Below are 144,179 nucleotides of genomic sequence, written 5' to 3' on the forward strand. Positions count from 1 at the left end.
TCCCCATATTATTGCGTGGTTAGTAATTTAGGGAGTGTAACTTTGAACTGAATTAGAGTCATTTAATTACAAGATAATATAATCGAATCTGATCACGTGTTTGTTGCACCCACGCACCTTTTGTGGTACCCCTCTTGTTGCCTGTTGCCTTGTATTTTTTGCAGAATAGCCTTGTCCCTCGGATACGAGGATACCTCAGCAATGTTGCCCTCAGTTCATTCTCAAGGTCACAAGTCCCTAATGATGCTGCCTTCGATTCGCCAAATATGACCTCGTCCCTCGAAGTTGCCTACGAAGTGCTGAGGTATCCTCTGGTTGCCTAACGAAGATGGTTATTCTGATCCTTCCCTTAGACTACCTGCCCCTCTATGGCATGGGACAGTCTTAAGGCGAACGATAATTCGATGTCCCGTTAACATCCAAACGAAAGACTTCCTGCCCTCTTATGGAATGTGTAATACGGTGAACTGACTTTTATAATCGAAATGTCGCGGTAAGCAAGAGTCGCCACCGACTTTTATTTTATCCAAATTAAATAGAAAGGCTAAAAGAACAGAAAAAAACCTTTTAAATAAAATAGGGTTCGGGGGGTAATTATGCAAAGGGAAGGTGTAAGGCACCCTTTGCATCCATGGTTTTCCATGGGCTCTTAATTGCTTTGCTCGTTTTGAAACCAAAAGTTTAGAAATGTATAGAAGATGAAGAAACAAGGACTTTAGCTCGTAAATGAGCGTAGCCTTGAGAGTGTTTGTTTAAGAAAAAGTTGATAAAAGACATTTTAGCCAGAGCAAGGCAATTAGGGGCAATTACCTTATAATTTGAAAAAAAAGAGTTCTTTTAGCCTTTCAGGGTGACAGGGTCTATCCATGCCATAGAGGGCAGGAAGCCTTTCATTTGGAGGTAAACGGGTCATCGAGTTATCGTTCGCCATAAGACTGACCCATGCCATAGAGAGGCAGGTAGTCTAAGGGAAGGATCAGAATAGCCTTTTTCGTAGGCAACCAGAAGATACCTCAGCCTTTTCGTAGGCAACTTCCGAGGGTCGAGATCATTTTTTAGTGTATCGAAGGCAGCATCATTAGGGACCATGATCTTTAATCGAGGCAACATGGCTGAGGTATCCTCGTATTCGAGGGACATGGCTATTCTGCAAAAACACAAGGCAACAGGCAACAAGGCAACAGGCAGCAGGCAGCAAAGAGGTTACCCCAAAAGTGTGCGTGTGTGCAACAATCATGTGGTTGTATTCAATTACATTATCTTATAATTAAGTCATTCTAATTCAGTTCAAGGCTTGCACTCCCTAGGATTACTAACCACACAATAACATAACGAATACGGGGGAGGGAAATTGTAACCAGCGGAGGAGAGGGGAATTAAAACCAGCGGGATATAATTAAAACAAAAAGGTTTAACACAAGTAATAATTAAGGACAGGGTTTAGGGTTACCGATACGCGTAGCTTTGGCAATTAACAAACCCTGAAAAGGCGGGAAAAATGGCAAACAAAAGATGGGTGAGTGCATTATCGGTTCAGAGGCGAACATTGTTGACCCTAATAAAAAATAAGAGATAACGAAATTGAGAATAAATAAATAAAAAGGTACTTAGCTTTTGTAATTTGAGTTTGATCTGATATGGTCGGCGGATGGAGGAAGCCTTGAGACTAACCCTGAAAAGGCAAAAAGGCAAGGCATAGAAAGGAGTGAGTGTATGCACAGTTCAAAAAATATAAGGGCAACCCCTAAAATCAAAGAAAACAAAAATAGACTTTTAAGATAAATGAATACTTAGCTTCGTGTTTTTGATCAGGCGCGTAGTCGGAAGGCATCTGGAAAGACAATCCTGAAAAGGCACAGAAAAAATAAATATATTCAATGTAGGGCTGATCTTCGTAAACCCGAATTTTAAAACTCAAATTGAATATAATTGTAAATCGATTTAATTATTGGTCTTACGACCTAATTAATTACATCGGGTTAAGAAAATTAATTCGAGTGCAAAAATAATTTTTTAGGAATTTTTGGAATTAAAATAATGCATATATGAATTTTTGAAAGTATTTAAATAAATAAATAATATATACATATATTAAATCAAAAGGAAAAAATTGTAAATATTAAATATTATAAAAAAAAAATTATTTTTGTTATTATAAAGTTTTATGTAAATAAAAGAAAGAAAGAAAAAAAACAAATAAAACAAGTATATATATATATATATATATATATATATATATATATATATTAAAATAAAGTGGTTGTATAATAAAAAATAAAAAAAAATAGAAAATACTTAACTTTCGATCAGATGTGGCTGGCGCGTGAGGTTTATGGTGCGCACTCGCATCTGGAAGTGTTGGATGGGTCTAGAGATTGGATGGACGGCAGAGATGATGAAGGACCATGGTAGTGTGTGCGTCATGATACACGTGATCCCCTCGTTCCCATTCAAAAAACGTGCGCCCAGGACCTCCAACGGGAAGCTGCCACGCAGTCATCCCCTTCCTCTGGCCGTCGTTTTAGACCTGGAGAGACTTTTACCTACGGACAACGTCCGTTGCTACAGCACCTGCATTTACGAATAGGGCAAAAACAAAGCAAAACTTTTTTGCGACCTGATGGACATGATCGTCCTGGCCTCCTGAATCTGATGGTACCTGTAATTATGTATAATTTGGCCTAACAAGAGAAACCCCAATCGGAGCTCTCAAACCCTAACTATGGCGCATCACTCGATTCACCATATAAATGCAATTCAAATACCAGAGTCCATCAAAGCAACATACTAAACACATATATGCAATTAAAAGTTATGAATGATGCATATATTTTTCGAATCAAGTCTAAAGAAAATTGAACAAACCGAAAGCCTTGGGGGTTGATTCTGGAGGTGTTTCTTGCGTGCGCCAATTGGAAAAGCTTCAGGGAGCTTCAAGGAGTGTATTGAGAGCAATGGAAAACCTTGAATCGGCCTGCAACCAAGAATTGGTATTTGAAATTTTCTTGAGTTTTTGTGCTCGGATTTTGTTCTCTTGAGGCTGCAAAAACGTGAACCCTAGTATGTGGATTGGTTCATGTACTTATAGAGATGATTTTAGGGTGAATCTTCAGTCTTGAATCTCAAGAAATCTTTGATTGAAAATATGGGAAATTTGATTTGATACAAGCTTCCAAATTTGGCCTTTGATTGATTTTTACACCTATAATTAGGTGAACGAAATTTTATTGTTTTAATGAGGAAATTTGATTGATATTTGGCTTAAGATTGGAGAAAAAATCATATCTTTTATTTTTATTATTTTACATGATTAAATTATGATTTTTAATAAATAAAAACCATAAAATATCAATAAAAACAATACCAAATGAAAAAATATATTTCTGGGACGTGCATGGGCCTAAGATGAAGTTTGGGTGAAAAAAACATAGGCCCATTTGGAAATGTTTGGAGTTTTGAACCTTTTCTCTTCACACATTTTTTCCAAGATAGTCCAACTTTGACAAAGCGTTTCTCCCTCAATTTTTAGGTTATGGAAGTGTTCTAGGACTTTTTAGAAACCTCGGAGAGTCCTCTAACCAGTGTCTTTGGTCTCATATCAAAATTATTTTCCATGCTCATTTTATGTCCTTTTGAAAAAAGTGTCTTTTTGTTGACTTTTGAAAGGGACCTATAATGTTTTGGTCCATATCTCTTAATTGAAGCATTTCTAGACTTGGCATGTTGTTGCACCCCAAAATTTGCCCTCTTTCTCTGTGCTATAAGTTATCAAGGACGTTTATTTCGTCGCTTAAAAATCAAGAAAAATAATAAAGAGTTTCTTATAAGGTGCTTGCAATTGTTAATTCAACTGAGCTTCATTGGATTTCATGTTGAGGAGTTCTTATGTGCTTCGATTCTTATCTTCCTCAAGAATTTATCAAAGCTTTATTGTTAAGTCGGATTGAAGTGCGGTGCATGTCATGACGTGAGAGTTAGACTTGTGGGTTCATTTAGTTCAAGACGTGCTTACTCTCGCATTTACTTTCGGCTTGTAATATGAGTTCGACTTGGCTTAACGATTGAAGTTAATGTTGCATTCGAAGAATAAGGTGATCGGGGTTTGAAGTTTGATTCCATAAATTCAATTTAAGTTCAACATTATTTGATTGCATTCAAGGTCTTAAGCATTTGATTGGTCAAAGAGTTGATTCAAGTTGAAAGATTCATTCATAAGGACTTTAGCATACAAGTTACAAGATATATTCAAGGCATGGTTTAAGATTCAAGTTAATTCTTCATCCAAAAATTCAAGTTCTCATTCAAAAGCCATTACAAAAAAGCCCATTCATAATCCATATGAAACTTACACAAAAGTTATCCAAATCAATACCAAATACGACCGAGCCACTCTAAGCTTGCAACAACAATTCCCAGCTCTATGCTAACAAAAACAAAACTTGAGAATTGCAAAAAATCCAAAATCGGTTCACAACAATTGCCAGCTTGCATAAGACGGTTCACACAAAAAATGCAGCAAGAATTGAGAGGAAAGAAGAATCAGTGTAACAGAATTCAATCAACAGAAAATATCGATAAGAAAAAGCTGTAACAAACTTCTTCGATTTGAGCTCTCTCTTCAACCAACAGGCCTCTCTCCCTCATTCAACTTTCTCAGCGTCGTCTTCAATCACCTTCACGCTGCAATCCTCTCCATCATCTTGAATACTCAACATCACCATTCACTCACCGATAACAGAACAACAACAAAATCGCATAAGAGAAGAAAAAAGAGCATAACAGCAAAAAAAGAACGTAATAAACCGTAACAAACTTCATGGAGACTCTTCTCTCTCGCGATTGAATCTTCATCACCTTTTGACACTCTTCAAACCTCTCCATACATTCTTCAACAATGATCACCTTCAACACTACGCACCAATCTTGAATCCTCATCTTCTACATCATCACCGTAACTTCAACAATCTCCAACCGGCTGAAGCATCACCTTCAGAATGTTGCAACAACAATAACGCACACCTTCATCAATGAACCTTCAATCCACCTTCAATATCATCATCTCCGATTCATCGACCTTCAACGAGTCATCGACACAATTTTTCTTCACGAAGCCAAATGCGCAACAATTCCAAATCTCTACATTGAATAATCATTACCAAAATTCTGCAACAACAGCCACTGCGATCTCAATCTTCAATCTATAGAAACAAAAACAACACAGAAACAACCGCGACAAAGATTACGCATCCATGAGAAGAAGGAGATGATGAAGTCAGAAAACGAGAAGAAGGAGAGAGATCATAGCTTACCAGGTTCTTGGAGGTTCTCTTGGTTTTCTTAACAACGCCGACGAACTCGAAGATCCGACGGAGCATACTTTCGGCCGACGATAGTTTGAGGATCGGAAATCAAGAGAGACGAGGGAGAATCCGTGAGATAATGGAAGATACCTTGTGGTAGCGTCGTTGAACGGAATAACTCACCGGTGGAGTCCGCCGCCGTCGGTCATGAGAGCAGGAAGAAGGAGAACTTGAGGTGTCACAGGTAATTTGACCTAAATCCTCTTTTGATATTTCTTTTGATTAAGGTTTTGGTTAATATGGTTAATTGACATTAATATGATAAAGTCTGAGCGTTAATTAGGCAAAATATGATTGGAAATTAGTTGAGAAATTGAATTAGGATAAACCTTAGGCCCTTCACCGAACTGCTAGTTCATACCCCCCACTGAGCCCAATCATGTCCTCTTTTGTGTCAAAAAACCGTGACAAAAAACACTCCTTGGGCCTAATCTCTGAGCCCTGCGCCAATTGCTATGACTGCACCTTATTTTCACTCATAAACCCTCCTGAGCCCATAGTATTTCATGTTAAACTAGTGTTCTTTTATTAGTTTGTTTTCCATTTTATTTTTTATTATATTTTGACATGATAAGAGAACATTAAATCAATTGTTTTTGTTATATTTCTTACATGATAAAAATGACATAAAAAACATGTACTATTTCCTTGTTAGAATTTGATATCTTGTACATAGTTTTGTTCTTTTATTCCTTGATAAAATGTCATAAAAAAACAATTTAATCTTGTTAGATTTTTGTTTAGGATTTAATTAGAATTTAATTTCTATTATTTTCTATGGCCGGTGCGCGTTTGTTTTGTTATTACTGATTTGGTTGTTGAGATGTGCGAGGTACTTCGAGAGAGCCTTTGATTGTGATTCGTTTGTTTCGTGTTCCACTTTACTTGTGGGACACGAATTCGCTTTCGGTGCGATTGATTTGCATCGTGTTTCACTTTATTTGTGGGACACGACGCGATTCACCTGATCTCTCATTCATTGAGATGTATATTCCTGTATTATCTGGATTGTATTTCTTGCAGGTTGCTTGTGTGGTTGTGTTTTATACGCACCACATAGCGGTTGTGATTTATTTTCACACCGCATCGCTTTGACGCTTATGTTGGACTCCTGGCTTTGGATGGATGTTAGATTACATGAAGTTTCTTAGTTCTGCTTGCGTGCTAGCTCATTGCGGATTTGCTATCCGTTTGGTATCGCTCCTTATTCCCTTTTACTTCTTTCTGTACTTTATCGCTTTCTCGCATCATCCTTTAACATGAGAAGTAGGACCTAGACATGCATCTGGCCAAGCCCTCGAAAGAGGCTCTGTTTTTGTTGGTGTGTTTATATTTGTGCTTTGCGGCAGGGAGTCACGGTGTAATAAGTCCTATATGGCACTCCGTTAAGTCCTCATGGAAGGCATGCGGTCAAGGGTTCGTAATCAACCCCCGCCTAGTCTCATCGAGTCTGTTTGGTATGCGCACGCCTCGCGTTGTTTGCTTCCGAACGTGCAAAAGATCTTGTTATCGAGTATGTCAGGAAAAGAGTTCATGCAGCCGGACCCCCGCCTTTCTTATAGCTCGCGTCGCTCGACGTTGATGCTCGGTGTACGCACGCACCGTTTTCCTTTACGATCCGTGACGGCTTGGTTGCTGAGAGGGGTCCGCCCTCTTGTCTATGGCCCGATCATTTTCGCGAGGTCTAATGCTTGGTTGACTTGGGTTGAGTTGCTCCCCTTGGCTATGGCGGGACCGCTTTTCTACCATTCGGTCAGTACCGTTGGTTTTGTTTGCTTTACGAGCGGATGCTCGTTTGTGTGATACTTGTTTGCTTCCCCTTTCCCTCGTAGGTTGCTAATTTAGTTTAGACTTGTACCCTTTGTATGATAACATTAGGTAGCAAGCTTTCCCCCTTAGCTTAGGTTTTCCTCATGCATCTTTTAAAACACAAACCACACTCTTTGATTTTCTTTTCTTAAGAGCTTGTTATTTCCGCTCCATTCCCAAGCATAAGTCTCCAAAGGTCGAGCAGCGGAGTGTGAATGTAACTCGTTCACCTAAAAAACACAAAACAAACAGAAACTAGTTAGCCGAGCTACGGTAGCTCTGATTCTGCAAAACAGATACGTAGGCAGCGGGGTAGGGCCCGTGCGAGCACAATCCTTTCTTTTCCCTACATTCTGCATTCATTTTAGTCCAGATTAGCATAGATTGCTTATACACCCATAGTTTTAGACACAGGCGTGGATACCATCGAGTACGATGGGCGCGAGGGGTGCTAGCACCTTCCCCTCGCGTAACCGACTCCCTTACCCTTTTTCTCTGGTCGTGAGACCGTTGTTTTGTTTTGTGGTTTGCTGGCATTCCCTTCCTTTTCAGGATAAATATGTTAGTGGCGACTCTGTTAATTTTCGCGGTAGCGACAGCTGGCGACTCTGCTGGGGACGTCTCGACCTATTGCGGGTCCGGACTTAGCGAGTCGATCCTAGCGCTTGTATGTTTATCTTTGGGTGTTTTATTGCTTTGCATATTTATCTGTTTGCATTGCATTCTATGTGCGCTTTTACTTTTCTGCATCATATTCTGGACTGTCTGGATCTCTGTCTGTTGGGTGGGTGTTACAAGAGGTAAAAGGCCCAATACCCAGGCTATGTATGAACCATAGGAACCCTAGGATAGAGTGGGAGCATGGTTTGTCTCGAGGTGTACGTCTCGGGATGGATTATGTGACTACGAGCAGAGTAGTGGTTTCAAACGGAGGTATTATCGTCACCCGCTTACGCGCTGTGATGATGCTTACCTTCGGGCGGACCGTATACTGCGTTTCATGACCTTACCTTGGCCTAGATTTTACCCGTGAGTGGGGCGGGAATCAATGATTATATAACAGGTACATCGTGGGTTACCGCTATTCTTGTTCGTGGGTTACCGCTGTTCTCGTTCGTGGGTTACCGCTGTTCTTGTTCGTGGGCTACCGCTGTTCTTGTTCGTGGGTTACCGCTGTTCTCGTTCGAGTATACTATTGGTTCTTGTTCGTGGGGTACTATGGTTCTTGTTCGAGTGATAGTCTGTATTCTATTCCAGTGTGTTGGTGACTATATGTTTTGGTTCCGATGGTAAATTGTTCCGTTGGTGACTTGTAGTTTGTGTGGTGGTCCGAAACTATGCCGAACCTTTGATCTTGTGCCGTGTGATCTCTCGGCATCCCAGATATATCCAGTATTGTGGTTCCCACCACCTTGCATCATTGCATGTTTACTTTCCAAAAAAATGATGTACAAAAAAATAACTAGCATACTAGCATGCATGTTCCTTCCATTTTCAAGGAATCATATCTTTAAGCCTCGTGTCAAGCTCTTTCATCTCTTGCTAAAAATCGAAACACGAGGATTCCTTGGAAATTGAATGAACACGGCGTTGCATTCATATCATGCATCTCATACATTCCATGCATAACAGGTATTCAAGCTCGAGGATCTCTTATTCAGACTTGGTACTCTCTTCAGGCTCACACACTTGACTTGTTACGGTTGTGAGCTCAAAGATTGGTCATGGAACAACTTTATGGGGATTTTATCCAAGGTGAAAACTCAATTGGGTTTCTTTTTGAAGACAGGTCTTATGCTCATTTGCTTCCATGGTTGCTTTATTTTCAACTGGTTAAGTTCCGTACTGTATTGATGTTTGCAAGTTCTCTGATTGATGACAATGACACTAGGTGTGAATTCTATTCTGGGGCACCTGGTTATGATGTTAGATCTACAAGTCTTCGAAATTGCTTAGGGCTCCCGACCGAGGGATAAGCAAGACTCCATGTTCTTGAGTTCGCATCATTGGCAGCTCAAATCCCTAAAGCATTCACAAATTCCCGTCGCTATTGCTTGGGGCTCCCGAACGAGGGATAAGCAAGACATTGTCTATCTTGAGCATTGCACCATTTGCATTGTTCGAATCCCTAAAGCACTTACAAATTCCGTGTGACTTCGCCAGAATCTTCCGCCAGACAGTAATCAAGAGTGTTTTACAAAGATGCCTCTCATTCTCAAGGATCTGCTTCACATCCTAAGTCACCTCTTCCTGGAGTTTCCTGTTCAGTAGCTGTCGCTTGTCAACGGAGACGGAAAGAATATGAGAAGCAAGATAATGTAATTCTAATGCCTGGTGTTCAGTTGCTTCACTTGCTTGTTGAAATTTTAGTTGGTTAAGATTCGTGCTTTGGGTGTTTCTCACCACAGATAACTCTCCTGATTTTGATGACAATACTCGGTGTTTTCCATTCTCGGGGCACTGGATCATAATGCCAAGTCTTACAAGGTGTTGAAGTACAAAAAGTCCAGGACTTGCTCGAGGCAGAGATGTTTGAGTTTATTCATAATTGTTTCTACTGGTCAATCCCATTTCATCTGCTGCAAGTAGAATGTTTGTTCTTCCTCAAGGATTAACTCATGAGAATTACTTGTAATTGGTACTACCAGAGGGTTCCTTCCCAACAATTGTTCAGTGTTCTAAGTCGTGACGTTGATGGCCAAGCGACAGAGGTTATTGTTGTGTGCCGATAGTAATACAAGTTTCCTCCATTCATGATGGTGATTTCTGTTTCAGCAGCTATATTTGGGGCTCCCGACCGAGGGATAAGCAAGACTCCGTGTTCTTGAGTTTGCATCGTTGGCAGCTCAAATCCCTAAAGCATTCACAAACTCTGGTAGCTATATTTGGGGCTCCTGACCGAGGGATAAGCAAGACGCCTTGTATCTTGAGTTTGTGTACCACTGGCACATCTCAAATCCCTAAAGCTGAGCACTAACAACTTTCATATGGCCTCGCCAAAATCTTCTTCCAGGAAGTGATCTAAAGTGTTCTGACATAGTGATTGGTGTGCTTTCCGCTATGGGGCACCTGGTTATCTGATTGAAGGCTGTCAGTCATTCAGAGACAAGATTCAAGACCTGATTAACTCAAAAGCTATCACATTCGCACCTGAAGGCTAGAATTGAAGTTCTCCTTTGACTTGGCGGATCTTCTGAAGCAATAAGTCCATACGGAGAGGATCTCCTCAACATTGGCAACTGCTGAATCATCATGCATGTTCATGTTTAAGCTTTCTTGCTTTGTTCAATACTGTTGCATGCAAAACTTGTTTGTTTTTGAACTATAATCATAATGCATTGGATATGTTTGTCTTGAAAAAATCCATTCGCTTTTGCTCTTATATGTTTCTCTATGCTTTTTGTGATACTCAACTCTTGTTAACAAAGCACGATAACTCCGTAGGGAGGATGATGAACATAATACCAAGAACCTCAAATGGTATGCTTTTGAGTAAAACCCTGTTGATGATGTACAGGCATTGTTTCAAATTCCCAAACACTGGAGATATAAGGGAGATAGACCCTTGATAACCCCTCTGAGCCTTCGAAGTAGGAGTTTCTTTTCTATTCATGAAAAACCCTCACATTTAACCCAGGGGAGGGTAGTATTCAGTTAACCTGATCGAGTGTTTGAAATTCATCAGAGGCACACATATAAGGATACAACAATGGCTATCTTTCAACAGGTTGAGGAAAGTCAAATCCACGACGGTTATCCCTCGCCTCAGGAGGTCGAGACATCAAATTTATCCCTCACATCAGGAGGTCGAGACCAACATCGAAACCGCTGTGGTTTATCCCTCACATCAGGAGGTCAAAATATGAAGATACCACAATGGTAATCCTTCATCAATCAAGGACTAAGGCATTCACAATCACTTCCAACAAATCACAGATTCAGGATCACACGACTTGTTAAAAAAAAAGAAAAAAGAAGAAAAAAAAAGAAGAAAAGCCCGCTAAGTCAACAAGTTGAAAGCATGCGACTTAGGCAAAAGTTAGGGCATCCCGCTGGACATCCAAATCAAAATTCAAAAAAATTTGTCCAGGCAAAAATTAGGGAAACAAAAAAAAACAAAGCAAAAGCGAAAAACAAGGATTACAAAATAAAGATCCTCAACAAAGAACAAAGTCGTGTGATCAGGCACCAAAAACGAAAGGTAAAGTGACTGCCATATCCAGAAGACATCATTGAATCCTCAATCATCTCAAACTCCTCTTGAAGGATGAATGCTCGTGTCAAGTTAACTGAACTTAGGACTGGAGAACATCATGAAGGGGGTGGGCACCAAATAATTTTGAGCCTAAAAATCCTTTTTTCTCAAACCGTGAACCTGGCCACGTTACAACCCTCAAAAGTCCTAATTGAAGCAGGGTTAATTCGAAAGCAAACTATACACGAGAATACGGTAAGCTGACTCCTAGGAGATCCGTTAAGCGCTTGAGTTGGTATCACAACATCTTTCTTTCACAAAAAAATCGATGTTACGACATCCTTTAAAAAGTTTCTTTAAACTTCAAGACAAACATGAACTTTGCATTAGAATTATATTTCTCATAATAAACATTCTTTGCATATGAACAAGTGCTTAACATCAAGAAAGTTTCCATCATGAACTTCAGATGAAAAGTTTTATCTTCCCGAAGGACAAGTTGTCTTCCGAACTCCGTTGAGCAGAGGCAACAATATTTCAAAGTCTGACCACCCTCAGGGGCACAAAAGCGTTTGATTACTCTAACAAGCAAGTTTTCAATCAATCTGAGGCAATCAGGTCAAGATTCGAAGAATCTCTCAAAGTGTTGAGTAATCAGGGGCATTAACCCAAGCACAATCGAAACTACTTCCAACACTGATCAATCAGGGGCATGGCTTCAAAGTTCATGATACTGGGGAAAGTTGGTTATGATAGCACATATATCAGAAGGTCCTTACGAGACTAATTTCTTCAAAGTCCTTACAAGCTGGGGCAAGACACTATGCAGTGACATTTTATCCTCATCAGGAGGTGTTCAGTTTAAAGTTCAGGGGTGAGCTAAACAACTTATGAACTTGAGAACCGTCAGGGTCGTCATCCTCAGCAGTCAAAAGTTGAAAGTCCAATGCTTGTTGGTATCCTCGCAATCAAGGCGAATATTCAGAACACTATGAAAGCCAATCCTTGTTTGGTCCCTTTGAAGTCAATACTTGATTGACCCTTTAAGCCCACTTCCTGGTGGCACTCTCTCGGAAAATCAATGCCTGTTTGATACTCTGGCCAATACTTGTTTGGCGTTCTAATCACTGCTCGCTTGTCAACTTCTTGAATCCATTGCTTGTTTGGAAAGTTTCAAAGCCAAGAGGTCGGACAATCTGTTTTCTCTTGCATTTTCCCATTGTGGGTGAGCATCAATGTTCTCTGCCATGTGAGGAAACCCCGTGAAGACGTCATGCTATATCCTGGGGCATTTTCATTTGTTTACCTCGCAGGTACATCCTTTCGAGTATACCATGTCAGCACATTGGCAGATCTAGCCAAGTGAGAGATTCTCATTCCCCAGCTGAGTATATCTGGATGAGACTTTCTTTGTTCCAAGATTCTCATCTCCTCAGCAGAGCACATCTCAATGCAATTTCCGTGCTTCAGAAGTCTTATTCCCCGGTGGAATGTCTTCTCCCCAGTTGAATCATGATTGAACGGTATCTGATTCCCCAGTAAGCTCTTAATGAGGTTCCTTGTCCGAATTCCTCATTTCCCCAGTAGAGTGTTTCTCTCCCCAACAGATTGACCTGTTTTCCCCAGGAGAGTCATCTTATTCCCCAGTGGAGTTAGGTTTAACAAGAGGTTCTTATGCAAAGTTCCTTATCCCCAGCAGAGTTCTTATCTTCTCAGTGGACCATTATGCAGAAGTATTCATCTTCCCCACTGAGTCTTTCCTCAGCAGATATTCACATGCATCCTCAGCAGAACCTGTTTCCGTCAAGGATTTCCCCAGCGGAATGTGTCCTACACAAGCAAGTTGGTCACTTCCCATCAGAGTTATCTCCATGACTTGCCTTTATCTGCACATCCCTAGAGTGTCAAGAATTTGCTTCTCCTATGAAGTTGCAAGGGTATTCCCTAAGCAGTTAATCGGGATGTTCATATCCCCAAGCAGGATTTATTCCCCATCCAGAGCTCGCGTATAGATTTGATCATCTCTAGCAGATTTCTGATCCATCTTTGCCAGCTCGCAATAGTGACTTCAGGTCACTCATCTTGTCCTCCCCACAGAGTTCCGTACTCTCTCCAGGGCTTCTTCAGCAGTTCAGTGCTCATCCGATGTTTCTCCAAGCAGCGTCTGAATCATGCATCATTCGCATTGCATTCTCTAAACGTATAGCGTCTTCCTTCTCGGGAACGTTATTCCATAAACATTCATATATGCATCATGCATAAATCATATCATATATGTTTCTTTCTGCAGGAAAGTTATCAAGATACAAATGCCTCCCAGAGAGCAACTCGCCTAATCATTACAGGCGCTTATCCTGATGTCTAAATCAGAAGAAGTTTGTCTCCCTCTCCCTGACATTGTCAGACCAGATGAAAGCCATGCTTATTCCCGATGTCCCCAGATCGGTTGAAGATATTTGTTCCTATCCTAATGCCCATATTAGTTGAAGGAATCGCCTCCGGATCTCCCAAGATCTTCCGAAGGAGCTAGCCCACTGATGCCTCAGATCAGTCGGAGATATCTCCTGATGATTTAATTCATCAGAAGAGGATTGTCTATTATTCCTGATATCGCCAGGTCAGTTGAAGACACTCCTATTCCCGATGTCCCCAGATCGGTTGAGGATATTTGTTCTTATCCTGAAATTCAGTTCAGTTGAAAGAACCGCCTCCGGATCTCTAAGATCTTCCGAAGGAGCAAGCCCTCTGATGCCTCAGATCAGTCGGAAATATCCATTCCCTGACGATTTAGTTCGTTCAGAAGAAGATATGTCTGCTCAGTCCTGATGTCCACAGATCAGTTGAAGACAATCTTGATTCCCGATGCCCCCAGATCGGTTGAGGAGGTCCATTTACTTCCTGATGCCCCCAGATCAGTAGAAGGCACAATCCTGATGTTTCCGATCAGTTGAGGACTTCCAACCACCTGACGATTTATTTTCGTCGGAAGAAGACTTGCTTGCTCAGTCCTGATGTCCCCAGATCAGTTGAAAGCATTCTTTAAAATTCCCGATGCCCCCAGATCGGTTGAGGATATCCATTTTCTTCCTGATGTCCCCAGATCAGTAGAAGGCACATTCCTGATGTTTCCGATCAGTTGAGGATATCCACCCACCTGACGATTTACTTTCGCCAGAAGAAGACATGTCTGCTCAGTCCTGATGTCCCCAGATCAGTTGAAGACAATCTTGTTTCCGATATTCAGGTCGGCAAAAGACGTCTATTTCGTTTTGATATTCAGATCAACCGAAGATGTCGACCTTCTCTTGGTGCTCAAACCAATTGAAGTTTTTCCCTCAGCAATGAGGTTGCCTGTTCCTTCTTATCCCAAGTTGGAGCTTATTTAATTATCCAGGTCAATTGAAGTTTTTTCTCCCTGCTTGCGGGTTGGTATATTCCTTCTTATTGGAAGATGGAATCTTCTGTTGATTAAAAGCGCAAATTTTCGAGTTCATTCTGGTATTCAATCTCCTTCCACCTCAACGGTTCGAAACTTTCCTTTCTCACTCGTCAGGTTCAAGAAGTTTGAATAGGGGCAGCTGTTGCACCCCAAAATTTGCCCTCTTTCTCTGTGCTATAAGTTATCAAGGACGTTTATTTCGTCGCTTAAAAATCAAGAAAAATAATAAAGAGTTTCTTATAAGGTGCTTGCAATTGTTAATTCAACTGAGCTTCATTGGATTTCATGTTGAGGAGTTCTTATGTGCTTCGATTCTTATCTTCCTCAAGAATTTATCAAAGCTTTATTGTTAAGTCGGATTGAAGTGCGGTGCATGTCATGACGTGAGAATTAGACTTGTGGGTTCATTTAGTTCAAGACGTGCTTACTCTCGCATTTACTTTCGGCTTGTAATATGAGTTCGACTTGGCTTAACGATTGAAGTTAATGTTGCATTCGAAGAATAAGGTGATCGGGGTTTGAAGTTTGATTCCATAAATTCAATTTAAGTTCAACATTATTTGATTGCATTCAAGGTCTTAAGCATTTGATTGGTCAAAGAGTTGATTCAAGTTGAAAGATTCATTCATAAGGACTTTAGCATACAAGTTACAAGATATATTCAAGGCATGGTTTAAGATTCAAGTTAATTCTTCATCCAAAAATTCAAGTTCTCATTCAAAAGCCATTACAAAAAAGCCCATTCATAATCCATATGAAACTTACACAAAAGTTATCCAAATCAATACCAAATACGACCGAGCCACTCTAAGCTTGCAACAACAATTCCCAGCTCTATGCTAACAAAAACAAAACTTGAGAATTGCAAAAAATCCAAAATCGGTTCACAACAATTGCCAGCTTGCATAAGACGGTTCACACAAAAAATGCAGCAAGAATTGAGAGGAAAGAAGAATCAGTGTAACAGAATTCAATCAACAGAAAATATCGATAAGAAAAAGCTGTAACAAACTTCTTCGATTTGAGCTCTCTCTCTTCAACCAACAGGCCTCTCTCCCTCATTCAACTTTCTCAGCGTCGTCTTCAATCACCTTCACGCTGCAATCCTCTCCATCATCTTGAATACTCAACATCACCATTCACTCACCGATAACAGAACAACAACAAAATCGCATAAGAGAAGAAAAAAGAGCATAACAGCAAAAAAAGAACGTAATAAACCGTAACAAACTTCATGGAGACTCTTCTCTCTCGCGATTGAATCTTCATCACCTCTTGACACTCTTCAAACCTCTCCATACATTCTTCAACAATGATCACCTTCAACACTACGCACCAATCTTGAATCCTCATCTTCTACATCATCACCGTAACTTCAACAATCTCCAACCGGCTGAAGCATCACCTTCAGAATGTTGCAACAACAATAACGCACACCTTCATCAATGAACCTTCAATCCACCTTCAATATCATCATCTCCGATTCATCGACCTTCAACGAGTCATCGACACAATTTTTCTTCACGAAGCCAAATGCGCAACAATTCCAAATCTCTACATTGAATAATCATTACCAAAATTCTGCAACAACAGCCACTGCGATCTCAATCTTCAATCTATAGAAACAAAAACAACACAGAAACAACCGCGACAAAGATTACGCATCCATGAGAAGAAGGAGATGATGAAGTCAGAAAACGAGAAGAAGGAGAGAGATCATAGCTTACCAGGTTCTTGGAGGTTCTCTTGGTTTTCTTAACAACGCCGACGAACTCGAAGATCCGACGGAGCATACTTTCGGCCGACGATAGTTTGAGGATCGGAAATCAAGAGAGACGAGGGAGAATCCGTGAGATAATGGAAGATACCTTGTGGTAGCGTCGTTGAACGGAATAACTCACCGGTGGAGTCCGCCGCCGTCGGTCATGAGAGCAGGAAGAAGGAGAACTTGAGGTGTCACAGGTAATTTGACCTAAATCCTCTTTTGATATTTCTTTTGATTAAGGTTTTGGTTAATATGGTTAATTGACATTAATATGATAAAGTCTGAGCGTTAATTAGGCAAAATATGATTGGAAATTAGTTGAGAAATTGAATTAGGATAAACCTTAGGCCCTTCACCGAACTGCTAGTTCATACCCCCCACTGAGCCCAATCATGTCCTCTTTTGTGTCAAAAAACCGTGACAAAAAACACTCCTTGGGCCTAATCTCTGAGCCCTGCGCCAATTGCTATGACTGCACCTTATTTTCACTCATAAACCCTCCTGAGCCCATAGTATTTCATGTTAAACTAGTGTTCTTTTATTAGTTTGTTTTCCATTTTATTTTTGATTATATTTTGACATGATAAGAGAATATTAAATCAATTGTTTTTGTTATATTTCTTACATGATAAAAATGACATAAAAAACATGTACTATTTCCTTGTTAGAATTTGATATCTTGTACATAGTTTTGTTCTTTTATTCCTTGATAAAATGTCATAAAAAAACAATTTAATCTTGTTAGATTTTTGTTTAGGATTTAATTAGAATTTAATTTCTATTATTTTCTATGGCCGGTGCGCGTTTGTTTTGTTATTACTGATTTGGTTGTTGAGATGTGTGAGGTACTTCGAGAGAGCCTTTGATTGTGATTCGTTTGTTTCGTGTTCCACTTTACTTGTGGGACACGAATTCGCTTTCGGTGCGATTGATTTGCATCGTGTTTCACTTTATTTGTGGGACACGACGCGATTCACCTGATCTCTCATTCATTGAGATGTATATTCCTGTATTGTCTGGATTGTATTTCTTGCAGGTTGCTTGTGTGGTTGTGTTTTATACGCACCACATAGCGGTTGTGATTTATTTTCACACCGCATCGCTTTGACGCTTATGTTGGACTCCTGGCTTTGGATGGATGTTAGATTACATGAAGTTTCTTAGTTCTGCTTGCGTGCTAGCTCATTGCGGATTTGCTATCCGTTTGGTATCGCTCCTTATTCCCTTTTACTTCTTTCTGTACTTTATCGCTTTCTCGCATCATCCTTTAACATGAGAAGTAGGACCTAGACATGCATCTGGCCAAGCCCTCGAAAGAGGCTCTGTTTTTGTTGGTGTGTTTATATTTGTGCTTTGCGGCAGGGAGTCACGGTGTAATAAGTCCTATATGGCACTCCGTTAATTCCTCATGGAAGGCATGCGGTCAAGGGTTCGTAATCAACCCCCGCCTAGTCTCATCGAGTCTGTTTGGTATGCGCACGCCTCGCGTTGTTTGCTTCCGAACGTGCAAAAGATCTTGTTATCGAGTATGTCAGGAAAAGAGTTCATGCAGCCGGACCCCCGCCTTTCTTATAGCTCGCGTCGCTCGACGTTGATGCTCGGTGTACGCACGCACCGTTTTCCTTTACGATCCGTGACGGCTTGGTTGCTGAGAGGGGTCCGCCCTCTTGTCTATGGCCCGATCATTTTCGCGAGGTCTAATGCTTGGTTGACTTGGGTTGAGTTGCTCCCCTTGGCTATGGCGGGACCGCTTTTCTACCATTCGGTCAGTACCGTTGGTTTTGTTTGCTTTACGAGCGGATGCTCGTTTGTGTGATACTTGTTTGCTTCCCCTTTCCCTCGTAGGTTGCTAATTTAGTTTAGACTTGTACCCTTTGTATGATAACATTAGGTAGCAAGCTTTCCCCCTTAGCTTAGGTTTTCCTCATGCATCTTTTAAAACACAAACCACACTCTTTGATTTTCTTTTCTTAAGAGCTTGTTATTTCCGCTCCATTCCCAAGCATAAGTCTCCAAAGGTCGAGCAGCGGAGTGTGAATGTAACTCGTTCACCTAAAAAACACAAAACAAACAGAAACTAGTTAGCCGAGCTACGGTAGCTCTGATTCTGCAAAACAGATACGTAGGCAGCGGGGTAGGGCCCGTGCGAGCACAATCCTTTCTTTTCCCTACATTCTGCATTCATTTTAGTCCAGATTAGCATAGATTGCTTATACACCCATAGTTTTAGACACAGGCGTGGATACCATCGAGTACGATGGGCGCGAGGGGTGCTAGCACCTTCCCCTCGCGTAACCGACTCCCTTACCCTTTTTCTCTGGTCGTAAGACCGTTGTTTTGTTTTGTGGTTTGCTGGCATTCCCTTCCTTTTCAGGATAAATATGTTAGTGGCGACTCTGTTAATTTTCGCGGTAGCGACACATGTGAGAGACAAAGTTGTAGAGAATCAAATTTCCTTCAAAATGAGCTTTGGATGGGAAATTTCTGATGTTCCATGTGAGAGTTATGAATGGTCAAAGTTCAGTTGACTTTTCCTATAGAAAACCCTAATTTAGAAACTTTTTGACTTGTTGATTTTTGATCTTTCCTTGATGAACCATGATCAATTCTTGATCAAATGGTGAATGATACTTCAACATGAGGATGTTGACAAAAAATCAGGAGTCTTGACTTTGCTTTGACCACAGTTGACTTTTTAGGTCAACTAGTCGACTGTTGACTTTCTGAACAATTGAGTGCCCAATCTTTTGAGATGAGACTTCATACTTGTCATGGAGATGATGTAGGCTATGTTGAGCCATATGAGATGCCTTGGAGCCATTGATTCACTTATTTCCCTTTGAATGGGTCAACCCTAGTTTTAGAGCTTTTGTATGGGAGAGTGTGTTTAGGAGCTTTGTGTTTTGATTTGAATTTGAATAGGAGAAAATGTATGGGCAAATTTTGGGGTATGACAGAATGGATAGACCCTTTCACCCTGAAAGGCTAAAGAACATTTTTCATCTAACCAGGTAATTGCTCCTAATTGCCTTGCTCTAAAAAATCTTTTTATTACATCTTTTTCTAAAATACTTTCAAGGCTACGCTCATTTACGAGCTAAAGTCCTTGATTTCTTCTTCTTCTACATTTCTTTAAAGAGCAAAGCAATTAAGAGCCTATGGAAAACCATGGATGCAAAGGGTGCCTTACACCTTCCCTTTGCATAAATTACCCCCCGTACTCAGTTTCTTTTAAAAAGGTTTTCCTGTTCTTTTAGCCTTTCTGATATTTGGATAAAATAAAAGTCGGTGGCGACTCTTGCTTAACCGCGACATTTCGATAAAAAGTCAGTTCACCGTATTACACACTTGAATGTGCATTTTTCTTTGATTACATTAGTGTTGATATTTGAATTTGCATTCTCTTAATAAGTTGGTTTGTTGCTCAAAGTTTGCATGACTTAACACTAGTATTGATCGATCCACATTTTGCATCTTTTCAATAATCATTTTTATTATTTGGTTAATCTTGATTATTTAGCAATTTAAAATAACATTTTAGGATGCTAAATAATTTTTTATCAATTAAATCATGAAAAGATACTTTTTTAATTAATTAATGTCAGAATTTGAGATAGGTTTTTTCTATGTTATTTATATTTGTAAGAAAAATTCTTCAATATAAATAAAGGATACCATCTCATAAATAAAGACCAAAGAGAAGGTCCAAGTTGCAGTAGAGTTGAATCAAATTGAGAAGCTACAATAACACAATGTTCCCTTTGGATCACATTACATTAAGAAATTGCTACAAGTTTTTCACATACCAAAATATATCAAATACTACAGCACTCAAGTTTCTTACAAGTTACAAAAGAATTCTAAGCCTATGCTTAGTCTTCAAATTTCATCATTCCCTCCAACTTGTGTCCACAAAACAACAAAACCAATGTTGCCAAACTTGCATATTGCTGCTCCACCAACCTTGCTGCATAACCTTACAAAAACCTGTTATAAAACAGTCCAAAACTTGTCCAAAATGTTTAAGCAAACTTGCATTAGAAAAAGAGCAAAAAACAAAGTACAAAATCAGTACCATTTCACAACAGAATTTCACTCATCCTTATCCTAAATTCACACTCTTACAAACCCTAATTTCTATCCTATATAATCTCACTCTTACTCTTCCTAAGACACCAACAATGATCTTACTAAACCTCTACAGAATTTATTCTAAATAACCTTCCTTACACCAACGCAAAGGCCTCAAACGCACACAACCCTCAAACATATAGCCTCACGCAACCCTCTTCACGTGACTCTGATTCTCCTACAACCTAAACATCCACGCACCATCAACAAACCTTTAGCCATTTTTGCAGAAAATACATCCTTTAACTCATAAATCGCAGAACACGGACCACACGTCTGCAACAAACAACATCACATCGAACAACATCAACAAAAAAAAGCACGGAATCACAGTGAAGAAAGAAGAAGGATATCGCCGAGAGTAACAGAAGAAGTCGAAGAACTACGTACCCGATTTACTTTTGGTTACTATTTTATTTTAACTTTTGCTTTAGATTGCACTATGTAACTGTAATCATTGATAATAATGAGAATTGAGGTTTAGGGTATATTAGGGGTGAGGTTAGCTTTGATAACTTTGTTGCTGTGTGTGCATCTTTGGCTCTTTTTTGAGAATTTGTATGCGAGATTGATAGATTACCATGTGAGAGAGAGATAAATCGATGAGCATGAGCACGAGTGACATCGGTGAGAGAGAGTTCGTAGTTTGAAGAGAGATTGTGTAAAATAACATTGCACGCATCTTAAACTTTTTCCCAGAATATGCATCATAAACTTCAACGTCTTCATCCCACAAGGGTCGTAAATCTTTAATTAATGGACTTGGATAAACATATATGTCATTACCGGCTTTTCGTGGTTCAGAAATCATCATACTTAACAATATATATTTGCGTTTCATGCACAACCAAGGAGATAGGTTGTAAATAGTGAGAAGAACAGTCTACGAAAAATGATTAGTGCTCAGATTACCAAATGGGTTCATTTCATTGGTGGCAAGCCCAAGCTTAAAGTTTCTTGGCTCAACTCCAAAATTCGGAAACAACGAATCAATTTTCTTCAATTGCAACAAATCAGCTACATGGAGAACATTTCCATCACAATTTATTTCATCTGCATACCATCTAAGATTGTTTGCATCATTCGAATTAGCAAAAAGTCTCTTAAATCGTGAAATTATTGACAAGTACCATAACACTTTAGCAAGAGGATGCTTCCTACTAATATTGTCATTGTCATCACCATTGTTGGCCTTCAGCTTGTAATGCAGCACACCACATTTCGGACATTGATACAAGTCTTGATACTATGTCCTGTATAATATGCAATCATTAGGGAAAGCATGTATTTTAATATACTCCAAACCCATTGGAATGGAAGTGGGACATCATTTTTATGGATTTTGTTTCTGGGTTGCCAAGGACAGTTAAGAGTTGTGAAGCTATTTGGGTTATCGTGGACATATCAATGAAGTCTGCTCACTTTATACCGATGAGAATGGATTATCCTATAGAGAAGTTAGCTCAATTGTATATTGAGAAGACAATGAGTCTGCATGGTATTCCTTCGAGTATTGTGTCAGATAGAGATCCAAGGTTTACATCGAGATTTTGGGAAGGTTTACAGAAAGTGTTGGGTACTAAGTTGAGATTGAGTTCTGCTTATCACCCACACACTGATGGTCAAACGGAGAGGACGGTTCAATCGTTGGAAGATTTGTTGCGTGCTTGTGTGTTGGAAAAAGGTGGTGTGTGGGATAGTTATTTACCGTTGATTGAATTTACCTACAACAATAGTTTTCATTCAAGCATTGGTATGGCTCCGTTTGAAGCTTTGTATGGTAGGAGATGTAGGATGTCGTTATGCTGGTATGAGTCTGGTGAGAGTGCGGTAATTGGACCGGAGATTGTACAAGAGATTACAGAAAAGATTAAGATGATTCAGGAGAAGATGAAGGCTTCTCAGAGCCGTCACAAAAGCTACCATGACAAGAGGCGGAGAATACTTGAGTTTCAAGAAGGAGATCATGTGTTTCTGAGAGTGACTCCTACGATGGGTGTTGGTCGAGTGCTGAAGTCAAAGAAGTTTACACCGTGTTTTATTGGTCCGTTTTAGATTACGGAAAGAGTAAAAGAAGTGGCTTATCGTATTGCTTTACCACCAACGCTTGCAAATTTGCACGATGTATTTCATGTATCTCAATTGCGGAAATACATTACGGATCCGTCTCATGTGATCCAAGTGGACGATGTGCAAGTAAAGGACAATTTGACAGTTGAGGCGTTGCCAATGAGGATCGAAGACCGAAAGTTGAAGCAGTTGCGTGGCAAAGAGATAGAATTGGTCAGAATAGCTTGGGGAGGAGCAGCAGATGGGAATGTTACATGGGAGCTGGAGAGTCAGATGAAGGACTCATATCCTGAGTTGTTCACTTGAGGTATGTTTTCGAGGACGAAAACTCTTTTAGTGGGGGAAAGTTGTAACACCCCATATTTCCTGTTATTTAATTTAATCAGAATTAATTATTTAGAATTAATTAATTAATGGAATTATTGGGAAATTATGGAATAAAGAGCTATTGGGCTTAAGTTGTGGTTAGTAAAGAGGGGGTGTGATGGTTAAAGCCTTTTACTTAAGATAATTTCTATTTTTCATAAAATAGAAGAACTTGTGAAAAAGGAATCAAAAAGGCAAAAAGAGGACAAGGAGCAATAACACGTAAAAGAGAAGAGAAGAAGAGGAATAGCTCTCAAGACTTCGAATCAAGGTAAGGGGGGACTCTTCCTTTTAGTATCTCTTATGCGATTATTGTAAAACCCTTCTAAACCCCTCGAATATTCATGTAATATTAAGAATTTAAACCAGAGTAATTCATAAAAAGGGTGCAACATTTCTTCATAAAACTTCTTAATAAAAACATCCTGCTCCGTAACAGGGGTTCTCAAGATTCATACTTCAACATCTTAGAGAAATAATGTATTCAAAAACACCTTTATTAAAATACTTCAATTTAAAATGTATCGTCAACTTCATAATTCATAAATCTTGTTTAAATCATTTTTAAAACAAGATAAAACACTTCAAATACATCATCATCAACATATAATTTAATTCAAACGATCCCCAACGATCCTATGTTACATCTATCAGAGCAAGACCCTCTTCACTGCAGAATAATAACTAGACTTCACCAAGAACTATCTCAAACTTCCACTACTATTCTTGAGTACCTGCCCATTTCCCATGGTAGGGAAAATATCAGCAGAAAGGGTGAGAAATCACAATCATTATAAAAAGTGTAAGGAATAAATATAGTAGGACAGCAGTATACTCATATAACCCACTTATCAACATACTTTATCACTTATTACACATATCAACATTTACAACATGATCACTAGAATCAACCTAATCAACATAACCAACTTCAACTATAAAATCATCATAAACACCTTCATCAACTTCAACAAATATACACAACATATTCAACTTCTTCAACATCAACATAATCATATAAGCAACTTCATCAACATAAACCACATAAACAACTTAATCGACTTAATCAACATAAAACAACTTCATCAACTTAATCAACTTAAACAACATAAAACAACTTCATCAACTTAATCAACATGAACAACTTAATCAACTTAAACAACATAAAACAACTTCATCAACTTAATCAACACGAACAACTTAACCAACTTAAACAACATAAACTACTTAATCACTTCAACAAACCCAATCAACATAAACATCATAAATAATGTGACACAACATGCGACTCAACTATGCATATGCATGTGGTACCATCGGAGTAAAAATCTCAACTTAAACATATGTCAGTTTATCGAGGCATTTTCAACTTAATCAGGTGCCCTCAAGGCCAACTTAATCGGATGCCATCAAGGCCAACTTAAACAATGCAATGTATGCGACATTATGAATGACATACAATCAACAATATCAACAACAACAACCAGAACAGCAACAACGAAAACAAAAACTCAAACATGCATCAATAGTGTAACGCCCGAAAATTCAATTATTCTCTTAATCTAGACGTTCAGAGTGTTTAGTAAAGTTTTCGTATTTTGATACAATTTAGTCGGTATTAGTTCGGGATAGCGGATTGATATTTAATCAAGAGTTTTGATATTTTCAGTATTAGAAATATTATTGGAATAATATTTAAAGTTTTGGGAATTTTGTGAGTAATTAAGATTAGACCGGAAATATGATATATTCGTCGAATTTGGATTGTCGGTGTTATTTTAAGAAGCGTATTTGAATTTATTAAGTTAAAAGTCGAATTTTAGTTGGATGGTCGAAGAATAATATTAAGAATAATATTATTTACAAGTCGGAATTTATTATATCGTTGGAATATTATTTAAAGTGCTATATTGGTTATTTTGAGTTATTAGTCTTATTGGGCCTAAATTGGTTGTGAAGAAGAGGTGTTAAAATTAAGCCCAATTAGAATGATAAAATTAGGGTTTTAGAGATATGAAGTGTAGTGTATCATTTTGGGAGAAAACAAAGATTGAAGAGAAAGAGGCAAGTCTTGGAGAAGAGGAATGAGCTTGAAGATTTCCGTTCATGGTGCCCAATCGAAAATGCAATCGGAGACCCATTGAGTTGCTTCAATTGATAAGGTAAAGGTGGAGTTCTCTTCCTATAATGAGGCTTATGAAACTTTGTATGTGGGGAATTGGGTGTGTATATTTATTGCTTTTGTTGTGTTAATCGTTGCTGGAAAAAAAACAAATAGAAAATCTCCCACGAACAACAGTAGTAATATGTAGTTGAAATGCTGTCTTCTTTAATTATTGTTATTGTCTTTGTTTGATTGAATTAAATTAAGAAAAATGTAAGGTTTTTTCTTTACCCACCTCCCTATAGGGGTCACCCCCAGCGAAAATCCCATTTTACCCCTGCTTCGGAAATGCATTTCCGAAATATTTTTTTTTCTAAATTTTTTCAAACTTCGGAAGTGCATTTCCGAAAAAATCCAAAAAATTGGGATTTTGATTAATTCGGAGATGCATCTCCGAAAAAACAAAAAAAAATCTAAAAATTCCAAAAATTAATTTTAGGATATGAATTAATTTATATATTATAAATTTGATATAATTTATGAGTAATAAATAATAATAATTATATATTTTGATATAATTTATTAGTTATGAATAATAATTATTATATATTTCTATTATGATTCATATTTTAAAATTTAAAATAATTTTAATTAAAATAATTTCACTTACAAAATGAGTTATAATTTTTTATTTATATATTTATATATTTATAATAATCATTATGTATTTACAAAAAAAATTAAAAAAATGAGTGTTTTAATTTATATATTTATATAATAATTATAATAATTATTATATATTTATAAAAATTATTATATATTTATATAATAATTATTATATATTAATTATAAATATATTTATATATTTATATAATAATTATAAAAATTAAAAAAATGAGTGTTTTAATTTATAATAATTATTATATATTTATATATTTATATATTAATTATTATATATTTATATATTATATATTTATATATTTATATAATAATTATTATATATTAATTATAAATATATTTATATATTTATATAACAATTATAAAAATTAAAAAAATGAGTGTTTTAATTTATAATAATTATTATATATTTATATATTTATATATTAATTATTATATATTTATATATTATATATTTATATATTTCACTTACAAAATTAATAATTATTATATATTTATATATTTCTATTCTGATTCATAATTAAAAATGAGATAATTTTTTATTATTTTAAAAAAATTAAAAAAAGATTTTGTCTTAATTTTATTTAATGAATAAATTTTATATTTAATTCTATATAATTCAAAATTTACTTATGGAATTAAAATGTTTTTGATTTATATAAGTTAGTAAAATAATTTTTAACTTTCAAATAGTTTAGGATGTTTTGATTCACCTTGATTTTATTCATTCACCTTCATTTTATTGATTCACCTTGATTTTATTCATTCACCTTCATTTTATTGATTCACCTTGATTTTATATCTATTAATTGTATTGATTAGCCTTGATTTTAATTTTTTTTAATAATTATTAATTATTTCGGAAGTGTATATCCGAAACATTCCAAGACCAATTTGGTCTTGGAATATTTCGGAAGTTCATTTCCGAATTCTTCCAAGGGAGGTGCGTTCGGAGATGAACTTCCGAAAACACCACATTTTCTGAAAAGTAACTTTATTTCGGAGATGCATCTCCGAAATCAATATTTTATATTAAAAAAAACACATTTTCGGAGATACATTTCCGAAAACACCTTTTTTAACAAAAAAAAGTACCTTTTTCGGAAATGAACTTCCGAAACAAGGGGTAGTGTGGTAAATTCATCAGGGGTGGACAAGAAGGTTAGGAGGTGGGTGAAGAAATTTTCAAATGTAATATGATGGTGTTATTACTGTCGCTGTGTGTATGGAAACGTGAACCTGGTAATTGAAGTATCCTTTTAATTTTCTTTTTTTTTTTTTGCTACATATGTAACCGTGAGTTGTAATTGAAAGCATTCTTTTAGTTTTTGTTGCTGGTATAACATATTTAACCATGAGTATATATAGATATATATGTATCATAAGAGAAGTTAAATGGAAATAAACTATACATATGCTTAATTGAATGAATAAGGGAATAACATTACCCTATATTTTAATTAGTGAATGGTAAATTGGCACAGTGAGACTTATTACCCATGCTGATAACCGCCCCCCTTGTAAGTTTAATATATATATTATAACCGGTCCCGCTTGACCGAAATAGCCGAATTAAGCCGTATATTTAGTTGTCTGGAATTTGATGAAAATTTACGTGGTAGCTAAGTTTAATTAGTACGTTAACGTGGTGGTGTTATTTTGTCGAAATTGTGATATTAACCGGTCGATTAAATTAATGGTTGAATTAATCTCAATTAGTCTATTTAATTGAAAAACACTTAGACTTAGATTTATTCGGTTTGTCGGTAAATAACGGTATCTTGAGAATTTAACCGAACGAATCGAATAACCGGTAAAGAATAGAATTGTATCTGAACTAACCGGTTGAGCTATGTTTTTATGACTTGGAAGTGTAACCCGAAGACTCATAAAGTCGTGAATATTAAGAATATAACCGAAAATTAGATAACCGGTAGCGAAGCAAAATTTGCACAATTAATTGAAGTATGCTTTGTGATTAATTTTGGTTAGTTGATAGTGGATTAGTGAGTTAATTAGAAGACTGATTTATAGAGGAGTATGAGACTAATTTGAATTGACTTAATAAGTCGAATTGTTGTGATATACCGAAGCATGACGTTGTCGTTTTGATACTTAACATGATATCTAGTTTAGTTAAATGTTAATAGGAAGTTGATTCGGTTTACTTGATAAATTAGCATGTTGAGATTACTCCAAGAACCGACCGAAAATTGTGATTTCGGTTTGAACGTCTTTGTTGCGAATAATGTTGTGATTGCCAATATGTTTATTAATGTGCATCATATGTGATTAGCCTTATGGCATGAACCCTAGCGAGTTGTCGTTAGTTTAGTCGATTACGACGATAGTTGTGATAGTCCTGATGAAGTGTGTATTTGTGATGACGTGTCGAACATGATGGTAATTGTGATTATCTTGTTTATATGAAAAGTTGTATAATTGCGATGATGTGTTGGAATATGACGATGTTTGTGATGATTGATAATATGTGATGTTGTATATATTTGTGATGATAATTTTGTGACTAAGTGAAGATGAATGATTAATTGTGACGTTGAATTTCCTCTAATAATTGGTAATTATAAGTGACATGGGCGTATGCCTAGTGATGATGTGTGATTGTGATGAGTGTGTTGTGTATGTCTTGTTTGTCGAGTCACATTTCATATGCATACTCTGTGACGGCCTGGATTGGCAAATTAGTGACGAAAGCTTATGCCTTATGCCTCGGATTTGGGCAATTGGTGACGGGGGCTGAAGCTCCGATTGGTACCACATGCATATACATGAGTCATGTCCCATGTGTCTTATGTGATTCATAGTTATGATGTTTTGTGACTATATCGTGATTGTATTCCATGACTTGTTAAATGATGGAAGTATGTGAAGATGTAAATTTATGGTTTTATGATTAGTATGATGATATTAATATTTGTGAATGCGATTAACTAAATATGTCTGGTGTGACTTATATGTGATGTTTTGTGTTTAGATGTATATGTGATGTTTGAGTTTAGATGTTTATGTGATGTTTTATGACTAGATGTATGACTTATATGCTATGACGTTTTTGGATTGGAATTGTGATTTATACTTGTGATGTATTACGACTTGGCTTACAAAGTAAATGAATGAGATATATAATTGATGTGAATATGAAGCGTCGTGACTTGTGGTGTGATGAAAATTACGTGAGATTTATGAGTTGGTGAAAGTATGAAGTGTATGGCGATATTAATACTTGCGATGTGATGACTATATAGGCCTGGATCCTAAGATACAATTTATCATGCGCTCACTTATATGATTTGATATCTCACCTTTTTCTCTTGTTCGCCGTTGCCTTTATATTGGTAACGTGCAGGTATTCGAGTATGAAGATTTAGTTGCCGTTAATCGAGTCGACTGTCGCTCTGATACGTAGCACTCGGGGGGACGATTTATATTATTTATGATGTTGTTGTTTATTGTGACTATCATGGTTTATTAGGATGATATGTTAAGTGAATTTGCTTTATTAACATGATGATGTTTATGTGATTAAGATGTTACTTGATTCGGAAATTGAGAATCATGACTCCGCTGTTTTATTAATAAAAGAAGTTATTCTGTTTTAGAAAGTGCTATGTATCCGCTAAATGCGATGAAGTGATTTATTATTAAATGAATATGTGACGCCTCATTTGTTTGTCGAGAAATTTTGAAACTCTGATTCTTGAATATTTACCGGGTAGAAATGGGGTGTTACAAATAGCATCAACAGTATCCAACATTGGTCGTTCGACATACAACTTAAACATGCCCATGAACTGGGACAAAACAACATATTCAACGTACGGGAAAATCCAGACATTCCAAAAACTTAAGTAAAATTACGCACAGAAAGTCGTATCGATTTACCAAAAATTATTCTACTAGTTTTGAAAATAGTTTTACAAGATAGAAAATAATTTTAGTTTTCCAACGGTCCAAACGGCGTGTCAAACGGACACCCGAGTCAAAAGTTACGAGTTTTCTAAGTTTTCTAAAAGCACAAACACAGGCATCATACACTGACACAACAAAACCTCATTACACACCAATTAAATTTATTTCCAGAATATGAAACTATTTTTATAAGAAAATAGACATTATTAGCTTTCTAGCGCTTCGAACGAGGACTCAAACAGACTTACGGATCAAGAGAAATGAATTTTTGAAGTTTTCCCCAAAACCGGATTTTTGCCCAAGAACAGCTAGGGGTTTTATGCATCTTTCCTTTAAAATCCAACCAATTCAATTATTTTTCATGAAACAAATACATATGCATTCACACCTAACATATAGTAGTGAATTGGAACCATAAAACATGAATTTTAACACATTGATTTTGATCCCAAATCTCAAACCTCAACATACCAAATCCCTATAACTCAATCCAAAACTCCCGAAATCATACCAAATCAAATTTCTCCATTGAACCAGTTCCATACACAGATTATACAACAACCCAAACAAGATTATAACATCAATTATGATCAATTTTCACAAATTAACTCAAAACAACAAACAACCAAAACCTAACCACAAAACCCACAACTATCTAAATCCTATATCACTTATAATAATCAAGATAACTCCCCTTACCTTAGATTGATGAGATTTTTCCTCTTCCTCAATGGGTTCCTCTCTTCTCCTTGCCCTAGCCTCTTCTCCCTTTTGCTCTCACTTTCACGTATGATTAAAATTCTCTTCTCATTCTCTAATTTTTTCTTTATAAAGTCTCTCATTATGGATTACCTCTTTTACCTTCACTTACTACTCTTCTACAATTGGCTATTTTACCTTTATTATCTCTAACACCAATAATACTCCATTTTACTAATTAAAAATAATTATAAATAATTATCTTAATTATCTAAAATCATTTAAATAATCCTCATAATTATTTCACTTCACTCTACCCCACAACACGTCACCTCAAGACATCATATTCATCAAAACATCACAGAATTTCACCAATAATTCATGATTAACACAATAATTAAACCCACTAAATAAATAATCTCATATAATTATAATATTATTTATAATATTATTTCTACAACTTAATTAATTAATATTCTCCGAAAATTAATATTATTTCTAATATTAATTTCTCCCGACTAAATTAACTATTCACCCGATTATCAACTTATCATCTCAAACAACATATTCAACAATTATTTGGGAAATGTTATGAATAATAGTAAATAGATGTGGATGTTCATTTCCCCCAATCTTTCTATATTCCTTAACTCCTATAATTTAAGTTCCTAACCTTTGTGTATTCCTTGAGTTAATGGTTGTTATTGGTCATGTACTATAAATATGGATAATATTGCAATGTAAATGGTACTTTTGGAAGAAGATAATACAATATTGCTTTCTCTCTTCTCTTTCTCTCCTTCATGTATCATTCATCTCTATATTGATTTGGTGAATTTCATAACACGTTATCAGCACGAAGCTCTACCAAACTTGAAAAAAAAATTGAAGCCCTAATTGTTAGAGGTAATATTAGTTAATTATTTTATTATTTTACTTTCTCATTATCCGTGTTGAATTTTGATATTATATCTTATTAGATTATCAATAATCTCTAAAGGATTACAAAACAACGCGTTTGTTATATAGTTCCTGAAGAACTTAACAAATATCCATTAAAGATAGTATTAAGTTTGTTATATAGTTCTTGAAGAACATGTCAAATATCCTAGAAGGATAATATTGAGTTTGATATATAATTCCTGAAGAACTACAAAATGTGATTGAGTTCCTGAAGAACTATAAAAAAATGATGATTGTGATTGAGTTTCTGAAGAACTACACACACAAAAAAAAACTTTTTATTTGTGATATATAATTCCCGAAGAGTTAAAGTTTTAAAATAAGGATTTCTCACACCTTAAAATATTGTATCTATAATATTAGAAGAATTTCATCATGATATTAATGAATCCCAGAAGAATTGCATCTATACTAATAACATATCCCTGAAGGATTGCACAAAGAATAATTTTTCTTGACCGTTGTTTATGGAAATAGTTAGTGATGTGATATTTGTAGAACTAAAGATTAATATTAAATTATCTCCAAATTATTGTTCAAATGTTGAGTTTAATCGATTATTGTGTTTATAATAATTGATGGATTCCAGAAGAATTCAATGTTCAATCACCTTTAAAAGGCCGCATCTATAATATTGTTGAATCCTAGAAGGATTGTATCAATTATGTTAAAAATTACCAAAATGATTGCTTCAATAATATTATCGAATTCTAAAATGATTGAATTAATAATATTGAAGTATCCCAGAAGGATGATTTTGAGGATGATCTTCATGCATCCCAAAAATATTGCAAGAGTAATATTAAAATATCTCTGAAAGATTTCATAAATTTTTGTTGTTGTATCGATCTAAAAATTTATAATTTGTAATATGTTCATTAAAAGATTGTCATTCCAGAAAAATGACACAAATAATTTTAACGCATCCCAGAAGGATGGTTATATATTTTATTTATTTTTTAGATTATTATTTATAACAAATTATTTATATAGTTCCTGAAGAACTTATCAAGCATCCGTGAAGGATAGTAAATCAAATTAATTATATGACAATATAATTTTAGTGATATAATATTGTATGATTAAATATGTTAATTTTATAAGGGGTAATTGTTTGATAATTATATGATAATATGTTCATATGAATGTGTTTGATTAAATTGTTTAATAATGATATACTATTATATTGGTTTTGAATTATATTGGAGGTATTGAATATCTTTGTATTACACAACACAATTTGGACATAAAATGTGTATTACACTTATATTAGTACAATTGAAGCACATGTCACTGTAAACCAGTAGTTTACAAATTACACTTAAATGTGGCGTTGGTAAAATCGGTTGGGTCATCTCGGATATAATATGATCTGAATAATTTGTATTGAAGAACCAGAAGTTTCTTCAATCTAGTCAATTTTTGTGTGTTTCTAAAGGAAAATAAAAATTTGAGAAATTGCGTTTTTATGACATTAATTGTTGCATCGACTAAAATATCATGCATATGTCTCTACTCACAACCAGAAGTTTATGAAATTATTTTCTCAACTAATTAGACTAAGATCTTGTTTTCTAGATTTTTTAGAAATTCTTGTATAAGTATCACATATATTATTAAAATTGATATTGAATATCATGTAATACATGTTCATAAAAAGAAAATGAACCCAAAGATCCATTCTTTAGACGTCTAAAGTTAATTATATGGTTGATACTTATGAGATCATCAATTCAAATTATATATTTGAAACACCCAAAGTATGATATTAAGATATTTATTCGCATTAAACCAACAAGATACTATATCTTAGTCCTCCCTAATTTATTCTAATACTTCTCATCTAAATGAACATTTGGATGTGTTGTGAATATTCCAATTGCTCCAATATAATACATTAAGATGAGTCATAATAGAATATTGGAAAAATATAATTAATATGAATCTCAATTTTGAGGATATTATTTGAGAAAATAATTAAATACTTGATTTGCAGCCTAGTAGGCTGATTATCACTTGATAAATTAATTTTCCCAATATTAGGGGGAGGAAATAAGTAGCTGAAATCATGAACAAGAAGTTCAAATGAATAATTTAAAAATAAGTTGTTGTCTTGATCCTCGTACAAATCAATATGAACCAGAAGTTCAAAATATAATTCATTTGCAAAGTTTATGAAATGAATTATCAGCTGATAATACTCCACTCAAAGTGGATTCTCCTATTGGATAATATAATATTGCAAATGAGTTGTAGCTGCGCCTGAAGCGTGGTATGAAAGTCGGTTCCAATGTTAAAATTCCTCTACTAAGAAAAGAAACTAAAGATGACCCAAGTGAGGATATGAAAATGCTAAGAGCACTGTGACCTAATTTAATTTTCAGTTCCAGAAGAACAAATCAAGTACTTGAAATATGAAATAAAGAGATCTCGATAAATTATGTCATGGATGAAATGGAATGAAACTGAAATTGAGATAACTAAATAAAGTAAATATTGACAATGTCTTTGTATACAATATAGCGCTAAAAGTGATTAATGATAACGAGGATCATGAGTCAAAGTCTATTAAAGATTAGAGACTAAGTGAGAATTGGCCAAAATAAATATATTCAATTGAATAAGAATTAAACTCACTTTACAAGTGACTCACTTTTGGACCTGTAGTCCGAACATCTCATGGTGTGAAACTAATTGGATATAAATGAGTTTTTGCGGAAAAAGAAAAATAAGAATGATATAAAGTTTGATTTATTGCTCAATGATTTTCACAAAGACCTAAGATTGATTTTGATAAAAACATATTCACCTGTAGTGGATTCAATTGATTTTTGATAATTAAGTAGCCTTGTAACACATGAAGGACTTAATTTGAACATGATGAATGTTATGACATCTTATTTATATGGTTCACTTAATAGTGACATTTACATGAAACTCCCTGAAGGGTTCAATATACCAGAGGCACGTAATTTTGGATCTCGAGAAAACTACTCCATCAAATTGAACAAGTTTCTCTATGGGTTGAAACAATCTGGATGCATGTGGTATAATCACCACAGTGAATATTTACTAAAGGATGGATATACAAATAACTCAATTTGTCCTTGTATTTTCATAAAATGATATGGAAAAGTATTTGCAATAATAGTTGTCTATGTGGATAACATAAGAATTATTGGAACTCCTGAAGAGCTTCCAAAAGCTATAAATTGCTTAAATAAAGAGTTTGAGATGAAGGACTTAGAAAAGATAAAATATGTCTAGGTTTGCAAATTGAGCATGTGGACAAAAGAATATTTGTACATCAAGAAGGCTATATAGAAAAGTGTTGAAATGATTTTTATGGACAAAGATCTTTAGATGAAAATGTTAGATTATTAGATGTGGAGAAAGATCTTTTTAGGCCTCGAGAAAATGATGAAAATTGCTTGGTCCTGAACTACCATATCTCAGTGCAATTGGAGTACTAATGCACCTTGCTAATTATACACATCATGATATATCATTTGCCGTCAATCTATAAGTAAGATAGAATTATTCACCTACACGGAGAAATTGGTAAGCGGTCAAACATATACTTCGTTATCTTAAAGATGCTGGTTACTTGTCAGATTCTCACAATGGTAGATCAGAAAGAGGTTATTTGTTTACATGTGATGGTACAACCATTTCATGGAGATCTATGAAACAACTCATGGCAACAATTTCATCAAATCCTGCATAACTATTAGCATTCCATGAAGTCACTTCCAAGAAGAAATTTTAAGCAACTACTACAAATAATATCGTCTCACATGTAAATGTATGCATGAGGGGGAGAAATACATATGTTTTGCACTCTTTTTCCCTTCACCATGGTTTTGTCCCACTGGGTTTTCCTGGTAAGGTTTTTAACGAGGCAATTCACATTTAAAGGATATTGTACTCTTTTTCCTTCACTAGAATTGTTTCCATTGGGTTTTCTCTAGTAAGATTTTAACGAGGCATATCCTCAATGAACACCCAAGGGGGAGTGTTATGAATAATAGTAAATAGATGTGGATGTTCATTTCCCCCAATCTTTCTATATTCCTTAACTCCTATAATTTAAGTTCCTAACCTTTGTGTATTCCTTGAGTTAATGGTTGTTATTGGTCATGTACTATAAATATGGATAATATTGCAATGTAAATGGTACTTTTGGAAGAAGATAATACAATATTGCTTTCTCTCTTCTCTTTCTCTCCTTCATGTATCATTCATCTCTATATTGATTTGGTGAATTTCATAACAGGAAACACTTAATAATATTTCAATTATATTATTTCTAATATAATTCTACGACTAAACCAACTTAAATACCGACTTAGCAACTTAAATCACCGCAACACAATATCAGCCAATAAATCACGAATAAATAATTAAATATATAATTCAATAAATAGTCCAATATAATGATATTATTTCTAATATTATTCCTCCGATTAAACTGACTAGTTACTCGACTATCAACTTAACAGTTTCAATCAACATATTAATCCAATTTCCTCTCTTAGAATAATGTCGATAACTCTCAACTTCGATTAATTCCAACAAATAAATCCTTAATTAATTTAATTAAATAATTAATTAAATTCGGGGCGTTACAACTATAGGTGATAGAATTGATTAAGATATGGATTGATTCAATTGGATATATTGGGATTGTTAGGTTTGGGGATGTCGTAGTTTAGGGTAATTGATGAAATTGCATGAACTATTGTTTGAAAACCCGTTTTTGTTGATGTTTGATGATGTGTGATGATGTATCTGATGATGTTATACCTTTAATCGATGTTTAAAAGGGATTTTGGGTGAAGGATGTGTTGAATCGCAAGTCTTTCACAGAGGTGAATTTATGCATAATACGTCCGCTAAGCGGCCCCTGGCTCGCTAAGCGGATGCTGTTTGTTTTTCAAAAATTAATTAGGCTCGCTAAGCGGACCTAGCCCGCTAAGCGGAGGTCCCAACGTAGTTAACTTCTGCTATAGGCCGCTTGAAGCGGGTTATTGAAATTTCAATTGCATAAGCGCGCTTGAAGGTCGCTGAGCGAACCTTGTTGTATGCAACTTTTTCCAAATTTTGAAATAGCGTATCTTTTGATCTGTGTATCCCTTTTAAGTGCCGTTTTGGGCGTTGCAAAGCTAATTAAATATTTTATATGATAAATTGATGAGATGGGCCGTGACCCGATTTTATTTTAAAAACTCGATTTAATTGCTTTGATGAAATAACCATTGTGCATATATGTGATTTTGTGAGTATGACAATGTGTTGGTGTAGTGAGGAATGAATTGTGGTTTTTGCTATGTTTGTTGTGATAAATATGAAAATGATTGAATGATTGTGCAAGCATGTGCATACTTGTTGGTGATAATGGTGGGCTACGGTGAGGCGATGTATTTCATCGGATCGGTGATGTGTAAGTATGTTATATGTGTGCATTCATAAATCATTTGGTGATGGACCCCAACGATGTTTGGATCATTGGTGGGGCATAATTTCCATTGTGTGGAATTTGTGCCAGTAGGTCCGTATCTCGGTGATGTTTAGATCGATCGGGTGGATTAATTCCACGGCTTACTGGTACCACATGCAGTGTCAGTTGGTTCATATGCATTTTGTTATAACATGATTGAATGTATTTTCAATGTTATGTTGGGTGATGTTTTTGTTGTGATTGACGAATGATAATTGAAAATCTGAATATATTACAAATTGGGTGAATAATATATTATGACGTTTTGTTGCTTATGAATGCATAATATTTATTAATTGTGAATGAGACTCACCCTTACATGTTGACATTTTCAGATAAGTAGCGGCGTATTGCTCGGTGAGAATGGCTTGTAGAGTTCATCCGTTAGTTGGTGTCGTGTCAATCATGCTCTGATAGTGTAACACTAGGGAACGATTTATTTTAGAGTTTAACTGCGTACTCTATTTCATGGTTTTCGGTTTTGTTTTGTTACTTTGGTTTTGGTGATGCGTATTTTTCGCTGTGTTAAACATGATATTGTATTCTTCCAAATCGTTTCCAATAATGCATGATAGATGACATATATGTTTTGGTTTAAATTAATTATGGCACCCTTGGTTGCATGTTTTTACTCTGATTATCTTAATAATTGTTGCGGGGTTTAGAAGGGTGTTACATAAAACATGTTTATTGACCTTATTGAAATTTTTTGATCTTAATAAATTATTTTATTTTTTATAAAAATAAAAAGCATGTTTATTTGTTTCTATGACTCATGTCCCAAAATTGTTCTCATAATTATTTATTTTTTTCTCTTCATGGAGGAGAATAAAATATACTGTTTTAGAATTATAGATCAATTTATAGAAGATTTATTTCAAAAAGTGTGTCTAACCATCTATTTTGTTATTCTTTTGTATGGGTAGGAAAACAAAATATACATGTTTTAGAATTATAGATCAATGTTTTAGAATTATAGGTCAACTTATAGGTCAAATTATAGGTCACCCACTTTTACATGTTTTTTTGATATATAAATCTATAAATTAATTATTCTTATTAAATTTTTCATATTTATCTTCAGATATTAAATATTTTTAATAACAATAACATCTTACTAGTTAGATATTTGTATAGTTATGTATTTTTATTAACAATAACATCTCACTAGTTAGAAATTTGTATAATTATGTATAACATTAATAATTTATTTTAGTTTTAAAAATTATTATTTATTTAACTAATAACCGCGTCAAAAATTTTAAAAGATACTGAAAACATATAAGAATGTTTTATTTTTTTTTAACAATTTTATTTTATAATAAATATTTTAATGATAATAATAAATCATTAAAACAAAACTACTGAAATAAATGAATTGAAGAAGTCTCATATATTATTTAATGGGTTTAATGAATATGCACTAACAGTGTAAAATAGTTTTACGCTGTTATACAATAGAAAACGCACAATTCATCATGTTATTAAAAATAATTAAAATAAAAATGTATTGTAATTAAAAACATGATTATGATTGGTTGATAGTGTAAAACAATTTACACTGATTGGTGCATCACCCATTTTCTCTTATTTAATATAACTTTTTTTAATAAAATATTAATAAAAAACTAAGGGCCCGTCAAAAAGTAAAAGATAAAATTAGGGATGGATGATAAACGATATGCGACAAAAAGCACAAAACATAGAAGTTGGGATTATCCAAGACCAAGAGAATGTTTTTTCACATATCAAAAAATCATTTCTAACAATAACTTAACAGGAAATATAAATATGAAAATTTAATTTTTAGATATTTTATTAAAAATAAATGTTTGGTACATGATTTGGTATTTCTTAAAAAAAAGCCATAAGATTTATGAAATTTATCTTATTTCTATTAAAAAAATATATTCAATAACTTTGCTGTTAAGTTTATAACAAATGGAGTATAGTATAATCATAATTATCTATCAATGTATTTCCAGAAAAAGTATACTCTCTCGATTTGTATTACTTGTCATATTCATAAAAGAAATTTTTTATTTATTCATCTTTTTAAAATTCAATTCAATATTATAATAAATGTACCTAAAATATTTTTTACTAGTTATCATAATAAAAAATAGATGAAATCAAATAATAAATATTAAAGATAATAATAATAATAATAATAATAATAATAATAATAATAATAATAGTAATAATAATAATAATAATAATAATAATAATAATAATAATAATAATAATAATAATAATAATAATAATAATAATAATAATAATATTCTGGTTTGGCCCGACCAGACCCAATTTGGAGTCTAAACCCAATAGAGCGAACGTCCCTCGTGACCGTTGAAACACCATATCCACGTGTCTTACAAAGATCACGTGAATATCCTCTTTCACTGTAGCGTCGCATATTCATTTACTCTCCCTCTAAACCTTTGTACTTGCACACTCTGATTGTTCTCTCTTATTACTTTGGCATCGGAGTATCTTGCAGATACATCTCTCATTTTCAAAAGATCACCTCGTTGTCGGTCAAATAATAATAATAATAATAATAATAATAATAATAATAATAATAATAATAATAATAATAATTATTATTATTATTATTATTATTATTATTATTATTATTATTATTAATCGTTAATAACAAAATGTATAAAGAGAAAAAGGGATACGGAGTCACAGTGTAAAATATTTTACATTGTCACTCAATCACTCACAATCATGTATTCAATTAAGACACGATATTAATTTAAAAAACTAATATGACATAGCAATGTAAGAATTTTAATTGATTGTATTGTATGTGTAAAGTTAATTATTTGGCTTAAAACCAGTTTAAGTTTGATTTGAGTTTGACTTTGATCTCTTATGTTTTTAAGACATTCAAAGGTCAAACATAAGAAGCTAGAATGAAGCTGCTTCCTTTCTTTGTCTTTCTTACTGTCATCGATGGCTAAGAAATTTACAAGTTTCTATTCCCACTCACTCGGTTGACCTTGAAAATATGACATATTTTCTTTAAACCTGATAACAATTTCTTTTTATTTTCCCTTCCGTTCTAATTAATAATATAAGAGTTTGAAAATGATAGAAAACACTTTTTTGTCACTTTGTTTAACATATATTCTTGGACTAACATACATTTGGATCATTCAATTTAGGAATGATTTATTTACTTCCTCCATGATAAAATATATAAAGAAATTTTGGTCATAAAAGTTGCAATGAAATAGAAGTAAAAGTTGACTTTTGATATTATATAACATACTAAAAATGCTTTTAGTTTAATTTAATTAGTTATATTAATTGAGTTTAGTTTTCATATCATTGATCATTAATTTAATTAGTATGAAATGGTGGATTTCTTATAAATTGGGGATACATAAAAGTAGTGAGACCTACCCATATGTGTTTTTACTTTGTATTAGAATTGAAAATTGGTGAGGTCAGTGATGACCACTTTAAGAAGACTTCTGGCGTGAAGATTACGGTGTTAGAATATTTTATAATTAAATATTATTTAATTATTATATTTTAATAATTATTATGTAGATATATATTTTTATGGATTAAATGACTTTTACCCCTGTCATATAGACGTGTTTTGGTTTTCTCTCTTTAAAAAAAATTAAGACAGACTTTAAAAAAACTTCATCATTAAAACCCCTATGTCATATTTTTTGCCAAGATTCGTTTACGTGGACAAAAAATTCTGTTGATTGTGTAATTGTTGTACACGTGGCATTTTTTAAGGCACACTAATTGTTGTACAGAGTCAGCGGATTTTTTTTGTCCACGTAGGCGAATCTTGGCCAAAAATATGGCATAGGAGCTTTAATGATGGAATCTTTTTTTTGTAAGGTCTGTCTTAAAAAAAATTTTAAGGGGGTAAACCAAAACACGCTTATATGGCAGGGGGTAAAAGTCATTTAACCCTATTTTTATTATATTAATTATTTATCAAGAGTATTGATATTGCTGATCTTCTTAAGGAATATGGGCAATTCTCTGGCCAGTTTTGCAATCCTTCCAAATCCCTCATCTATGCTGGTGGAATGTCTTCTTCCAGACATTGCAGTTTGGCTAACCTCATAGGATTCACTATGGCTCACCCTCCCTTCATCTACCTAGGGGTCCCCATTTTTGTAGGTAAACCTAAAGCTTGTTATTTTTTTGTATAATGCAGATAATATTAGACTTAAATTGGCTGCTTGAAAAGCTTAAGTTCTTACTAAGACTGGAAGAACCCAATTGGTGAAATCAATTATTCTTAGCATGATGGTGAACTGCATTACAATATATGACTGGCCTGGAAGCTTAATAAAAAGGATAAAGACTTGGATCAGAAATTTTGTGTGGAGTGGTAACTTGGAAAAAAAAGAAATTAGTAACTGTTGCTTGGAAAACCGGTTGTAAGAAGATGAATGAAGGCGGTTTAGGTATTATTTCCTTCAAAGCCTACAATACTGATACCAATCTCCACCTCTGCTGGAAGTTTTTAAATGAGAACCAAAGTTGGTCCAATCTGCTTAAGGGTAGGGTGAAAAGAAATGGAAGAATTATCAGCTATGCCATCAAATCCTTCATATGGAATGGAATCAAAGAAACTCATGCCACTATGATGGAGAACTGCATTTGGAGTATTGGCAATGGTAAGAGCATTAACTTTTGGTTGGATAACTAGACAGGTGAATCCTTAGCTAGCAAGTTTCAAATTCCATAAATCTATCATCATGGTCTTGTAACACCCTGGATTTCCGCTTACCCCGCAGGGCTTCCGGCCTACCAAGCATGTCACCAGCTTAATCAATAATCCTATCTAGGTCCGCTTATCGGCTGCCTAGGAAATATTGTTTTTTCCTCCCGCAGGAATCGAACCACATACCTAGGGGTTAAGTACGTATTCATAGCAATTCCTGCTACCACTTGAGCTACTTTTAATGTAACACCCTGGATTTCCGCTTACCCCGCAGGGCTTCCGGCCTACCAAGCATGTCACCAGCTAGTAGCTCAATTGGTAGCAGGAATTGCTATGAATATGTACTTAACCCCTAGGTACGTGGTTCGATTCCTGCGGGAGGCAAAAACAATATTTCCTGGGCAGCCGGTAAGCGGGCCTAAGGGGGATTATTGATTAAGCTGGTGACATGCTTGGTAGGCCGGAAGCCCTGCGGGGTAAGTGGAAATCCAGGGTGTTACAGGTCTCACCTCTAAAGTTAGTGATTGGTGGGATAATTCTTGGCAGATTAGCAATAACATCTAAATGGATCTCCCCTCTCTTCTTGGAATTGTTTCAAATTACTTTACATTTGCAATGGAGGTTCATTATTTGTTTGCTTGGAAGAACTCCACTAGTGGCATCTTAACCTTGAAAGAAGCATATAATTTTTTCATCCAGCCCAGCTCCCTTTCTTCATGGAAGTCCATTCCTTGGGATAGGGATTCCCCTCCTTCCCATTCTATGACTTTATGGAGACTCATGCACAACAAGCTTCCTACAGATGAAAATTTGCAAATTCGAGGCTTCCTCTTACCCTTAATCTGCAACCTATGCTCTGCTTGTAGTGAAACTTCTATTCACCTTATTTTTTAATGCAAGTTTGCCTGCATTATCTGGAAATGGATGGCAAACACTATTAATGTGAATTTCATAATAAAGAGCATTGAAGACTGTAAAAAGACTGTATCTCTCAACTGGTCTCCTCAGGCCAAGGCAGTTGCACCCATGAAGCCTTGTTGATGTTGTTTTGTGAACACATAAACCACTTCATGCAGGTCACCTGATCCAATCTTCCTCTTTAAGCCTCGGTTCTATAATATGCAAGAATTTCGATCATAAGTCACATAACAATTTAAATCATTTGTTAATTTATGAATTGAAATCAGATTGCACTTAAAATCAAAAACCAATAATATGTCTTTTAACATAAGATAACTTGACAGATTCACATCTCCCATATTTTCAAATAAGGTTGAAATCCGTGTTGGTGTAGTAATGTAGAAAGGTTTATCTAATTTTTTTATTTTCTTCAATATTAAGGTCAAAGGAGTCATGTGGTGTGAAGCACCACTATCAAGTATCCAATTGAAACAATATTCCTATTTATTAGCCATGTTTTCATGTGGGTTTGTATCATTTTTAGCATGAACTCTGTGCAGGGCATGCTCTGATGTTGATGCTTTTGGATATTCTTTTCTTTCAGCTGCTTGAGCAAGAATCGCTACTTGTTGTTCTTCTGGTTTGTTATGTTCTCACCTTTGAGTTCTTCGTGATTCCCAATTTGTTGGATATCCAACAATCTCAAAGCATTTTTCCTTGACATGTTTATTTTTCCTAGATTGATCTCACTTTAGTCTTGAGTGATATGAAGGTGGAGAAAACACTTAGAAGGTGGGGTTGAATAAGTGGGTTTTAAAACTTTATGAAGGAAAGATAGTCAGAACACAGTTATTTTTATTCTGGTTCACCTTCTCAATAAGGCTACCTCCAGTCCACCTTCAACAAGGTGATTTGCCTCCCTCAATAGAGGTCTTAATCTACTATAATCAGAACCTGATTACACTTGCACGACCAACTGTCGTGATTCATAATACAATGTACGAGCCAAACTGCTGGTGACTAACTATCCTCCACAAACCAATTGTTTGTGACTAAACAACCTTCTAAGACTTAACTAGTCCTAGACTTCTTGAGACTTCTGACTCAACTGGTCTCTCAAGGACTTAGTTACCATGTAACTTCTGTTGATAGTGTATTGTTTTGCTTCTAGAAAGTTGTAATCACTACTGTGATATTTCACTATGATTAAGTACATAATAATGAACTCAGAATATGAATAAGAAAATTTTGCTTCAGAGAGTTTTTCTTCACACTTGAGTATTTTTCAGAGTCGCAGCGTTCTTGTGTGTTCTTTCTTGTTTTCTTCTTTTTCACTCGTTATCAAGTGTGTCTTTTCTTCAAACGATCATGAGTATAAATATATAGCTTCAGAATTTTTGACTGTTATCTCCAAGGCTTGTATTCAACATTAAATGGTTTGCGTATAGTCTTTATTTTTGCTGTCTCTAAGGATTTGCATGTGGATAGCTTCTTCAATCAACCTTGGGAATTACGCTTTTGAAGTGTTGTAGCCGTTTTGCTAATGATTATGTCTTCAACGGTTTAATTCGAATCAATCAGCATACTCTTCTGTTCAGTCTTTGTTCTTCAACTTCTGTTGTGAATGTGTTTACGGTGTTCCGGTGTAATATCAGAAGTTGCTTTCAGCGGTGATAATTTTAATCATTCCTTATAATCTTCTGTTCAGCCTTGTTTTTTTAACTTTTGTTGTAGATATGTTTGCAACGTGTGGTATCAGAAGTTGCTTTATGACTTGCGTTGTGTTACTTTAGCTTCAAGTTCTGATTGCTGGTACTGATACATCTTTTGAAAATAAGAACCATATGATTAGAGTACCATGTTTGCTTTATACAAAATTTGTTTGCTTGTTATCATCAAAACACTAAAATATGATTAGAACCAAACTATGTTCTAACATGATATTCCTTTCCTCTCTTGCTATTTACACCTGAGTAAAACGCAGTTCCATTTTCGCCCTTGGGATCTTTTCCCTATCTGCTGCAAAACGAGATTATTCTCTTTGCATTAGATTAAACACACACATAAGTAAGGGTAATTTATCAGTATTAAGTATGGTTGCCTTGACATGTGAGTATTGTTCATTATCAAAGCCTCCAAGAAAGAGATGGACTCATTATTCTTCTTCCCTTTGTGTCAACACTTTAGCAGCTCCACAATTTCAGACAAGTAGGGTTTACATTTCACTCAATTAATCAACGAGACTTTTGATTGAGTGTAGTAATTTGTTACACTTGTTTCTGGTTGTTTCTGCATTTAAATACGAGTTTCTCCATAATTAATGGATTCGTGTTTGATTAGTTTGAGCAAAGCGTTCTTCAAGATCCACCCATATATCTCGAGTCGTTGAAGCGTGTGAGATATTGATGTGTATATTTGGTTTTGTCCCATTGATCAACCAAGGTGTCGCCATTGAATCTACCTTCTCCCAGACATGGTATACTTCATATTGACTTGATGGTTTCCCGACGCTTCCATCAATGAAACCAAGTTTCGTCTTTACACGCAAAGCCGTCTTGTTTGATCTTGACCGTGTGCAGTAATTCTCTCCATTCAGCATTGCTATCACGAGTGGAATTCATGTAAAAGTAAAAAGTACGTTATATATAGCATTTTGGCCTATCGGGACAGAGTATGTTGGACCGGACCTTTTGACACCAGACCTTTTGACAGCTCTTGTTTCAAATTTGGAGGTACGCTTACTCTCCAATATCTCCTCCAAATCGAAACCTTACTCGGATGCCATAATAGAAAGTTAACTTAAAGGTACGTTATATTTTTGTGGTGAACAACAATTAAACAATAATACAGAATATGCATTTATATATAGACTGATGGTTTATCCTTCAAATGCTGGGAAATAGGATTAATCCTAACTAAATAACAAACCTTAAAATAGGATTAACCCAAACAAACTAAATAACAAACTATTAAATATATCACTAATACAAAAAGTTTAAGTGATATGCTATAGGCATTACAACTTACAAGCATCAATACAATTGTTACGTATTATATGGTCAGTTACAGAAGAATGTAGGAAGCTGTAGATTTGAAGTACAAAAGCGACATTAAATAATACAGGCTATAAAGGTTGTTTAAAGAGCTGAGTATTATTATCTGCAACCAAATGTTAATGATCTCAAACAATAACAACTCTATTGAAGTCTAGTAGTAAGACCAACAGGTTGCAGTGCAAGAAGAACTTTGACAGGCTCCATCTTATTGCTGGAAAGAGCACTGGGTTAATTCAGGATCAAGAGAGGAAGGGGTTGTAAACACTTCCCAACTTAGTATGTAGTAGAAAGTGATCACATCAAACTTTATGTCACGGTTGACAAAAACGTCCATAATTTCACATGAAAATAAGCAAGATGAGCTCCACTGCTAAAATATATATTTTTTCTTCTCTTTTCACATTTCAACCTTTTGGCAAAGCAGCAAACACAAGTTTACCTCTGAAAAGTGATTGGCATAAAAAATTCCTGCTGCTCATACTGCTCAAACAACTTCCTGACTCTCAAACACATATGTTACAAGGGTAAACTGAAGCCCTTTTGGTGTACAAATCAAGTTGACAGGAGAGAAACCATTGCGTTCGCAGATTCTGGTCCATCATTATTCACACTTGGTATAATGTTATCGGGAGATACGAAATTTAGAAACTCTTTGAGTTCTGTAAAGCTGGAATGCTCGCTGTAAGGAACTTCATACCTAAAAAAAATATTGGTTGGTTAATACTAAATAGTTCAACAAACTTAAGCAATGCAAGCAAACTGTTTTTCCGACTATCTTTGTGCGCCTATAGACAAGTTCAGTGGATATGAATCAAAATGCACCATTGAGATCAGGGATTTGGCATAACAAGGTCTATTGAACCAAAAGAAGAGAGAGCGAGTATGTGATTCAAGATTTCAACCGTAAGTATATAATCATAAATCTAAAAGATTCTAGTGATAAAGTAAATTAAAGTGTCACCTTATGATAGTACCCTGCTGCCACCTTCTTCCAGGAGACTTCTTTTTACCTTTGCCAAATGTCCAACCAGTAGGAGAGAAAGCAACTATAAGACTGAACCGACTCTGAGTAAAGAAAATACATCTGGTAATTAGAAATGTGAAATTCGAAGTTAAATGATACATAATTCAGTTCTAACAATCCAATACGAAAGCTGTAAAACTAATTAGCAAGTAGACCAAGTAGCAGCCATGGATTCTTTATCAGCCACCAAGCATTTTGTCATGGAATGGTTATCAGACAAAAGATCAGACTGAAGTAGTAAAGAATATTAGTATCTGTAGCTATATATGTGTTGTACATAAACGTGAATACTTTAAGATATGTTCCTTGTCAACATTGAACATCAGAGAGCTAGCATATAATGGTTTTGATAGAGAAACAGGCAGCAGCATGCACTCACCGCATATTGACTTGATATGTGCTTCAATCTTTTGAAGCTTGCGAGTGTCCACATAGGGGCAACATGAATATTGCTTTCATGCTCATTTGAAGTAAACCACTGCATATCCTCCTCAGTAAATTCTAAACATTGTAAAAGGCGTAATTTTGCTGCAGTCACGTAAACCTTTTTGCGAAGCGAACGAGCAACCTCCAAGAATAGCCTTTCTTTTCCTATAGAAACATAATAAAACACAAGGTGTGGTCATTTTTTCTCATTAGTCTTCATGTAGTTGGGCAAAGGGCAATATTATAACAAAAGCAAGTGGCTAAATACTTAAAAGCTATAAAACTACAGCATATTCAAACAAATATTAAAGAGAAAAGATAACCATTGTTAAGTATAATCATAAATAGCCAGAAAGAGAGATGACTTGAGCTCTACCAATTGTATAGCTGCCAATTAGAAAAAGAGTCTTGGGATTAAAAGCTTCTGCTTGGATGGCATCAATAACAAATTGTATTACAGCCTCTTGTTTTGGAAAATCATACTGCAATGAAACGTATTACAAATCTTCAACATATTTTTGTCACTAAAACATTAGACAAATTATTATTATTATTATGATTATTAGTAGTAGTAGTAGTAGTATAAGCTTGAATATCTTGATCTTATAATAACGATATAAGAACAAATTAGTAAATGGTGAAGACTGTCAGAGACAGTCATGAACATAGGCATGCTGAGAGTTTATTAAAATGAGGAGATATCATACTAGCCAGTTGTAAGTCATAACATTCATTAGTACATTTAGAATATTGGATTATCTTAAAAAGGTTTTTAGGATATCATTTTTATATCTTTATTTGTCAACAGCTACGATGTATAACTTATGAGAAAGACCCTAAATATTTATTTTTGTAATTAAAAACTATCTTAAATTTTTTAACATATTTCTAATTATAAAACAACCTTATTAAAATAAAAGAAAAAATGGTTCAAATATTCATTGCGGTTAGTTAATGGAAAATAGCTGGAACTGTAAGAGAATTGTCACCACAATGCTACACTCCAAGTAAATAGTTGGAACCATAAGAGAATCCGAGGCCTCTGAGAAACCATTGATTCAAGAAAACTTGTCAGGTTAGAAATTGAAAATCAATTCATTTTTACAATATCTCAAGTAGCAGGAGTATAATGTCTTGACTAGTTAGCTAAATCATGTCATGGACATAAATAAAATGAACTTAAGTTCCAAAGCAAAAACTTAATAAGTCGTGTTCATTATTCAAATATGGACTCACCTGTGGATTGCAGTATGTGGTATCAAGAATTAAAGTATTAATAGGACGTATCTGCAGGAAAGGGTTGTTTGCCATTTCTTCACTATAACGAAAATCGCCTGTATGAAGTACCACCTAAATAAACAGAAAACTAGCTAGTAAGTTCTAACAAAAAAAAGTGCAGCCAGCAAACAATAATTAAACTGATTAGGAAGACAGTCCAAGCCACACCTGACCATTAGGAGGTTGAAAGAGTATTATTATGGAACCTGGACAGTGGTTAGCATCCAAGCAAGTCACGCCAATACCAGCTATTTCAACCTTTTGGTTTAGAGGCAAAATATGTAATTTATCATATGGAATCCCTATGTTCATATTTAGAAGTCTAGCTGTAACAGAGGAGCAATAGATCTTTCCATGATTGAACGACTTGGTGAGACCTTGATAATCTGCATTCACAAATGAGAGCCAACAGCCAAAGACCAAATTGGAAGTCTGATTAAAATAGTCTGCTCATAAGGAGCTAAACACCTGAAATTTTTTTTTTATTTGTAGTTTTAACTTTTGAGTCTCCAATGAGTTTATCTTGTGTCCTAAAACACAAATTTTTTGTAAGGGAACGGGCATCAGAACACCCAAAAGTAGTTTAGAAAAAAGACAATCCACCCTTTCATACAACATATTTCTTCTATTCTTTATTATAAGCAAACTTAGATTTTCTAGATTCATTAAATAAATAATGTATGTAGACTATATACAGGCTAAATACATCAATTATTCAATCTAAAAAGTTAAAATTTGCTTATAATAAAGAATAAAGGGAGTGTATATTTATGCTTTCGTCTGTCAGACACACAGCACTATCTCTCACTCTTGTGACTGTGTCATTCGCGCAGAACACATAGCACACCACTTGTCAAAAACTATTTTGTTACCAAAATGTCCATGATGCATAAGCTTGATCCATCAATATGTAACTGTGAATATACAATCTCAAGAGTGATTGAATAAATTAATCATATGACCAAAGTTGAGTACTATGAAAAGAAAACATACAAAATCAAAAAATGTAGTAAGCTGGCATGTGTTCATGGAGACCTATGTCAAAGTTATTTAGAGCTTACAGTCTGCGTGCCTATTAAATACTAGTATAGGTAAGTTTTTAATTCTTAAAAGCCAAAACATCAAATCTAAACTGTAATTAAAGTTCAATGAAAACAACACTTGAATTAATTAGAATTTAGAGGTTAACCAGATTGAAACAGTTCATGAATATAAAAAAAGGATCCATAAATGTATGTAAATATTACATAGACATAAAAACACATTTGTTGCAAGAAATCAGTAACTGGACCAAAAATTTCTAAATGGTAAAGGTTAATTGTCTAATACATGCAAAAACAGACTTACGGTCCATGTGAAAGTGTGTAAGAAACCAGTGGGAACAATCTCCTCTTAGGTATTTGAAAGCGTCCTGCATAAATTAGATGTGTTGCTCAGACAATCAGATCCATATCAAAAAAAGATATGGCAAAAACCGTGATGAAATACCATAAGTTTCTTAATCCTCGTAGTTTACTATCTATCTACAGATGAATTCATTGTAAACACATTTTTTATCCATCTTATGTTTTTTCCTAGTTCAGCATGTCAATATAAACATGATTGAGAGGTATGCTCAGCTTGAATTGTCGTCCAAGTGGCCAGTAATCATTTTCTTGACTGGATCCGATAAATTAATTACCAAGCACCGCACATAAAAACCCATTTTTCCTGAGCAATAGTGCATCAAAAAAAGTTTATTTTTAGACAAGTTAGAAAAAGCCTTCTTTCTAGCGATAAATTATCCACAATGTCCTAGAGGAATGCATCAAAGGAGAGTACACAAAACATATAAACATGTATAAAATAGAATATTACTTACCACACGGAAAGGTGTTCCTTGTATGGTACACCATTTAGGAACATCACGAGTCTTTGTACTTATTGACATATTTTTTGCTTTGCGCTTACGACCAGAAATTGAGCCACTGTTTTTCACTTCAGGTTGTTCTACAGGAGGGGCAGAAACTTTCTTCTCATTGGTAGCAAATCCCGGAAAATATTGAGTGATCAATTTGTTTGCCACTGGTTTAACAGTACCGTCTACTTTTCGTTCAGATTTATCATGTTGCGATCTGACATTCTGATTTCTAATCCTTCTGGGCTCTACCCCAGAATTCTCATTATTTTCATTTGAAGGGACAATTCCTCTTCTAAGTTCTGACAGGGCATGCACGATCTTTTTTCTGGGACCAAGTGCAGATATACCCATGTTTAAGAGATCCTACAGATATCAAAGGAAAAGACAGGTATTTCATACAAACAACAACATATTTGTACTTATGTTTATGCCACACTTTAAAATTTAGATATCAAATCCCAAACCAAAAAGCATTTTTAGATTTCTAATAGCATAAATGTTAGTAAGTACTGTTCTTCAGAATGTCACTCTAAGGCCTAATTGCAAAATGATTACTTGGTCCAAGTAAGTTGAACATGGTAGATTGAGCTTTAATAAGGAGTGGAAGAGCCTAAAAACCTCATTTTCAAATTCTGATTAAAATGGGAGATTACATTCAAATAACTTCAAGGGCTAAGTGCCTAAGTCTGTATGGCAAAACATATAAACCTAAAAGTGATGGTATGAGCTGAGATAGTGAACAAACATAAACTCACCTCTTCAGTCAGCCATTGCAAGGTATCCCAATCAACTTCTTCTCTGACAAAAACTTCTTCATATTTAGCTAACCCGAGACCACGTATCCAATCAACAACAGGAGAGTCTTTCATCCCAAATTGAGCACCCATCTCATCACTGGGAAGAGCATCCTGCATAAATTATCAAGATTTTGACGGCATTATCTTATAATCAATGACCAAATTCTACCCATTCCATTCTTCAATTCTTCAACTTTATCAATATATTTTGAATGATAAACTAGAGGGGGGTAAAAACCTAGCAATTGCAAACCAAAAATCCTAACAAGCTAAAACACTAGAGTTCCACTAAAAAATTAAATTGATGCACAATTTAACTGCGTAGCTATTGTTATTGATTAAAAATACTAGAAAGAGCTATCTTACATCTTCTCCAGTTTTATCAAGACATTGATTGGTATGAAAGTTCCGCTCTTCCTCCGTTAAATCAGAAATATCATCACCACACAGAGGACAACCAACCGAACCATCAAACTCATCGTGCAAACTCCCCTTCGAACTAGACTCTCCATAACCAAACACGTTACTTCTCGACACCACCAGCTTAGACTCTAACGAATTGTTCGAATAAGCGTGTTTACTATCCTTCTTCAGCTCCGATACAGAAGAACAAACACCTTGAACTGTGGCATCAGAATCTAAGGTGGAAGGAATGAAATCCAAGCTACAGTTACCGATATCGTAACTGTCACTGTGATTGTGAATGGGATTATGAATGGGAGAGAAAGGGGGAATGTTCTCTTTGCCAGGAAACGGTGTCGTTTTGGTTTTGGGTTTTTTGGATGGTCGTTGATTGTTGGAAAGTGAAAGAGGTTGAGTAAGAGGAAGTTCGAAATCGTCGTTGTCGTCGTCGTCGGAGAAGTGAGTGTGATCCAAATTCGCCATGGTTGTAAAGCTTGGTTGTTCTGTAAGATCTTGAACAAGATGTGGATAATGGAAATAAGAATATAATAATAGCGCCTTTTTGAAAAAACGATTGGAGGGAAAGTGAATTTTTGTTTATTTTGAATCTCCCTCTATTTGCTACATGGGCCAGTAGACAAGCCATAAGCCCATTCCAGTTATTGGCCCAATAAAAAAATTATTTTTATTAATTAATAACTAGTCTTTACAATATTTTGTATTATTACAAATTGATTTAGTTGAATCTTTTATAGTTGAATGAAAGTTAGTCGAATAAAAATATATTGAATATGAGATGGGTGAGTTTTATCAAGGTTAGATTAATATGGGAGTGTAAGAATTGGTTAAATGAGTGTGAAATTTAACAGTGTAGTGTTTCTCATATGATCCACATTTATAATTTATAATGTTACTAACTTAAATGATTATCTTGACGAGAGCTTAAGTAAATAAGCAAATAGCATTTGATGGGTATAGTTTATCAATTTTGAATTTAGGTTGCGGTTTTTTGGTGGGTATATATATATATATATATATATATCATGTACAAATTATAAAAAACACACGGTCAATCAAATAAGTCTACTTTCGTTAATTTATTCTTTATCTTTCTATATTTTATGTATACTTAAGTAATTTTTTACATGAGTTAATGAACTTATAACTGAGAGGTGTAGTTTATTGTTTTACGTGATTGTTTGAAATGCATAGGTGACATAGATGAGAGCTATTAGTCGGTCATTCAATAACTTTCAAGTTTGATGATGAACTTGACACATATAGTGAACACTATGACTAGCATCACTATTTTATGGCTATTACGATCCAGTAAATCTACCATCCCTAATGGGTAGTTGTCTCTTTATTTGAGAAGTATGTTGTGCAATCTAACCTGCTCATATATCCTTTGAGTATCCTCGACAGAGTTATTGATTTCAATCCCCAACAAGTGGTTACTTTTTAGGAGCTTGTAAGTTACCCTTTCAAAGTAGAAAACTTGGTTAGATCAGAAACTAAGACCTGTTCCTGGTCGATGATCGGAATTTGGGAAGTTTGTTACCCTTTTCAAGTGAAAGACTTGATTAAAGTAGAAGCTGAGATCCATTCTAGGCGGAATATTATAAACAGTAGAAACTTATTATTAATTATTGTTCTCTCTATTGTCATTTATGAGTGGATATTATCTTGTTTACTGCCTTAAATTGTGAGTTGATAGTAATTCGTTTTTTCACTATTTATTTAAAAAGTATGCACGAATTTGTTAATAGTTTATGGGAAAAAAATGCACTGACAGTGTAAAGTATTTTTACACTGTCAATCTATGATGGTAAATTAAAGCATTTTGATTAATTGTATGTGTAAAATTGTTTTACACTGACAGTTCACTATTTTAAACTGATAGTTTATTGGTTATATTAATAGTTTATTTAAGAAGTAGAATATTTTCTTGTAAAAAAAAAAAGAAGTAGAATATTTATATATGGTTGATTCTGTAAATTTATTTTTGTAAAGTTAATTTTAATTAAAAAATTAATGATTTTTTCCTTCCTTCTCACTTAACCGCCACGAACACTACAATGACTCCACGAGCGCTGCCACACAGTAAAATTCTCAATCGATCTGTTTTTGTTTCACTCTCTCTTTCTACTCTCTCCTCTCTGTGACTTCCCGATCCATCACTGACAAACAATATTCCAATCTGATGGCGGCGGATGAGGCGTGGTGTGTGGTCACCGGAGGCCGCGGCTTCGCCGCACGACATTTAGTCGAAATGCTAATCCGATTAAACACCTACTGCGTCCACATCACCGATTTGGGACCCACCATTGAACTCGAACCCTCCGAACAGTTAGGTCTTCTCGGTCAAGCTCTACACTCCGGTCGTGCTCAATACGTCTCCGTCGATCTTCGCAACAAGGCTCAACTCTTGAAAGGTATCTTCAAAACAATCTTCTACATAATTTACATTGATTAATTGATAATTAGCATTGTTAATTTGTTTTTTTAAATCTATGCAGCGTTTGAAGGAGTTGAATTTGTGTTTCATATGGCTGCTTCGAATTCTTCTATTAACAATTATCAGTTACATTATTCAGTTAGTGTTGAAGGTAAAAATTGTAATACATGGATTTTCTATTGTTTGCTGTTATCGATTATTGTTTTCGATCTAACTTTGGTGGTTAACGGTTCTTGTTGAAGGAACAAAGAATGTTATTGAAGCGTGTGTGGAATTAAAAGTGAAGAGACTCATTTATACTAGTTCTCCTAGTGTTGTCTTTGATGGTGTTAACGCAGTTCATAATGGAAACGAATCATTACCTTATCCACCTAAGGTATATACTCTACCTACTATTGATTTCAACTCTTGTTTTTTTTTTTACTTGGATTGGAACTTGAGATAGATGGATATGAATCTAGCAATTGGGATGGAAGTAGATTTGAAATGTTTGTTATGGTCTTGAATCTTGATTTGAATTCTATTGTTGTTACCAGCATAACGATCATTACTCGGCAACTAAAGCGGAGGGTGAGGCGTTGGTTATTAAGGCTAACGGGACTGGTGGACTACTAACTTGCTGCATACGCCCTAGCAGTATTTTTGGACCTGGTGATAAACTCTTGGTACCGTCATTGGTTGATGCTGCCAGGGCGGGGAAATCCAAGGTGAATGTTGTTGTTCGTTCTTTTGGTAAATGTTTGATGTCTTTTATTGCTTAAATAACTAACCAAACAGTCATAGAAATTTCATTTTTATTAGGATATTCTAGATATGTTTTATTGAATATAAATTTAACCACAAGAACAAAATTGGACTAGATTGATAACAAAATTGTTGTTTTTTCTTGATGATATTAAGAAGAGGGATATGGAAAAACTTGTTGGGGGACCAATGTGTTTGTGTAACAACTTATTATCAGAAACTTTCTTAAACCTTTCATTGATGATTTATATTATAATCTTACCAGTTCATTATTGGTGATGGCAATAATGTATATGATTTCACATATGTTGAAAATGTGGCGCACGGCCATATATGTGCTGATCGAGCTTTAGCTTCAGAGGGAAGCGTTTCCGAAAAAGCTGCAGGACAGGTACCATATTACTTTTTTTAGTAATGTTCTAGTTGTGTGTTTAAGTGAAAGTTAAAAGACATATAAAATAAGTTTTGAACAACGAAGCTCTTCGACGAATCATTGTTTATTCTTCAGTTGTGCACCCTCTTTATTAAATGATGCTAATATGTCGAAAAGTATAATCTTTTTATTTGGACAAATGAGGAAACATGAAAAACATACTTGTTGGCAAATACTTGCTAGCTAAACCTTTTTTCCCCGATGATCAGCTTTGCATATTAAGTTTAGTAAACCTAGCAATTACTTTAGCGTGTTGTCATGCTGATAAGTATTTGTTATGTAGGCATACTTCATCACAAATATGGAACCTATAAAGTTTTGGGAGTTCATGTCTCTGATTTTGGAAGGTCTTGGATATCAAAGGTGATTTCTTTTTCATTGTTAATCTTTAGATCTTTCTTTTTCTTCAATTGATAGCTAATTTGGATTTATCTTATGGCATTAACAACTGTGTAAGTGTTTGAGGGAACTTCTAAAAATAGCATATGATATCTTTTAAGCTGTTTTTAACTTATTTCAATAAGCCCTCCAGGGTGACTTGTAGTTTACAACTGCTATATGAAAATAATTTAACTATATTCACACTTTGATTTTAGAAATAACTTATACATAAATCCTTATATAAGAAGCACTTATTCAATACATTCTTAATTAAGTTGTTTATTTATCCAAATGCATCCTTAATTAAGGTAAGCACTTGATTGTGTTTTTTAGCCTAACTCACACTTAATAGTAATTTCTTATACCCATGAGAATATTGGTTTTCTATTATAAACAGTCACTCATTTACATTATTTTTTTGAGGAATAAGGAATGCATTTGTGGTTTTTCTTCCAAATAAACAAATACAAATTTAATTATTGATTTATGGTGCTGTTTGGTCCGTGTCTTTCCTTTGTTATCTGAGATATGTAACTTGCAGGCCAAGAATAAAGATCCCTGCATTTGTTGTCATGCCAATTGCACATTTGCACTACGCCATAAAAGACCTACGAAAGCGCTTTTTATAGCCTTTAAAAGCGCTTAAAAGCGCTGTGAAAGCTGGCGCTGGCGTAGCTAACAAAAGCGCTTCTGAAAGCGCTCTGGTAGGCCCCCCTATAAGAGCGCTTTTTCCAGAAAAGCGCTCTTATAGGCCCCCCTTTAAGAGCGCTTTTCTGGAAAAAGCGCTCTGGTAGGCCCCCCTTTAAGTGCGCTTTTTCCAGAAAAGCGTTGTGATAGGCCCCCCTGTGAGAGTAAAAAAATAAAAAAACGCAACATACTAAAGCGCTTTTGGAAAAGCGCTCTTATAGGGTGGGCTTTAAGAGCGCTTTTCCAGGAAAAGCGCTCTTAAAGCCCACCCTATAAGAGCGCTTTTACAAAAGCGCTTTAGTATGTTGCTTTTTTTTTTTTGCTTTTTTATTAATCTTTGGCAGCGCTTTTGTATTAAATCTCATTCAAAAACATTAGAAATCTAACATATGCGTTAAACTTATTCTATAAACTATCAAATTGTGATGCCACATTAGAAATCATCATTTTAAAATTTAAAAAAACGGGGAAGGGAGAAATTACTATTAATTCAAATGGCACTAATGACAATTTTACAATCTACCCCGAGCGGATTTGAACTTTGTCTCGAGACTACACTTATAATGTCAAACTCTTACCGCCGAGTTAACACCTCGGCAGATGGTAACAAAACAAGTAAATCAAGGCTGCTAATATTTGCATAGGCTGATGCATTCCTACGAAGCTTAGTCGGAGTATAAGATCCTTCAGCCTCCCTGCATAAACAAGGGGAAATTTTCAATATTATATAAATAAACTCGAAGGAAAATTTTCAAATATTACTATATACATAAACTTGAAAGAAAATAAATGTATTCCCAAAGTTAACTGATAAAGATCTAGTCTCCTAACAAGATAAAAACTTTTCTCCTAACAATATATACAACTTTTCTCCTAACAATATATAAAAATTATCCATGAAACTCAAACAAGATAGAATATTTATGTATTACAAGACTAATTGAGCATATTTTTATTACAGAGAAATAAAGTTCTCCACACTGAGTAGAAAATGCTCATCGATTTGTACCTTTATTCTCTTCTCCTGGTGGAAAGATTTAAAATGAACCAAATAGGTCAGATAACCGAGCCAAGTGTTCCTATTTTTAGCAGCTTCAGTTACTGGCTCATTAAGTGCTTGGGTGAGATATAAAATCAAATTTGTACCCAATCCAATATTTGCAAATTGTTCTGCAGCTTCCATAACTACAAAATAGAAATTGTATAATCCTCAATTAGACCATCAAAAATGATTAGAAAGAACTGTTCTCCAAGTTCAAAAATTTATGCAAATTTTTTATAAAATAAAATAAAAATAGAACTAGAAAACTTAAAAAAATGAAAGAGATTATTTAGGGTTACTCACCTATGATGAAGATGGCAACATGCCATCCTCCTTTTTTGGTTTTGGTAGATTGTTCTTTCACATCACATTTGTTTTCTTCTACAGCCATGTTGAGAGTTTAATTGTAAATGAATTGGAAATTATATATATATATATAGACAAAATAAGATAGTTATTTTTAGGATAGGCATTAAATGAGGATGCGGTTAAACTCTCTTCTAACTTACAAACAAGAAACATGAATTGTGTTAAGCTCCAGACCATGTTTTAACTAGAACCTACAAAAAGAAACCATTACATCCATTCATGCCAATTCAAACCATAAGACATAATATTTTGATTCTAAATTTCCAACAAATCTAGCAAAAACAGTCCCTCATTACACAAAGATCTCACATCAAATATCTCAAAAAACGAAAAGGGATTGGTCCTAACTTTTGCGTCCTTCATGTTGAAATCATCCACAACACTTTACTATATATTTGCACAGCCCTGTATGAACAAGAAAGAAGTCAAACCCTGCATAATTCCATACACAAAAATACCATGTCCAATCCTACAATCAGCCCCTAATTGAACTCAAGCTTACTGCTGCCCTATCAAGTGATAACCAAAACAGTTCACAACTGTTTTAAATTAACTTACAAGCATGCCTCAATTTAACCAATGTTTGCCCTACACAAAAAGGAATACACCGGTTCAGAATTTTCAAACAAAGCTCACATAACCACTCTCTAACAGAAGTCAGCAACCACCTTTTCCAAACCATTCATAACAGACTTTTTCTAACCCTTAACCAATTCATAATTAACTTTCAGAAGTGTAACTAACTGTTTTCTAACCATAACTACCACCTTGTAACCAACCAATTTCAAATCTGTAAATAACTTAACAACCCTACCAAAAATAGAATTCAACCATACTCTAACCAATTTACTGAAATAGATTTGAAATGGCCTTGTACTGAAATAGATTTGAAATGGCCTAGTTGTAGTTGAAATTGAAAAGTAAAGTAAATACAAACCAAAGTGCAGAAACCTTCAACCCTCCAAACTCCCTCTTCAGCCTTACCATTCACCAAGAGAAGAAATCATAAAACCTTGCTCAAACATAGCAAAATACATACACACAACCTGAAAAATCCAACACAAAACCTTACCAAAATCAGTCCCTCCCAGCATCAATTTCCATAAACCGAATCTGCAATAAAAATCACAACAGCAACAAGAAGGGAAACGCTTCAGCAACGCACCATAATACGCATTCGACAGAAACAACGCAACAATCCACAACTTCAACTCAATACTGCACGCTGAAGCAACAGCTGCAAACTGACGAGTCCATGCCTACAGGTGTTACAACAAAAACATGGGAAATCAAAGAAGGAGAGGGAATCAAAACATAGAGGAAGAAAAAATCAAACTCACCACGCCCCTTCGCTGAACCTGCGATCATCGGACTTACTCTGTTTGTAAGTCTTCTCATTTCTCTTTTGATTTTTCTAATACCCTAATACACCTCTTGCTCAAGCCCCCATGTTATTTGCGTTGATATGTACCGTCTAATTCGCATTTGAAGCTTTTAGGGTTCGTATTGTGGGAGCTTTTAGGGTTCGTATTGGGGCTTTCTAAAAATCGAATGAAATCGTTGAAGTTTTTCTTGAACTTTTGGGGGTGAGAGATAGAGAGGTAGCGATTAGAAAGATAAGAGCAGAGAGAAGCCCCGAAAGTTCTATTGTTGTGATACAGAGCTTGTTTTCTTTTGACTGAGAGAGAAAGCTTTGTTGATGTTCAGTGAGAGAGGCCGATCGGAGGGACGGTCGGAGAACTGTGGATGAAGGTAGTGATGAAGTGACGGCCGTAGCTGCAATTGAAGATGAAGGCTGTGGCAGAGAGACGGTCGGAGAACTGTGGATGAAGGGGATTAAGGCTTCAGACGCGAGGAGAAGAAGAGAGAATGGGGCAAAACGTGTTTTTTTTAATTAGTTTAATTAATTTAATTTTAAAATAACTACGACTATAACAACGCTTTTGGAAGCGCTTTTGTATCCCATCCTATACCAGCGCTTCTACAAAGCGCTTTCGTAGCCCAGCCTATACCAGCGCTTTTTAAAAGCGCTTTCGTAGGTCCCCATATACCAGCGCTTTATTCCCCTTGTTTTATATTTTTGTCTTTAGTGAAAGCTATAGCAGCGCTTTCTCTCAAAGCGCTGTCGTAGCTGCGCTGCTGAATGTAACATTTGGCGTAGTGTTGGTGGAGTTGATATATAGGCTTCTTGGCCCATATGGGATGAAGGTGCCTCAGCTAACCCCGTCAAGAATAAGGCTCTTATCCTGCACCAGATCTTACAATAGCTCAAAAGCAAAGGATCGCCTTGGCTATGTACCCGTTGTAACTCTACAAGTTCTGTGACGTTTCAGAAAAGTATTTGTGCCGTTTTAACTCCCCACATTTCTGCTTCTGAACTGTATTGAGAATTTGAGAAGCTCATATGGTGACAATCATAAAAGTTGCTTAGAAATTTCATCAAAGTCTGGTGTTGCTAATTTCATGCACGAACCATGTGATTATATTGTTGTTCTTGTTTTGAAAAAAATAATGAGATGCTCACTATTTCCTATAACACAAAACTACTGATAATTTGGAGTTAAGACTCATCTAAATATGTTCAGAAATCAAGTATGGGACATGATTCTAAAATGTATGATGTTTATGGGAACAAACTACAAAGGTTCTTATATTACATCTATTGCACAGAGTATATATGTCAACCCTACTTCTTGCACGGTGTTCTTCACATGTAATTAAGGGATTATACTTTATCTTGCAGGAAGGCTTGCGGATGACAATTGAATCATACCCACATTTGAGGGCTGAAAATCAAGTTACGTCTAAAAGAGAAGGTCCCTCCAAAGCTTCTGTATATCTTGGAAGTGGAAGAGGTATGAATAATCGACGATACTCTTCTAACATCTTTGTTTGTGATATCTGGAATTGCCATTTTTGTTTTGATTTTACTGTTGTAAAGTAGACACATAGCTACTGCTCTTCGATTATTTTATTAGAAGGCCGAGTGGCTTTGAAACTATTAATAGGTTAAAATTGCAGATTTCAGACATGTGAAAGACATATTCCAAGATAAATATTAGATTAAAATTGCAGATATAACATAAGGAAGTTGAAGTTTAGGATTCCATATATCTTATCTTGTTATGTAGCATTGCATTTTAAATTTTAAAATTGTAAGAAAACATGTATATTTTTTACGGACAGTCTCTAGGAAGACTGAAGCATTTGGAACTCTTAAAGTTCAGATTCTGGAGCTGGTATTTCTAACGAAATCCATTATCATTCCTAAACTTTTTTATCGGGCATCTTCTACTTACTATACAAACTCATCAGTGTAACTAGCTAATGCTAAGAGTTGTATTACAGTTTTCATTTATTTATCTAGTAGTTTTAATTGATCTACAATTTGCAGTTGCAGACACTTTACTTTGGAAGGATAAAAAGCAAACTTTCACCACATTGTTAGTCTCGATAGCAATATATGTCAACTTCATTGCATCTGAGAATACCTTCATTACTGCTCTTGCAAAGCTTCTAATTTACTCATCAATCGGTTTATTCGTTCATGGCATTTTTCCTGCAAAAATGTAAGTAAACTGTCTACCAATGAGTTTACCAGATTGTCAATTAACCTTTTATGTTGTCATAATGTCTTTAACTTGTCCAATGATGTACTACTAATATAGTAACTATTGTTGGCAAGTGTCTCCTATTTTAGGAGGAAGTACTATGTTTAGTGTTGTATATATGTTATTTTACGTGTGTTGCTTTATTTAATTTGTTTATATTTTTTCATAGTTTCCTTTTGATGCAGTTTCAAATATTTAAGATGGTATACATAGTGTAAAAATATAATTGACTGTGCAGAGTAATTCCTTATTTAGGAAATAATCTGTCTCTCTCAAAAAATACAAATTCTAACTTTAGTTGCATTTTATGCTTGTTCAGATTGGGGTACACTATTGAGAAAATGCCCCCATCATGGTTTCATTTATCAGAAGATAGGTCAAATCGAATTGCTCTCAGAGTAGCCTCATCTTGGAATTTTGCTGTGAGTGCTTTAAAGTCTATCGCAGAAGGGAATAATTCGGTGTTGTTCTTCAAGGTATACACAAAAATCTCTTGCATCAAAATTTTATACGTAGTCAATCTTACATATATACAGTGACACATCTCTCCCTTGTAATCAATAGGTTGTTTTCTCTATGCTCATTCTTAGCTTCCTAGGAGCATTTTCACTTCATAACTTGTATACTATAGGTACTCTCCCCTTTTCTGTCTCATGCTGTTTGTTTTATTTGAATTCACAATGCTTGGATGAGAATGATACTAGTTTGTTTCTTGTCTTGGTTTCAGGACTTACCTTAGCGTTTATAGCTTTCTACGTTTATGAAAAGAAGGAGGAAGACATTGACAGCATAGTTATAAAAACACATACTTTTGGGTGCAAGTTGAAATATGATATCACCAAGAAGTTTCTTAATTCAAAGAAAGATTGATTGATAGTTTTTTTCCTTCTTTCTTTTCTGGTTGGTAAAACTGATTGATAGCTTATAGCCCTAGATTTTTCTTAGATGAGAGTGGGCTGATGCATCTTCATTTACTCCACGTCCGAGTTCTCTGTATCATTGTACAACTATTGTAATGTAATTTGAAATTTTGTAGCAACCTTTGAGTAGGTTGCATCAAAACCTGTCATATAACCTCGCCCATAAATCACAATTTACTTTCAGATTTCTTAGTATCATTTAGATAGTTATTTATGAATAAGAAATGCATGACATTTCTTATTTTGAATGAGCTGGCTTGACCTAGCTCGGTTAATCTATTGATGAAATAAGTGAAAAGCTTTAACCAGCTTTGTTTCTAACATTCCTGGTTATGTTAAGTTTTAATGGTTCATTTGTGGACTAACCCAACTCATTCTGTACGAATACAAGCATACCTTTTGGATTTTGTTTGTTCATAGCATTTCTATTTTTCCTCTAAACATTACTCATTTCTTGCTTTTTATTTAATTAATATTTATTGCTGTTTGAAGGGATGGATATCGAGCTTTTGAAAAGCAAGGCATATGGTTAAAGTGGACTTTTGATTTTCTTCATATGTTGTGGGACTCGAGTTTTGTATAAACATGCTTTCATTATTTACCATGTTTGTGGTTGAATTCTTCTGTGTAAATATCTAATTTTTGAGACAGGAAAAGTGTTGATATTTAAACTTTTGATTGTCTCCGAATGAAGTGTGACTTAAGCTCTGTATAGGCATACTTTCCTGATTTACCTTGTATATTATGAATTCTTGTGTAAACTAGGACTTTTACCTGTGCGATGCACATGACTTATTAGGAAGATATATTATATGTTTATAAATGTTCACAAAAAAAATTATATTTCATATGTTGTGAATATAAAAATTACAATTAATTAGTGAAATTGGAATTCTTGGAATTTGTAATTTGAAAAGAGTTGTATAAAAAAATAAAAAGATTTGAATAATTAAATGCAACTATAGATTCAATAAGAAATTAGGAGGGAAACTTATTAAGGATTATGAGGGAAACTTGTATTTTGTTTTAATATATTAAGGATATGGCGAGAATTTTTCAATACATCCCTTGAATCTCTTAGCCATCTGGCGAAAATTCAATTATGCCCCTTGCATCAGTAGATTTACATCCGAAAGCATTTTATTTTTCAAAAACTGTTTCTTTTTGTAGGTGCATCTACGGAACATGTCAAAATAGAGTGTTCCGTCAATGCACCTACGGAACAATATGCTATTTTTTTAAAATCACATAGGCTTCACTCCAAAATTCAATTTTTATAACAACAATGGAAACCCCAATTACAGTTAATCAAAGTAATGCGATTTAAAGGCAATAAGTAAATAGTACACCAAAATTAAACAGTATAAATCGTCGATTAATAATGTCGAATACATATATCAAATTCTCGTGCAAAAATGAAATCAAAATACAAATGTGAAATAAATTCGTCGGCATCACTACTTTGTGTGTCGTATATCATTTTGCGCCTCTCTGCTGCCTCTGGCCTCGTCTTCAGATCCACCGTGCCGTCTGCTTGCTACTATGCCTCTACCATCGAGTGCCCACATGTCCCGGAGCAGTTTCTACAGTAAAAAATGCCCCATCTGCCACCCTAAGGATACCCTCCGTAAGACACAGGCCATCCTAATTGTGGTCCATATGAGCCTGATAAGCCCGCAAAATCTCCTTGTGGGCTAGTCTGGACGGTGGTCCAAGTGTAGTGAAAAACATGTATGGGTGCAACACTCTATAGTACTAGGTGATGTACTTGTCGACGCAACTCCAATCCCTCTCTGATGTGGTCTCCCGAGCCTCGGTAGGAACCAAGTGGTGCTCCCGGTCTATAAAGATCTCATCTAGTTGCCGACGGGTCATGGCACTAAGAGTGGAGTCAGAAGGGTGGCGAGGTATGGTCTGCTGGTAGCCGAACTGACGCATGACGTGTTCCGAAAGATAACGGACAATGATGGTCGAATTGGCAGCCAACCATCCAGAATATTGTACGATCTCATCAAACGTAACCGTTTCACGTGATCAACATAACAGTCGTAGTGGATGTCCTCAACAACCATGCGGTCAAGACAACGCCTGTAAGGATCTGACACCTAGTTCCCTCTGAGGGGCGTAGGCTCTGGCACGCGGCATATCCTCAGTGTAATCTGACACCTCTCCTCAGCCAATAATATCAGGGAAGTGTTGTAGTATCCAACCCTGAAAAAACATGGTGATCAAACATATTATCACAAATATATAATAAACTTTGAGAAAATGTAAAAGGATAAAAGTTTGTTACCACTAAGATGGTACATCTTCCAACCACAGTCCTCGCCTTCCACATGCATCCCTCTCCTAGTCGGTGGTAGGTGTAGGCCAGTGTAGCCGCTCCCCAATTTAACTCACGAACACGTGCAATGTCCCATAAGTACGTCAGGTAAAAACTGTTAGTGTAGGTCGATCTCGTGTCCACAAAGAGCTGAGTGTCTATCAAACATAGCAAGTAACATCTCAACACCCGCTCTCTATGTATATCAACCTCTACCTCGTCACTAGTATCTTGATGTGCCGCTGTAAGCTTCGTATCATATATCCTCTACAAGGTGTGAAACCTCACGTGCGCCCTGCGGGTCCTATCCACCTCCTTAAGCGTATCATCAGGATCAACTCTCAGCTCCTATATCAGCATCTTCATCACTTTCTCCTTCGCCAACCTACCGTGACTAAGGAGGATAGCCCTGATAGGTAGATGCAAGAAGCATTCAATATCGTTCAGAGTAATGGTGATCTCGCCGTGAGGAAGATGAAAGGACGAGGTCTCTGGATTCCACCTCTCTACAAATGACATCAGCATCCCGTTATGAATCGTCTGGTAGGTGACCGTGCAAAGGTCCCTCAGACCAGAAGCTACGAGTACATCCCGAAACCACGGCTCGTCGGGATGCGTGAGAGCAGCAATCCTTCGGGCGTGGTTGTAGAACCTCTAGGGATCCCTCTCCTTAAATTTTCCAAAAGAAAACATTGTTATCTTCAAGCAAAGTCATAAACTGAATAAAACAAATAAAATTCACCTCCCTCTCCCAGATATGCCTAGCCGAATGATCTACATACCCTATCAGTAGAGACACATCTATAGGACCCCCGGGTACCACACAGGTTACGGTACCAAATCATCCTCACGTAGCTCAACAGATGGCACCGAAGATCCTGCAGCATCCGTCACTAGTGCAGGCATAGGCACAAATGTAGAAGAACTACCTCGTCGACGTCCGTAGGCGGCGAACATCTGTGAGGAAACCTCCACATCATCGCGAGGCCTCCGTGATGCAGTAGTATATGGAGTACCCTTCTCAACTAGAACGGACAAAGAAATCCCATCAACTGGAACAAATGGGGATGACCCGGCTGGAACGGATGTAGTAGGTACAACGGGTGTATCAGGTACCTGTCCTATAACGGTAGCTCCATCTGTCACATGTGATACTACACGCATTCGTTCACACCGCAGTGATGCATGTTGTGCAGTTCTCCCATGTATAACCCTGTCAGGATGGTCCGTCATAATGTATCCGTTGTCATTTAATAAAATCGAGTAAGTTAGTAGGTACTTATAACAAGAAAAAGAAATAAAAAATAGTACGTAACTTTCCGTATATGCATCTACGAAAGTGTCTTACATTTGAAAAAAATGGGCTTTTTTCGTAGGTGCATCTACGGAATGACCCAATGTTTCACTCTTCCGTGGATGCATATACGGAAGGTTCTAAAACCTTCAAAACGCAAAAATGGATTGATCGTCCATTTTAAACTTTAAACATAACCTACATTATAGCTAAACCTTATTTCTAACACTACTCAATCATTACTACACCTAAAAATCGAATTCAATCTCTATTTTTATAAAACTCTAAAATAACTCAAAACATCGAAAACTTACCGATTAAATGTAGTTTGGAACTTGTTGTAATGTATTGGTAGTTGACCTTTACGTCCCGGACGAACTCGAGAGGAAGAAATGAACTTGTCTTGCAGTTTGTTTTTTGAGTTTGAGAGAAAGTGAGGTTTTGGAGAATGAGAAAGTAAAGAATGGGGGAGAGGAAGAGTCTGACGCGAATATAACATCAAATGCTTCTGTAGATGCATCTACGGAAGTTTCCGTGTGTACATCTACGGAATAAAACAACGTTAAACAAAAAAGGATGCTTCCAAAGGTACATTTACGGAAGCAGAGGGGCAGTCTTGTCAAATCAATGGTGCGTGAGAGATCAAAAGGGTGGGGTGAGAAATTCTCAATATATTTCTTAGGACAGAAAAAGTGTTGATATTTAATTAAACTTTTCTAAGCTCGTTAACGAAACACAATAATCTATAATTTTAAGGGAATTTTTTCCACCCTCAGGTTTGGCTGACATTTTTGAAAATCTAAAATTGTCTTAGGAGTTTTCGCAGACATATCTTCAGACACACCTTAAATCACCTGATTCTTCGTAAATCAAACAGTCACTTTATTTTTGTTAAAAATTAGTTTGAAGGTGTACCTCCGTATTTTTTTAGTGTATTCAGAGATGCATATCTGAAAACACTCTCGAACCAACTTACTAAGCATTTTTCATTGAGAAAGTTTATTTAACCGTTTGGTGATATTTTCGGAGATACATCTTCGTACTTTTTTGGGGTGTATCCGGAGATGCGTTTTTTAAAACACTCCCGAACCAATTTACTAAGCATTTTTCATTGAAATGGTTTATTTAACCCTTCAATGATATTTTCGGAGATGCATCTGCAAAAATGTCAAGCGAAAAATTGAATATATTACCACCTTGGATGATCATCTCACCTACACATTATACCTGCTCTATAACCCAAATATAAATGTGCTATGTTGATGATAATTATATGGTGGAGAACACACCTGACTAGCCGATGACGAATCTATGTGTGCTATTGTCGTTGTTGCTACTTTGAAATGTTATTGAGCGGTTGCTATGTTTGTTAATTATTATGTCGCGAAGATGTTGAGTGATTAGCATGTGTATATGGTTGAATCGTGTTGTGTTATTGTCATGTCTGGACGAGTGGTAATCAAAGTGTTGCCAAGCATGACTTGAGGGTCAAAGAGTAGGATGCGAGATTCGTATTCGGAGTTGTTAGTATCAAGAGAATTTTCGGGGACAAAAATGTTCTAAGTGGGGGAGAGTTGTAACACCCCAAAAATCTAGATTAATTATTTAATTAGTTATTTAATTAATTTAGTGTGAATATTAAGTGATTATAGGTGTTTATGAATAATTGTTGGTGTTTTGGTGTATTAGACTACCTTGTGTGGGGTAGTCATCTTAAGAGTAGAACTAAGGTAGTGGGGTTTGTAAGCAAAAGTGTAGAAGTTGATGATGCAGAGAGTAAAAATAATAGACTTATATAAGTTAATAATTATTTAGTTATTTAATATTAGGTGGATATTATTTAATTAAGTAATTGGTAGAAATTATCACTATTATTTTAATTAGATGGAATAGTAATAATAATAATAATAATAATAATAATAATAATAATAATAATAATATATAATAAGGGATTAATGAGGGGAGTTTTAAAAACAGAACATGAAAAGAGAGAGAAAAAAAAAGAAGTGCAGATCTAGGGCTTAAGGAAGAAGAGGGAAGAACACCATTGATAGAGGGAAGAAAGCTTTTGCTAGAAATACTAAGGTAAGAGTGAGGTTCTAACATTATAAGGGATTATATGATGATGGGTTATGGTAGAGTTAAGTTATATGATTGTATGTTCTTGCTTCGTGTGAATTTGGGGTTTTTGTGTGTACGTTGGATTTTGAATGTTTTTGGCTCTACAACTATGGGTAACCGGTTACCAGTTATGGTAACCCGTTACCACGTGTTATTTTGGAGTTATTGGCTAGTGGTTCAGTGGGTAACCCGTTACCATAACTGGGTAACCGGTTACCACTGAAAATGACAATTTTTGGAAAACTTTAAAAATTCATAACTTTTGACTCGTGTGTCCGTTTGACGCGCCGTTTGGACCGTTAGAAAGCTAAAATTATTTTTTATCTTCTAAAAATATATTGGAAACTAGTAGACAATTATTTGATATAACTTATGCTTGTTTGTGCGTATTTTGTGTAATATGTAATGGTAACAATGTTGTATGATTGATGCAATTGTTGGACACGATGTGTTGTATGATGAAGATGATGATGATGGCCAGTATTGACGTGATATTGGTGAGACGAAATGTCATTATATTATATGTTGTTGCATGTCAATTGTCACATGCATTCATGACCAAGACTTGTGTTCTTAAGATGACTTGAACTGGCGAAAGATGACTTGTATTGGTGTAAGATGTCATGTATTGGCGTAATGATAAGGGCTTATGCCCTGATAGTACCACATGCATAGAGTCAATAGAGTTGTTATCATTGCATTTCTAGATGTTGTTGATGAATAAGATGTAGTTGTATGACTGCGAGGTGTGACCGTTGAAGCTGTGATGTGTATTGATGTTGATGCACGAAGTATGAATATTATAATTATGTATGTCATACTTTATTTGTTCATTATCATAATTTCGTTTATATTGTTATGATATCTCACCCATTCTTTTTGAATGTTGTCTCTATGTGGATAGCGTGCAAGTAGAGAGGATTAGTGTTCTTTTGGAGTAGCTTGGAAGATGTTGGTCTTTCTGTTGCTTATGTCGAGTCGGGTCGTGCTCTGATACGTAACACCAGGGAGATGAACACTTAGTTGCTCTCGTTGTCTTTAATGATTGTTTGGAGTCTTATGAACTCCGTATTATTTGAATAAATATTGTTTATGCTGGATGTGAATTATTTGATAACATTATGTGAATCTTTTCCGGTGCGTAATAAAATGAGAAGTTGAGAAGTTTTGTTTTTGTTCATCTGCATAATGTGTTATGCATCTATTTAAATAATTGAGCAAGTTTAATATGTTTTGAGAAGTGTGACATCCTAATTGCATGTTTATTATTTGAACAAATTACTTTGATTTTATATTAATAAATGCTGGGGAAATTAGAGTGTTACGAGAAACACCAACCTAGCCTTGTTCATAGTTTCATTATGGGCAGTAGGACACATGGGATGCTCAACAAACGTGTACCACACCTTGGACTCTAAGCGCAAATCCATCATTTCACTGTCTTTTCACCTATGTATTAAGATTTCCCATAGATCCAAATATTAAGGCAAACATACATCAGAAAGGAAGATTTTCGTAATATGAAAAAGAAACTTGGATGAGTTATTTGGAATGTAATTATGAAAATTCTATGTGATCTTAAAGATGACTTTGAATTTAGATTGGGGGATGAGAACTCCTTTTTCTGATTTTCCAATTGGTACGAGGTAAGGAAATTAGTGGAGCAAGTTATTTATTTATTTATTTGTACAAAATAATGTTTACTTGGATGAGAATTGAAACTTTAGTTTATTATATACTAACATTCCCCCGATTATTTGTGACTTCCTGAAAGTGCTTTCTATTTTTTTTTTGTGCCTGACCAATTAACTTGAAAAAGCAATTTAGATGGTATCTACACCACTTGAGATGGCTATAATTGAGTAGACAGACTTTATTTTATTTAGAATATAACAAACAATAACTCTTGGGAGTGGGTGTGACATGTTTATGTTCCTAATAGGTGAATATCGTTCTATGGACGACTTTACATAAACCCCTTCCTATGAGATTGATTTTGTGTTATTGTGGTGTGCTCCGGACGAATCTATATCCTAGATGCAATCAGGATGCTGAGACAATTCAACACTAATTGAGAGATTATGGATTTGCTACTTCCTTTTGAAAATTTATTATTTTCTTGAACCTGCTATTCTACCAAGAGGATAACTTATATGATTGAATTATACAAGATATCCATGATGGCTCAATATTTTTACCTGCTTGCTGGTGGTTGTGGCGCACTAGAAACAAGTTGTGTCTTGCGAATGAAATTGTATCTTCCCATACTTTGAAACTTATCATAGTGAATTATGCTAATCTTCTAGCTAATTAATTTAAAGCATTAATATGTCTCATCAACGAGAACGATCACATGGAATGCACACAAAGATAATAATGTGATTTTGAATGTTGACGACAACAACCTTGGTAATTATAGATTCTTGGGTTTTGGTGGATTGATTTGAAATACCGATGGTGCTTGAGTTCATGATTTAGCGAGTAATATTAGTTATTTAAACATCCTCCATGTTGAGTTGATAGTGTTACATCATGGTTTGTGTATGGCCTGAGAACTTGACATCAAAGACATTACGTGTTATTCTTACTCCAACTCTGCTATCAAACTTATCGCATAGTCTGTTAATGATTGACATCGCTATATCACTATTCTTCACAATATTAAAAAGTTTTCTCTAGGAAATGACAAGTTCAAATATTTCATACTTCCAGGGATGTGAATGTTTGTGGTGACTATCTAGCAAAACGTGTGGCAGATTAGGGGTGGCAAACAGACATGTCTGTCCCGTTTAGGTCTGCATAACAAAAACCCAAAAAAAATAATAGGGCAGAGCGGGGCGTGCATAGTCGAGGGTGCGGTCCTAAAACGAACGTGAAAGTGAAATATAGAGACTAAAAAAAGAAAAATTACAGGAATAAAAATAAAAAACTCGCTAATTTACGGAGACCAAAAGTACACATAATATTAATATATATATATATATATATATATATATATATATATATATATATATATATATATATATATATATATATATATATATATATATATATATATATATATATATATATATATATATATATATATATATATATATATATATAAAAGAGATTTTGTTTATCACTTAGGCTAAAATCGGGAGAATTAGAATTAAGTTAGATTGTATTATAACTCTTTAACTATAAGTAGTGATAGATAAATATCTACCATCAAGTCTGCTTTAGAAACCTTGAGATGGTAACTTATAGTAAAAGTGGCCAAAATAAAAATATTTTAGATGATAATACAAGTTATTTTTATATTACCATGTTATTATGACTTACTATAATTACTCCCTCCGTTCCTTTTTAAGTGTGGTTTTAGAAGAATTTTTTTTTCTATTTAAGTGTCGTTTTATAATTTAATGTTATAATTTATCAATTATATCCTTATTTTCTCAACAACTTCACCTCACATTTTTTAATTAGTTATTGGAAAAAGAGAGTGTATGAATGAATTTATTTGGAAAGAGAAAAATAAATAAGGGTATGATAGGAAAAGTAACTCTAACAATCCACTATTTTGGTTGAAGAGCTTTTTGCCAAAATGACACTTAAAAAGAAACGGAGGGAGTATTAGATAAAAAATACATCTTAATCTAGAAAATTTTTCAACCAATCCTATATATTTCTTACTCACCATAAAAATTTATATTTTTGCCCCAACTTTCATAATAGACATTCGGAAGTATCCATATTTAAAAAAAATTTGATTACTTCCGTAGTTACATCTACGGAAGCGTATAAAACATAGTGAATTTTAGATTTTCTCAATTAATTGTAAAAATCAAACTGAACATTTTATTGTCAAACCCTATCAAAATAGATGTATCTACGGAAGATTTTTCCAATTAATTGAAAATAAATAATTTTTTCAATTATTCAAACCCCATCAAACATTTTCATAGATGTAACTACATAAGATTTTTCCAAATTAATTGAAAATTGGGAATTTTCTCGATTAATTTATAATTTAATTGGAGATTTTTCCAATTAATCGGGAAAAGTGAAAGTTGTGATTTTCCCAATTAATTGGAAAAATCCTAAATTAATTTCTCAATTAATTGGAAAAATCTCAAATTAATTTCTCATTGAGAAAATCCCAAGTTCCGTAGATGCATCTATGAAACACTTTATTTTCAAACCCTATCCAACTTTTTCGTAGATGTATATGTACGAAACATTATGATTTTCCGAATTAATTGAGAAAAATCCCACGTTTCATTAGGTTTTAAGGGATTTCGTAGATGCATCTAAGGATAACACCAAATTTTAAAAAAAAATACTTTCAGAGATGCATCTACAGAAACACGAAGATAATTTTGTCAATTCGGTAGTGCGTCAAATGCCTATGAGGTGGGGTGAGAAGTTTTCTTAATCTAAATAAAAAATTCAAAACCTAATTTAATTTTAAAAAAATAAATAAACAAATATATATTTTAATTTAACATATTTTAAGATAAAATCTACCTTAAGATGCAATTACTCATCAATCTTATTTGTTGTAAAAACAAAATATAAAGCAAACATTAGTATCTCTTAGTGTGGGTATTTTTTTTTTACTATTATAAAAAAAAAAATAGTGCAATTGATTTGTCAAAAAGTATGAAATGGACAAGACAATTTTTTTATAACCTATTTGATGTCGAAATTAATAAGAGAATTAGAGACTAACAAAAACATAAATTTTTATTAGGAACTGAACAAGACAATTTTTTTATACCATGTTTGATGTTGCAATTAACTAGATCTATAACCCGTGCGTTGTACGGATTTAATTAGAATTTTTACATCAATAATTTATATATATAAATTATATGATATGTTTATACTTATTTTAAAGCTATATTAAATATAAATAAAATTTTAAAAATATGAGAATTACTAATAATTTATATATGATAAATTTTCAATTATGTTATTTAAATTTGAAAGATTTGTCATATTTATGTGAATAATACAATATTATATTAAATTATTTATAGATGATATTTGTGATTAATCATTAAATTCACTATACATTTAAGAGTAGATCAATCTAAATTTCAATTATTCTTTTATTGTTTAGTCTATAATTTACAAAACCTAAGAACTTTTTTATTCAATGTCAAGTTCAAAAAACGGTTTAAACCATATATTCTCTATATTTTTTTTTCAAATCATATTATATTTTAATATATTGATTTTTTCTTCGGTGTTACTATGTTAATCAAATAACTTCATTAATATTTTCCTGGGGTATGGAAAACGATTATTTATTATGGGTTAATCATCTTATTAAATTAATTATTTTCATTTCAATAATTAAATTAAAGAAAAAATAATTTTGAAAATTAAAATGAAACTTTAAAGTTATTTTTTTCAATTTCATAGGCATTAATGATTCTAAATTTTATTAAATTAAGTTATTAATATTTTAACGAAGCTATTTTAATTTTTTATTAAATAATGATATTTTGATTATTAAATTTACTTTTATCATAAAAAAATTGCAGATTAGTTGATTAGTTTGTTAGAATATTTAAGAATATGTTAAATTTTAAAGAATTTTATAATATATTAGAATGTTAGTTTGAGTCTTAATTATATGAGTTTAATAGAATATTTAAGAATATGTTAAATTTTAAAGATTAATAAAAAAAATCGACGTAACTGGAAACAATATAGGAATCATACTAAGTTTTATCAATTAGTTTGTATCTTAGAATTTTAATGAACGGATAATTTGTAAAACAACAATTTCATAGTTGTCATTTATAATTCAGTAATAATTCTACTAAAATATAATTAAAAAAATAGTTGAATTGAATAGATATAAAAAACAAACATGAAACCTTACCGGATTAGATAAAAATAGAAAAATCAATTCTCTTTTTGAATCGGTGTTGAATAATTCACTCATTCATCTCATGCTTTGTCAAGTTCTAAAACATTTGTGTGATGAAGAAAAAGAGAGGAATATATCTATTTAAGGAGGAAAGTGAGACAAATTGACCATTTAAAAATAATAAAAGAATATTATGTTATGTTTCCAATACTAACCATTGTTAGCCATTTTAGATAAGATAATTGTTTGAAAAATGATCGTGTGATGAAATGACCAAATAGATATTTATAAAGAATGACAGAAGTATTAATATAAATATGAATTAATATATATCTATATGGGAGTTACAAAATATTTATGAATATATTAATTTATATTTATATTTATATTATATTAATTTATATGAATTGATAAATGAGTGGGTGAAGAATTTGAAAAGAAATATAGAGATAGGAATGAGTTTGGTTTTAAAAAAAATTATAAGGTTGAGTAAATTAAATAATTAATGGAATTACATGGGAGTTACAAAATTAATAAAATTGAATATTTACTAGACGTTTGCCCGTGCGATGCACGGAATAGTAATATATAATTTCATGTTATGAAATAGTTGTACATAATTACATATATGAATTCACTAAAGTTATTTTTAATATAATAAAATATTTTCTAAAATTGATATTTAATTTTATACAAACAGAAAGTAATACGATTAAAAAAAGTATAATTTTATGTATTTTATGCATTATATTCATGCATTAGAAATTAAAATACATCTTTAAAATACCAAAGAAAAATTATATACTCTTATTAATAAAAAAGTTATCTAAAATTAATATTTAATTATAGTGGATATGCAAACAATATGTTAATTAATAAAAATAGTAGAGGCTATAATGGCATTAGTGGGTTTTAATATTTTTTTAGACTACAATTTATTAAAAATGAAAAAAAATTATAACATTGGACATAGATTAATAATAATATAATTATATTTAAAATCTAAAATTTTAAATAATTAACTACTAAAATTTTCTAAATAACTAAAAATAAATAATTTTGGTTAGTAATAAAAATTAGTTTTAGAAATAACAAATAAAGTAAAATTAAATGAATATAAAACTACTAAAATAATAAATAAATAATATAAAGTTATTGGGAGAAATTTAAAAGTTAGTTGAAGAAAATTTATTTTTAATAAATAAGTAATAAAATAAAATCAAATAAAAATATACAATTACTAAAACAACCTTAATTTTGACTAATAAAATAAAAATGCAATAATATTAATAGTTAATATAGTTTGAAAAATAAATTAAAAATATGTGTTAAATAAAATTTAGTTATGTATTTAATTGAAAATAAAAGTTAAAATGAATATAATTAATAAATAAGAAAAATTAACTATCTATATGTAATACATGGGGCCTTCTCAATTGAATAATAAAAGAAGTAAAAAATATATAGAATTTTGAAATTTTTTTTGAATCAATAAAATTTTATTATAATTCAAAAAACAAGGTTAAGTACAAGATGGTGATCAAAACTGATCCAACCAAACAAGGTAAACTAACTCTATATCAAAAGCTTTGCTATGCTATCTCTATACTTCCTATGGTGCCATCCTCTGTACACGATCGCATCCTGTATTCTATGCACAACTTTGTCAACAGGCTGTGGGGTACCAAAGCAAGCATCATTCCGGAATTTCCAGCATTGGTATAGGGTTTCAGCTGCAGCCATCTTCAGCAAGTTTGCTTTCATTCCTTTGCCTCTAGCACTAAGAATGAGCCAATTCAATTCCTGTGTCCAGTCCAAAGGTGTGTGAACAATATTGAGCCATTTCAAAGTATCACTCCAAATAGTCTTCATCACATTGCATTTATAGAATAGGTGGTCTAAAGTTTCAGCTTCCCTGCAAAAGCAACATTGAGTATCTTGAATAACTCCAAATTTTGCTAATCTGTCTTTTGTGGCAAGGCGTCTATGACAAGCAAGCCACAAGCAGAACAAAGCCCTAGGTCTAGCTCTGTTACCTGCAATAACAACAAACCAATTCACAGTTTGGTGATGCTGCATAAGATCCTTATAAATTGTTCCCATTTTGAACTTCTCAGATGAGAGCATCTGCTGCCAACTGTTACTACAGTCTGCAATTTTCAAGGTATAAGTTGCAAGCTAATAGTAAATTTAAAGGTATAGAATAAGTTGCAACATATAGATATAAAATTAATTTGGGTAACTTTTAATTTACTCGACATCTAGATATGAGTTAAATTTCATGAGCCTAACTCAAGGTCATGCAAAAATTTATTAAGACATCAATTTCTTTATTAGAAATATTGTGTAAGGATTTATCAAATTTTATTTAGATTTAAAATCATAAAATTAATATCTATTAAGAATAAAATATGAATAATAAAAGCTAAACACAACCATTTTAAAACGTGTAATTTGTTTCAATACCACATTTCAACAATTTTTTAAAAACTAAATTTTGTGATTTTTCAAGGTATTTACAATTTTTTTTTAAAACTAATAAAAATAAATAGAATTGAAAAAGAAGTAAAACGCTATAAAGTTAAATGATAAAAAGAAAATAAGAATGATAAAAATTAAACAAAATTTTAAATCTTGTACATACCTTTTGTGCTGCTTTCAAATTTGAATATTTATATTTGGAGTTACGTGTAAAATTGGGTCACTAAGAAAATCATAAATAAGGGTGCCATCATGATTTAGGATTGTATATTAGAATATTTATATTTTATATTTTTCATGTTTTAATTCGAATATCAAAAATTAAAAATTCAAATTCTAAAGTAGATTCCAACTAACATTGTCCAAAATACCAAGTGATACCTTATGATATTTTAATTAAAATTATCATAATTATAAAGTAAACTTAAATATGAAATTGATAAATCAATAAGTGAATATTTTTTATCATAATTAGGTGTTAAAATACATTTTATATTTATGATATATGATTTGTATTTATTATTTTAAAAAACTAAGTAATTCAAAATTTAAATGAAAATATGAATAATATAGTAATTATTCTTATTTGACTTTTTTTATTTTTAATTTTTAATTTTTTTTGTGATATTGTAATTATTAATGGTTTTTTATATTATTATTATTATAGTATATTATTTATAATTTTAGAAATTATGAAACTAAATTATATTTTTAATTAAAGTTAAAAGAATGAAGAGTTTTATAACTAAAATACCATTTATAAATAAAATACCCTTTATATTTGTAACAGAAATGTAAATGATTTTATGAGTTTTAATAAATTAATTTATAATTGGAATTGGAATAGAAATATGAAGAATAATAATATTTTTATTTTTATTATTACTTAGGTTTTAATTATTATTATCATTATTATTATTATTATTATTGTTATTATTATTATTAGGCTAAATTACAGTTTTTGTCCCCCTGTTTTTGTATTTTCACGATTTTGGTCCCCCTATTTTCTTTTTAAACAGTTTTGGTCCCCATCCCAATTTTGAACCAACTGTTCATGTACGTACTGTTCATGTACGGATCATGTACTGTTTATGAACAAAATTGGGATGGGGGACTAAAACTGTTTAAAAAGAAAATAGGGGACCAAAATCGTGAAAATACCAAAACAGGGGACTAAAACTGTAATTTAGCCTTATTATTATTATTAAAATTGTTATAAAGATTATTATTATTAAATTTTACTTAGGATTGTTCTAAAGATGCCACGTAGGAATTAAGCATGCTACATAAGATTTAGGGTTAGGTTTGTGTCCAAGATTGTCATGATGACAATCTTAAATTTATATTAAGTAGATAAGATGATTTGACAAAAAAAAAATATATGTTAGGAGACCGAACAAAAACATGAATTTTTGTCCTACTAAAATATCAACATCTTATATTTTATATATAAATAAAAATAAAAATATTATTTAAAAAGTTATATTATTATATTTAATATATAAATTTATCAAATAAAATAGATTAAAAAAATTGATCGTTACCCTCAATTATCAAACAGACTACGATATAAAAAATTATCTGTACTGTTATATAGTATATCGTAATATTCTGTTAACGCATCTAAAGATTATGTTTATTTATTTTCATTATTTTGGTTACAAGTTACAACAAACAACAATTAAAATTAGATTATTTAAATTAAAAAAAAACAAGCCCAATCCATTGTCTCTTTTAAGAATCTTCAAAACCCTAAAACAACGAAACTTATCAGCTACTGCCGTTTCACGATTTCTCCCACTCATCTCCTTCCGCCGTGAAAACCAAAAGCTCGTCGGAAATTGCACGCAGAGCCTCCATCATAGTATGAACGAAACCGCCGCAAACTGTGAGTATCTCAATAACTCCATTTTCTTTCATCACCATTTTCCCTCCACTCCTCAATATCGCGCATCGCAATTTGCCGCATCAATTTAGTATTGTTTCAATCAATCCTCTCATTATCGTATATTTTCTACAGATCTGTACCGATGTATGTGTATCTGTTGTTATTTCTATTCGATTCTCATTCTCCCATCTCTCGTGTTTAGGGTTTTAATCAGTGTAAGAAATTTAGTTCGACGATAATATACTTGCCACCGCAATCATGGCGGATGTTTTAGTTATGAAAGAGATTGAAGACAAAGCGGCGTCTCTCGGAATTGATTTGTCTACTATGTTTGAAATGCATAGGTGACATAGATGAGAGCTATTAGTCGGTCATTCAGATAACTTTCAAGTTTGATAATAAACTTGACACATATAGTGAACACTATGACTAGCCTCACTATTTTATGGCTATTACGATCTAGTAAATCTACCATCCCTGATGGGTAGTTGTCCCTTTATTTGAGAAGTATGTTGTGCAATCTAACCTGCTCATATATCCTTTGAGTATCCTCGACAGAGTTATTGATTTCAATCCCCAACAAGTGGTTACTTTTTAGGAGCTTGTAAGTTACCCTTTCAAAGTAGAAGACTTGGTTAGATCAGAAACTAAGACCTGTTCCTGGTTGATAATTGCAATTTTGGGAAGTTTGTTACTCTTTTCAAGTGAAAGACTTGATTAAAGTAGAAGCTGAGATCCATTCTAGCGGAATATTATAAATAGTAGAAACTTATTATTAATTATTGTTCTCTGTATTGTCATTTATGAGTGGATATTATCTTGTTTACTGCCTTCAATCGTGAGTTGATAGTAATTCGTTTTTTCACTGTTTATTTAAAAAGTATGCACGAATTTGTTAATAGTTTATGGGAAAAAAGAAAATGCACTGACAGTAGTTTTACATTGTCAACCTATGAGAGACATGTATCAGAATAAATTCTATTTTTACATTTAAAAATTAAAATTACATGACAAATTAAAGCATTTTAATTGGTTGTATGTGTAAAATTGTTTTACACTAACACTGCACTATCTTTAAACTCATAGTTTATCGGGTATATTAATAGTTTATTTAAGTAGAATATTTATATATGGTTGATTCTGTAAACTTATTTTTGTGAAATTAATTTTAATTAAAAAATTAATGATTTTTTCCTTCCTTCTCACTTAACCGCCACGAACACTACAATGACTCCACGAGCAGTAAAATTCTCAATCGATCTGTTTTTGTTTCACTCTCTCTTTCTACTTACTCCTCTCTGCGACTTCCCGATCCATCACTGACAAACAATCTTCCAATCCGATGGCGGCGGATGAGGCGTGGTGTGTAGTCACCGGAGGCCGCGGCTTCGCCGCACGACATTTTGTCGAAATGCTAATTCGATTAAACACCTACTGCGTCCGCATCGCCGATTTGGGACCCACCATTGAACTCGAACCCTCTGAACAATTAGGCCTTCTCGGTCAAGCTCTACACTCCGATCGTGCTCAATACGTCTCCGTCGATCTTCGCAACAAGGCTCAACTCTTGAAAGGTATCTTCAAAACATTCTTCTACATAGTTTACATTGATTGATTGATAATTAGCATTGTTAATTATTATTTTTTTAAATCTATGCAGCGTTTGAAGGAGTTGAATCTGTGTTTCATATGGCTGCTCCGAACTCTTCTATTAATAATTATCAGTTGCATTATTCAGTTAGTGTTGAAGGTAAAAACTGTAAAACATTGATATTCTATTGTTGTGTTAACGATTGTTGCTTTCGATCTAACTTAGATGGTTAACGGTTCTTGTTGAAGGAACAAAGAATGTTATTGAAGCATGTGTGGAATTAAAAGTGAAGAGACTCATTTATACTAGTTCTCCAAGTGTTGTTTTTGATGGTGTTAACGCAGTTCATAATGGAAATGAATCATTGCCTTATCCACCTAAGGTATATACTAGCAATTGGGTATGGAAGTAGATTTGAAATGTTTGTTATGGTCTTGAATCTTGATTTGAATCCTATTGTTGTTATCAGCATAACGATCATTACTCGGCAACTAAAGCGGAGGGTGAGGCGTTGGTTATTAAGGCTAACGGGACTGGTGGACTACTAACGTGCTGCATACGCCCTAGCAGCATTTTTGGGCCTGGTGATAAACTCTTGGTGCCGTCATTGGTTGATGCTGCCAGAGCGGGGAAATCCAAGGTAAATGTTGTTGTTCGTTCTTTTGGTAAATGTTTGACGTCTTTTATTGCTTAAATAACTAACCAAACACTCATGGAAATTTCATTTTTATTAGGATATTCTAGATATGTTTTATTGAATATAAAATTAACCACAAGAACAAAATTGGACTAGATTGATAACAAAATTGTTGTTTTTCTTGATGATATTAAGAGGGATATGGAAAAACTTGTTGGGGGACCAATGTGTTTGTGTAACAACTTATTAGCAGAAACTTTCTTAAACCTTTCATTGATGATTTATATTATAATCTTACCAGTTCATTATTGGTGATGGCAATAATGTATATGATTTCACATATGTTGAAAATGTGGCGCACGGCCATATATGTGCTGATCGAGCTTTAGCTTCAGAGGGAAGCGTTTCCGAAAAAGCTGCAGGACAGGTACCATATTACTTTTTTTAGTAATTAATAGACATATAAAATAAGTTTTGGACAACGAAGCTCTTCAATGAATCATTGTTTATTCTTCAGTGGTGTACCCTCTTTATTGAATGATGCTAATATGTCGAAAAGTAGAATCCTTTTATTTGGACAAATGAGGAAACATAAAAAACATACTCGTTGGCAAATACTCGCTAGCTAAACTTTTTTTCCCCGATGATCAGCTTTGCATATTAAGTTTATCAAACCTAGCAATTACTTTAGTGTGTTGTCATGCTGATAAGTATTTGTTATGTAGGCATACTTCATTACAAATATGGAACCTATAAAGTTTTGGGAATTCATGTCTCTGATTTTGGAAGGTCTTGGATATCAAAGGTGATTTCTTTTTTACTGTTAACCTTTAGATCTTTCTTTTTCTTCAATTGATAGCTAATTTGGATTTATCTTATGGCATTAACAACTGTGTAAGTGTTTGAGGGAACTTCTAAAAATAGCATATGATATCTTTTAAGCTGTTTTTAACTTATTTCAATAAGCCCTCCAAGGGTGACTTATAGTTTACAACTGCTATATGAAAATAATTTAACTATATTCACACTTTGATTTTAGAAATAACTTATACATAAATCCTTATATAAGAAGCACTTATTCAATACATTCTTAATTAAGTTGTTTATTTATCCAAATGCATCCTTAATTAATGTAAGCACTTGATTGTGTTTTTTTAGCCTAACTCACACTTATACCCATGAGAATATTGGTTTTCTATTATAAACAGTCACTCATTTACATTATTTTTTTGAGGAATAAGGAATGCATTTGTGGTTTTTCTTCCAAATAAACAAATACAAATTTAATTAATGATTTATGGTGCTGTTTGGTCAGTGTCCGTCCTTTGTTATCTGAGATATGTAACTTGCAGGCCAAGAATAAAGATCCCTGCATTTGTTGTCATGCCAATTGCACATTTGGTGGAGTTGATATATAGGCTTCTTGGCCCATATGGGATGAAGGTGCCTCAGCTAACCCCGTCAAGAATAAGGCTCTTATCCTGCACCAGATCTTACGATAGCTCAAAAGCAAAGGATCGCCTTGGCTATGTACCTGTTGTAACTCTACAGGTTCTGTGACGTTTCAGAAAAGTATTTGTGCCGTTTTAACTCCCCACATTTCTGCTTCTGAACTGTATTGAGAATTTGAGATGCTCATATGGTGACAATAAAAAAGTTGCTTAGAAATTTCATCAAAGTCTGATGTTGCTAATTTCATGCACGAACCATGTGATTATATTGTTGTTCTTGTTTTGAAAAAAATAATGAGATGCTCACTCTTTCCTATAACACAAAACTACTGATAATTTGGAGTTAAGACTCATCTAAATATGTTCAGAAATCAAGTATGGGACATGATTCTAAAATGTATGATGTTTATGGGAACAAACTACAAAGGTTCTTATATTACATCTATTGCACTGAGTATATATGTCAACCCCACTTCTTGCACGGTGTTCTTCACATGTAATTAAGGGATTATACTTTATCTTGCAGGAAGGCTTGCGGATGACAATTGAATCATACCCACATTTGAGGGCTGAAAATCAAGTTACGTCTAAAAGAGAAGGTCCCTCCAAAGCTTCTGTATATCTTGGAAGTGGAAGAGGTATGAATAATCGACGATACTCTTCTAACATCTTTGTTTGTGATATCTGGAATTGCCATTTTTGTTTTGATTTTACTGTTGTAAAGTAGACACATAGCTACTGCTCTTCGATTATTTTATTAGAAGGCCGAGTGGCTTTGAAACTATTAATAGGTTAAAATTGCAGATTTCAGACATGTGAAAGACATATTCCAAGATAAATATTAGATTAAAATTGCAGATATAACATAAGGAAGTTGAAGTTTAGGATTCCATATATCTTATCTTGTTATGTAGCATTGCATTTTAAATTTTAAAATTGTAATAAAACATGTATATTTTTTACGGACAGTCTCTAGGAAGACTGAAGCATTTGGAACTCTTAAAGTTCAGATTCTGGAGCTGGTATTTCTAACGAAATCCATTATCATTCCTAAACTTTTTTACCGGGCATCTTCTACTTACTATACAAACTCATCAGTGTAACTAGCTAATGCTAAGAGTTGTATTACAGTTTTCATTTATTTATTTAGTAGTTTTAATTGGTCTACAATTTGCAGTTGCGGACACTTTACTTTGGAAGGATAAAAAGCAAACTTTCACCACATTGTTAGTCTTGATAGCAATATATGTCAACTTCATTGCATCTGAGAATACCTTCGTTACTGCTCTTGCAAAGCTTCTAATTTACTCATCAATCGGTTTATTCGTTCATGGCATTTTTCCTGCAAAAATGTAAGTAAAATGTCTACCAATGAGTTTACCAGATTGTCAATTAACCTTTTATGTTGTCATAATGTCTTTAACTTGTCCAATGATGTACTACTAATATAGTAACTATTGTTGGCAAGTGTCTCCTATTTTAGGAGGAAGTACTATGTTTAGTGTTGTATATATGTTATTTTACGCGTGTTGCTTTATTTAATTTGTTTATATTTTTTCATAGTTTCCTTTTGATGCAGTTTCAAATATTTAAGATGATATACATAGTGTAAAAATATAATTGACTGTGCAGAGTAATTCCTTATTTAGGAAATAATCTGTCTCTCTCAAAAAATACAAATTCTAACTTTAGTTGCATTTTATGCTTGTTCAGATTGGGGTACACTATTGAGAAAATGCCCCCATCATGGTTTCATTTATCAGAAGATAGGTCAAATCGAATTGCTCGCAGAGTAGCCCCATCTTGGAATTTTGCTGTGAGTGCTTTAAAATCTATCGCAGAAGGGAATAATTCGGTGTTGTTCTTCAAGGTATGCACAAAAATCTCTTGCATCAAAATTTTATATGTAGTCAATCTTACATAGACGTGACACATCTCTCCCTTGTGATCAATAGGTTGTTTTCTCTATGCTCATTCTTAGCTTCCTGGGAGCATTTTCACTTCATAACTTGTATACTATAGGTACTCTCCCATTTTCTGTCTCATGTTGTTTGTTTTATTTGAATTCACAATGCTTGGATGAGAATGATACTAGTTTGTTTCTTGTCTTTGTTTCAGGACTTTCCTTAGCATTTATAGCTTTCTATGTTTATGAAAAGAAGGAGGAAGACATTGACAGCATAGTTATAAAAACACATACTTTAGGGTGCAAGTTGAAATCTGATATCACAAAGAAGTTTCTTACTTCAACGAAGATTGATTGATAGTTTTTTTCCTTCTTTCGATCCTGGTTGGTAAAACTGATTGATAGCTTCTAGCCCTAGATTTTTCTTAGATGAGTGGGCTGATGCATCTTCATTTACTCCACGTCCGAGTTCTTTGTATCATTGTACAATTATTGTAATGTAATTTGAAATTTTGTAGCAACCTTTGAGTAGGTTGCATCAAAACCTGTCATATAACCTCGCCCATAAATCACAATTTACTTTCATATTTCTTAGTATCATTTAGATAGTTACAGTATTTATGAATAAGAAATACATGACATTTCTAATTTTGAATGAGCTGGCTTGACCTAGCTCGGTTAATCTATTGATGAAATATACGTGAAAAGCTTGTCTAAGTTTAAGGCAGAACGTTAACCAGGCTTCGTTTCTAACGTTCCTGGTTATGTTAAGTTTTAATGGTTGATTTATATGGATTAACACAACTCATTCTGTAAAAATACAAGCATACCTTTTGTTTGTTCATAGCATTTCTATTTTTCCTCTAAACATTACTCATTTCTTGCTTTTTGTTTAATTAATATTTATTGTTGTTTGAAAGGATGGATATCGAGCTTTTGAAAAGCTAGGCATACCGGGAGTTGGTCCAGTGATGATTCGTGCTGGACTTGGTAGGGAAGAACCACGGTTCGATCTCCCGAAAAAACTAGGCATATGGTTAAAGTGGACTTTTGATTTTCTTCATATGTTTTGGGACTTGAGTTTTGTATAAACATACTTTCATTATTTACCCTGTTTGTGGTTGAATTTTTGTGTGTAAAAATCTAATTTTTGAGACAGAAAAAGTGTCGGTATTTAAACTTTTGATTGTCTTCGTATGATGTGTGACTTAGGGTTTAAGGTTTATTGATGAATTCTTATGTAAATCTGTTTCTTAGGACAGATAAAGTGTTGATATTTAATTAAACTTTTCTAACCTCGTTAACAAAACACAGTTAACAAAACACAATAATAGTCAAAGTTGTTCTTAGTAGTCTTTGTAAATATATTTCTACTTCAGTAAATTCAAAGCTGTTCTTAGGAGTCTTTGTAAATACTCCCTCCGTTCCTTTTTAAGTGTCGTTTTAGAAGAATTTTTTTGTTCCTATTTAAGTGTCGTTTTATAATCTAATGTTATAATTTGTCATTTATACCCTTATTTTCTCAATAACTCCACCTCAAATTTTTCAATTAGTTATTGGAAAAAGAGAATGTATGATTGAATTTATTTGGAAAGAGAAAAATAAATAAGGGTATAATAGGAAAATTAACTATAATAATCCACTATTTTGGTTGAAGAGCTTTTTGCTAAAACGACACTTAAAAAGGAACGGAGGGAGTATATTTCTAGACGCACTTTAAATCATCTGATCCTTTGTAAATCAATTTTGTTAAAAATTGATTCAGAAATGCATCTCTATACTTTTTGAGGGTATATTCGAATATGCATATCTGAAAACATTCCCGAACCAATTTACTAAGCATTTTTCATTGAGATGGTTTATCTAACCATTCAGTGATACTTTTCAGCAAAGCATCTCCATACTTTTCTGGGTGTATTTGGAGATGAATATCTGAAAACATTCTTGAACCAATTTACAAAATATTTTCCATTGAGATTGTTTATTTAACCAGTCATTGATATTTTCGGAGATGTATATCCGAAAATGTCAAGCGAAAAAATAAATATAACACCACCTTGCATGATTACCTCTCCCACACTTTATACCTCCTCCATAATCCAAAACCCTTAAAAAAAGAAAATTTCTTCACCCACCTCCTAACCTTCTTGCTCACCCCTGGTGAATTTACAACGCTACCCCTTGTTTCGGAAGTTCATTTCCGCAAAGGTACTTTTTTTTGAAAAAAAGGTGTTTTCGAAAATGTATCTCCGAAAAAGTATTTTTTTTAATATAAAATATTGATTTCGGAGATGCATCTCCGAAATAGTTATTTTTCAGAAAATGTGGTGTTTTCGGAAGTTCATCTCCGAATTCACGCCCCCTTGGAGGAATTCGGAAATGCACTTCCGAAAAAAGGCCTGGACAGAAGAAAAATAACAAACAAGAACGATTCGCTTTATTTAATCGGAGGAAGACGATGGAGGAGACGCTGCAACAGGTTAGAAAGTCTTGATCCTCTAGAAATCCATACCACATTGTAACTTACCAACATAATAAACAACAACAAAAAACTTATGAGCAAACTATACTTACATCATAGTGGTGTAGATCCTTATCAGCCACTCGCAACTGAAAATGATTAGCACGAACTTGAATTTTTCCTTCCCAATTTTCCTTCTGAGACGACGGAGCCGACTCTAGAGTAGCCTTCTGTTTTACTTCGGCAGTCAGGCTCTCGATGGAGATCAGAGCTGAACTCAAGGAAGCAACCGGCGCTGCGACAGATGGAACAAACGACGCTGAAACAGATGGACGAACAACCGGAGCTGCAACAACAAACGGAGGAGAGGTAACCGGGGCCGGAGCATATGACGGAGGAGGTGGATGTCCGGAGGAAGAAGGATTGGAGGTACGTCCACCGCGAGAGCCACGACCACGACCACCACGGCCTGATCTTGCAGCATTGATGGATGATTGTTGAGAATGTGCAGGAGATGGTTGACTCCGGCGATTTTCGGGATGATTTCCTCCACCGCGGAGAGACATTGTGATGAAAGCAGTAACAAGAGATAAAAAACGTTAAAGCAAAGAAGAAGACTTAGGATAAAAAATGATTTGGGATATTTTGAAAGAAAATTGGGTGAGAAGCTTTTAAATAGGAAATTGTTTTAGAAGTTAACCGTCTGAGAGTGGTGGGGAGAAGGAAAAGGGAACTTCGAAATTTCAAAAGGTTTTTTTATTCTTTTAAATAGGGTGTGGTTGTGGAGCTTCCCAATTTTTGTTACGTAGGCTTTTAAGTAGGAAAGTGTTACCACATTTCTTAGAAGGTAACCGTCTTAGAAGGCTTACGTAGGCATATGTGTCCACATTTCTTACCTGATTGTAAAAAATAAATGAATTTTGATGCATTTCGGAAATGCATTTCCGAAATATAAAAAAAAATTTAAAAAAAAACTTCGGAGATGAATCTCCGAAGCAGGGTAAGTTGGGAATTTCGCTGGGGGTGACCCCCATAGGAAGGTGGGTAAAGAAAAAATCTAAAAAAATCCATTTTCAATCAACTTTTCGACTCTAAATTATCATTCTTGAATTTTATCACATCAAAGGGAGAAAAAAACTGCAATTTAAATAAAGTTCATTCATTTCATCTTTCATATTGCATTAATCTTGTTCTTGAGCTGAAAAAGTGAACGTTGAGTCCAGAGATGCATCTCAGAATCTGTCGATTACATGTTTCAGATGTGCATCTCATAATTTTCTTGTTACTGTCATTTTTCAAACTGTTTTTCTGTTTGGTTTGCATTAGATATGGTCCACCTGAATATGTTTCCCAAAGTTGATGCAAGTAATGATGTAAAATCAGATGAAATGAAGGATGATTTTAAATAGGATGAGGTGAAATATGGAGTTAAACCAAGTGTTAGATAGGGTGCTGTCGAGATAGATGTTAGTCAACAATTTCGAAATGAACAATTGTTTACTGCTCATGAGCATATGCTTCAATGTATACACATGGAGGCCAGAAAATTGAGGTTTGGATTTGAAATCTGATGGTCTGACAATACTTCTAATAAAAGGTGTCGTATCCTAATTTTGTCCAGACTTTTTAATTTCACTAATATTTGAATTCAATTGTCTCCATTCACTTGCATTCTACACTCTTAGCACTAATTTAGATTATTTCTCATTTTTATATTTAGTATCATTTTCCTTAACATTTAATTGGAACTTTTATGAATTTATTTTTGTACCATTAAATGATCATATTATTTCTTTCTTGCATCATAAATAATTTTCATTCTCTTTGAATGTCAACTTTTTTCTTTAAGAGATGAAAGTGGCAGTCAAAATTTCATTGATTTAATTAATCATATTTACTCAAAAAATCGCTAACTATTGCATTTTGATGTCTTAAGTTTTGTCTGTCATGATCTTAAACATTGTAGGTACGAGTTCCGTGATAGTGAGATTATAAGAATTGCACTAGATGTTGGATAAAGCAGATTGAATGAAGGATCTATGTATAGGCTTATCTGTCATAATTTTGTTAAGAATACATGGGACATTGGTTGCTTGTATATCTTTCAACTCATTTTCTTCAAAGACATCAGATCAAGATTCTCATCTTCTGTTGAGGTTATTGGCATTGTTAGAATTCCCACTTTCTCTAGTATAGTTGTAGGAATGGGGATTTTGCAAATATTTATTGGTTTTGTGTTACTATTGAGGTTGTTTGTTGTTGTTTTTCCAAGTTTCTATGGATGTTTTTCAAAACACATGTTGTTTAAGACAATGGAGCCACTATGATCATAATTGGTACTTATATGTCTTTATATGTGATGATGTTACAATTCAAGGATCTTGGGGTTTGATTGTTTCTTTTATGTAAAAAATGGTGAGAGATCAAGAACGCACGAAGAGAAGACTGAGGAACGCAAAACAAAACAAAAATCACCAATAAGAAGTTACAAACACCTTCATGACACATGAGAAAATTGGAAATGCGACTCCTAGAACATGGATCAACACAAGACGTGGAACGAAAAAGTAGAGAAAGAGAAATAATAGATTACACAGAGGGAGGAGGGGATGGTAAGGAAGAGGTTAGAAGGCGGAAGGAGAGAGACAATATGACTCAAATATCAATGATTATTGATCTTGTTGTAATTCTTGGAGAGATTTTTCGATATTTGAACCATTGATCTTTAATATAAAGTCTAAGTCTGACCTGTAACCTATCATAGACTTAGTTTTAGACATAAGTTTGGCCTTTTTAAAGGCCAGATTGGTTTACTAGCCTACTTAAAAGCCTATTTTTTTTAATATTAGTTAATAAGAAAGTCAACTAATGTTTAAATAGAATAACAAATTAAAAGATCAATGAGACTAAATGTTTGTTTGATTGACTTATTCAAGTTTATCTAATAGATTAAATTTTGTGATACTATTTATTTGGGAGAATTTATAAAAACAACTTGTGACACTGTTCATAATTTTTTTTATTTTATTATCATAAGTTATTTAAGATAACAAAACTTTATTTATATATTTTAATTCTAACTACAAAATAAAATATATTCAGGCATTAAACATGACCTAATCCTTCATGATGAGCTGATAGTTTTACATCATGGTTTGTGTATGGCCTAGGAGTTTGACATCAAAGATATGATGTGTAATTCTCACTCTAATTCTGCTATCAAACTTATCTCAGAGTCTGTTAATGATTGACATCACTATGCCGCAACTCTTCACAATATTAAGGAGTTTTTTTTTAGGGAATGACGAGTTCAAATATTTCATACTTTTAGGGAGGGGAATGCTTATGCCGACTATCTTGCAAAACATGTGGATGATATGACGTACTTGTCTTTTGCATAACCTCTTGTAGTAACCATCACTATTCTGCCAGCTAATTAGGGGTGGCAAATAAGTATGTTCATCCCATTTAGGCCCGCACAACAAAAAACTCAAAAAAATGGGACGGAGCGAGCATAATTGAGGGTGCAATAATAAAATCTTAACCGCCCCGCACTAAAAATTAGGGTAGGGGCGGCCAACAAATATTGCACTTTTTATGCCTAAAAATACTAAATTTATGTTATTGTCCGTGTCCAAAAAACCAATAAAAAATAGGGCGAGATGAGATAGTCACATTAGAAGGTTGGAAGCTAAACCTTTGACTTGTTCTACACTAAAGCGCGGGTAAAACAAATATGCCCAACCGGACAAGTTTTATCACCCCTATAGCTTACCCTAACACTATGTACAATGGTGTGTGGATTCAACACTCTAATTTTTTATTTTTTACACTCCACATCATCTTCTCTCTCTTCCACCTAATAATTCAACACTCATTCAACTTTTACTCACTACAATGATTTTTGTTTAATAAAATTCAACACCCTACCCCACCACTTTTATTTCGTATTTTCTTTTATGTTTTTGTTTTTATGATTATATATTAATAACAATTATTAATTGAAATTAAATTAAAATAATTAAGAGTTAAATATTTTTTTTCTAATTTAATAACTTATTTGAATTTTATTTTTCTAATTTTATATTTTAGTAGAATTTTGGGTGTTAAAAGGTTATTATTGAGATGTATTTTACTAAAAAGATTGTTAGTGCTACAAACAAGATTTTACTCGAGGCTAAATAGAAAAATTAGAGAGAAAAATCTCAATTTTTTTCCATGTTCAAATCTAATAAACCAAGTATCTATTTATAGAGGAAAAAAATAATAAATTTTAATAAAAATAAAAAAAATAAAAAAATTGACTTAAAATAATTATTTTAAATAATTAAAGTGAGATAAAAATCTAAACAATTACAATTTACAATAATCAATAAGATTTTGCAAAGTATTATAGTGGACCTCACTTCCTCTTCATTCAACATGTTGAATATTTTCAACACAAATTAATCCATGTCATTTTCAACACTTAATTCATCACTCCATTACAACTATTCAACAATTGAATAATTTTTTCAACACCTCCATTATATATAGTCTAATTAGTCTTTATTTTTTAAAAGTAAAAAAAACAAAGTCGTGTTTATTAGTTAAGCTATAATTGTGAGAATTAGAATTAAGTTAGGTTTTATTATAACTCTTTAAGTAGTAGTATATCTACCAACAAGTCTCCTTTAGAAACCATTGTAAATGTAAAAGTGGCTAAAATAAAAATATTTTAGATAATAATAAAAGTTGTTTTATCTTACTATATTATTATGACTTAATACGACTAGTAGATAAAATTTACATTTTAACAAAAAAAAAATTCAAAATCTAATTTAATTTTAAAAAATAAATAAACAACTAATTATTTTAATCTTATATATTTTAAGATAAAATCCATCTTAAGATAAAATTATCTGTGCATATTCTCCCACGAAACTAAGATTAATATCAATTTTATACTTTTTGTGATAACAAAATATATAGCGTACTGTATATATTAGCATTCATTAACTTTTTTTTATTATAAAAAGATTTTAGGTGTGTTTGATTTCCAAAAAAAATTATAGACAGTATATAACAGCAGAACAGAATAATTTTTTATATTATATCGTGTTATTTTTTATATTATATCGTGTTTGATAATCGACGCACTTAACAATTTTTTATCTATTTTATTTAATATATCTATGTATCGTATAATATAACTTTTACCATAATAATTTTTATTAATGTATAAAATATTTATATTCATAAATCAAAATATTAAATAAGGAAACACTATGAAAATAAAATCTTGTTTACTCTAGTTTATTCGATAAATGTATGCATCAAACAAAAATATTACAATTTTATTATAATATTTTTTATAATAAATAAAATAAAATATTAATATTATATTTATACATTAAAATATTAATTAAAAATATTAAAAGTAATATTTAATTTTTTTTTAATAATATGTGTTTGAGACAAAAAAAATTATCCCATAATTTACCAAGAAACACAAATTTATATTTTTGTCACGTCCCTTCTTATATATTTTTGCATAACAGAGTATGCTGTCTTGTCTAATCGCTTGTTTCTTTTAGCAAATCAAATCCACACTTATTTATTTTCATTATTTTTGTGATTACAACAATTAAAATCGGAATATTTAAAATAAAAAAAGACAAGCCCAATCCAGTTTCTCTTTTAAGAATCTTCAAAACCCTAAAACAACGAAACTTATCAGCTACTGCCGTTTCACGCTTTCTCCCACTCATCTCCTTTCGCCGTGAAAACCAAAAGCTCGTCGGAAATTGCACGCGGAGCCTCCATCACCGTATGAACGAAACCGCCGCAAACTGTGAGTATCTCAATAACTCCATTTTCTTTCATTACCATTTTCCTTCCACTCCTCAATACGCGCATCGCAATTTGCCGCATCAATTTATTATTGTTTCAATCAATCAATTTATTATCGTATATTTTCTACAGATCTGTACCGATGTATGTGTATCTGTTGTTATTTCTATTCGATTCTCATTCTTATATCTCTCGTGTTTAGGTTTTTAATCAGTGTAAGAAATTTAGTTCAACGATAATATACTTGCCACCGCAATCATGGCGGATGTTTTAGTAATGAAAGAGATTGAAGACAAAGCGGCGTCTCTCGGAATTGATTTATCTACTATTGATCTCGATTCCATTCATCTCCCACACGGTGAAGACTGTGGCATATTGAGGTATATATATTTATTTACTTCTCTCTTTTTTGTAAATTAAACCCTAGGAAGCAATGTTAAATTACTGATTCTAATGTTTGTGGTGTGCGATGTAGTGATGATGAAGAGGTTTTTCAAGAGGAGAATCTTGAGTTTGATACTGGTTTTGGCAACATTATAGTAGTGGATAATACTCCTGTTGTTACCAAAGAGAAATTTGCAAAGCTTGAAGGTGTTATTAGGAAGATTTTTAATCAGATGGGTGTTATTAAGGATGATGGCTTCTGGATGCCTGTTGATCCTGTCACTGAAAAGACAGTTGGTTACTGCTTCATTGAGTACAATACTCCTCAGGTAAAGGCCACTTTTTTTTAGGTTAAATAAAATGTTTTGGTTATATTGGATGGAGATTGTTCTGATTTAATTCGACGTGGTGTTAATTTGGATGGTTATTTTAGGAAGCTGAGCTTGCGAAAGAGAAGGCCCAGGGATACAAGTTGGATCGTTCTCACATATTTACTGTTAGTATGTTTGATGATTTTGACCGGTTTATGAGAGTGCCGGATGAGTGGGCTCCTCCTCCGAGAAAGGAATATGCCCCAGGGGTAATGATTATAGAATTACATTTTTTTACATCTTTGTATCATTTGTTGTTTTGCTTTAGTTTTTGCTTTCTTAAATTTATTGTTATGATGTAGTTATATGATTAGTTTAGTTTAGTTTTGGGAGACAGTTACTACAGTTTGATACTATAATATTAGGATTATTGGAGGCTATTTGTTAAATTTTTTTACCCAAAATATATTGTCACCACCTTGCTTACAACTTGGTTCTGTTTTTCTTTTGTTTTGATAGTAATTAAATGAAGGTAATTGCATGTTTTTTAATGGACTCCACTCCTAGTTGAATTCCACCTATGATTGGTTTACTTGTGTCATGATTTCTGACATCTTTGCCAGGAGATCTACTAGCATTTTATCAGTACTGATTATCTATGGCCTTCATTTCTCTCACAGGAAAATCTCCAACAATGGCTAACTGATGCTAAGGCCCGAGATCAGTTTGTGATTCGTGCTAGTTCAGATACGGAGGTTTTGTGGAATGATGCTAGGCATTTAAAGCCAGATCCTGTTTATAAACGTGCAGTAAGTGGACATCATATTCCAATGTTTTGTATTATTTGATATTTATCAATGCCCTTTGATTATCAATCTCTTCATCCCTGTACAATGTTCATATATATATTTTTGAATTACAGTTTTGGACTGAGAGTTTTGTACAATGGTCTCCTCTGGGCACATACTTGGCAACAGTTCACCGTCAGGGGGCAGCAGTCTGGGGAGGTGCTACAACCTTCAATCGTCTCATGCGTTACGCTCATCCCCAGGTCTTTTTTTGAGCTTTTCATTATGTTGTTTATACTATGTATTGTTTTATTTACATTAATTTATGTTAATAATAATATAAATAACAGGTGAAGCTAATTGATTTTTCACCTGGTGAGAAGTATTTGGTAACTTATAGCAGTCATGAACCAAGCAATCCCCGGGATGCTAATGTAAGTGTCCTCTCTTTTGCTGTTTCTTTTGAGTTTTTTGTGACATTGTATCTGACATCAACTTTCTTCCTCTAGAGGGTTATAATAAATATATTTGATGTGAGAACTGGTAAAGTGATGAGAGATTTTAAGGGTAGTGCTGATGATTTCGCCATCGGAGGTACCGGGGGTGTCACTGGAGTGTCTTGGCCTGTTTTCAAGTACGATCTCTACCTATCTAGCTTAAATATTTTAGCATTTTTCACTGTCCTTATTTAGTGATGAATTTGTTTTATTGGCTTTGCAGATGGAGTGGTGGAAGGGAAGATAAGTACTTTGCAAGGATGGGGAAGAATGTACTTTCAGTATACGAGGCAGAAACATTTTCTCTCGTTGACAAAAAATCCTTAAAAGTTGAAAATATAATGGATTTCAGCTGGTCACCAACTGATCCAATCATTTCACTGTTTGTTCCCGAGACGGGAGGTGGGAACCAGCCTGCCAGGGTAAAGTTTTGTTATCCTTGGCTTAATGGTCATGTCATGGGTTTTTCTTCTACTCAATAGTTTTATACTAAATAGTTGTATTTTTATATTAACTAAATTTATGTTCTTTAACGATTTTGTAGGTAAGTCTTGTTTCAATCCCCAGCAAAGAAGAACTCAGACAGAAAAACCTTTTTAGCGTCAGTGACTGCAAGATGTACTGGCAGAGCAATGGGGATTACCTTGCTGTTAATGTGGACCGATATACCAAGACAAAGAAAAGTACTTACACTGGCTTTGAGCTTTTCCGTATTAAGGAACGTGACATACCGATTGAAGTTCTAGAGCTTGAGAATAAGAATGATAAGATCATTGCATTTGCTTGGGAGCCAAAGGGACATAGGTTTGCCGTTATTCACGGCGACAACCCTAAGCCTGATATTAGTATCTATTCTATGCGGACTGCTCAGAACACTGGCCGTGTTTCAAAGCTCACTACTCTGAAAGGAAAGCAGGCAAATGCTTTATTTTGGTCTCCTGCAGGCCGCTTCATTGTATTAGCAGGGTTGAAAGGCTTCAACGGACTGTTGGAGTTTTACAACGTTGATGAACTTGAAACCATGGCTACTACTGATCATTTTATGGCAACCGACGTTGAATGGGATCCAACTGGAAGGTATATTGTTTATCCATACAAATGATGATATTGCTGACTAATGCAGCAGATCATGGATAGATTTGTGCAAAACCAGTTAATTATAATTATCCTAGCACTTAAATGTTTGACCTTTTGTTTTTTTACTGATCGTAAGGTATGTTGCAACTGCTGTGACTTCGGTTCATGAAATGGAAAATGGATTCAATATATGGTCTTTCAATGGCAAACATCTTTATCGGATATTGAAGGATCACTTCTTTCAGGTAACTATAATATCATTTGTACTTAAGCATTGCTTGTCTGTGTATTACAATCGATCAAAGAATTATTTGTTTTATGAACAATGTTTAAATGGTTTTAGTTTTGGACATGGTAATTTTCCATTAGTAAATTGATGTTTAAAAGTATAATTTGTTCTACTGCCTTTTCTCTTCATACTAACCAATCTCATGTTTTTTTTTACCTTTCAAATTATAGTTCTTATGGAGACCAAGGCCACCACCCTTCTTGACTCCCGAGAAAGAGGAAGAGATTGCAAAGAACTTGAAGAAGTATAGTAAGAAATATGAAGCAGAAGATCAAGATGTTTCGTTGTTGCTGAGTGAGCAGGAGCGCGAGAGGCGTAAGGTCTTGAAAGAAGATTGGGACAAGTGGGTCAATGAGTGGAAGCTGATGCATGAAGAAGAGAGGTTAGAGAGGATGCATCTGAGGGACGGAGAAGCTAGTGACGAGGAAGAGGAATACGAGGCAAAGGACATTGAAGTTGAGGAGGTAGTTGATGTTACCAAAGAGATCATTCAGTTTGAGTATGGTCAGGAGTGATGTAATGCGGTATGTAGCTGAAGTTGGTGGTATTAAACCATTTTATTTATTTGACCAGGCGTTGTAGCTAGTTGGGCAGTGTCTCTGTGTTCATCTTTGTAGACCCAATTTTGTAGTTTTTCCATTCCTTTTTTAGAACCGGATTCCCTTTTTCTTCATAAAATTGAACGTGATAGACAATTTTTGTACCTTTTTTCAGACACAAGTCTGTTAACTTATACCATGCCATCTTAGCACTTTCTAATGCATGAAGAAATTTGTTTTAATACTATTATTGTATTCAAGGAGGTCAATGCTATATTGGACTGTCAATTTTATTTCACTTCCAATTATTTTCCATTTGTTTTCTTTTGTATTGTGCAAAAGTTATTGTTAACCACCACACCTGTCTGGGCAACAATTAAAAAACCCGTAAGCTATGGGGAAAATTGGACCAGTGTCCCAAACCTGATTTTAAAGTTTTAAGTTTGAACAACAGTTGGTAATTATCACTCATTTTTTTGGGAGTGGTAATGTTTTGTTGACAGTCCGAATCTCTGGTGTCCCTTAGCGGTATCACTCCTATTCATTTGCAGATCCTGCAGAAATAGAACACACTCAAAGAAAATGTGAGGAGTCGTCTCTTCCTTCCCGCACTCTCCTACACACAACATTCCTTTGATCTAACACTCCCTTTTTAACTAAATTATCCCTAGTAGGTATTCTATTATGGAACAATTTCCACACAAAACTAGATATTTTTAGGTGAACCGCCTTATTCCAAACTTTTGACCAATGGTGCTCTACCGATGGTGGATCCTCTGACAATAAGCCCTTATACACTTTTTTTACCGAATAATCACTCTTGTTCTCAACTCCTTCCAAGTCTAATTGTCTTATGTCCTTCCACCACCTTGATGAAACATAGTCTTCATACATTAACTCTGCCCTATTCGCCCCATATGGCCATATCTGTTTAACAACGCAGAGTACCAAATACCTTTTTTTTTTACTGTTACTTTCCATTTTCATTTTTCAGCCAATGCTTTTTTTTTAACACCTAGCCCCCAATCCTCTATTGGTCTACAACTTTGTCCCATTTAACCCAATTAATTTTTCTCTTTTCCTCACACCCCCTCAAAGAAACTGTTTGAATAAAGATTCTAAATTAGATACAATAGATGTCGGAGCCTTGAAGAAAGAGAGAAAGTAAATCAGTAATGCATACAAAACTGATTTTAAGATTACGATCCGACCACCAATGGATAAGTGTTTGTTCTTCCATTTAGACAGCCTAGCTTTTACCGTTCTTATCACCTGGGCCCAAGTGTCCTTCCGATTTGGATCTGCCCCTATTGGTAAATCGAGGTAAATAAAAGGCAGCGATCCAATTGTGCAATTTAAGATGCTGGCAACCTCTTCTATCCAGAATTGAGATATGTTTATCTCAACAATCGAGCTCTTTTGGAAATTTACTTTTAAGCCAAACATTGATTCAAACAGAAGTAACATTGCCTTAATAGTCCGGATGTTGGTCCACCTTTTTTCACTTATGATCAATGTATCGTCTGCATTTTACAAGTGTGAAAATCTATCATCACTTCCCTCAAATTTGTATCTTGAGAATATCCTTAATTCAATTGTCTTTTTCATCAATACATTGAAGCCTTCTGCCCATACTAAGAATAAGAATGGGGAAAGTGGATCTCCTTGTCGAAGCCCACGCCCCATCTTGAACTCTTTCGTGGGGCTTCCGTTAACTAGCACCGAAATTGAGGACGAGCTTATACACTCCCTGATCCATCTTTTCCATTTTTCTTGAAAGCCCATTTTGTCCAACACATACTCTAAGAAGTTCCAATCAACAGAATCATACGCCTTTTAGAAGTGCATCTTAAAAAGGAACACTTCTTTCTAATTTCTCTTGGCCTCATCCAAAATTTCGTTTGCAACAAGAATCCCGTCCGTAATCTGCATGCTCGTTATAAAAGTTGATTGAGTCTCAGAAATGATGTTGTTAATCACTTTTTTCATTCTGTTTGCCAGAACCTTGTCTATCCCCTTGTATATGCATCCTACCAATGCAATTGGTCTATACTAAGACAACTTTGAAGGATTCTTTTTATTTGGTATGAGAACCAAAAAAGAACAATTTGCTCCATTTACAAATCTTCCATTAGAGTGGAATTCTGTCATCATCCTCATAACGTCACCTTTAATGATCTCCCAAAATTCTTTTATAAAACCAGCTTTTCGAGCTATCACATTCCTGAATTGCGTTCCAAACTTCTGTTTCTGAGAACTCTTTCACCAATAATTCATTGTCCATATCATCCACTTGTTTGAAATCTATATTGGCTGGAATAGGTCTCTCCTTCCTTCCCTCAAACAAGTTTCAGAAATGATTGTGAATGCATTTTTTACTTCCCCTGCATCTTTCATCACACTACCATTGACTTCTATTGACACAATTTCGTTGTCTTTCCTTCTTCTATTAATACAACCATGAAAATATTTGGAGTTTTCATCGCCTGCTTTCAACCATCTTACTCGTGATCTTTGACTTTGAATGCTACAATTCAAATTTGACAATCTGTATAATTATGCTAAAGCTTCTCTTTTTTTGTTCCTTTCCTCAATCGTTAGATCTGTTGATTCCACTTTTAGTTCCCACTTATTTATCACTTCTTTTTCATCTTTAATTTTTCCTTCTAGATTTTGGGTGTGAGACTTGTGCCACTCCTTTAATTTGCCCTTTATCATTTTTAATTTCTCCTTTAACACAAACATGCCCCAACCTTCTACATTCATGCCCTGCTAGTGCTCCTTAACAAAATAATGATACACCGCAACCTTCTTCCAACAATTTAACATACTGAACGGTTTCGGTCCCCACTTTTGAGTTGCGTCACACAATAGAATTGGTCGATGATCTCAGAGTTCTTTGTCTAATGCCCATTGAGAACTTAAAGGCCACGATATACACCACTCTTCCGAAATTAGAAATCTATCTATACGACTCATTGCCGAGCCCCCAGTCCTGGACCAAGTGAACTTACTGCCATTAAGTGGTAAATCTATCAAGTCAGCTCTTGTAATAAAGTTATTAAACTCCTCTGCTTCCCCTCTTCTGATATTTACAACTGAACCCCTCCTTTCTTCATCATTCCTGATTGAGTTAAAGTCTCCAAGCACACAAATTCTTTCTCCATTCTTCTCCCTTACTTTTGAGGATAAGGCGACCCATAATTCACGTTTCTTTCTTCCTTCACAAGGGGCATAAATGTTAGCAATATGAGTTTTCTTTTTATCCGATCCCCATTCTCCTTCGACCCATGCCATATGCTCATTATTCTGAATTTACTGAACTACGAACTCTCTTTTGTCCCAAATTGTCAGAATTCCTCCCGACCTCCCTATAGATGGTTTACTAGCAAAACCGAACTCACTAGTTCCCCACAACATACCACATAAACTATTTTCTACACTTTCCATCTTTGTTTATTGAATACATAGAAGCGATGGCTTATGTTTTCAGATAAGGTTCCAAATTTCTTTTTTCTTTGCCGCTCCTCCTAAACCCCTGATGTTGTGACTGATAATCTACGGTGACATATCTATTTTAACCCCACTCCAGGATATAACCTATTTGAATTAGGTCGCTCCTGCTCCTCCTTTTACCCCAACATCCAATTCTTACACTAATTCTCCTTCTTCTCCTTTGTGAATCAAACCTATCTCTTTTCCTAAATCCCAAACGTCTTTTGCCACCTCTATAGCTTCTCCATGTAACAAAACCCAACTATTTCTTTCAGACTCACTACCCAGTAAATTCAAATCAGAAGTAGAAGCTACCTGATTTGGATTACTTTTACGGCACTTGCAACTGCACTTCAGGTTCTCTATTTTCTTCCTCTTCCTTTCTTTCCTCACAATAGATCATACACATTAGTCATTCGTTAATATGATTAAATTGTCAAATAAAATGTTGGTAAATTACACATTAGTGGTTATAAAATACAACAATTTATATAAATTTTTAAAATGTTAATATTAAAATATAAATTAAAATACAACTACGGGGTATCTAACACATGTTCCTCGTTTGCTTCTTATATTTATTTCCTGAAACTTTCCTCTAACTATGACCTATCTCTCAATAGCCATAATACGACAACTATGCAAATACATCCACGACACAGTTTGCCATTACTTGTTCCTCTTCTAGTATCTTCTGATGAGCTGCTCTATTGAGATTTCTTTCTGCATCTGGTGTCATGTAAGGACGTGACACTATAACATTATTGGATGTAATCATATTCCATGGATGATGAGTGGGCCTATCACATACATTCTATGGTACAAGATGCTCATTGTAGTTCGCAAATGTCCCATCAACATCTTAGCGGAGGACAGTGGCAAGAGCAACAATTGTGGGAGTCTTTATGTAATGTATATCATACAGATTCCCCAAACTGTTGCAATACTTGCCTAGGTAGATGTGAATACATAAATTGAGAACCCCAAGCCAACCACCCAAAGTACCAATATATCACATCCAATGGTTGTGTTTGACGCTGCTCACTGCACGACATGAAACAAATGTCATCCGTCACGATGCAACCAAGTGCAATTTAGAATAAATCGGTATATTGATTCCCCCTTAGTGAGAAAATGGAGCAGGAGCCTACTTGTCAATTTCTCTGAGTATTCATTAAAATATTTCCATTCGAAGATACGCTGAAAATGTTGGTGGATTCATGCTTGAAAATGGTTGAGATAAAATATCAGTAACATTGTAACATAAGTATTATGAAATTAATTTCAGTAAGGGTGAGTTTTTTTTAAGGGTTAATAGTCATTTACCCCCAACCATATGAGCGTGTTTCGGTTTACCCCCCACCGTTGCCAAAGGCAGGTTTTGGCAACGATTTTTTTTTAAAACCGTTGCCAAAAGGTAGGGAGGGGGAAAAGCAAAATTCGCTAACATTACAAGGGGGTAAGTGACTATTAACCCTTTTTTTAACAATGAATAAACTGTTGTTTTCAAGCAACTTCCATTGACTACCTTAAAAAAGCTAACTTGTAATAGAGGTATACGAAACAAGATGCCCCTCAATTATACTCGTGAATCCTCCTCAAGTCAATGAAGTATTTAATGTAGACAATATCAATATAGGTCATACCATGCATCCGAAACCAGAGCACCATCTGAAACCCAAAACACTTTTTGATGCAAAAAGCATATAAAATCCAAAATACCATCTAACTCTTAATTCTCATTATCCATAACCACCTCGTCAAGACTACATCCATTAGAGAAACCATCATGTCCTATGATGTAAATGGATTCCAAATGAAATTCCACAAAGAAGGCTGCAGTTTTATGAAAAAGAAAATTGAAAAATTCTAATTTTGTTGTTGGTGTGAATAGTGACTTAGTACCTTTTATTTCACTGAATTAATTGGATTAATTAGGTTTTCAATTGTGAAGCTGACGAGTAAAAGATGTGGGCGACTTCTTATTATTGAGGGCGATTATAGTTAGCTTGGGATATTTACAAATGGTGATATGTGTCGTACCCTCAATTTTCAAACTCAATGTAGGAAAAATGTTCAATAGGTAACAATACATAATTGTACAAACATTTTACTTAAAAAACTATATGATAGTTTCTACACCCTCTCTAACATAGGAAGTCAACAACAATTTATATTAGATATCATGTTTTGTTTGAGAATATTAGACTTGTATTGTATGAAAGATAACGTGTGTCGGTGAGTTTTAGCGTTGGTTTTTCCTATTCTAAAACTCGTGTTCTCAAACAACGTCTTTAGCGCAACACACCATAATTTGAACAACTCGTAGTTGTTCCGCAATCCATTGTTCATTAGGTTGATGTGTTTGGGGAAGTTTACGGGGTTGAGGAAGAAAATGAAGAAAAACAATCAAAATTTAAAAATAATTTTTAATAACAAATTTTTTCTTTATTAAATCAATCATAATTCTTAAAAGTTGGTCTAAGTCACGTGACATTCCACTTCATTGCCATATAGTTTATTGATTGACTTTGACTAATATAATGAACAAAAATGGTCTTTTTAAAATTAAGAGATTAAAATGAATCTTGAGTATAAGCTACAGAAAAAAGAGAGTATTAATCCTTAAATTAATCATGACACATTATATATTTATAAATAAATTGTTTTTTAAAAATATTTTGGTTAAAAATTGTGAGGCCTAAAATTTTAGAAAATTTCTTTAGCCACCTCCCTATGGGGGTCACCCCCAGCGAAAATCCCAAAATATCCCTGCTTCGGAAATGAACTTCCGAAGCGCTTTTTTTTTTTAAAATTTCCTTAATTCGGAAGTTCATTTCCGAAAACAGCATTTCGGAAGTGCACTTCCGAAATACTGCGATTTCTGCAGATTTATCAAAACACTCCCCCTCCCCCAATCATTTACCCTAAATCAAAACAAAAAGTGGCAAAGGCGAAAATTTGTGCAAACAGAATTCCAAAGCTCCATCAAGGCTCCAATCACACTGCTAAACAACATTCAAAAGCCCTCAATCCTAACACTTTGTAAGTTTTGAAATTTTTAGATCTATTATTCAAATGCATGTTATTTAGGGTTTTAATTGTATAAATGATATATGGTTAGGTTGTTAGTAGTATTTAGGTTGTTTAGAAGCATTTTGATTTGTTTTGAAGTTTGGTTTAGGGGTCTGCCATGGAAGTTGCAGAAAATCCCATCGCAGGGGTGTTTCGGAAGTTCATTTCCGAAAACACCTCCATCCCAGTTTTCGGAAATGAACTTCCGAAATGTATCAGAAGTTCAAATTTTTTTGTTTTTTATTATGTCTCTCATATTAATCAATTTCAATTGTTTACAGGAACATGTCAGGCAACCAACCAGCACGCAGGACTGACGCTAAGGGAAGAAAGGGTTCTTCAAAGAAGGAGGTGAAAGAGGTGAAAGAGGTGAAGGAGGTGAAGGAGGTGAAGGAGGTGAAGGAGGTGAAGGAGGTGAAGGAGAAGAAGGAGAAGAAGAAGCTTTTGACTGGTTCTGCTTCGCAGCCTTCAGGCGTGATCAACGCTGATGGTTCTGATACTGAGTGGGATGAGGATTGGTATAATTATCTTCATTCGGAGGAGTTCGCTCGTCGGGAAGAATAACGTGTTTTTATTTTCTTTGATGTGTATTTTGTAACGCTCGTCGGGCAGAATAACATGCTTTTGTCTTGTTTGACGTGTCTTGTTTTGTTCTGATTTCGGATTGTATCGAATAATGTTTTTGTATTGGATTTATCATCTTAGTTTTTGGAAGTGGTAACCGGGGCTGGAACATATGACGGAGGAGGTGGATGTCCGGAGGAAGAAGAACCGGAGGTACGTCCACCGCGAGACAAATGAGCCAATCAATGTAAGCTATAGTTTATCATTATCATCTGGGGACGTCATTTCTAAAAAATCAAGATTAAAAATAATAAGATTTTTTTCCCAATTTTTTGTAATGACGTCCCCTGATGATAATGATAAACTATAGCTTACATTGATTGGCTCCTTTGTGTCGCGGTGGACGTACCTCCGGTTCTTCTTCCTCCGGACATCCACCTCCTCCGTCATATGTTCCGGCCCGGGTTACCACTTCCAAAAACTAAGATGATAATATTATCGTTGTAATCTTCACCCGATTAAATAAAGCGAATTGTAACTTTAATTTTCGTTGGAAGTCTTTTTTTCTCCCCACCACTCTCTCATCCCCACTTACCCGTGTTGAACAATATGTAACTTTAATTTTATGTAATATTATCGTTGTAATCTTCACCCGATTAAATAAAGCGAATTGTTGTTGTTTTTCATTTTATTCTGTCCAGACATATTTTCGGAAGTTCATTTCCGAATTCCCCAGGGGGGTGCGTTCGGAGATGAACTTCCGAAACACCACATTTTCTGAAAAAGTCACTTTATTTCGGAGATGCATCTCCGAAATCAATATTTTATATTAAAAAAAACACGTTTTCGGAAGTTCATTTCCGAAAACACCTTTTTCAAGAAAAAAAAGTACAGTTTCGGAAATGAACTTCCGAAACAAGGGGTATTGTGGTAAATTCACCGGAGGTGGCCAAGAAGGTTGGGAGGTGGGTGAAGAAATTCTCAAATTTTAACTTGAGCTGCCTGACCCTGTTTCTGGTAGTTATTTTTTACTTTTAAACTTGCTTCGCTTTTTTTAGATTAGGGGTGTGCATTTAAATCGGTTCATGCGATCCATAACCATAAATTTGGTTTCCAAATTGAAAAAACCCAAACCATTTTAGTCATTAACTGATCCAATCCATTTAAAGAAAAACAAATAACATTGGATACCCATTTATTCAAATTTGGTTTCTATTCCTAATCCAATTTACTTAAACGTCAAAAATATTTCTCTCTCAATGTTCCTACTGTTACATTTTGTTTAATAGAATCACTTTGTTAATTTTCTGGATCCCAACATTAAATACACCTTACTAATTAGTAAATATTATTTTTCTAACTAAAGATTTTATTTCAAAATACTTTAAATATTACTTAAGATTATTTAATAATTTAAATGATGATTTTATATATTAGAATAATTTTTGTTGTGATGCTTAGATTTACTTGAAAACGTGTTTGAAGTGATGTTGAATTTTGTCAATCAACACATAGATCATCATGCAAAAATTCAAATATGATAAGACTAAAACCAAAATTTAAATTATATATACAACATCAAACTTACTTAATAGAAAGAGACATATTCATATAGAAAACAAATAAATAGTAAATTAGCATATGTGTAGTACGTGTGTTCATCACAAGCAAAAAAAATTAAAAATTGGTTGAAGCAAAAAAAAAATGATGTAGTTGGTTTTAAGAAAAACCGGTTCTTCATTAGATGCCTTTGCTTTTAGCAGTATTGATGAGCTTATTTTTCTGCATTATTTTAATTATCTATTGGAGTTGTATTATTTTGATTATCCATAAGAGTTGTATTGTTCTGAAAGGTATTTTTTTTAAATTGATGGTGTATTTGTTCTAGAGACTATTTTTTTTTTCATTTTTTTTTGGAATAAAGGACTTTAATAACCAAAAACAGATAAGTACAAAGTGATCCTAGGATCCAGCTAGCCAATAAACCAATACAACAAGAAGAGAAGCTAATCTATCATAATACTAATTAGATTAGGCTTGATAGATCTACACCCCAACCCCGATACACAATCTTTTTCTCTATCTCTTGAATGATAACATTACGATCCGCTTTTCCGCCATATGAAATAGTATTCCAATAGGACCAAATGCCATAAACAGTCTCTGCTAAAGCAAGTCTCAAAAGAATTGCTCTCCACCCTTTTTTTGCGCCATGAGTGATACACCAATTGATTTCTTGCTGCCAAGTCATTGGGACATGAATAACATTGATCCAATTTAGAATTGCTACCCAAATGAACCGCAACTCCTCGCAATCAAACAAAACATGCCCATTAGTCTCTTCCTGTCTACAAAAGATACAGTCAGAATTATTTATCACGCCAAACTTCAAGAGTCTGTCCTTAGTAGCAAGACGCTCGTGACACGCAAGCTAAAGAATGAAATTAGCCCTTGGTCTTGCTGGATTTCTCAGCAGAAGCTTATGCAAGTTAACAATTGGAGAGTGGTTCAAAGACAAATAGACCTCATGCATCTTAAATTCATTTTTTGCAGTCATATCGTCCCAAGTATTATGGTGAGACTCAATGTAATCCCTCTGCTCCAGAATTTTTCGAAGGATCCAAGTGCTATCAGTTTTTATCTTGGTCTCCTTAATGTCTCCATCCTTTAAGTAATATGAATTCACCCATTTTATCCACATGTTATCTCTTTTGTGACATAAATTCCAAAGAAGCTTAATCAAAGCACATTTATTCCAAGTCTCTAGGTCTACAAGCCCAAGCCCTCCTTGTTTAACCGATTTGCAAACATTTTCCCAGGACACAGGACTTTTCCTGCTACCCACATCAGCACCTGTCCAGATATACGTTCTACAGACTGCATTGATTTTCTTAATAACCAGTTTCGGCAGAGGAACAACCATGAGCCAACAATTCGCAATTGCAAAATATATGCTTTTAACTAAGTGAACCCTCCCTGCATAACTCAGTAATTTTGCTGACCAATGTTTGATCCCAGCAAGAATTTTATCAATTTGGGGCATATAATGACTGGTGGAAAGCTTTTTACTAGAGAGAGGTATCACAAGATACCTAAAAGGAAAGTATCCTTCAGAGAAGCCATACTTTTACAGGATAAGAAGCTTCGTATCTACCACTACATTACCAAAGAACATCCTACTTTTAGAATTATTAACTTTCATACATGTGGATTTAGCAAATTTAGAGAAGGCTTGAAGCATTAGATCCATAGAAGTGAAGTCTCCTCTAGCAAACAGAAGCACATCATCAGCGAACATCAAATTAGTCAATTGAAGTTTGGCACACTTGAAATGATGATAAAACTCGGGATTGAGTTGTATTTGATGTAAGGCATTTTTTTTAATGGGACTGTTTTTAATCGAGATATTGTTTATGGAGACTATAAGAGCCAAATTTTAACCTATTTTTTTAAATAATTTTTTTTTGGACATAAATTAGTGTTAGAACTAGTAAAAATAAAAAGACTAGTTAAAGTAAATAAAACAATTTTTTTTTATATAAAATTGATTTTTTAATAATTGGTTTTAAAATTGATCTTCTTATAAAATTGTTTTTTTTTTTTTATAAAAAAACTGGATTTGAGAGAAACTAATTTAATACTGGTTTTTTAAAAGAAAAATGGTTTTTATGAAAAATCGGTTTAAAATTGAATTAATCCACATGAAAACCGGTTTTGAAAAAATAAATAAGTTTTAATAAAACAATTTAAAGACCCAAATCAAATCATATATATGGTTCAATTTAATTTGATTATTGATCTATGCACATCCCTATTTAAATAAAGTCTTTTGGAGCATGTTGTTTTGGACTTTGAAAATTTTCTCTTTGATTCAACTATTTTGAAACGGAAACGTTAACTACCTTCTATACTATTTTTGTACCAATTCATTTTTACCAACCTATATATAAAATTTCCTCAAAAACTTCTATTCGAATCTTAAAATTTTGAATATCACACATATATTAATTTAAAAGCCGATGAGACAAAACGTGCAATAACTACTGATTCATCTTAATGTAAGAATTATGGATTTACATTTCTACTTTTTATACTGAAATTAGAGCGAAGATTGAGCAACCATAATTTATAAGAAGAGTTAAATAAATTGAAAATTTTAAAAGATTAAAAATTGAACCTTCGCTAAAAAAATACAAATATAATAAACAATTACAAATCTACAAGTGTTCAATATTCCAAATATAACTAAGAATCACCATCTCCCTGAAAACTTTATTCCACCTCTTTCTGAAATCTACAAGTGTAAAATTTACTGATGTTTTCCTCCTTGTGGTGACTAAGAATTATAACATAGGGCAAACAATTTTTAAAACGGTTTCAGGTAAATTGGTTTAACAATAAAAAAAATATGTTCGGAAAATCAACATACTTTATTTCATTTACATTTAACATATTTGGTTTTCAAACACCATAGACAATTGCTTTTTTTTTTTTTTTTAAATTCAAAGACTCGTGTATAATGATACTGTGTCTCTTTAACTATGAAAGTAACTTTTACAAATATTAGAATTTGTCATTTAAAGTGGAGTAATATCCTTTTGTCTTCCATTTTATATAAATTACCATTGATTTTCATTAGTAAATTAGTTAGTGATATTATGCTTTTTTTATACAAAAAATTAGTGCAGACCTCAAGGTTATTTTTTTTATATAGAAATACTTATAGATAATTCATCAAAGAAATTTTTATTAAAACTCACAATCTCTCGGTATCTGAGTACTTATTAACTGAGTCAATCTACCTTAAAAATTTTGTATTATGTAATTTTATAAAGTGAATATTTGAAACATTTTTAACTTTTGAAATTTGATAAAAATTAAAAGAAATTCTTTTTAATTTAAATACTTTAAAAAACATTTTTGGGAATTCACAATGTTTGGGGTAATGAGGATTTTTAGTTCAAATATAAAATTTAAGATAAGCATGTATCTAACACTTGATTTTTAGTTCAAATATAACAGTGTAAGAAAAGCATGTATCCACACTTGATTTTTAGTTCAAATAAATTTAAGAAAAGCATGCATCTAACAGTTAAAAAAAAAGTTATACTTCTATTCTATCAACTCTATTTCCTATTTATTTATTCTAATCTATGTTTAGTCTTTTATTTGATTTAGAAACTAAACACCAATAACAAAATTCACCAAAATCACAAAAAGAGAACTAATCATAAAAGAACAATTTTGTATTAATTAAATTTAATATTGTATAAATTCTAAAATATAGTTAACACAATTATTTATTTTCCAAAGTTGAGCTTGAATTTGGGTTATGGTTTTATAAGTAAGCAATCAGTGTCTTGTACAGTTTCTTACCATTATTGGTCTAAGTTGTGTCTCTATTTATCACTTGATGGTAACATCTTCATTGACTCTTGTGACCTTTTATTTTCTTTCTTGTTCTTCGTCCCTCATTGTGTAGCTTATAGCTTTTGACCCATTGCTATCTATCTCCCAATGCATATTGTACTGTAGTCTTGGGCCATGATAGATATGAATAAAACAAAACAAGTCCACAGAGTATCTCTGCTAACACTCTAGTTTAGAAATTCCAATTCTATCTCCAAAAGAAAAACATGAGCTGACCTCAATTACATTAATATCAAAGTCATAATATCTTTTGGCAAACGGACGTCCGTCCCGTATAATTTCGTCTTGCAAAAACCCATAAGAAAATGGGGCGGGACAGGACGGTCATAGTTGAGGATGCAGGTCTAAAACCTTATCCCTCCTCGCAAATAAGTGAGAATGAGGTGGATAAGTCCGCGAACACTGCATTTTTTTAAACCTAAAAATATAAAATTTATGTTAATGCACGTGCCCGCAAAAACCCACATATAAAACGAGATAAAACAGGACGGTCACACTAGAGAGTAAGAGTCTAAAACCTTGGTCCGTGCCACACAAAAGTGCGGATAAACGGACATGCCAAAGACCCGTATTGCCCCCTATTTTTTCCCTATCTTTCATAACATACATTGCAACAGAATAAATTATATTTTATATACAACATTAGAATCAGGGTGGTCTTTAATTTACTCTTAATTAAGAATCCTATTTACTCTTCATTTAACCATGAACAATCTAATAAAATATCTTATTTAATTGTAAAAAATTTGTGACTCTATCTTGTAACTCACCTTGCACATTTTATTAAGTGATTTTAATTAAAATGTACTAAAACACATGGTAGATGAGTAATATTAAATGTTTTGACATTAAATAGAGTCTCCTACTACACTGAAATTCATATAATTGTTGTACTTAAATTATTCATAACAATGTTCATAAATTATTCCTATTAGAGAAACTCTTAAAATATCGCTCACATGTTTATGAATAATTTATGAACATTGTTGAAAGTTTTCTTAACGTAGATTGAAGTTTGATCATTCATATATTTTCTAATGTAAATATTGTTCAGTCATGGACCAGAATCTTCTCCTGCTGCCTCTCTCGTGTTGTTCATTCTGCGACAATCTTAATCGTTTGTTGGTTTTCAAGACAGTTTATGTTTTTAAGTTTTTTCTCTTGAAAATCAATAGGCTGTTAGATCATTTGCATGATTGATGGCAGAATGCATTGCCCTGGAGAGAGGATCCTTTTCCTTCATTCATACCTTTTAATTAAATAAAAAATACTTTACGCATTATACATTCATTTTAATTCAAGATATCTCACATTAAAAAAAATACATACATATAAATTAACCAATATATTTTTTTTGTTGTTGTTAATTATAACACTTGTTAAAATATTTTAATGTTACTTTTGAACGTTTTTTGAGGGATAAGTTGAATTTGATTATTGTTTTTAATGATTGTTTGATGGATTATATTTTATATTCCTATTCTTTTTATTTTTTATTTTTTATTCAATAATTTTTTATATTATAAAACATAGTGATTAAAACAAAAGAACAAAAATATAATACATTTTTGTAAAATAAATTTCAACAATAACTCTATATCATAATATTAGTTCAATTAGTACTCTTACTAAGTAGGATATCCAAAATGTGATAAAAAGAGTGTGTCCTCAACTATCCTTTTAAATAGACACCACATTAAAGAGAGAATATCATATACATCCTTTCAAATAGACTCCACATTGAGGTTACCTAATTGGTGCTAGACAAGTGAAATACTCCATATTCTTAGTTTTTTACATTTACATTACACATGTTGTTCACTTATAAACCAAAAAAACATTTTGAATAGACAGATCTCAATGGAACCAAAGAGATAAGAGTTGGGTTTGGAAAGAGACAAGGATGGTGAAGTGAAGTCACAAGCACACAGCTCATCCAAGAAATGCTTTTTTTTATTACCATACAAATCATCACTGTTGAGGGTGGTCCTCTAATTACCTCTCTTTGTATATGCAAAATTTTGGCCTTTATTGGAGACTGGTTTTTCATTGCTTGACAAAGACATATCTGTGTGCAAAAAGGATTTCTTGCATAACAATTGGAATAATTATTATACATATATTTACTCACCAATTTGGCTACATTACAAAAATAGCTTGTCATTGTGATACGAATTTTACAAGCATTACATTAATATATGTGCATAATATTGTTAGTTTAATTGTTTCCTTTGTTTATACACATATACATATGAAGTTGACTTTTAATCTTAAGTAAACTTGTTAACCATCTATTTATAAATAATTAAATATAGATCCCTTCATGTTGCATTATTTTTCACATTGAATTTTATCCTTTACCTTAACTAATTACATTGATTTTTTATTAAAAAAAATGAATTTACGTAAATATATTTTTAAAAAGGATTATCAGTTAAATTTCACACTATAATATATATATATATATATATATATATATATATATATATATATATATATATATATATATATATATATATATATATATATATATATATATATATATATATATATATATATATATATATATATATATATATATATATATATATATATGTTTTTACATTATGAGTCCTTCACAACAATTTATCAATATTATTTAAATGCAATTAAAAAAATCATAATTTAAAATTTAATAGTTGTGATTAACTGAACTGATAATGAATATCAATCAATTTCAATAAAATAGTTCTAACTTCAACAACTAACTTTTTATAGTAAATTTAAACACACTAAAATAACAACGGTTTAGTTTTTTTTATAAACGGTAAGAGTTAGACACGAAGAACTAAAATTTAAATATGGAAATGGGTGGATCTACAACCCAGCAAATTTGGGCATGCGTCCGAGCTCAACTTCTCTTTTCGTCGTATACTCCTCACTTAATAGTTGATTTTTAGATAACACCAGAGATAAAATTAGTAATTTTTAAATAAAATAAAGGACAAAATTAGTAAAAACAAGGTGTGAAATTTTTGGACAAAATCAAGGGTAAAATTTTTAGACAAAATCAAGGGCAAAAATTGTAGAAACAAGATGTAAAATTAGTAAAAACAATGTGTAAAACTTTTGCCCAAACTCCCTAAAATTTCTGACTCCACCACTGAATATGGAGAGGTATTTTTTTCCCCACTATTATGAAGGAGTTCGATTTATTTACACTATGATAAATTAATGGATTGGGCTACCAAGTTTTTTTAATCCAACTTAAGTAATAGATACATACATAAGCAACGGGACAGGTTGTGAATGCTTATTATATGCGAATCCTCAAACAATTCTCATTTCTCTCTCCAAACTCAAAAAGAGATGGAGAACTCGAATTCAAACTCGACCCAAACGAGTTCGGATTGGGCTTGGATATTTCCACTCCATCAGACTATCACTATTTATTTAGTGAAATTAATTTTTTAATATAAATATTTATTTTTTTAAAAATCAAATTACATTATAAATGATAAAATAAAATAATAATTTTTGTTCTTTCATACATTTTAAATAATAAATATAAGCAAAATATTAAAATATTGATCACATATTTAATATTCTAAATTATAAAAAATAAATAATAAAGTATATAAGAAAATTAATTCGAGGGACTAGTTCGGGGTGGATACTAGTGTCTGCACTACCCGATCCGTCTCATATTTTATAATTAGAAAATTTTTAAACTCAAACACAAATTCAGTCAAAATAAATTTTTCTCATCAATTTAAAAACAAATCAGATGAGTAATCGTGAGTACGAAATTTATTGTCACACCTAAATAGATGTAAGAAAATTTGATTTTAGAAGTGTGAGTTCAAAATATACAATTCTAAGGCATTCATTTTAAGTGATGAAATTTTAAATGTTTAGATACATTTTGAATCTTTCAGAATTGTCAATCCTCAATTTTAATATATCCATTTTTATTTATTTATTTATTTATAATTTTGATATTTTAGATTTTAAATTACATGATTTTTGTTCATACTTCAAATTGTCACCCAATTTTTATCGAGTAATAATTGTATGCAATACATTGGAGACATATTTGCAATTTTTGTCCACAACTATTATTTTTGCAATTTTAATCTCTGCATTTTAAATTACGCAACTTTAATTCAAACATGAAATTGTCAATTTTAATTCTCACTCGAAGCTTTTATAAAAAATTGTAGAATATTTATCTGTGTTGTCAACTTATTAGTCAATATCTTGAAATGACTAGTATAAGAAATTCAAGCTGCAATGATGCTTCTCAATTATGATTGAAGACAAAATAAAATGATCTTCACAAAACTAAATCATTTTCTATTTTATCATTTATTCAAGGGATAATTATTGAAATAACTACAAGAAAGTTAATATTGCAGATTTGTTATGGAAGAAACATCAAAGACCTAGCAACGTTAGAGTTTTGCTAAAGGGTCTTTTATATATATATATATATATATATATATATATATATATATATATATATATATATATATATATATATATATATATATATCAGGAAATTCAAAATATAAATTGTGACAAGGTTTTGGTCATAGATGCTGCATTGCTGCAGATATATATTTCATGTTATTAATAAAGAATTGCTTAGATATTTAGATTGGTGTAGTAATGAATGAGTTCGTGAGATATTTGTTGGCAGATTTGGCAAAGGAACTTGAGAAACCATCAACTTTGGTTGAAAGGTTATATCACCTTTTGCAGCATTGGTTAAAGAGTTTCTAATATATCAGCTTAGTTGTTTGTCACTTTTTATGAAACTTATATCCTTATTGTAGTTTACACTTCTATAATTTGAGTGTGATAATAATACTGCAAGAGAGAACGACTTAATTAATAATATTGTAACTAGTAATAATTTTGAGTTTGATAATAGTTTTGATTTTAATTTTAATTGATATTGATGATTTTTGTTGTTATAGAGAATGTCCTTTTGGAATCTTAAAATGGATTCATTAAACTGATGCAGAGTTTTTGAATTTGATATATTTTGTAGACTTTTTGTTCAATATGCTTCAAAATTGGAAGAAAAAAAAAATCTAATATACCCTATTTTTAAAAAAAATTCAAAGGTATCCCACTTTTTCAACACTCTCAGTCATTTATTGGCCGGAGGTATACTATGTAGCATTTTAAAAAAGACCCCGGCCATCCATTGGACGAGGTTTTTTTTTTCTTTTTATTTTAAGTCATTTTAGGGCACATTGAGCAAAAAGTCAAAACTATTTTGTATTATAAATCTAAATCTTAATATTTTAAGACGACATAGAAATAATTCTAGTGGTAACTTAGAGAATTATATGTCCCATTGATTTTACTAAAACAAATTTTCAAGGAGATGAGACTGCTTGGATATGCCGAGAGGTATTATAGCCTGTAAACTATATCTCACTGACTCCCTAACTCGCAAAACCGAAAATTAGAGGTCTCATTGATTTTTCGAAAAATAAAATTTTCAATTTTTGCTTTTCCTACATTTCCCTTGAGAGTTTGTCTCTACACCCATGCTCTAATATCTACTATTTTGTTCTCAAGGTGAAGAGGATGAGCTAACTGGCCGTAGATGTTAATTTTCTTATTATGTGTTATTCAATATTTTTTTCTGTGTCCTATACGATTTTTTTATGTGAATTGTTTTCTCATTTTATTTTTTTTATTTTTTCACTCTTTCACTTTTTCCTTATGTGAGTTTATTTTTCTCTACCTCCAAGATTATCAGTCATAAATTCCAAAAACCATGTTCAACTATCATTTATTTCCGTGTCAACAACAACAAAAGCTATTTGCAGCATCTGGTCATTAAGACCTCTACTTATGGTTGCCAATATTTGTCCTCCATTAAGAGCTTTTAAAAAGCACCCATCAAGACCAATCACATGTCTACAAAACTTGAAAAATCTCCTTACATGTTACATAACATATGTATAGTCTTATGAAATTAGGCCTTCTATAGCAACTTCTTCTTGCACATGTTTGAAATTTAACTTGTCCGTGGACCCAAGTGTTATTAGAATCTCATGACAATAATCATAATTTTATTGTAATTCTATAGGAATGAACCATCTACCATGTCTCTATCTGCACATTTTCCCCTAATTTCTTTTGTCTTTTTTACCCTTACATTCCACTTCTTTTGAGCCTTTTCCTTTATATTCTTAATCTTCATATTAGGATTATTTATTTAAGGAATTATGAATCCTCATAATCAACCACTTTGTACTCATCATCTGACATCATAGTCTTTGCTACAAATGTGGATGTCAAATACTTTCCTAAGTTGCCAAGATTCCTCCTTTGGCAACTTGGCACAACAGGCTTCCCCCTTACATCCCTCTTTAAATCTAACTATAACCCTTTGTTTGTTATTTTTAATGAACTTTAGCTTACTACCATATTGGACAACATAAGTTGTTATTGCCACCATAAAATCACACTTGGTAGTGAAAAATGTTCTTAACTCCAATTTATAATCCGCAATGTCTTTCTGTAACTTAAAAATTAGATGCTTCTTTCTAGTTGTTCCACTATTCTCATCCCTTTCACGTCCACTTTCTAACTCATCACTATTTTTTCCAGTCCCATTAACCCCCTCTTGTATTTATGTTGTTTGATAGTACCATCTTGAGCATTATCATAGTCAAGTAGATTATCCATTTCCATTTTCATAAAATCATCATTATCATCAAAGTCATCAAATGTAATATCCAATGCAATATCATAATTATAACTTTCATCATAACTCTCATCCTCACTTATAGAACCAACCATGACACCCTCATTCATCTCATATGTATTACCTTCATCATTGTCCAACCCATCTTGCACCTCACCATCTTGTCCCTCACCATCCTGAACATCACTTCCTTGCACCTCATCATCTTGCCCCTCACCATCTTTGAACATTACCACCCTGCACCTCAAAATCCCCCTAACTAATTTTTTATAAAGTTTAGAAAGCAAATCTTCTTCCTCAAGATTTACAATATCCGCAAGATTTAACTTTTCTTTCTTCAGAGGACCGTCATAAAACTCGAGTTGAGACACTGGATGTTGTATATAAACATCAACACTTAAATATATCTTACAAAGATCAGCAATATCTAGTGCACATTTGTCATCAGCCAAAACATGCAATCCCAAATGTTGTGCTCTTGTACCATATTGTATCTATTTACATACATTCTAGTTTCTTGACTATACCTACCAACTTAAAATAACTCCACTTATCAACATCAGTTCTTAATTGAAAAACTGTTTCTTCATATACAACTAATTCATTATCCAAAAAATGACCTACGGTGATGAATAAACAGGTGAATGTATTCAATGTTTACATATGTCCATCAAAATTAAACTTAGAAAGGGGGAGAGATTACTAAAACCTAAAAAAGAGCAATGCAAGAGTCCTAAAACCTAAAATAAAAAACATATAAACACTAAAAACCCCTAAAACAGAAAAGAGATGAAAGCAAAAAAAAACTCTAAATCCTAAAGCAAATATAGGAAAAATTTGTAAAAGCTAAATTAGACAGTGGCTAGAAATTACTAACCGTTGTGAAATCTACAACTTCAAATGCGTCTACACAGTCATATTCTCAAGAAATTGGTTTTCTTACCTTCAATTATACATACACACTCGTGTTCTCCATCGTCTTCATCGTCTTCTCCATGAGCCTTTTTGTGTCTTAGAATTTTTTGAATGGGAAAATGCAAATAGTATAACATGATTTGATCCTTTTCCTTTAATCAGATGTGTTTTTTAATTTAATCTCTACATCAGTGCCACGTGGACATTACGAGGCCATTGGATCTAACTTTGACTAACAGAGCAAGCAGAAAGGACAAGCATGACACAGTTTGAAGAAATAAGAGCATTAATATCAGCAATTTCTTGTTGACTGTTGTTCATTCTGTTCCAAAAACAACTATGTTAGAATTCTTTGGATATTTGACTGTGCAACATCGTTCATTAATTTGGTAACATTCTCACGATAAGGAACATTTCTTTCACCTAAATTGGATTAAAAATTATATACTACTAAATATAAAGTGTATTGTAGTATTTTGTTAGATCAATTTTAGAGTTTTTATTAGTCGTGCGGATGTTTAAAAAATATTGATTAGTTGTTTAATTAATTAAAAAAATATAAAATTATAAAAAAAATTAGTATGATCTATTTAAAGAACCAAATTGGATTCTTTGAATATGGTTGCTCTATCTCTAGAGTATATTTGGATTGATGAAAAGTGACAAAATGAAACGAAATGGAATGAATGGAATGAGGTTTTATTGTTTGGATCAATTAAAATTGGATTGAGCATAGCAATATGAATTCAATTCAATTACTTACCATATTTCTTTCACTTCGATTTGGACGAAATGACAAATTTGTCTTGCTCCATCACAAATATAGTCAAACAATAAAATGAAATCTTCATTTCACTTGATTCCGTTGTATTTCATTCCATCTATCCTGTTTCGTTCATTTGTTGAAATTCAAACACAGCCTAAATTGTTTTTTTTTTTTAAATTAAGAGATTAACATAAACTTGAATTACCAAAGATGATATTTAACCAATAATTCAATTAATCCTATAAATAAACACTCGTATATGTATTAAATAAAATATCAAAATAGCATAAAAAATATTTAAAAATAAAAATGTCGATGGCATGGATTCAATTTGAAATCAAGCTTCACCGTGCCATTATTTTTCTCAGAAAACCATCTCCGACGAGCATGATCCAGAGCGCCACCGTCATGGTTTCACCACCACCACCTCTCAGGTAACCTCCATTCACTCCCACTCTCTCACAATTCACGCATCTTCCCCTTTACCCTCACTTTAAGAATCCTCAATTTCCCAACTTTTCACACTCTCTCTCTGCCACTTTCCGTTACATTTCAACTTCAATTAGGTTAACTAACGCGGTTCCCGTTATCACTCATTAACTTTGACTCACTTTCTTTTTTCTCTGTAAAAGCTCTTTCTTATCACAATTCACATGCTGTTCCAATTTTCGAAAAGCAGTTTTTTTTTTTTAAATTCAATTTTAGTACCAAAATGGAATCACACACTTTCTTTGGCGTACATTACACACAGAAAAAAGAAAGATTGAAACTTTGATTGTGACTCTTCGTCTGACCACTCAGCACTATATTCAAAAAAATTCCCTTTTCTTATCGTCCTCTTCTTCTGTACACTACAAAACAAACAAGTTCCACAGTTTTTCCATCTTCAAAATCCATTTTTTGTCTGCAATTTTTATTACCCCTTTACTCAAGATTCCAACTTTCCCCTTTCATTCATCTCAATTTTCACAACTGTCAATTGGGTTCATTTGTTTTTATTCATTGACATCATTGTATATTGTTATTGCTCATTTATGAAATATCAGAAACTGTTTTTTTGTTAATGAGGAGTTCTTTTATGTATATGTGTTTTATGGATTTTTAACTGCTTGGTTGGTGATGATTGATGAACAAATAGGTTTTCTTTAAAACTGTTGCTTAGTAAAAAATTGTTGACTGTTTAGTTGTGGCAGTTATGGGTGGTGAGGGTAGAGTTGAGATTGTGAGTGGTAAAGGGTGTTCAAGGTTGTTTTCGTCTTCGTTTACTTCAATCAGAGGTCTTCCGCCATTGGATCAAATGTCTCCTATTTCATTGTCTCCGCAAGTGTCATCGACTGCTCCTTTTGCTGGTCTTGTTATATGCGTAACTGGCTTATCTAAAGGTGTGGATTCATTTCATATACATATTTATCTTATTTGACTTCCAAGTCATTGGTTAAACTCTAAAAGTTCTTTCAAGCCTTTTCTTTTTGAAATAGTGAACCAACCATATTGTTTGGTTTGTTTTTCATTTTGTGATAAAGACTAAGAAAGTTGAAGAAGGAGTTGAAAAACGAAAGTGTTTTTCTTTGCATTATCTATTTTGTTGATAGTAATTAGTAATTTAGTATATATATTTTATGAAATCTAGCTTTCTCTACCTCTTCTGTTTTGCATTGTTTTCTACTAATAATAAAATGTTCATATGCTAGAGGTTGAAAAGGTGTATTTATTTAGAGATATCAAACTTATAAGAGATATTCATACCATGATGTTGTTATTCTTTGAATTGGTGTTTTGGCAGAAGCAAGGAATCAGGTCAAGGAGGCTACAGAGAGATTAGGTGGCCAGTATAGCCCCAATCTGCATCCTCAATGTACTCATTTGGTGGTTCAGATATCCTTTTCTTCTAAACTTTCCTACATAAAAATACCAGAAGCAAGATGCTGTAATAGGAAGTTGTGATTTTCATATACTGTCATGTACGCTGGAAAAAAATCGGCCAAATCCTGGAAATTGTTTTCTTGACTTTCTTGTTTGTGGGAGAGAAAAAATTTCTGTCCCACAGTATTGTTTAACAGTGGCTATAGCAGCACTATAGCGCTATCGCATAGCGGATTTTGAACAAATAACTATTTTCTGTGATACGCTATTTAGTAAAAAATATTATGAGCTAACTGCGCTATAGCACAACTGCATAGCGGAATTTGAACAAACCATTATTTTCTTTGATCCGCAATTGACACCATTGCTTTATCTATATTTGTTTGTGCTGTGTTAATGAATATATTATTATTTTATACTCAGTGGATCACTCAAGAATCATTACCATGATTGTTGTTTTCCATCCACTTTCCACATCATGGATATTTCTGTAGTACGTTTGTGTTAGTTGGTTCAGTGTCATCATGAAATCTTTAACATTTAGCACAATTTTGGTGGATGCAAATTTGAGCATGCGCTGAAGCATGGAGCAAAAAATGGTCTCTTTGTTGTCACACTGGGTTGGTTTGTAGATAGCGTCAAGAAAAATGGTAATTGAGTTCATTTAATTTCTATTTACATTTAATTTTATTATTATTTTGGTTATCTTTGTTGGTAGTTGTAATTTAGATGTTGTGCTATGAAGTCATGCATAATACGGTAACCTGACATAGTTTATGGTGATATTAGTTATTGTTAGGATCTGAATGCATTTTCTTTTTGTCTGCGACAGTAAGGTTGACTGAATCACTTTATAGTCTGAAGAGCTATGGAGATAACGATATGCACTTGGATGATTTTAGATTGCTTCGAAGGTATACAAATACTGGAAATTGTCTTCCTGCAAGAATCCATGAAACAAAACATTCTCATTGTGCTGAAGAATATCTAAGATTCTCTGATAAAGAAGAGTCTACCAGAAGTTTAGACTCAACTTTGTCTGGTTGCTCCATCTATGTTGATCCACACGTTTCATCCGAATTGCGGAACAAGGTAAAATTCATGTGAACTAACAATAAATATCTAGCATTTTGTAACAGTATGTTTCCTCTGTTTCAGTTAGGTTAGTGTATGATTCGAGTGTTCTTAGCTGACACATTTAGATGCTTTACATATTCAATAGGTTGTCGAGTCGGCCTCAAGAGAAGGTGCTAGTTTGGTGGACCAATGGTTTGTTGGTTGCAATGTTAGTCATGTAGTGACTGAAGGGACATCCATTCAAAGATATCTCGGATACTCTAGTAACCTCATTACAGTGAGTGCTTCTACATTGTAATTTAATGTTTATCTAAACATTGAAAATAACCTTTGGAGACATGCAACTTTTGGACTCACGAAAGTTAATAGTATTATTTATATCACAATGATGTCTTTTTTATATATGATATGTCTCAGCCACTGTGGATTCTCAAAACAGCTAAGGAGAAACAAATGCAAAGGCTTGTTAACATGTCTGTTGATTTGGCTAGACAAGTTGGCTTGATGCTCGAAGACGTTCATAATGGCCTTTCAGAGAAGGTAATTTCTCATTACATTCCTTTACAATTTCAAATTCATTTTTCTCTATTGCATTTCATTTGCTAAACATTGTTAGAAGGTGTTAAAGCCCTAGACTTCCCCCCTTTTTACTGGAATTGTGATATGAATTTTGTTGACATAATAACAGGAAGTAGTAAAGCAACAAGTCCATGACGATCATCTAGGCAGTAAAAGTGATGTTAGTTACGAAGAAAGACAACAAATTGTAAATTCGGCAAAAAATGGTGTTAGAAGTCGCCGTGGTCGGCGAATGCAGGTCAGTCTTAAGGTTGTAAAATTTAATTTCAAGCACAATCATTCTCCCCTCTTTAGTTTGTTTTCCATGATAATCTTCAACATGAAATTGCAGACATGTCAGACCCCAATCCGGCCGATAACACCAAACAACCTTCTGGATTCTATCTGTTGGTCAATATCAGAGGCAACTTCATCTGCTACTATTTATACAGACTCTTTCAGCGCTGAAGATCCTAATGATAATCATACTTCAATATTTTTTGATGCAAAAGGGGATGCAAAGGATTCAGACGCATCATTTTCAAACTCCACACGTCCTCTAACAGAAAGGTTGTTATCAATTCTATAGCCGAAAGATTATTTTCCTGATTTAGTCAGTATGACTTATAATTATCTCATTTGTGGCTTTTTGCAGTGAGAAATCTGAGTTGGTATTTAAAAATCATTTTCTCACCATACTCTTCCCAGTCGACCGGTTTTCCGAGATCGGCCCTTCCTCAAGGACATTTTTCAACAATAACGGTTTTACATGTCTTCAGGTGTTGGATCATATACATGCATTTTATCAGGTACAAGGAAAATTTGCAGGGCTTATCTACATTTTCTTATAATGCGGTTTACATTGTTTATGTGCCTCTCATTCATCAAGAACTGCCACTAATGAGCTAATGGGTGGGGTGATCTGTGTGATAGGAGAACATGTCAAGCCAAGAAATAGAAGTGGCGATTCATACAGATTCAAGACACGCGGATAAGCTTCGATCAGTGTACTCAAGTAAGGAAACAGCAGAGCGTGGATATGCGATGTTCAAACGAACTGAGTTTTTGGGAAGCCGCACAAGTTTTGAAATGTTGAAGCGTGTAAGTGGAGACAACAACTCCAATGTGTATGAGTTATTACTTAGGGCGTAAGGTACATTAAAAGTCACAAGTTGAGTTTTTAGCATCTGTATTTTACCAGAGTTGTATTTGTAACATTAATGGAAGAATAGGGTGCCCAAAATGGGAACTGTGAATACAAGAAATGGAAGATTGGTGAAATAGGAAAAGCTGTAACTTAGAGCCCAAGTTTTAAAAAAGTTATCTATTAAAAGATGGATACTTGAAAATCAACTACTAACCCAAGTCTTAAAAAGGTTTTTTAATTTTCATTTTTATGCTGAAGTTTACACAAAATTGACAGAAACTAGTTCAAGTTGTAAATCATTTTTTTTTACGAGGAGTTGTAAACCACTTGAACTAATGATTTTTCGTTATTACGATTTTCATGCTTTTCGTAACAAATGTCAATCTTTGTTTTGAGCAATCTTATTGGTTACAAATGATTTATACAAGAAAGCATAGAAATAGAATACTTGACCTATGAAGTTTTTACATGTATAAGAGAGTGAGGGGTTTAGTTTTTACCATAGAAATAGAATACTTGAGCAATCTAATTGCACCCTCACTAATTCCCTCAATCCAAACCATGTGAAAACTCAAAAATATCACACAAACTAATTTTTTGCACAGTCTCTCACCCAATTTTTTAAGGAATCTCTAAATATGCCTCCAGATTCGGCATTGAAAGTAGACTTTTTTTAAGTACCAACTCAATTGAGCTAAATCTAACTGTTATCTAGGTGACTCCAAGTCTCCAATGAACATGTTTGATCTTTGATTTTAAGAACCTATTGTTGTTCTCCACTTGGTTGGCATTCTCAATCTCCTTTACCACATGCATGGTTGTTTCTGCTGGATTGTCAAGTCACTGAAAGAACACTTCAAAAATCGATTTGTTCTTCAACATCTACAATTACCAACAAGAGATCATAAACACAAACTTACATTGTACTTTGTGAAAATTAGCAATATTTTTTTTAAATTGTAATAAATTCAATTCCTGCAAGAAAAATAAAATTGAGTTATTTTGTTAAAATGAACCAATCTAGTTCATACTTCTGTTGCATAAAGGAAAATTTCAAAGTACATGAACTAGTGTCTATATACCAATTACAATCAGGAGAGATTGTTGGGTTCCACCTGAGGCACCTATAGTTTGTCAAAAATTTGTCATTAACATAAGTCAAATGGAAGTTTGAATTGGATAGGAGCATTTCCACTTCCAAACAGTATTCTAGACTATATTTGTATCAACAACAATCAAATATGAAGAAATATATTTATATTTCAAATGATATACCAATATAAAACTCATGATTTCTATTATCACCTCACCATAATTTGTCAGTATCATCTTCAAAAAGAAGAGGAGGAATAACAATAATGAACCTGTTCTAAAGCAACTCAAGATTCAATTTTTCTTCCTTATTACAATGTTTTTTTTACTGTTATAATGAACCTGTTCTAAAGCAACTCAAGTTTAAACCTGTTTTTTTAAACCTACTAGTTTGTTTCTCATATGCACAATAAAGAACCTACTAGTTTGTTTAATTCAAGAACATTTTTCAGCTGAAGTATACACATCCAATAAAACAAACTAGCAGGTTTAGCTATAAAATCATGTTGCAGAGCTGATTCAATTAGATTGAGATAGTTTTTCAACCAAAACCAAATGTAACACACCATACAAATAAATGGAAACATCATACTCAAAAACTAAAATATACATTATAATTATAACCATGTATATTTTAGAATATATTGTAACACGAATATCATCAGATTATACAACAACTTATCTGATAAAATTCATAAATATTCTCATTGATTCTATTTAAACCTACAGCCTCTATCTCTCTGCTGTTATTTTTCTCACTTCATCAAGTCTCTATCTTCCCTTCATCTTTCCTCTCCTCTTGCACTTGTTTTTTCTGCTGAAAATACAGCACGACTGGAGAGAATTGAATCACCTCAGTTGCAGGGACTTGATTACCTTAACATTCAGTCAGTTAGTTGGTGAGTCTAAGAGAATCAGATTATTGGGAAACATCCGCGATTTTAACTTTTCCGAGGCGTTGAAGCTCATAGAGCACATTAACTGCAGCAGAATCAAATGAGCTCTTCTTATCAGCTCTAGCCTCTCCGTTGCATTCTATATTACCATGATCCGGTATGCACAAGGTTATTTTCGACACAAAACAGTTTGTTCCTTTGCTTCCTTCCAAGCCTTCAACCGATTGAAATTGAGTTCTGTTACAAAACGATACTCGTCAGATTCACATTATTATATTTACATAATATTTATACTTTTTAGCACTACACCACGCTATATCATTAAAACCGGTTAAGGATTCACCTGTCTTTGTATTCTGTTGAATCAAATGAAGGCAATGGCCACTGCTTTCTCTTGCACAAGTCATATAGTAAGCTCCGTGGTCCTCCCTTCTTCATATTAATCGATAAAATAACTGTACAACACAAAGCCAAGAATGAAATTAGTCAATATATAAGTAGTTATTAAAACACGCTACAGAAAAGCACATCGTAAAATTTCTTCGGACGTGAACATTAACAAGACTTGCTGCTATTAAACTCAAGAATATTTGTTGGTGCGAACCTGGAACGGAACCATTACAATCAGAGGAATCACTGGAAGTCTGCTTGACATCAGAAGTAGATTCCTTTGCTGTTAAGTTAGATTTGTCCAATTTCGGTTTTTTATGTGCTACTGGCTGTGGGGGTTGTTCTTCAGCTTGACAAGCAGGAGTACTGAAATCTATTACTCTTTTACCCTTGGCCGAGCTATACGAAATTCCCCTTTTCTGTAGCATCACAATAGAAGCAGCATGCAAAATTAACAAATCAATTCAACATAGTTACGCTAAAAAAATTTAGCATCTAAGAACTATTCCTAAGAGAAAAAAAACCTCAAGATCCTTCAACAAATGATGAGCAGCATCTCCTTTTGCAGATTTTTTATTCGGTCCCCTTCCGTCTCGAACCAGAAGAGCATTTGGCAGCTGTACACTAAGCACAACATGGTCCATGAATCCCTTCTTATCGCACTTTACTTTTACTTTTACAAAATAGCCGAGAGAGTCACATAATTGATTTAATTCACGCAATGGAGGCAGTTCAAGTTTGTCGGGAGTAACAATGGGAGATAACAGAGGATTGAAAACCTTCCACACTTGATCAAGGTCGAGTTTGGTATCAATTAGTATAGCCCCTGCGATACTCTCAACTAGATCTCCAAGTGCCTGAGTCACAACAAAAACAATGGCACAATTATAAAAAAAAAAGTGCTAGTATCTGTACTGAACCACATTCTTAAAGTTGTTAATTGTCGATTTAACCCTGATAACCATAACTAACCTTGGGAGCTTTAACCCCGGGAAGTGATACAGTGTTGTCTTCGGATTCAGAAATGGCCTTCACATATTCTGATATTTGGCCTTGTAATAATCCTGAGCTATGCATAAGGTGCGGGTGAAGGTTATGTTTAACAGCAGCTTGTGCAAAACTATCATTATTGACAGAAGCAGAACGCAAATCAGTCAACTCTCCCGGGTCAATTTCAGTGTGACTCTGATATAGATGCCATGTGATGAGAAGGTCCAACACTGAGTCACCGAGGAATTCAAGCCTCTGCCAGAAAATCAATAAGATAAGATGTATGATATTTTAATAAGCTACAAATTCAATAAGGCCCTATTTTGATAAACAACTTAATATAGCATAAGTGAAACATCACAAGTGCTATGCTAATGCCAATAGATTTACTCATATAAGTCAAATGAAACATAGATTAATTATAAATATATGAGACATAACAATTACCTCGTAGCAGCAACCAGTTCCATGTTCTGTCTCGGATAAATGTGTTGTTGCCTCCACTAAGAGTCCCTTGACAGAAAATTCATATCCAATTTTTGTCTCCAGGCTTGCAATCTCATTTACTTTTGGCTTATATGTATGTAGAGATGCAGCAACAATGGCTTCTTCAACCATGGACAGTTCAAGTTCCGAATCAATTCCTAGCCATTTCATCACGTGAAGTGAAGCAACCAATCCACCACCAACGTGGTATGCTCCTATAAGAGCTTCAACACAGTCGGCAATAGTCTTTGAACACATCCAGCGGTGACCCCGGTCACACAATTTCCCAACCACAACTTGTGGATCTTCCGTAATGAACTTTGCATCAAAAGGCACCTCCAGGGTTTCCAACCCACAATCACAAGGAGCAGTATGTATAGAGTCTTGTCCAGGAGCAATCCAACGACGTGGTTCAAATGCGGAGTCTCGAATATATCCCTGTCAGAAAACATGACAAAATAATAAGCATTGACATATTATATTACTAAGAATTTAAGTTTTATGCTCCTTGACAGTGGCGAAATAAAAAATAATAACCATAGCAAAGACTACCTGTAATTTGCGATCTATTCCAAGTTTATGAAGGGTTGAATTACGAACAGCCCATTGTCTTTTGGCAGATAAATGTCCTTCATGTTTCTTAGGATATTTAAGAAAGAGATGACAGCTGACAGCATATTTCAAAACAGAATCTCCTAGCAACTCAAGACGTTCCATAGAAAACTTTTCACAGGATCTTAAAGTTGTAAGTGCTTCAAGGATCTAGCAGACAGAAAAAAGAGACGAAACAGATTGTCATCATAACATCACAAATCAATGCATATCTTTTCTACAAAAACAAATTATATAGGACAAACCAGAGAGCTAGGTATCTTGAAATTGTCGGCATGATCATTTATCTCTGCTCTAAGCTGACTGGATAACATTAAAGATTCAATACGGTACATAAGAGACGGTAGCAAGTACATTGACTTCAACACGTCTCTTTTAACATCAAGAAGGCAAAGAAGCTCAGGTGGCATGTGAACATGCATTGGTGCCTTTGGATTTATCGGGCCAACTTGTGATGACTTTTCCCCTGCATCTGCCAAACTCCAAGAAAATATCATAGTCAAAATTTTAACATAACGAGCCAACACATTTCCGATTTTAAACAACATGATAAATATGATTTTGGATATCACTTCTCCATTGTCAGTTTAAGGTGAGTCACTAATTATTACAGTTTGTCGGTCTTTGTGAATAATCAGTCAGTAAAATATGATTCAATGACACAAAATGGAAGTTAGGAAGGAGCAACCAACCTTCCTCGGGAGTGTTCAAAAAAAGATTATGTGCATTATGACCTTGCCTCAGCCTTAACAAAGGCTGTTCTGGATGTTTTAGAGTGATTCGATACCTGGTCAACTTGAGTTGTTTAGTCAACTATGTTCATAACAGGAATGGCAGGGAAGTAAAAGTTAGAGAGAAAAAATAATGAAAAGTGTAATAAAACAAACTACACACCTTTCCTTGAAATATTGAGAGAACGTTATTTTGCTTCCCGACTTGTCATTGTTTCCATCAAAAGGACTTTCAGCAGATGAGTTATCAACAACATCAATGATACAATAAATTTTTCCAGTATGAACCGCCAAAGCTACCGTGTCTTTAATGTTACTAACATCAGCGACAGCATTGGCAAAGTGAAAAATGTTAGTGCTTTCGGGTTCCATAGCTGATGAACTGGTATCATCAGAATCTTCAGCAACCAACGAAAATTTACGCCTTACAAACTCAATAGCAGAAGAACAAGAACTGATTGCAGACCAGTGTATTTGCAAAGATCCAGGACATATATCATTTGACTTCTCAAGTGGTAGAAGCAAATACGAGTTTTTTGGATTCCACAATAAATCTGTGTCTTTCTGCAGTAAAAACTCCCTTTCTCCTTTCGCTGTTTCGGATTTACGAATCAATCTCCCAAACAAACCATTGAAAAAAATCTCATGGAAGCTTTTTGCTTTCGCCACCTAGAAGACAACAGAAAATAAAGAATCAAATTAACCTTCAGAAAAAATCAGATTAATGCTCTATACTATTTCAATTCAAACCTTCAATTACTTATTCTTGTACCTGTTCAGCATCCAAGTCAACCTCCCCACATGGAATGACAGAAGTCTTCACCATCTTTGAGATTAAATACAGATCTAAGTCCATACTTCCCACGTCATCGTCAAGCTTTGACTCAACCAGAAGAACAAATCCAGAGTAAATTTCATGGACAATATTACATTGGAATTCAAACTTATACCCATGAAATTTGGCTCCATCAAGTTTGTCCCCCCATGAACCACATAATGCCCGAATTCCAGTCGTTCCGTGTAGCTCTTTTCTTTTCGTGGTTCCTAAAAATGCCAAAAGCAAAGCAAAATCAAATTGCATCAGCATAAGTAACATAATACTTTGGATGACATAAACAAACATTTGCACGTCCCTAAATTAAAAACATGTTCGGCAAGAATAAAATTCAATCAGCAAAACGTTTATACCTGCGCCTGCAACTGCACCTGAACTTAATTCCTTGCTTTTCAAGTCTGCTTCTGCAGGATCTTCAACGAAAGGAACAAGATGATCATTTAAGGCGCCCATTTGATGAAGCTTCTTACAAGCTTCTAAACATACAAGACTCTTTGCCAAACGCATGTCTTTTCCTGAAGACCCAACTATTGTTTGGAAAGCGGCATTAGGTGGTAAAATTAGCTTACACTGGTACCCTCCCTCCACAGGTAGTAACTCAAAATTGGGCTTTGGAGAGGAATACCTACGTCATAGAATACAATTCAAATTGCATAAATCAGTTGTTTCATAACACTATGCTTCAACTAGTTAGACAAAAAAACTAGGGTCTAATCTTACTTATCTCGTGGGAGCTTTTCGCAATATTGATTTACAAGACTAACACTAGAATCTAAATTTACTGATGCTCCAGTAGAATCCACATAGTATGCTTCTGTTTTCCTTACTGTAAACGCCCTTAAATTAGATTCATTGTCTTTGCTAGCAGCTGCATCAGTCATGGAACGCTCCCCCTTGATTATGTCAAAAAGCTGATTTCTTTGCTTCAAGTTTCCCCTGTAGATATAGTTTAATAATTAATTAATTTGTATGTATGTTTGTGTACAAACGTCTGACGCTCGAGAGTGATCTAAACTAGTCATAAAAAAGTTATTAACCCTTGCAGTGAGAATAATCACCTCTCGATCATCAAGATGAATTGGGAGTTAGCACGCCTAGATCTTCCACGAGATTGGATATAACTACAAACTGTCGTGGGGAGGTCAAAACGTATCACACACGAGCAGTTTGGCACATGGATTCCTTCCTCAAGTACATCAGTAGTAAATAGAAGATTGATCTAAATTTAAGAAAAAACAAAACAAAACATTTAAGAATCTATTATGAGATTTCTTAAGCCAACCATTTAAAAAAAATCCTAATGTATGTGACCAAATAAATACCTTTCCGGATCGGAAAGAATCCATTATCTCTTTCTGCCTGTTACGAGCCAGTGCATCAGCTGATGTATTGCTTCCAGTTACATAGGCAACCGTGAGATGAGATATCTGGGAAACTTTTTTCACAAATATTTCAATCACCTTAGCCGCAATGATTCTTTCCACAAAAATGAGGCACAATAACTGACTAGGCTCTCTACGAACACAAAATGATAGATTATGAGATGGTTACGATGCATAATACAACATTACATGAATTCATAGTTGCATACCCAAATGATTGGAAGAGTTTAATGAGTTCAAATAATTTAGGTGATATGTATCCCATGTCCACTGCCTTTGAAAAATCAAATTCAACATCCAAAATCACTTCATCAGCTGCAGAAATAATAGCAACAAAATTTAGCGATCTCAAATAAATAAGGTGAAGATTCGAAAAGACCAAAAAGGAGAAACAAAATCTATATGCACACCAAGATGGAGGGATTCTTCAATTATTTGGATTACTTCTTCAATGACAGTTACACACTGAAGATTGGCTTTTCTGTAAACTTCACACTCTCCGTAAATTTTGGAGAATTTCTGATGACATATTTTAGCAGCCTGCACAAACAAAATCAGATTCATTAAGAGCATGCATATGTTAGATAAGCTTTAAAGTTCCATTATGAAAAGCAAAAATAGAACAATTTCCCATTTTCTTTCTTTTTATTGCACGATTTTTTCCATAATATCTCAAAGTTCGATGAATACCTCACAAGCACACAGCAGTCCAAGATCTTCGAGGCAGTATAAAATCTTCGCAAGCTCATTGGACATCCTCTGATGCAGTGTCTTAAATTTATCGTCCATATCCTTATAGCTACTTTTAAAATCTGATAACAACACATCACACTGTCCAAACATATTAATTTTGGTCAGTATCATTTACCATAAGAAGGTAATAAGAGAGGGTAAAAAGTGACAGAAGCAAACATTTAATATATGTATCATGTACATAAATCATATCTGTGAAACCCACAAATACCTTCGACCACGAGGCTTCAATTTTCGGCTTCAAACTCAAAGCAGGGGACCGAGCTTGGTCATAGTATCTACAACTCTCTTTTGCAGATGGGATACATGTATCCATCTCTGTCCGATCTTTTACCGTATATTTCTAAATAAACAAAACCATTTACCTTCTTTAGCTAAACATAATCTCACATGAGCATTGCTTGAAAAATAACTTGAGTAAGCCAAGAAATTAAAATTACCCGAGAATCCAAGAGGTTTTCAAGGTCTGATATCTGATACTTACAATCCAAAGTAGAAGAAACACCTAATTCATGACATAATGCAAAAATATAAAATATAGCTTGTTTTTACACTCACAATCTAGACTCTGAGTGACATTAGAATTATGAAAAGTACATATTTTTAATCCTTCAAGTAAGAGAGGAAGCAATGATTAAAAAGCCGTTAACATTTTTATAGAAAAAAAAGAGCTTCACTAGCCCAGTGGGATAAATATTGCGGTTCAAACTTATTTGAAAAGTACACTAGCTGAAAAGCTTCAATATGTAAAGAAACAAAGCTTGTGGTATTTTATCAAAGTTAGCACATAAACAATTACCTCTTTTACCAATTGGTGATGCTGTCATCCCAAAAATCTTTGGCTTCACATTAGCTTGGTGATAAAATTCCTTCACCAGCAGAAGACACAAATTGTCATATGAAAACTTATTCTCTAAGGATCTGTTCGGCTGAACCGGCGGGAGAAGAGGAGAGGGATTTTATATATGTGTTGTGTTTGGTGCGGCAGAGAGGAGTAATTTCGATGGAGGGGAAGTGTAAATATTTTTTCACTATTGTAACATTGGAGGTGACTTTAAATAAGAAAAAGTTTTAAATCCAAAATTTAAAGAAATATTCACTCTCGTCTAAATCTCCCTGCTTTTGGAAGGAAGTTAACAAAACGAAACAGTTAAAGTTTAAAATAATCCCTCCTTCTCTACCGTCTCCTTCCAACCAAACAGGCCCTAATACAAAAAATTTAATGAAAGACGAAAGATAATGTATGATCAATGAAAATACAAGAAAAAATAAATTTTGTTTTCTAGCACTCACCACCATTATCTTTGCATAGGGATGGTTGCCTGATGCTTGATGACACTCATCGATAACTATCAAGCATATCGTTTCTATACTCAAGAATGCTTTTCTTAAGGCATCCAAAAGAGTCTGGGGTGTCATAACCATTACCTATAAAACAGAAAGAATCTGCATTAGTGTTTTTACCTTTACCACATTGCATTTGTTTCATTAATTAACATTCCTTATCTAGACCATCATATAGTTAGCATCACTTAATACACCCGATACTAAAAGCCAATTTCATTTCAAAAGTTATAAGCATAGTACTAGACATGCCGCAAACGTGGGAAACTTTGAGCTTGAAACCTGAATATTAAAATCCTGACAGTGAAGGTTTCTAACCAATATAATTCTAGAACTAATTCATCATAAGCTCTCAAGTTAAAACCCATGAAACACAGAAACTAGTCAATACTGCAAATCAATGAAAATAAAATCACCGATAAACAAAGAAAGCTTTAGTAATTTTCCGACAAAGAGAAAAGCATGGTAACAAACAAACATACATCATTGTCCGTAACTTCCTTCTGCCAGCTCTCGAAATTCCATGTATCAACTCCTTTAGCCCCATGGTATTCCTCAACTTGAAGATCAGTATTATGTTTTATATTCTTGTATTGCTGCAATGTAGATAGATGGAAGAATGAATACACAGACAACAGTTTATGAAATCAAAGAGTTAAGAAAAGAACATAGAACATGCCTGATTGACCAAAACAACAGTTGGAGCTAAGAAAACAATAATCTTTTTGACACCACTAGACCTAACAGCTTGACCAACTTCCTTAATAAGCATTATAGCTATCAGTGTTTTCCCTGAACCTGTATCCATGATTGCTATTGTGTTCCTCCTCTTTGCAATCTCAAACGCCTCTAACTGATCCCTGTAAAATTAAAAAACACAAAACACATGAAACCCAAAAATGCATGAAACCAAAAATGCAATCTTTATGATCATTCTAGCCAAAAATCATCAAAATTTGATGAATGGCCTAGTTGAAGAAAAAGGGGCAAAAAAAAAAAAAAACCGAACCAAACCTTCTAGGAACCAAATTTGTAACGAGAGATTCTTGAGAGGGGGAAACTTCAACATGGGGTTTTGCGTACAATTGATCGAAACTTCGCTTGAGATTCTTAGTTTGATTCTGATTATGATCGTCGTTTGATGAATCCATGAGAAAAATTGTTTAAAGTTTTGATTTTTTTTTCAGTTATTATGAAAAGAAACCAGACACAGAGGTCTTAGGTTACACGTTACACACAAAAAAACAGAACAAGATGAATTAACGTTAAAAAAAAAAGGTACAATTGCATTGGTTTTAATTGCAGAGAACTGAAAAAAAAACACAAATAGAGCTAAGTGAAGTGAAGAAGAGAACGAAAGAGTACGAATGCTATAGTGTAAGTGTGTAACAATAAAGTGAACTGGGGCAGTTATACGCTGCGCCGCGCGTTTATAAAGGGGTGTACCCTACACAATTTTTGAATTTTTTTCTTTATTTGTGGCAAATTAATAGTTTACATTTATAATTTTTTTTCTTCTTTATTTGTGGCAAATTAATAATTTACGTTTATAATGTTTTTGTTGTTGACTAGACTTTAAATTTTTTTATTAGTTTTACAAATTTGTGTTTGTGGTGGTTGGAGAATATATAGGAAAAAGTTTTATTATTCAAATTCAAAGTTAGACTATTGTTTATAATCTTAGAGAAAAATCATATTAGGTTTGTAAATTAGATATTATAATAGTTGTTATTATAATGTAATTAAGATGTTGTCTTGATGATTATTTTTTTCAATTGTTACGTGAGAATTTTGGTAATATAAGTCCAATAGTGTTTACATTTTGGCACGATACATATGATTAATTTGAAGTGAAAAAAAAATAAATCACATTTTTTTTTAAATTTAAATGACTTATGATATAGTTTCTACTAAATAAATATGAAGGTTTGAACTCGGGAAGAAATAATTATATTTAAGATGTAATATTTAAAAAATTTAAAAGGATAGAGAAGAATCTGGATCATTCTTTTTTTTTATATAAAAAATATGCATTACTCTAAATAAATTTAAAAAATAGTTCAAATAAACTATGGTATATAAAGATTAACCCAGTAAAAGTAAAGAACAAATAAAATAATAAAGAAAATTTGAATTTGCATTCACGCATTACGTGCACAATTCAACAAATTCACACAAGGGTGTGAAACCGAATTGCAAAAAAGTGAAACGTGAAATGATAACATTAAATTCGGATTTTGAAAACAACAAATAAACTCGACCGTCAATACGATAACGAGTTCATTAACTAATAACTCACTGACAAACTTCACCAAACAATCACAATCATTTATGGTCCAACATACAAAGATACCAAAATCGAAGATGCAGAAGAAATAATCAACCCACCTCAGTTAGACATTTGAACAACTAACAAAGACAATGTGAATCAATGAATGATTTAGCTAGCACTGTAACAAAAAATCAAACAATACTAAACCATATGTGAATCGGTTTGAAGCGAAACCAAAATGGTAATCCAGGTCCAACCCAAAACCACAATCTACTTCAATCGTACGAGCTTGTTGAACAATGAAAGGACCACCAAAGAGACCACGAAGATAATAATTGTCCATCTGCCCACTTCAAACAACGATTAAGAACCGATCTAACCAACTGTCACAGAAAATCAACCACTAGCGAGAAGAAACGAAATAAACAAATGAGAAAACCTCTATTATTGGATTGAACCTTGTCAAAGAACTATGTCATTGCTTGAAATGGTTTACAAAAAGATCATTGGCGCACCGCCGACAGCTCTCGAACCTAGTCGAAGGCTACATCAGAGACTGGAAGTTTAGATTTGAAGGAGAAGAGATGCAGGCGATTAGAGAGAAGACGGAGAAAAAAAGGCTTTTAGAATGAGAAAGGGTTTGTCACATTTTGTTTTATCTTTTCATATGTATCACACATCAATATCACATCCTTATAAATTATTCGTACATTCATATGGATAGGTTAATTTGTGGTTAATATATTAAATCGATATTATAGAAGATAATATTTATAAGATGTTTATTTATTTTATATTAAAAATTTGTTAAAATATCGTCTTATACCCAATGTGGAGATTATGTGTATATTTGCGGTTCTAGATTTTTGGTTATCATTAGTTATTTAAATGTATAAAAATTATACTTTTAAGTAAAAATAATACTAAGTCTTGCCACCAATGTGTCCAAATATTAATGACATCTTACCACTAATACTTCTTATCATATATGTGGTGTGATTGTGGAAAATGATATGCACACTCTTCATGATTGTCCTACAATGATGTCTATATAAAGATATCTTTATCCCACTTATGCTTATGATTTTTACATGCAGGACTGTCAAAGTTGATTTAAACACCATGCCACTAGTGAAGTAGACATTATGCCCACAGTAACTGTTGGGTCATCACGGGGAGCATCTACATTGGATCAAGAGCAACACACAAGTGAAAGAGACACCACATATTCACCTAAAACCTTAAGGTGATAGGTGTATGGGTCATCTCACTAATAAAGTGCTCAACCTCCATTTTCCAAGCAATGTGGGACTAACACCTCACACTTGCACACAAAAATCCCCCCCTTAAATGTGAGTCCATCCACTATGCTCCCGCTTGTACCGTCGTTGCGGGCACAACAACAGGACACGCCTCCTGGCCATCACATTGTCAGGAAGACTTTCGATACAAGGAGTCGATCCTTTAATTGAACCATCGACTCTGGTACCATTGTTGGGTCATCACGGGGAGCATCCACATCGGGTCAAGAGAAACATACAAGTGAAAGAGACACCACATATTCACCTAAAACCTTAAGGTGATAGGTGTATGGGTCATCTCACTTATAAAGTGTTCAACCTCCACTTTTTCAAGCAATGTGAGACTAACACCTCACAATTGCACACAACAGTAACTGTATTTTGAGATTTAGCGAAATAGAATCGAAGATTTTTCTAGAATGTGAAAGAAGATAATTGAGTTTTAATGAATAGTGTGTTATTGTATCATTCCTCCATGATCCAAGTTCTTGGTACAACAAATAAGCATCATGTGATTCATAAAGTTTGCTTACATCCCCCATTAAGGCTTTATTGAAGTCAAAGTATATGGTTCTTCTTTTGGTGATCCTAGGAATATTGGTTTTAGAAGCCTTTTGAGAGATGATGGAGGTAGTTGGATTTATAGTTTTTCTAGATCTTAGGGCAGAGCTTTTAACCTATTGGTGAAAATGTCAGCTATTTGGAGAGGTCTTTAATTGGCTTAGGGTCTTGGATATAAATCTATCGTCATGGAATCTAACTCTAAGACAACTTTGAGTTTAATTGCTGACACTAAGCAAAATGACTTTCACTCCATGCAACTTTACTATTTCTTATTAGGAAGTTCATTTCTTTTTCGTTGGTGGTCTCCTTTTATTATACTTTGAGAGAAGAGAATAAATGTGTTAATTGATTGGCTAAATATGGTGCTTCAAATGCCGACTCTTTGAATATGTAATTCATTTTTGCTTCTCAATTGGATTATGGTGTGGTAACGCTTCTATGGTGTTTAAGAACCAAATAATTGAATCTTTTCCTCTTGTTTTTATTTTTCTCTTGATAAAAAAACTAATACTACTCTTCAATCACAAATAGTTATAATTATTTTAATATTTATATGTATAATAATATAAATTCAAATTAAATTCTCTCAATTCAAATTAATCATGCATATGAATAGAGTAAATTTTGATAAAATATTATATATTTTTTAATGAGAGTGAAAATATATTAAAAAAATAGATGATCTCATCAAAAACAAAAAAAATATTATAAAAAATATAATCTTCATTTGCTCTTAAATTCAATTCCTCTTCTACAATGTCATCAATTTCTTTTAGTTTTTAAATTTCTCTCACAATTTCATCTCATTGATCTTCATTTGATAATATTTTATTTAAATTCTTATCTTCTTACTTCAAAATTTCTATTGATTAGATCAAAAGAATCATAGTTAATATATTTTTCAACAATCTATATTTCATCTATACAAAATTATCCACATTCTAATATTCAAAATTCTTAATTTTATTACCGCCAACACACTCCATTGTATTTTTACCGTCACTAACCAATCCTAATATTTATTGTAGACCTCAAATAAATAATTATGGGTAGAGTTTTTCTTCATGAACTTGAAACACCAATTGAGTTTATGTATGAACGTCAAATTTAACAATTTTCAATTCAAGATGGTTTGAAAAATATTACCATTAAAGAAAAAGAAAGATGTTCCACTTTTTAAAATTCGAGAACTATTCACAAGGGATTAGGATACACAGACTTCATATACAATCATGAATCATTATTTCAAAGGATCCAATTGTAAAAATTAATTTTAAAAAAAGACAATTTTTGGTTAAGAATCACTACTAATTATAACCATTATCGTGGACAATCGTGAGAAAAGTAACACATCTAGTTAAAATATGGTTGGTATCAAATAAATGGCCTTGTTCAAAATGGACGTTAAAAATGCATATGCTTTTTCTTTTAAGGATAAATATGCATCATTCAATCTTAAGTAAGCATGACACTTGTTAAAATATGAACCTAAATGGATGAGAGCATCTTAAAGTTCTTCAAAAAGAACAAAAATTCTACAAGCGAGGCATTATCTGTTGGGTGCAAGTGTGAGTGGTTAAAGTCCCATATTGCCTATGAATGAGTGTAATGTTGGATTTATAAGAGAGAGGACCCATTTACCTAACACCTTAAGGTTTTGGGTTGAGAAGTGATGTCTCCCTCTCTTGTGGTCCTGGAGCAATGGTCCCGTTGGTGCTCCCGACTCTCTCGAACTCTACAGCAGTGGTATTAGAGCCCTAATTCGGCTTGGTGGGGGAGCGGAAGCTGGATCCGGTGTAGGATTCTGTTATAGGATGTGGGGACCCACACTTGTGATGGAGAATGTTGGGTGCAAGTGTGAGTGGTTAAAGTCCCACATTGCCTATGAATGGGTATAATGTTGGATTTATAAGAGAGAGGAGCCATTTACCTAACACCTTAAGGTTTTGGGTTGAGATGTGGTGTCTCCCTCTATTGTTATCCTGAAGCATTGGTCCCATTGGTGCTCTCCACTCTTCCGGAATCCCCAACATTATCATCATGGCGATTATCATTCAATTTTGAATATGCATGGCGTTTGTAACAAGCTAAATGAAAAATATGAATTTTATTATGCAGTACTTAATATGTACCAACGTATATGTAAAATAGTCATTAGTGCCACTTTAATTCATAGTAAATATTTGTTATTCAAACTATTCATTATTCAAACTAGTAGTTAGTCAAACTGATAGTTAGTCAAACTAGTCGTCGTTCAAATTAGTCTTTTCTCAAGCTAGTCGTTATTCATACTAGTTGTTATTTAAAGCATCAGCTATTCATATATAATTATATATGCCATCATCTTTCTTTCAATGTTCTTTCATTTTTCTCTCACTCTTCTCTCACTTTAATGGATTCAACACAATTCAAATGGTCTCAACAAACTCTTTTAGGAGTTAATGGAAGATGGATTTATGGACAACACTAATGAAAAAGGGCGTAGATATATCAGAGAATAACATTGATATATCAGAGTCGTGAAGAAGGGAGTATACTATTACTGAATGACTACTTTTATGAAAAATCTAACATACACAAATGCTTAATTTCGAGAAGAAGGTTCGGAATGCATAGGTCTATCCAACTGGTAAAATGGTTGTTTCACCATTGAAGAAAAATACCACTATTATTTGTATGTTGGTATATGGATACCCCGCTGACATTGTAGACCAATATGTTCAAATTGGTGAAAAAACTGCAGTTGAGTTCTTAGAGAGATCCGTAAGAGGATTGAATAAGGTATTTGGGGTCAGATATTTTTGAAGGCCTAACAACAATGATGTTGAGCATCTTTTACAAATTAGAGAATCACATGATTTTCCATGAATGTTAGGTTCAAATGATTATATGCATTAGGAATAGAAAATTGTCCAGTTGTATAAAAAGGATAATTTTTTTTAGGTAATCATGGTAAACTCACAATCATGTTTGAAGTTGTGACATCACAATAGATACGTGGATTTGACATGCATTTTTTAATGTAGATTCAAACAATGTCATTAACATGTTAAACCAATACAATATATTTTTGAATGACAAACTCCCACAAGGCAATATACAATCAATAAGACTCCATATAATATAGGGAATTATCTATATATCATGAGTCTGCAACATTTGTCAAGACTTTTTCAATGTCGCGAAGAGAAAAGAGAACACTATTTGTCCAACATCAAGAATTGACTAGAAAGAATGTAGAGCGGACATTTGTATTGATTCAAATTTAGTTTGCAATTATATGTGACCCAATGCGTGCCTAGCACCAGGCCCGGCCCAAGGGGTAGGCCACCTAGGCCACTGCCTTGGGCCTCCAATTTTTCCAACTTTTATATTAGTAATACTTAATTTTGATATTAATAATAAAATATTAATAATAAAATATTAGTACATTTTTTAATGGCGATCATTGAAAAATTGAAAACTTGCCTACGCTTGTGAGGCTGTGTAGCTTAAGTTTTAGAAAGAAAGATATTGCACTATTGCAGTGAATTCTTTTGAATGGCCATCATTCAATTTAAAGAGATAATCAACAAAAATAGCACTACATATAAGAATGGATTTAACACTACATATAGTTTTGATTGTAAAAATATTTAAGCTTAATTGTTTTACCATTAACTGCCAAAAATTCATATGATTAATAATAATATCAATAATAATAATAGTTAATATTAAAATTAATAAAATTTATTTAAGATCAACATTATCTTAATAAAAGATGGAATGGATTATTTTCCTATCGATTGAAAAAATATATTAAGTAAAATGAATGAGAAGAATTTAATAAAAAAAATTGAGTTTTTAGTCTAACTTTCTAATGAGTTGAATTTCAATATTAAAATAGAATATGTGATATATCGTCGATTTGAAGTTGCGTCACTACAAACTACAACGTTTAAAGAGAAAATAATTTTGAAACTTAAAAATCTAATCAATAAAATTTAATTATTTTTATATTAAATTTCGTTTTAAAATTCGCCTCAGACCTCGTTTTGTATTGGGCCGGCCCTGCCTAGCACAAGAAAACACTCAACTCAACCATCCATATATGTTTGCATCATATTACACAACTTGATTGTTATAGAAAAAACGATACTCATATAGAGGTGATTTTGATTACTTTTATAATAATGTAAATAGCAATGTCACAACAACCAAAATATTTACCAGTCTTCATCTAAATCTTACAACAAGACTATAAAAAAAAAAATATATATTTGCAAATAACAAATTTATCGACAACTTCAATCAAATTTGATGGAATATATTTGAGAACATTTTAGGCATGAGGATGAAAAAAATTTAAACTTTACTAATTATGAGATTTTATTTATTTTTATCATTTTTAATTATATATTCATGTACTTAAGATTACTTTTAATTATTGTTATTGTTATAAAATTGAGTTTAATTTAAACTTTACAAACGGTGTTTTTTTACTGCAGTCAATCCAAATCTCTCTTAACACCCACTATTAGAGAAGGCGTAAGTTAGCTGATAAGTATTATTATTAAGGGGAAAATGGAATATGATTAATGTAAAAAATATTCACCAGTAATCACCACAAGAGCATATCCCACTCCTGAAATGATGGAATCGATTTGCATCTCTCACAACAATCTCTCTCTCAAAAACCTTTGATATATACTTGATTGCATTATGGCAATCTCCACACACTCTAAGGTTTTTAATTATCCTCAATGTGGTTGATGGTGGAGTTTTCATGAGCCCATAAGCTATTGCTAGCTTTTCACCATGATAATATAAAGCACTCTCTTTATCTTCTTCTTCTATATCAACAAGTGTAAACTCTGTATCAGGGACATATCCTTCTTCTTTGATCCTCTCCATAACATACTCCACCTTATTATATATCAAATCAGTTTCTTCATGTGATCTATCCCCAGCAACAAATAAATGCACCTTGTTTTTTATATCTACCCAACTAAACCCTGGATCCTTCTTTACTTTTACTCTTTTCATCATATTCCTAGCACTCACTGCATTTTCCCATTGGTCAGCAGCCGCATAAATATTCGATAAGAGAACATAAGCCGCTGCATCAGATGGCTCCAAGGTAAAAAGCTTTTCTGCGAAGCGTTTTCCAGTCTCTTTGTCTCCCTGAACCCTACAAGCATTAAGCAATGTTCTATACATTGTTGCAGAACCTTCAAAAGGCATTGACGATACCACCTTCTCGGCTTCTTGTATGCGCCCCGCACGACTAAGGGCATCAACGAGACAAGAATAGTGTTCAATCTCAGGCTCAATTCCATAGTTTTTCTGCATAGAATAAAAAGTTTCATAGGCATCAGATATCAAGCCGGAATGACTACAGGCAGAAAGGACCCCAATGAAAGTAACTCTATCTGGCGTTACACCCCTAGATCTCATTTCATTGAAAAAGTTGAGAGCTTCGTTGGCATTTCCATGCTGAGATAATCCTACTATTATGGCATTCCACAAGGCAACACTCTTAGTATTCATTCTTCTAAATAAACCATATGCATCTTCTATATTCCCACACTTGGCATACATGTCAACAAGTGAGGTCATCACAAAAGGATCCATAGCACAGTTCAACTTCATAACATTTGCATGAATCTGCCTCCCTTGTTCTAGTGCTGTTAAAAGAGAGCAAGCCTTCACAAGGGTAGCAAAGGTATACTCGTCTGGTTGCGTCCCAGCAAGTCTCATCTGATGGTATGTAAAAAGAGCATACTCTTCCTGCCCATTTTCCACACACCCTGAAATCATAGTGGTCCAAGCAACATCATCTGGCGAAGGAATCTCACTGAATATTTTACGTGCACTTTCCATATCTCCACATTTTAGATACATGTCTAGAATACCACTGATTACAAACAAATCTAAATCAAATCTCATTTTTATAACAACAGCATGAATTTGCTTCCCTTGTTGAAGCCCCACCAAGCACCCAGAAGCTTTAGCCGCATTCGCCAGAGTAATCTGATCAGCTTTCTCTCCACATGCATGCATTAGACCAAATAGCCTCAAGGCTTCATGATAGTTATCACTCACTATATACCCATGCATCATAGCATTCCAAGATGCTAAATCAAATCCATCTCGGTTATGAAAAAGAAGCTCAGCCTCCTCCATCTTTCCACTCCTAGAATAGACATCAATTAGAGCTGTTGAAACAAATGAATCTAAGACAACCCCAGTTTTTAAAGCACAAGTATGAACCTGTCTACCAAGACAGTAGCTTTCTTCAAGAGAGGAGCAAGCCCTCAAAACACTCGCAATGGTGAATTGATCCGGCAACAGTCCACTCCGTAATAAATCAACGAACAACCTTAAGGAATACTCCTCTAAACCACTCAAAGCACAACCAGATATGACAGTGTTCCATGATATTAAATCCACTTCTTTCATCTGACCAAACATACTTATTGCATAGTAAACAGAACCAGCCTTAACATACATATTAATAACACTATTCGCAACAGAGACAAATTGATCCCATCGCAACCTCATAACAGCACCGTGAATCTGCTTTCCCAGTTCAAGATGGTTCAAACTGGCAACCACAGAGAGGATCACAAGAAAAGTCAAACTATCACATGGTACACTCAATTTGATCATATCTCTAAAGCAATCAATAGCTTCCCACGCTTCACCTGCTTGGAGACACAAAGACAAAGTCTTGTTCCAAACAACAACATCAGAATCATCATCACACATATTCAACTTAGTTGCATAAGCTCGAACCTGCTCCAACTCCCTTTCAAAAACAGTTTTTTTACCAAACCCCATGAGAATAGTATGAACACTGATGCAATCCGGACGCAGTCCACTTCTGTGAAACGCAGAGAAAAGAACCAACGCTTCATCTCCAATACCCATTTCAATATAAGCCTTCATCATCACATTCCATAACACCACATCCCTAACAGGCATCCTATCAAACAAAACACGCGCCTCTCTAATCCTTCCAAACTTAGCATATATATTAACCAAAGCACCAGCGACAAAAACATCCCATTGCAACCCAATCTTAACAGCATAACCATGAAGAGTCTCAGAAGCGGGGTGAGAACCATGGAGGAGGCATAACTTGAAGAGAGGTGACAGAGTATGACGAGTGGTGAGCACAACGGATTGACGGAGAAGACGGAAAAGATGAAAGGCTTCATGAGCTCTGTCTCCCTCGGGAAGCTCTCCGGTATGAGCATACGCGGCCAGAACAGCGTTCCAAGTGACGAGGTCTCTGTCAGGCGTTATGTCGAACAGTTTACGTGCGGAAGAAAGAGAGGAGCACTTGGCGTACATGGTGATGAGGTTGTTGGTTAGATAACGGTCGGGGGTTTGGCCGGAAGTTAAAATGCGGGCGTGAGTGCGTTGTCCGAGGAGTAAATCGGATTGGGCGATGGCGTGGCGGAGGATGGAAAACCATTGAGGAGGAAGAGAGGGAGGGTGTGAATGGGAATGGGAATGGGAGTGAAGGCGTTGGGTGAGTGGTTTCTTGAGAGTGGAAGTGGGTCGCAAACGGTGGTGCAAATGCATTATCAACTTTGTGATTCATTCTCTGAAGTCTGAACAATGGTTGTTAGTTGTTACCGTTACCGTTTGAAATTGGAGGGACATCACACAGTGCTGTATTATGGGATTGTCAACCAATTTCCCAGTTATAAAAATAACTTATAGAAGCTAGTCATAAACTGCAAATAAACTATCTTTTTAATATAATTCAGTTCTTTTGTAAAAAAAATATATAATTCAGTTCTTTTGTAAAAAAAATATATAATTCAGTTCTTTATATCTATTCCAGTTAGCGTTAACCAATAGGATACGAAAATTTAACATGCCACCCCCTTTTATTATATATGTCACCCTCCATATTTTTTTATTTTAAAATTACTCTAAAAAAATTAGTGGGGGATGAAACATGATATTTCTGGACACCCCTTAAATTTTCGGTATATATTTTTTTTTAAAAAAAAATTGTACTATCGAAAATTTTTTGGTAGTACAATATTTTTTTTTTGAAAAAAACATACTAGTAATTTTTTCACAATTTTCGATAAAAATTTACGGAAATTTTTTAAAATCAACTATTTTTTTGAAATTTCGGATAAAAATACATTTTTTTTAAAATTAGTGACTTTAGACAAGAGTATAGTGGTAAAAGCATACCTCGTTTGGGTTAAAGAATTCGTCAATCCTTATGTATATTTGTTCATCAGAATTAAACATGACAATGGAGCACTAACCAAAGTTTGTGTTGTACTTCACACGGAAAGCCATATTTTTCTTCAAAAGAACATCAAAGTAAGTATGATATATTTGTGGGTGATCTTCACCAGCCTAAATAACAAATTAAAAAATGTTATAGGTCTGCATTTAGCATGATAAAATAAGGCATCAAAAGAGAAGTCAAACTTCTTTCATTATAGCCCTCAATTTGACAGCAGTCATTCCAACTATTGGAATACAATATTTATCCCAAAACATGAAGGTACAAACATGGTCGTTGTGTTGAACATCAATTTCAAGTTTGTATCTACAAAAAGAATAGAGAGAATATCAATGAATATCACAGGCAGTCAGGAGCTGCATATATTTTTTCATCAAACAATCAGAAAATGATGGTTTAAGGCTTACTTTGTGACTTTGATGTTATTGGGTCCACCACAGTCGCAGTGAAATGGTTGATCTGGATCTTTTAGTGACATGTTGCATCCTGAACAACAATTATAGTACCATCCAGATTATGCAGTCTTAAACCTCATAGTAGTGTGGTTATGCAGAAACAGTTCTTGTTATGTACATTGGAAGACGTTAACCATAGATATAAGTATATAACATGAATGGTATTGAATTCATAAATCCAAGGAATTATTAAAGAAACCTGATGTTGTCCCTTAATTTCAGAGATAGTCTCGAATTCTCCGGAGTTGGATCAAAACTTACTATATTCAGATGTTTGCGACAAACTTTGAGAAATCTGCGGGCATGGTTGATAAGAGCCCAACATGA

At 33.7% G+C, this 144,179-nt stretch overlaps 9 protein-coding genes across 10 annotated transcripts; 4 read left to right on the top strand and 5 right to left on the bottom strand.

The window, feature by feature from the left end:
* Positions 1–45,602: 45,602 nt before the first annotated feature.
* LOC131660709 (DNA cross-link repair protein SNM1-like) lies at positions 45,603–52,007 on the bottom strand. The gene is made up of 10 exons (XM_058930004.1): positions 51,468–52,007; positions 51,060–51,212; positions 50,266–50,667; positions 49,752–49,815; positions 48,573–48,790; positions 48,363–48,476; positions 47,503–47,608; positions 47,080–47,291; positions 46,638–46,741; positions 45,603–46,373 (listed from the first exon to the last, which is right to left on the bottom strand). Exons 1-10 carry the CDS (start codon positions 51,984–51,986, stop codon positions 46,229–46,231), a joined length of 2,037 nt encoding a protein of 678 aa, XP_058785987.1. The 5' UTR covers positions 51,987–52,007; the 3' UTR covers positions 45,603–46,228.
* A 1,699-nt stretch (positions 52,008–53,706) lies between these two features.
* LOC131655201 (3beta-hydroxysteroid-dehydrogenase/decarboxylase-like) lies at positions 53,707–62,098 on the top strand. The gene is made up of 13 exons (XM_058925094.1): positions 53,707–53,938; positions 54,023–54,112; positions 54,204–54,337; positions 54,498–54,668; positions 54,971–55,096; positions 55,422–55,501; positions 56,061–56,106; positions 59,781–59,933; positions 60,361–60,472; positions 61,012–61,186; positions 61,548–61,704; positions 61,793–61,859; positions 61,956–62,098. Exons 1-13 carry the CDS (start codon positions 53,707–53,709, stop codon positions 62,096–62,098), a joined length of 1,686 nt encoding a protein of 561 aa, XP_058781077.1.
* On the bottom strand, positions 57,088–57,647 carry LOC131655202 (protein NRT1/ PTR FAMILY 5.4-like). The gene is made up of 2 exons (XM_058925095.1): positions 57,552–57,647; positions 57,088–57,391 (listed from the first exon to the last, which is right to left on the bottom strand). The coding sequence occupies exons 1-2, from the start codon at positions 57,637–57,639 to the stop codon at positions 57,162–57,164; spliced, it is 318 nt and encodes a 105-aa protein (XP_058781078.1). The 5' UTR covers positions 57,640–57,647; the 3' UTR covers positions 57,088–57,161.
* Positions 62,099–75,327: 13,229 nt separating the features above from the next.
* On the bottom strand, positions 75,328–76,013 carry LOC131657737 (uncharacterized). Its single transcript, XM_058927101.1, has 2 exons — positions 76,007–76,013; positions 75,328–75,902 (listed from the first exon to the last, which is right to left on the bottom strand). Exons 1-2 carry the CDS (start codon positions 76,011–76,013, stop codon positions 75,328–75,330), a joined length of 582 nt encoding a protein of 193 aa, XP_058783084.1.
* A 3,450-nt stretch (positions 76,014–79,463) lies between these two features.
* On the top strand, positions 79,464–84,064 carry LOC131655203 (3beta-hydroxysteroid-dehydrogenase/decarboxylase-like). Its single transcript, XM_058925096.1, has 12 exons — positions 79,464–79,695; positions 79,782–79,871; positions 79,961–80,094; positions 80,182–80,352; positions 80,651–80,776; positions 81,075–81,154; positions 81,702–81,900; positions 82,327–82,438; positions 82,978–83,152; positions 83,514–83,670; positions 83,756–83,822; positions 83,919–84,064. Exons 1-12 carry the CDS (start codon positions 79,464–79,466, stop codon positions 84,062–84,064), a joined length of 1,689 nt encoding a protein of 562 aa, XP_058781079.1.
* A 7,769-nt stretch (positions 84,065–91,833) lies between these two features.
* Positions 91,834–96,177, top strand: LOC131660710 (eukaryotic translation initiation factor 3 subunit B-like). The gene is made up of 12 exons (XM_058930005.1): positions 91,834–92,000; positions 92,202–92,379; positions 92,475–92,712; positions 92,817–92,963; positions 93,375–93,503; positions 93,617–93,745; positions 93,833–93,916; positions 93,992–94,116; positions 94,203–94,401; positions 94,524–95,056; positions 95,193–95,301; positions 95,516–96,177. Exons 2-12 carry the CDS (start codon positions 92,258–92,260, stop codon positions 95,858–95,860), a joined length of 2,160 nt encoding a protein of 719 aa, XP_058785988.1. The 5' UTR covers positions 91,834–92,000; positions 92,202–92,257; the 3' UTR covers positions 95,861–96,177.
* Positions 96,178–117,139: 20,962 nt separating this feature from the next.
* Positions 117,140–121,692, top strand: LOC131660711 (uncharacterized). 2 transcript variants are annotated; one of them, XM_058930006.1, is made up of 11 exons: positions 117,140–117,275; positions 118,026–118,223; positions 118,625–118,716; positions 119,252–119,354; positions 119,537–119,796; positions 119,927–120,058; positions 120,199–120,321; positions 120,470–120,598; positions 120,692–120,909; positions 120,995–121,148; positions 121,273–121,692. In XM_058930006.1, exons 2-11 carry the CDS (start codon positions 118,037–118,039, stop codon positions 121,489–121,491), a joined length of 1,617 nt encoding a protein of 538 aa, XP_058785989.1. In that variant the 5' UTR covers positions 117,140–117,275; positions 118,026–118,036; the 3' UTR covers positions 121,492–121,692. The 2 variants fall into 2 exon arrangements, with proteins under 2 accessions (XP_058785989.1, XP_058785990.1); XM_058930007.1 differs by having other exon boundaries at positions 117,155–117,275; positions 118,035–118,223.
* A 1,475-nt stretch (positions 121,693–123,167) lies between these two features.
* On the bottom strand, positions 123,168–132,375 carry LOC131660712 (endoribonuclease Dicer homolog 3a-like). Its single transcript, XM_058930009.1, has 25 exons — positions 132,012–132,375; positions 131,677–131,857; positions 131,480–131,593; positions 130,947–131,081; positions 130,453–130,522; positions 130,094–130,158; positions 129,865–129,996; positions 129,591–129,731; positions 129,311–129,440; positions 129,110–129,215; positions 128,841–129,033; positions 128,577–128,737; positions 128,239–128,454; positions 127,872–128,143; positions 127,456–127,727; positions 126,847–127,352; positions 126,645–126,739; positions 126,198–126,424; positions 125,893–126,102; positions 125,302–125,778; positions 124,837–125,109; positions 124,389–124,721; positions 124,079–124,283; positions 123,818–123,929; positions 123,168–123,711 (listed from the first exon to the last, which is right to left on the bottom strand). Exons 1-25 carry the CDS (start codon positions 132,146–132,148, stop codon positions 123,498–123,500), a joined length of 4,977 nt encoding a protein of 1,658 aa, XP_058785992.1. The 5' UTR covers positions 132,149–132,375; the 3' UTR covers positions 123,168–123,497.
* A 7,237-nt stretch (positions 132,376–139,612) lies between these two features.
* Positions 139,613–142,890, bottom strand: LOC131660713 (pentatricopeptide repeat-containing protein At4g33170-like). The gene has a single exon (XM_058930010.1). It carries the CDS (start codon positions 142,704–142,706, stop codon positions 139,725–139,727), a length of 2,982 nt encoding a protein of 993 aa, XP_058785993.1. The 5' UTR covers positions 142,707–142,890; the 3' UTR covers positions 139,613–139,724.
* Positions 142,891–144,179: the final 1,289 nt, after the last annotated feature.

This window comes from Vicia villosa, linkage group LG3 (genome assembly GCF_029867415.1).
Source record: "Vicia villosa cultivar HV-30 ecotype Madison, WI linkage group LG3, Vvil1.0, whole genome shotgun sequence".
Lineage (NCBI taxonomy): Eukaryota > Viridiplantae > Streptophyta > Magnoliopsida > Fabales > Fabaceae > Vicia > Vicia villosa.

What these genes read in the sequence shown, in the direction of transcription:
- LOC131660709 (XM_058930004.1), bottom strand. Translation starts at nt 51,986, where the DNA reads ATGGCGAATTTGGATCACACTCACTTCTCCGACGACGACGACAACGAC. An exon ending in AAGGAACACCTTTCCGTGTG is followed by an intron (nt 49,816 to 50,265) that starts GTAAGTAATATT and finishes TAATTTATGCAG; the next exon opens with GACGCTTTCAAATACCTAAG. An exon ending in AATTGGCAGCTATACAATTG is followed by an intron (nt 47,292 to 47,502) that starts GTAGAGCTCAAG and finishes ATGTTTCTATAG; the next exon opens with GAAAAGAAAGGCTATTCTTG.
- LOC131655201 (XM_058925094.1), top strand. Translation starts at nt 53,707, where the DNA reads ATGGCGGCGGATGAGGCGTGGTGTGTGGTCACCGGAGGCCGCGGCTTC. An exon ending in TTGTCATGCCAATTGCACAT is followed by an intron (nt 56,107 to 59,780) that starts TTGCACTACGCC and finishes TTTGGCGTAGTG; the next exon opens with TTGGTGGAGTTGATATATAG. An exon ending in TCATAACTTGTATACTATAG is followed by an intron (nt 61,860 to 61,955) that starts GTACTCTCCCCT and finishes TCTTGGTTTCAG; the next exon opens with GACTTACCTTAGCGTTTATA.
- LOC131655202 (XM_058925095.1), bottom strand. Translation starts at nt 57,639, where the DNA reads ATGGCTGTAGAAGAAAACAAATGTGATGTGAAAGAACAATCTACCAAA. An exon ending in TGTTGCCATCTTCATCATAG is followed by an intron (nt 57,392 to 57,551) that starts GTGAGTAACCCT and finishes TCTATTTTGTAG; the next exon opens with TTATGGAAGCTGCAGAACAA.
- LOC131655203 (XM_058925096.1), top strand. Translation starts at nt 79,464, where the DNA reads ATGGCGGCGGATGAGGCGTGGTGTGTAGTCACCGGAGGCCGCGGCTTC. An exon ending in CCAGAGCGGGGAAATCCAAG is followed by an intron (nt 80,353 to 80,650) that starts GTAAATGTTGTT and finishes TAATCTTACCAG; the next exon opens with TTCATTATTGGTGATGGCAA. An exon ending in ATATCTTGGAAGTGGAAGAG is followed by an intron (nt 82,439 to 82,977) that starts GTATGAATAATC and finishes TACAATTTGCAG; the next exon opens with TTGCGGACACTTTACTTTGG.
- LOC131660710 (XM_058930005.1), top strand. Translation starts at nt 92,258, where the DNA reads ATGGCGGATGTTTTAGTAATGAAAGAGATTGAAGACAAAGCGGCGTCT. An exon ending in ATCCTGTTTATAAACGTGCA is followed by an intron (nt 93,504 to 93,616) that starts GTAAGTGGACAT and finishes TTTGAATTACAG; the next exon opens with TTTTGGACTGAGAGTTTTGT. An exon ending in TGCGTTACGCTCATCCCCAG is followed by an intron (nt 93,746 to 93,832) that starts GTCTTTTTTTGA and finishes TATAAATAACAG; the next exon opens with GTGAAGCTAATTGATTTTTC.
- LOC131660711 (XM_058930006.1), top strand. Translation starts at nt 118,037, where the DNA reads ATGGGTGGTGAGGGTAGAGTTGAGATTGTGAGTGGTAAAGGGTGTTCA. An exon ending in AGATAGCGTCAAGAAAAATG is followed by an intron (nt 119,355 to 119,536) that starts GTAATTGAGTTC and finishes TGTCTGCGACAG; the next exon opens with TAAGGTTGACTGAATCACTT. An exon ending in ATAATGGCCTTTCAGAGAAG is followed by an intron (nt 120,322 to 120,469) that starts GTAATTTCTCAT and finishes ACATAATAACAG; the next exon opens with GAAGTAGTAAAGCAACAAGT.
- LOC131660712 (XM_058930009.1), bottom strand. Translation starts at nt 132,148, where the DNA reads ATGGATTCATCAAACGACGATCATAATCAGAATCAAACTAAGAATCTC. An exon ending in AGGAAGTTACGGACAATGAT is followed by an intron (nt 131,082 to 131,479) that starts GTATGTTTGTTT and finishes TCTGTTTTATAG; the next exon opens with GTAATGGTTATGACACCCCA. An exon ending in GAACTGGTTGCTGCTACGAG is followed by an intron (nt 125,110 to 125,301) that starts GTAATTGTTATG and finishes ATTTTCTGGCAG; the next exon opens with AGGCTTGAATTCCTCGGTGA.
- LOC131660713 (XM_058930010.1), bottom strand. Translation starts at nt 142,706, where the DNA reads ATGCATTTGCACCACCGTTTGCGACCCACTTCCACTCTCAAGAAACCA.